The 111,493-nt window shown below is 39.4% G+C and overlaps 3 protein-coding genes across 4 annotated transcripts; 1 reads left to right on the forward strand and 2 right to left on the reverse strand.

Moving 5' to 3' along the window:
- Positions 1-12,086: 12,086 nt before the first annotated feature.
- LOC311254492 (uncharacterized protein) lies at positions 12,087-16,041 on the reverse strand. Its single transcript, XM_084348276.1, has 5 exons — positions 15,968-16,041; positions 14,866-14,897; positions 14,261-14,416; positions 14,075-14,167; positions 12,087-13,542 (listed from the first exon to the last, which is right to left on the reverse strand). Exons 2-5 carry the CDS (start codon positions 14,869-14,871, stop codon positions 13,216-13,218), a joined length of 582 nt encoding a protein of 193 aa, XP_084204402.1. The 5' UTR covers positions 14,872-14,897; positions 15,968-16,041; the 3' UTR covers positions 12,087-13,215.
- A 10,497-nt stretch (positions 16,042-26,538) lies between these two features.
- On the forward strand, positions 26,539-97,812 carry ano1a (anoctamin 1, calcium activated chloride channel a). 2 transcript variants are annotated; one of them, XM_084355117.1, is made up of 25 exons: positions 26,539-28,111; positions 41,304-41,455; positions 53,652-53,999; positions 57,784-57,882; positions 59,386-59,537; positions 62,823-62,877; positions 64,613-64,664; positions 65,536-65,591; positions 65,910-65,951; positions 68,904-68,968; positions 69,511-69,645; positions 73,148-73,308; positions 74,721-74,806; positions 78,573-78,644; positions 80,031-80,105; positions 81,759-81,960; positions 83,717-83,828; positions 84,045-84,102; positions 85,388-85,488; positions 86,988-87,130; positions 89,028-89,180; positions 91,082-91,134; positions 91,853-92,037; positions 92,305-92,410; positions 93,389-97,812. In XM_084355117.1, exons 1-25 carry the CDS (start codon positions 28,048-28,050, stop codon positions 93,629-93,631), a joined length of 2,970 nt encoding a protein of 989 aa, XP_084211243.1. In that variant the 5' UTR covers positions 26,539-28,047; the 3' UTR covers positions 93,632-97,812. The 2 variants fall into 2 exon arrangements, with proteins under 2 accessions (XP_084211243.1, XP_084211244.1); XM_084355118.1 differs by having other exon boundaries at positions 26,539-27,897.
- A 2,625-nt stretch (positions 97,813-100,437) lies between these two features.
- On the reverse strand, positions 100,438-109,981 carry pdcd7 (programmed cell death 7). Its single transcript, XM_084355139.1, has 5 exons — positions 108,882-109,981; positions 106,694-106,832; positions 101,098-101,328; positions 100,881-100,968; positions 100,438-100,680 (listed from the first exon to the last, which is right to left on the reverse strand). Exons 1-5 carry the CDS (start codon positions 109,878-109,880, stop codon positions 100,548-100,550), a joined length of 1,590 nt encoding a protein of 529 aa, XP_084211265.1. The 5' UTR covers positions 109,881-109,981; the 3' UTR covers positions 100,438-100,547.
- Positions 109,982-111,493: the final 1,512 nt, after the last annotated feature.

Raw genomic sequence — 111,493 nt, forward strand, 5'->3', positions numbered from 1 at the left:
TCGGGATTTTTTATTGTACGAAATTGTTGTTTCAATTCAGTTTTTATTCTTTGAAATGTCATTTAACTAGGCTACTAGCCTACGGAGCCCGGGAGGTGTTTTTACTTTTTTTTTTAAAACGCGCGCGCGAATTACTAAAACGTTATAAGCGTAATTCGCGCGAGCGTTATTAACGAAAAACACATCCATGCATCCTAGTTTGAAACACGTGAGGCTGATCATTCCTGAACGCCGGGTTCGATACACCATTTCAGTTTTCCTTTAAACATTTAGCCTTTAGTTTCCAGTGTTCATCGTAATAAATAAGACATCATAGTCACATTCTGAGTTATTAAATGCTGATTTCACAATCAGAATATCACTGAATACAGAAGCAAATGATGAATACATGTAGAAACGCATTCTGTGAGTTGAAATGGTTCCTGTGGCTCTGAGCAGACACAGTAGCCTACAGTAGTATAAATACACAGTTCACAGTATAAATACACAGTACACAGTATAAATATACAGTATAAATACACAGTACACAGTATAAGTACACAGTACACAGTATAAATACACAGTACACAGTATAAATACAGACTGCAACTTGTTCTTCATGCGCAGGGGTTTGTTAAACAGGTAACAGACAGAAAATCACAGAAGCAGTTTGAACTTTAAGGTTGTGGGTTCACAAAAAAAAATCCATTAGTTTAATGTGTTTAACAGAAGCTTCGTTTGTATATAAAAAAAATCAGGATATCAGCAGGCAGGCGCATCATCACCGACATGTCCAATGAGAGATACAACTGTGAGAATGAAACAGGAACTGAACTCAAACCACAACACCAGACAGCAAAGCAGATGCAGATCCAGCTGTTAGGTTCTCCAGAGATCAGCCTTTCAAAAAATAAAGTGATCATCCAGCAAAACTGTTTGTCGTCTCTTCAAAGATATTTAAACAGCTATAAAGGACAAGACTAGTTATAGTGTAGCGCACAGACAGCAGCTGAAATAATGCAGAGCAGGCTACTAACTTCTAAAGAAATCATATCTTTATTTTAATCCATGAATCAAGTTCATCACAGTATAATTTCCAAGTGTAGGTCTAAACTATATTCACTATAACTTTAATCATGTAAATGTCTGAACTGATTTCACTGTATACTGCAGACACATGTTTGCTTCTATCACGGTAGTGATGGATCACAGTTATATATGGACACCGCGGGATATCTGTGTTGGGCGGTCCAGCTCATAAAACCAAACATTGTGATTAATATCCGATGTGCTGCTGGTGGGAGAAATAATACATCTCATTAATGAGTAAAACATCCATTACCTGCACTATAAGAAACGATACAAGTGCGTCTCTCCGTTAACAGAGCTGTGCGCAATTACGCACGCGGCACATCAGTTGGATTTTATTGATTATTTAAATCTCTTGACAATTATTAGTTCTGTGTTATGATTTAAAAAATAAAGATAATGGCATCTTTGCTATAAAAAGCCGTTAAAGCCGACTGACAGCTGATCCAACTGTGATCAGCTGCAGCCGTCATCAGAAACGGACGTCTCATTTCTCTTAAACTGAAATGGTGTAACATATCAAACCCGACGCTCTGGAATGATCGAGGAGTGACGTGTTTTTAATGTGAGATTTAAGTGGATTACATTTAAGCTCAAGTGGATCATGAGCAGTATTATATTGACAATTGTCAGTCCATGCAGCCGTATTGAACACAATTATAGCTCCCCTCAAGGTGGAATCAGGAACATAAGGCGTTCTTTTGATTACAGGCATTTATTTGCACATCCGTGCTGTGGAGCATGCCATACACAAAATCATAAAGGGACATTGGTACAACATTAATACAACACTAGCATTATCGCAGAGAACAATCATTACAATAAATCTCAAAACACATAATACGGCTGCATAATCCTTTAAATTCAAGGGGTTTAAGATGTTAAATGTTCCTTCACAGAAACACGAGTCGGCTATGACAACGTTATTCCGCAGGCTCAGCTAGCACATTAGCCATGATGTAAACTCTCATCAGATAACACAAAGCAGAAACAGACGGATACGTTTACATACCTCATTGGCCGCTTTAACTCAAGAGGTGGAAGCTTCAAGCTTTACACGGCTTCATTTAATCCAAATCATCATGAGCATTACCAGTGTTGGGTAACGTTACTCAAAGTAAAGTAACTCATTACGTTACAAGATTACTGCCATTAAAAAGTAACGTGTTACATTAGTAGCTACGTTATCTACTGAGAATAGCATTAGAATTTTTTAGAATTACACAGTTTTGTCCTTTTTGTCCAACATTTCAAATATAATAGGAATATTTCCAGGAAATGAATACACAACAGTAGGTTTACCTTTCGCTGGCACGCAGCCACCTGCTAGCAGCATGAGAGAAACAGAAACAGTGCAGATGCTTCAGGGATTTGATTTGATTTTTGTGGCGACAAAAGGAAGAAACAGCAATTTTTTCCATGAACGGATTACTTTTAATAATCCTGGCTAAAACTAGCTAAGCTTGAATCACTTCACCACAAACGGACACTGCGCAGAGCTCGTAAAATTGTTTCCGATCCCACTCACCATGCTCACTATGCCTTCCAGCTGCTGCCCTCTGGGAGACGCTACAGGACACCTGTCTCCAAAACAACCCGCTTCAGAAACAGAACTCTGTACGCTGAGGAACAAGCATGGCGCTACATGAATTGTAATTGTTTGTCTATATATGTTATATGTCTGGAACCTGTACCAATGAGCTGTACTGGAAGCAAATTCCACCAGCCTGGCTGTGTGGTCATTAAAAGAATCAATCAATCAATCAATCAATCAATCAATCAAAACAACTGTTTACTTGAATTGTAGAACTAACTAGAAAGTTATCCTCTAACCCTCACTTACTTTATAAGTTACCCCCAACTCAACTTGAACATCCTCCTCCTTTGAACCTGGCAGGTGCTCTCCGCCGCATGGTATTGCATGGAGTGTAGTAACTAGTAACAATGAGCCAACCTCTCTTTATGACACCAGAACATTAGTTCCACCATGAATCATTTAACAATGTTCTTGATTTATATGCATGCCAACAAACAAAAACACATTTGATTCCCTATAAGTGCATGCCTGCCAACATGAGGCTGTGATTTTCCAGGGTATTGGAAAATGGCCTTCTCTCAATCCAATTACATGATCAATCATCTGATCCACTGATTAACGTGATATAACCAGATTTGAACTGTAGTTGGTAGACCTCTGTTTCAACGTTATTGTCATTTACTTCAGCCTGGCTCATAGCTGCAAACATTCACTTTCAGCTGTTTTCGGTAGTTTTGTTAAGTTACTACGGGTGAAAGCCCAACGTTTCCTGATTTGCTGCTTCAAAATAAAAGCTTTAAATAGTAACTTCATATAGGGGGACTTTTATTGTTAAGGATGTATAGGAAAATGTGTCCTTACCAACTCTGCTGTTAACCCATCAATGCGCAAGCTCTGCAAACCCTCTCCAATGCACAACACAGGTCAAAAATGACCCTTATACATTCTTATGTAATTTCAAGCATAGTTGAATGTTTCTTTGCTATATCTTTTGAAATTACATTATTTCATAATCTAATATCCCAAGTATTCATTAAGTGTTTTGTTTTTGATTACCACAAGTCATTAATTTCATTTTACTCTCCTACTCTAAGAAAAAAAATAGTTTGTGTACTAACATATAATGTTTGAGTCATTATACAAGTTTGATTAAAAAAAATACAAACAATAATTTTGTTGAAATGATTTGTCATTTTGTAACATATAGAGTTACAAAGTGATAAACGTGAGTTTTATTTTGTTGACCTATTTTATGTGAGCTAGCTAGGATAGAATGTTCTGAGATATAACAATTGTAAAACTAAAGACACTGTTGCGATGGGATTACACCAGCCGTGTCGATGATCCGACCCATGAGTCATTACTAGATCTATACCTGAGTACTCAGTACTCATTGGTTGGATGACACCTTCAGTCTTCATATTTTTATTTCAGCTACACACCTCTAAAGTTTCATGGCATCATCAAAACAAATGTACAACAGAGACCAAAAGTGCAGGGCCCATGGCCCCTTCCCTAATTCCTATCTGCCTTGTTCCACGCCCTTGCTCAGACCACACCCATCTACGTGTGGTAGTTTCCTGACTTCATCTGACAGGTTTGTGAAGCTGTCATGCTGACAGAATCTGTCTACATAAAGTCAGACTTGTAAACACCTGGAAACCACTTATGTGGAAGTTCTTGCTTCAATGTCTACAGGACCACATTTTGCTATGATGACACACACACAGCCACACACGCACACATACACACACACAGACAGACACACACACACACTCAAAAGGTGAAAATAGCCATGCTGTCACAGCTTGTAATAAGTCTTATATGCATCAGATGTGCAAAAGCAGCCACACTGAGTTGTGAAATTTGTGGCAGGTGAATAGTTTGCCACAGAAAATACGTTCAAAGTGCAAACATTTCCAAATATCAAAAGTTCCTATAAGATTCCACAGTAAATACATTCATTCATCATCATCATTTTGACTCGCAAAATTGACTCCGAAATACAAAACCTATGCTTAAACATAAAGAAAGAAAGGTTAAATAAAGATAATGATTTGTGGAAATCAAAAGCAAGTTTTTGAAAAGTGAAAGTCATTGTCAATTACAATTTAGGGTTAGGGTCACTGTTAGGCTTAGAGTAAAACTACACATCAGTCTCATGAAATGCCTGTATGTTGATTGCCAATCCTTTCCTCTTCCTTCTTTCTTGAAGTTTGTTGAGTTAAATGAAGACCTAGCAAATTAAATAATTAAATATGTTTACATTAAGATATAGCAAAAAAAAACAGTCAGTCATGCATGACATTACAGATACACAAATACGGGTCATTTTTTTAACCGTATCCTCTATTAGAGGGGTAGTTAAACAAAAACATTTTTTATTCAATAAGTACAGAACCGGCCCTTGGCATAGGCTGTATAGGTGAATGCTAAGGGCGCCGTCATCCATGGGGGGTGCCGCAAAAGGGGGGAGAAAAATAACAAAACAAAAAAAAATTACTATTTTTTACCAGTGCTATTACTACTATTATTTCGAAATATTATATGAGCCCACAGCAAAATAACTTCGTAAAGCCTATTAAATAATGGAGAGGCCTTTTTTCTGGGTTCCTGGTTGGCTTGTTGCACTGTACCTGCCCTCTGTGAGGGTGGGGGGCGGGGATGGATGACGCCCTTAGCATTCACCTATTCAGCCTGTGCCAAGGGCCAGCTCTGAGCAGAATCACAATGTCCAAAAGACTGAAACCATCCGGCGCCCAGGGAAGGAAAAGAAGGAAAGAAGAGGAAGAAAAACGTGAAAAAGAAAGAGCTGCTTAACCTGCTGGCTGTGTTTTCCTGCTTGTATGTCAGTTAAAATGCTATTAGTTTTCCATCCCCTTTATAAGTAATAGGGTACAGTAGTTGTAAGCCTTTGGTTAATTGTGTCACAGTTTATGTTTGTTAAACATTACATCAGTGTTAAAGTGCAGTAATTATTACTGTTTATACTCCATACCTTAGCTTTCCCTTAACATTCATAGGCTATACTACGGTGGCCCTGAAGTGCAAATCACAACGGCAAATCAGAAAACAGAACAGCAAAACAGAAAACACAACAACAAATCAGAAAACACAACAACAAAACAGAAATCACAACAACAAATCAGAAAACACAACAACAAAACAGAAATCACAACGGCAAATCAGAAATCACAACAACAAAACAGAAAACACAACAAAACAGAAAACACAACGGCAAATCAGAAATCACAACAACAAAACAGAAAACACAACAACAAATCAGAAAACACAACAACAAAATAGAAAACACAACGGCAAATCAGAAAACACAACAAAACAGAAAACACAACAACAAAACAGAAAACACAACGGCAAATCAGAAATCACAACAACAAATCAAAAAACACAACAACAAATCAGAAAACACAACAGCAAATCAGAAATCACAACAACAAATCAAAAAACACAACAACAAATCAGAAAACACAACAACAAATCAGAAAGCACAACAGCAAATCAGAAAACACAACAACAAAACAGAAAACACAACAACAAATCAGAAAACACAACAACAAATCAGAAAACACAACAACAAAACAGAAAACACAACAGCAAATCAGAAAACACAACAACAAAACAGAAAACACAACAACAAATCAGAAAACACAACAACAAAACAGAAAACACAACAACAAATCAGAAAACACAACAGCAAAACAGAAAACACAACAGCAAATCAGAAAACACAACAACAAATCAGAAAACACAACAGCAAAACAGAAAACACAACAACAAATCAGAAAACACAACAGCAAAACAGAAAACACAACAACAAATCAGAAAACACAACAGCAAAACAGAAAACACAACAGCAAATCAGAAAACACAACAACAAATCAGAAAACACAACAACAAATCAGAAATCACAACAACAAATCAAAAAACACAACAACAAATCAGAAATCACAACAACAAATCAGAAAGCACAACAGCAAATCAGAAAACACAACAACAAAACAGAAAACACAACAACAAATCAGAAAACACAACAACAAATCAGAAAACACAACAACAAAACAGAAAACACAACAACAAATCAGAAAACACAACAGCAAATCAGAAAACACAACAACAAAACAGAAAACACAACAACAAATCAGAAAACACAACAACAAATCAGAAAACACAACAGCAAATCAGAAAACACAACAACAAATCAGAAAACACAACAACAAATCAGAAAACACAACAACAAAACAGAAAACACAACAGCAAATCAGAAAACACAACAGCAAAACAGAAAACACAACTTTTCTGTTTTTCTGTTTTTCTGTATGCACCAAACATTGAAAATTGGTGTTTGTTTTCCTATTTTCAGCCCAAAACGGAAAATATAATAAACAAGGAAACCAAAACGAAATAATAAATCTAATTTACATTTTCCGTTATTGTTATACCATTTCCCACAGTACATTTCTGCTGTGTGGCCACGCTTTGCACATGCGCAATGTGTAGGCAACTTGCTCAGTATCCATGGTGAGCAACAACACACCGGTGTTTTTTTCAAGGTGTCCTCCTGTTAATCTGAACATGTACCCGCTGACTGTTTATAATCATATGGATGCCGTTATAATGTGTTGTGATTGAGATCCCGACCCACCAAACATCCTGGAAAGTGACAAAGTTACGTTTTTCAGTCTAAATTACATATTACATAATCAGCATCAGTCAACAGGACACTGTCTGACTATTTCACTAGTGGGGAGAGAGGCTGTTTTCTGGGGGGAAAGTTCACTGAGTCTCGGTCAGGAGGGCTGACCGTTGCGGTGATTTGGTCTCGTCATCAAAGTATTCTTTAATAGCAGCGTGTATGTCGTCACTGGCAGCGCTCTTGTTTTGAAAACATGTAAACCCTGTCCTTCCGGTTCAAAGGACGGACCAATCAGCGACGATTCATGTTGCCCAAGGGTACCTACCTTTTCCGGTTTGGTTACAGTTTTTCTCAATTGTTTAAACACAATTACTGGTACTTGAGACACAATGACCTCAACATGAAACTTGTGCACCAACCCCCTGAACCAATTCTGCTAAACTACAAGCACAATTCCTGCTTTACGCTCAAATTGCAGTTCTAAAACACACTTTTTTAGAACACTACGCACAATTCTCTGCATTTGGCACAATTTCCATGAAGAAAATCTCTTGTTTTCACAAGGAACACACTGTTATTCAAAATTCTAAAGTTAATTGCCCTACTATGCACACTGACTCATCACATGGGCAAACACCTGTCACACAGTTTTACAATTAGCAATCAGAGCTTTAGCATAAAAGGGCAACATGATGATGCAATGTGGATGAGGTGCTGTGGCCCGACCGAAACAGAAGAGAGGATGCAGCATAGTTTTTTTGTTTTTTTTTCTGTAACTGCAAATTCTTCTGTTGTTTTGTATGTCGACCACTGTATGTGCAACATTGTGTTGGTTGGGATGTACACCGTGTACATTGTTTTTGTGGGAAAAATAAAATATATTTGTTACAGTGTATTTGTGTGTTCTGAGTATAAAAACAATATTCTAAAATATTTTACAACACACTTATGTATGCACTGTCTGTAGTAAGTGTAACACTGAACAAAAAAGGTGAATGATGAATGGAGAAGAAGTGTTTTCCATTCATCATAGTGTTTTACATTGAGCACATCAGAGTTCAACTGGTTCTTATAAATGTCTATTCATATGATGGTTTGTGTGTCATTTGAAAACAAAATATCATTTTGAGAAGAAATAACATTGTTTTGAATGTAAAGTTTCATTTTGCAGGAGAAGTGAGGGGTTTTGCCCATTGTGTGTGTGTTTTTTGATTTGTGTGTAGAGTTCTGAGAGTATGAGGCATGCTTTCAGAAAATGTGTGTAAACAATCGAGAAAAACTGTAAAGCATAGTGTTTTGCAGGTGTGAACTATTGAATGAGAAAATACTTCATCCATTTCGGTGACTGTGGTCACTGAATGCACTTTATCTGAAAGCAATGAAAAGTGAGACACAGTTTAGCCCACATGCATTTCTGTTTTGCAGACTGTATTAAGAGTTTTGAACATGTCGCTTCAGTTTCGACCAATGCGTCTTAGCAATCGAAAAAAACTGTAATTATCAATTGGGTTGTTGGTTTTGGTAACTTTTTGTTCTTTGTTTCAGGAAGTTTCTTGTTTCTTTCTTTGCTTTCCAGTGCGGTCTGGGTGTCATCAGGTTGGGAGGCTAGGCACCGTGGTGAGAACCTCACTCCTGTTGCATGCATGTAGGCACTGGGGCACTTTTAGTGCATGTTTTGTTTGTGGTTTCTGTAGTGTTGCACCCCAGACTAGTGAGAAGGGGCACTTTCCCAGTAGTCTGCCTCCCACTGAGGCCCCACCCCACTGATTTTAGTTTTCCATTATAGTCATTAGTTTTAGTATTGTTATAGCCGGCTTTTTAGATTGTTTCTGTTAAATAATTTTTCTTATACTCACCTCATTTTAAATCTTTTTTTTCCCAGCAGTTCCAGATTTTCTCTTTAGACTGAACTAAACATCAACGGCGTAATGCTACTCACCATGTGATTTTTAGATGGCATGCTGGCAAATGGCACAAGTAATCCCAACCTTCCTTTTCATCCGAAATGATTTTTTTTTTTTAGCTGCCAATTGCCATTTATATGTATTTGAAAGGCCAAAAGAAAATACAAAAAACTTGCTGCTACTGCCTCCTGCTCTTGTTTGCTTTCCAGGCATGGAACTGAAAATCAAGCTGTTCAACTGTGCTTCTCCTTGTCCTCACTGCTGCCCAACTCCATGGAGGTCCCGCTGCCCAGCACCTCATCAGGGGTCCGGGCAGACGCCTCTGCTGTTCCTGCGTTGGAGGTCCTGTACCTAGGTCAGCCTCTTCCTCGATCGACTGATGCCCCATCTGGTCCTAATCCTCTTCCTGGGTTGGCCATCATCTCCAGGGGGAATCTACCTTTTCCACCGGCCTCCAGAGGGCTACCACCTTGGCCACACTGCTTAGCCTCTTGGTCATCCCCTAGAGCTGCTCCACTCTTTGCCCCTGCCCTCTGGTCACACCCCAGACCTTCTCTGCCCCTTACCCCTGCCCCTGGTCACCTTCCAGACCTGCTCCGCTCTTTGCCTCGTGGTCTCCCTGAGATTCTGTGGCAGTGAGTAACTAAATGAATGTGAGTAACAAAAAAGGCAACCAACAAAAAGGCAACGCGTAGAATCCAGGAAACAAAACAGTAATTACAAAACAGGACAGAACAAACCATAAAGCCATAGGACAGAAATCCAGAACCAAAGGAACGGGAAGCCAGAAGGCAGGAGAAGCATGACTAAAGAATAAATTAATGAACTGACAGAGTATGAGAATCGCTCAAAATACGAAATTTTACATATTGTTGCTTTAACTGTAATGTTTTCCTGTCGGACAGACTAAGGTATTTGGAGTTAATCAGTGTTTTTCCTAAACAACCTCTTCCATCCTTCCCCAAAATAAAATTTAATATCATTAGAATTGACTAATGAAATGTTGGTTTAGTTCAAGTAAAAGATACAGTAGACTTGCCTCTGTTGAAATACCCATGTGACTGTATGTTCTGTCACACTTTCATTCGAGACAAAGACATTTTTGACAAAATCCTGGTTTCAACTACATTAACTATGAAGATTAAAGTCAAGTTACCTACCTTGGAAATACATAGACCAAAATAACACAAGTGCTCAAAAGTTGTTTTTCCCATACTGTGATTTTGTTGATTATTGAAATGACAGTAAAACATGTCTGATTCAGTGGGTTTGTATTCTATTTTTGTAGCCACCACATGGTGGTGATGGTGAACCACATATATAACACTGTCTTGCTGGCACCTCTACAGAATGCAGAGACTTTGTTGAGATAGAGTGAATAGTCAGTGAGTGAGTAATAGGTGAAGTGTAATGTGGTATTTAGATGATCTCTCCCCCCTCGTACGCCTACCTGCCATCACCACCTGCAACACACAGCTTAAACCTGCTTGTCAGGTTTTTGTTCAGCAGCGTCCCCATTGACTGACTAAAGACGTTGATGGTCCTGACATGCTGGTAGTTTTCCACATACACACTGAAACTAAAAAAAGCTGTGACTCTGGCATTTATCAAGGTGAAACAGGAACCTTCTGCTGTAATATCAGTCATGGTTCTCATGAAGTCTCACAAATGTGAGACTTGAGAATATGCTGCAAACAAACAAGTCCACATTTAAAAAGTTATGTTTAATGAAATTAATTTCACAGTGATTATCATGGATTTTTTTGCTTCATGTGGCAAAAACACTAACCGTTTTACCCAAACTGTACTCTCAGTATGACTATTTTTCGACAATAGTTCCTATGTACAACAGCCCTTTCACTGCATCTGAAAACATTAATCACTTGGATTTTGTCATTGTTCAGTGTTAGTCCTCATGGACGTATGACTCAAATTTATAGCAGGGTTGATTGTGTTCTGAGCTTAGTGGGTACAACTACAACTTTGTTCTCATCTTAAACTCAACATTTTCTTTCAAGCTTTATGCTTTCTTTCTGTATATGTATTAAGAACAAAGCTGGAGTCAGGACATGATGTGTTTTAAAAAAAAAACAGCTTCAGCACTGCGTCACTCCACCTAAAACCAAATTGTTATACAACAATTGTGAAATTGTTTGTACAGTACGTCTCGTCTCATGTATGGGTTGTGTAGACTAGATAGGCCTACTGTACATGTTTAGAGATGTTACTATGTATGCCATGTTTAAACATATCAACACTGCAACACTGTGGAATAACTCACAGACACTGAGACGGACAGACAACAGGGATTGACATCAATGTCCTTATCTCTGGCAATAAACATTGACTGTAAAAATAGTGGACAGAGCCAATGTGGTGTCACCAATTTGTTTCTAAGAATGAAAAATGAAGCTCAAAGTGGGTGGTGCAGGCCATCACCATCCTGGCAGTACCCGACTCCGAGTAACTCCCAACTAATCAAAAATGGACAAAGACGTGGGTGGAGCTGAAGCAAGCCTCGTTAATAAACATGCCCAGCAATAACAACTGCACTGATAAAAATACGTTGACTTGACTTGCAAAATTAATGTTGTACATACAAAGACAACTCTTGTTTGATCTATGTGATAAAATGATGCAAAAAGTTGCCTTACTTTTTCTCAGTAGATAAAACACGATATAGTTTTGTCATGGTGAGCTACTTAAATCAAGTATGTGATCTATGTGTTGGTCAACCTGTCCAATATAAAAATGCTAGAAAAAAAATACATAACTAAATTAAGAGGGTGAATGCCCTGGAAATCATAAGTACACTCAGCAAATTGTATGAGAGTTGCACTAGAGGAAAGGTCATAGGGTCAACACAATCAAGAGGTCAGAAGTCACCAAAATTTACATATTTCATTGCAAATTCTCACAAAATTTCAAACTCATGTCATACATGTACTGCTATTGAACTGGGCAAAAACTGAGTGTACTGTATAGAGCTGCAACTATTAGTTGTTTAATTGCTAAGTTGCCAATTACTAATTTCATCACAGATTTTTTTAAAGGATTTGTAATTATCAATTAATCTTTAAAACAAGACATTTTAAGTTGCATCTCGGGCTTCGGGAAACAGTGATAAAACATTTTTCCCCATTTTCTCACAACAAAACCAATCAATTGAAAGAAAGAGATTGTACAATAATGAAAATTATTGTTAGTTGCAGCCCTAATACTGTATACTCTGCAACAACGACCACATTATTCAAACAACATCTGGTATTAATTATTCAACTTAACAAAACAAAAGGGCTTGTTTACCTTGTTTAACAATAGTTCCAGATGTATTGTAATATTTTAGTGTATTTACGGCATGGAACATACGATATACCAAAGACACTTTGATAAGAAAATAAGACCATAAACTCCATTGTATTGACAACATCAGAAATACCTGAGATGCCAGTGCCAGACGCGCCATAAGACAATGCCAATGACCCAACACATAACTCATGGGATTCGCATCCTATTACTTAATGGTTCTTCTAATGAAAAGTGAACTTCTGCAAACATGTTCTACAAAACAAACATCCATTCTGTCTACCCTGAGGAAGCACTTGCAGGGATGAGACCCCATCCAAAGTCTGACCTTAAAGGTTTGAACGTCCAATCAAATGATGGCTACATTCAAAATCTGACCGATACATTGATTGCGCAAAAAACACAAAATCCAGCACCTCACAAAATATAACTGTACAGAGCTTTCCTGTTCTGTATAGATCTGCCTCCTGTAGCAGTACCTCAAAAGCTGCTTGAACAATACACCTCAGGTCACTTACAATGATTTACTCTTGTGCTGAGCCGAATTATATTAGCCATTTAAAGTGCAGACAACTGATGGAATTTACACCACATAACAAATTTAAGCATATACAAGCTTCAAAGCATAAAAATTTAAACTGAGGAAGCGTGGTGGAAAACCTGAGAAGATGCGATGTAAAACCGACAACTGTAAACCTTGACAAGAGGGAGCTCACTCAAAACCTCTAGCAATGTCTGTATGGCTTTTATGCATGTAAACTGACCTTGAGATCATGGACTTTGGAGGACACCTTTTGGTTGACATCCTCCAGCTCTAGGAAGATCTTTTGGAAAACTTCAAAGGTGTATTTCAGTTTGTTTGGGTACCTTAGTTCCAAGGCATAGATAAGGCCCATCAGGTATGTACAAGCATGTGCCACATCAGGGATACCAAAAAGGATCTCTGCTCCCTCAATGGCTATTCCAGCTTGCTTGGGGAGATCTTCATCTCTGGCTTTGCTGACCACGAAGATGTTGAGGACATGTGTAGTAAGGGCCTCTTGGACAGTCGCAGCATCATCATCATCTAAAACCTGTAAAATATACCAGAAAGAATAAAACCCTCTTGTATACCAATGTGAATGATGCATACAGTATAGTTCTCTTGGCACTCTTTCTCCCCGCATGGGTGATCAGATTGATATGCTTTGGTTGCTTTGTAGCTTCATAAGACTGTCTACGGGTATCACAGATTTAAATTTAATGCAATTGAAGGCCATTTTAAGTAAATCTAAGAGTGGCTAAATAGTCTCATTCAATTTGATAGATTAATTTCCAATAAATGGCAATCTTCAAAATTCCATAAAATAATCTAATTAAAATGTTAGCAGCAGTTTTCAGCAAACTGCAGCACATACATGTACAAGTCTCTAGGTATCTCTGATGATTTTCCAACTTTGACTATAGCGTTGTTAATAATTAGATGCTTAAATCATAACATTCCATCCATTTCTACATAGACAAAAAAAAAAAAAATCAATTTTTAAAATACCACTAAGCCATCAGCTATCCTGGATTGCACAACCTCATCTCAAACAGGCAGGGCTTTGAAACAGTTTTCTTTACCTTGTAGTCCTTGATGAGCTCCTCTGTCTTCTCACCAAGGTAGAGAATGAGGCCTCTGATCACAGCGTCTCTTCTGGAGTCAATGCTGTTGTCCTATAAAAAAAGAAATGAGATCATGCTAAGTACAGACATCAGAAAGCTAATACATATAACTAACTATTTAACTGTTGTGCAATAAGTACATGCCTCATTTAACATGTCAAGGGTCTCATCGAGCTTCTTCCCAACAGCGCCTCCCTTCCTCCTGTAGAGGCTCAACAGTCTGGGTGTGTACTGGTCCAACTTTCCCAGGAATGTGGACTGTAGTGGCTTAAGTGTTATCCTCCGGAATTCTTCCTCGATCTACAAAAGAAGAGAGATGGAGAAACATCATGAGATACAGAAAAAAAGAATTACAGAGACACAGAGCAACAAAAACAGAACAGGAGCCTAAGGCTACACTGAAAGCAACACTTAAGTGGTCATGCGTTTTGCAAGGAATGTTCCACAGGTAATCAGGTTAAAATCTTATCCTTCAGTTTCATCAGGTAGGAATACTGTTCATCCCTGCCCCACCACAGGTAATCAGGTAAGTTTAGCTTTTATTCTGACAGTCTCATCAGGTTTTTTCCACAGGTAATCACAGAGGTTCAGGCTTACTTTTGCTACATTTTAGACTGGGCTGTCACGACAATTTTTTCAGTGAAAGACCAGAATCTCTGCCCCCAAAATGATTGTCTGGTCCATAAACTAACTGAAATAATCTAACATTGCCCACTTTCCCCACAACAATTGCAATTGTTTTTACATACCTTCATCCAATGTGCTTGACACGATAAATCACCTGGTAAGGATACAATGACATAGTTAGTAACTGACCACTGAAGAAAACAAAATCATAGTAAATAATCTATCTTTTAAATTATGTTAAGAATAAAACAACCAAACATAACATAAACCGAAATTTGCAATATGTAGGAGCATATGTAGTTATGTGTGTGGTGTCAAACTAAAGGAAAACAAACAAAAACGACAACAAACAAACTTCCTGGGCCTGTTTCAGGGTGTGCATTCATGCATACAGTGAGAAACACAGCTGATGCTGGGAAGTAACCCCACAGATAGAATATGGTAAAAAGAGTGCACACTTCACTCAAGAAGCCCCTTTGTCTTTATGTAAACAACAAGGACCTTCACAATGAATTTTAAACTAACTACCTAGCTAACTAGCAGCGTTTTATTGAGCTTGAATATATTCTTTGTGTTTCGTTTGGGTGGCAATGCTTAGTATGGGCATTTAGCTGAGTTTCTCCCCGTCATTTTGGTATGCTACATGTTATGATTGGTGCTACCTAGCGAGCACAGAGATCGTCTTTCAGCATGCATCTCACGCTGCCCCCTGTACAGTGGGCTCTCGTATTTGGGGACTCTGAAGTCGGCGCTGTCTATCACCTGCGGCTGGACTCGCTCTGCCCGCTGCTGCGGTTCAGCGGCGAACAAGCAGAGCTAACTTAACAGACTACAGCCACCGCTGCGACCAAAAAACACGACCGACTTACAGCTAAAACCCCTCGCTAACGGCTAGCAGGTGTGTTCTGCATGCAGCCGAAAACGCGGCACCTGGCGCCGTCTAATTAACGTTACGTGGAAGAAAAACAATCACATCCCTGCTTACTTTAAATTACAGTCACTTGCAAACGTCAGGTTCAAATTACATTTGAAGCAAGTATTTTAAAACTTGCTAACGTTAGTTTCAAGTTACACAGTAAGTCTTTTGAAGCCACTTGCTATTGTTGATTACAAATTACATCAAGAGCCTCCAGTTATTTTACTTATTCATTTCTACAACAATATAAAACCTAAAAGACTGTAGTAATTAACCAACTATATCACTAACATTAACTTAATTCTTACCTTAAAGTTCAGTCTTTCTGGAACATCTCCTTGCGGTGCTCAGATGGTTGGCGCGAATACCCAGAATACCCAGAAGTACCCAGAATGCACCACACGGGGTGCAGTTGGAGCAGAGTAAATACAACGAGCAAATTGTGTGTTGTGTGGATCTGCATAAGAAGATTTGTTGAGCCATTTACATAAAGCTTGTTAGGGGAAAAAAACAAAATGACTTGTGTTTTGAACAAATGTAGACTAATTCACAACTTGATACATTCATGTCAAGAGACAAACTTTGTTTTTTATTGTTATTATCACAGACTTAATTATGTTACAATTACATATTCTTAGATTTACTTTTTTCAGTGTGGCACCGAGGGTGTGTGTGTGTCTGTGTTTGTGTTCAATCGGACCATAGTCAGCACTCACTAGAGACTGTGTTTCTTTCTGTCATCCCCCACAACCAGGTTAGGGTTAGGGTGAGACATACACTTTTGGCAAGTTAGGTGGATGGCGTTTCTTTAAACTAGAAACATCAACATAAAGTAGAGGGGTGCCTCCAGAAATTACGCCTAGAAGCACACGACCACTGACCAGTTTACTGTTTTGACGTGTTGGAAATGGGAACGGGCTGACAGTGTAGTGAACAATACAAGATTATAAAACACAGAAAATACAACACTTTACATAAGTGGCTCCTACACCAATCACCCTTCTTGGTTTGGTCCAAATCTTGAGGGAAATACCTGGCTCTTAGCTGCTAATATTTCCCAAGCAAATTTCAACATAATGTAAGCTAATGAAACCTGTTGTCGACAAATAAGCCACCACATTGAAACCATGTGTATCACTGTCACGTCCTGACATGCTACCACTGCTGACAAGAACTCAACTTAATTTATTACTCTCCCTCTCTCTGTCTCTCTCTCTCTCTCTCTCTCTCTCTCTCTCACACACACTCATACATACACACACACATACATGATATGAGTAAGCATGAGGGTGCCCGTATGATTAACAAGAAACAAAAAACAATCAGGTCATTAAATATTCTGGCAGCCTGGATTTGTATTTTAGCATTACATTTATGGAAGCAGAAGCTGCTACAGGAGCTGAATATGAAATCAATATGTTTTGAATATTTTTTGTCTTAAAACAAACAAATACACACACACACACACACACACACACACACAGAGAGAGAGAGAGAGAGAGAGAGAGAGAGTTGCCAAGTTGTATCCCCTCACTTCAATGTCTATCCTCATAAGACTGTGAGAAAATGCCCCTAATCTCACTCTCGGATGCAGAGGGGGCCAAACTAACAGCCTGTTTTAATTTCAGCCTTGTCATGGCAGGAAGTGTGTGTGTATGTGTGTAAGAGACAGATAGAGTGTGTGTGTGTTCGTAGGAGTGGGGGGACAACAGGAAGTGGAGAGGATGGTGCATGGGAAACAGTTATGGAGTTATTTTTGCTGGAGATGCTGGTGTGAAGAGGGCTGCTTGACCTAGGTCCTGTTCACACTGATGCTGTCACTGATGCTAGTGTTGCCAGTCATCTGTTACTGGATGTTTATAGTTCAGTTTGGGGAAGAAATGAATAGGAATGAAGAAAAAGGCAAGATAACAACACAAATAAGATGAAAATAAGAAGTAAATCAGAAGGAGTGATAAAAAAGTGATGTAACATCCATGATTTTATTAACAGATATCACACTATTACATACATGTTTCTATTACTGACTTGCAAGTAATACAATAAATAAACCAGGTTACAGGAACTGGGATTCATCAGAACAATGCAGAGGAACTATCCTCAGTGCAATTTTTCTTTCCTCTTTCAGTATTTGTGCTTAATTCTACATGATGCACACAAAGCCAAAGGGGAAACTGTACTGTTCTAATAACATGCATGTGTCTCACATACAGACTCACCATAGTTTCAGTGTCAGTATCAGTGCCAAAGATAAGGAGGACTGGAGTGATATGTTCATGTGTGCTTTGCATAGCTTGAACAGAAGGACAGGGCAGACATGGGAAGAGCTTTTCTTTCTACTTGTTTGTGAGAATATGTGAGGTTTTTAGCCTCTGTGTAAAGAAAACAGAATAGTGAGATGAACATGTTTCTTGGGCATACAAAGTACATTTCGTCAAGTAGTAGTGTACACAAGTACAATTTTAAGGTACTGTTCAGTTGAGTGATTCCATTCCATGCCACTTTATATTCCTACATAACTCCAATTCATAAATTAGGAGGAAAATATTGTACTTTTTCTTCCACCATATTTATCTGACAGCTGTAAATACATCAGAGCTCAGGTAAGACAACTGTGGTTCCTCTGTGTCAAGTGAGTGACAATAGTCTTGGACCAATCAGTGGTCCACAGTGTTTTCCACTCTACCTTCTGGTTTTGGCTCAGCTCCCTTGGAACTTTGATCAAGGGAATCTCAAGAAAGTGCCAGGCTCCAGGTACAAACCACAACTTTGCCCATTAAAAAAAATAACATAAAAAAATAAATAAATAACCCAGCGAGTCCAGTCAAGCCGAGCCGAGCTGTACCACGCAGTGAAAATGAGGCACAAGTCCAATGCAAAAGGGGTCATTAGTTTTGATGAACCCACTGAGAATTATCACCAACTTGGTGATATTTATAAAAATGCTATAAATATAAATATAAATGAGAGCTGCAAGACTGAACAAAAACAGCACAGTTGCAGGCCCAAAAGTTAAAACAATGTGCTAAAAGATGCTTGAAGGCTTTGCAGAGCTGAGGTTCGGTGATGAGATGAGAGCAACCTTTTTCACATAACACAATAATAATTTTTAATGCAGCTTTAAGGGATACCCTGACATTGGAATACAAACAAATACATATTTTGTGTGAGCCTAGAAACTTACAATATAAACACAGGCTCTATTAAGTAGTCATTCAAAGAAATGCCACATGTAGGTTATCTGGAAGGTGGGCTCCAGCAGGACCTTTTGGAGTTTTAAGGAGCAAAGTAACAAAAAGTATAATGTTGTTGAGTCCCATCGATGTTCCTGCCACATCTCTTCAGGCAAGCTCAGCCAATCTGCAATAAAGAAAAAACAACAAAGAAAATAAGCAAGGTCTTCTAGAATGACATTTTTTTACCTGACACGACACCTGTAGAAGTGGCATACAGTATGTCCTACAACATTGCAAAATCACTGGAAAAGCCACTTTTATGTAAACAGTAGAATTAGGAATGGACATCCAGGACCCCAGACTCCTAGTTATTGACTGTTTCATGTAAGAGTATATTAAAGTGTTGCAGCTTTGAGAAAGTTTGCTTTTTGGAGTCACAACAGGAAATGGTAGCTATAGATCATCAGAGGCAGGGTTAGGAGTCCGTACTCTCTCCCAGCCCCCCACTCTGCCTCACTCAGTGTGTCATCTGGTAGCTGCTGCTTCCACTGCAGCATTTTGTATGACTGAGTTTCACTTTTATTGATTAGGAGTGATAGTTATCAATCAGAAGCCAGCCATCACTGCTCATGATTTTGTCGGTTTAGTATGTTCACTTTAAACTTTTGGCTAATTATATATTTAAAGGTTTGGTAAGTTAGTCTAGAGGCATTTTCTTGTTATGTTTGTCGAAAATCTCTTAACATCCTGACAGCAATCAATAAATCAAATGCTCAGATGAATAAAAGAAAAACAATCCATTAACTCTGGCTGTTGAAGGCCTCTTATAAGTCCATCCAGTCTTTCAGTCAGCTCTAAAACATTGGACAGGCTTCCTGTAAGTCTTCCTACATACCTACTTGCCTGCACTTATCTGCCTGCACTTATTGCATATGACCGGAGTCTTCCACTGGGCTAGGGGGATGTATTGCTAAAGCAACTAGAGAGCTAGTGGCACAAGAATGGCAGAGAAAGTGCAACCAAAATTTCCCAATACTAACATTCTAGCTTGACAGTGGTGAGTACCAACAAGAGCCACCAACAATAGTACGTTGTTTACATTCATTATGATAATGTTTTTTTCTTACATGTGAGTAACACATGTTGGGTATGGTGAGTGATGACAACGATTTGCTGCGCTCTCAGTACACAGCCACTTAACTGTCTCTTTAGCAGCTTGATAACTGAGTACCACTAAACACACAGCCCCTGAGCCAGCAGAGCTGGGGTGGCAGCAACACACTACCATAGTGGCTAACATTAGCACAAAGCACACACCTACAGCCGTTAGGAGGGACTGTTGCATTCACTAGTGTTTTTACACTGAGGTATGTTAGTGACAGCTATTTTGCTTGTATTTACATGATTGTGGCATTCCACGGTTGTTTGTTTATGTGTTTCTTAGTCTAAAAAGCTAAGAGAGCATGTTGAATGTAGCAAACTAGCCGCTAATACATCTCCCAGCTGGCCAGAGAGAGCTAAAGGGCAGTTGGTGTCGATGTAGTCCGGCAGTGTGCATTCATAGGTTTTGAAGAAGCATCTCTGAAGGAGGTGAGGTTTTCAGTTATCTTCCATGGATTGGACTTGTTCTAGCTTTTCCCACAGATGCTTGATCAGATTTGGGGAATTTTGCAGCCTGGTTCACGCCTTGGCGAAGCTGCAGCGGTGCCTGATCTAGAGATTTAGAGCGAATGACCCGTAGGCAGTCATATGAACATCATACCAGCATTTCACTACAGTTTTAATGTCTGTATACAGAATATGTCACAGACATGAAGAGAATACACACAGCAGGTGAAGAACAGTTTTTTTTCCAGTGCACTGCCCTTTTCTCCCTCCCTCCCTCTCATTACCCCTCCCACTTTCTCGCTCTTTCAGCTGGGTAAAGGAAAATCATGTCATCATATTTACTGATAATTATGAAAGGCTAACTCCATGTGAACAGATGGGGCAGACAGTAAGGCTGTGTGTGGACACACGCAAGTAAGCAGGAGCAGCATAGTAGTGTGAAACCGCATTTACACTGAGATGCTGGAACTCCTCATTCACGCTACCTGGGGTGGGAACGTGTATGTTTCTTTAATTCTAGATCAAATGTCTTACTTGAACGTTCAAAGTTCAGGTTATCTTTGTTGTAGCACAGGGGGACATTTGTTATGCAGCAAGGTATCACATATATATATATATATATATATATATATATATATATATATATATACATATATATATATATATAGTAAACACTTGAAATTATGATTTTTTTTTAATGATGACATAATAAACATAAACATTTTTAAAATGTCATTCATGTTGATTCCACTTGACACACACCACCGATCCAAACACCGCTGTGGACCAAGTACACCCTCTCATGGCAGCTGCACTCCCTGATGGCGGTGGCCCTCCCAGTAGGACACGCCACAAAAATTGCTTCAGAATGGCTCGAGGACCACAACAAAGGGCCCAAGGAGTTGACCTCCAAATTCCCCAGATTTCCAGTCCGATTGAGCATCTGTAGGACTGGGACATGCTAGAATAAGTCCGATCCATGGAGGTCCCACCCCACAACATATGGGACCGAAACTATCCATTGCAAACATCCTCCTGCCAGACACCACAGGACACCCCCAGAGGTCTGATGACCATGCCTCGACAAGTCAGAGCTGTTCTGGCTGCTCAAGGGGAACATGCGTTATATTAAATTGGTAGTTTTTATGTTGTGGCTGTTCGGTGTACATTCACCATTGATTTATCCGTCAATCAATTTCTTTACCATTGAAAACTCATATCATTGGATCTGTAAAATATCAGAAAAGAATGACAATAAACATTTTCTCACAGTGCCAATTTACTAAAACTTGGCTTAAATGAGTAACTGAATAATCAGCCTAATTAACCTAAAGAGTAAATAAAAAATAAGTATGACGGTCTTGTACTCACTTTTTTGTTCAGGGTGCTAATTCTGGCGTCTACTCCTATAGCTGTGGAAGAGACACAAAAAAGACATTGAAAAGTGTTCTTTACAGAAGTTCTAGACTTTTTTGGGCTCTTTAGCTCCAGCAAATTGAAGTTGTCAATTTGGAGAGAGCAGAAAAGAGCAGGTATAAAGAAACCATGTTGGTCTAAGCTTCAGAGAACACCGCAGTGATCTGCATTACATGGAGAAAAATCTCCTCTCAAAGCGACCTTTGCTCAGCAAAATTGTAACACACCAGTAGATAAATGATTTTATATAACGTAATCAGACACTGCTAAGACTCAAGCAACCAGTGAAGCACCTGACCCTAAACTGAGAAATCAGCAGGCAAATCCACACCCTGAAACGGGGTAGATTGTAATCTTTACAATTACAAAGCCCATTTTTACAGTAACTGAATGTGAGACTTATGCTAAGTCCACATTACAAGATGTTAGCCCCACTTGCTGAAGGTTTTTGGAGATCAGCGACAAAAAGCCACAGATCAGAGGCAGATCAGAGGCAGTTTGTCATGTGCCCCTGAGGCAAGTTGAGGCAGAGTTCCAGTTACAGGCAGGGGGACCTTTCTACGGGTGTGGGTCCAACATCATGACAACTTCTGTCTTAGCAGCAGGTTTTGAGGCTAAGTCTTTCAATAAATGACTGTGACCATCAAATCTGTGTCTGTATAGCAGCTGGGAGAGGGACGCATCATACATCAATAGCAGGTGCTGTTTTGGGGGTCACAAGCAATGCTACGTTCCTGCAGTAGCAGAGGCTGCAGTTTCAAGACCGCAGTTTTTGGGACTCCAAAAAACAATGAGCAAAAATAAACGATAGAATCAATTAACAATAATAATTAACAAACAGATTAAAGAAAACAATATGAACGGAAGTTATAAGTCTATTGAATCCAGTCCTCTATTTTCAAGTCCATCTAATTTGACACTTTCTCAAGCCAACGTTAACTTTCCTGTCCAGTTCAAGACAACGGACGTCGTTATAATGTCAAAATAAATAAATAAATAAAACTCTTTTCACTTTCAGGACTCACACTTATTTGTTGTCCGTCTTACTCCTTCTATCTCGAAACGGGCTTTCCAATCCGGTGTGTGGTGCTGTGGCGAAAGACTATGGTCCTAGAAATGTGGTCCTACAACTGCGGCCCTGAAAGTGCAGCCTCCTCTACTGCAGCTATACCCTACCTACCTAGATATAGGACAACAAAGTTCAGCCTCCAATTGTGATATTACTATAATGTTCCTATACCTAAATGACAAACTAGGTTGTGGCATTGCCTTCAACTAAAACTGCTTGGTTAGGTAGGTGTAATGGTAAAAAGAAACACAGGTGAGTGTTGAGAAGAAAGAGGAAGCAGACTACAGTCTAACATTAATGTTTTTAATATTATAAAAAATGATTTGTAACATTATCAAGACAAAGTCACTTTGCATCTGGGAGATGACTCATGAAACACATGAACACCAGGGGTTGCTTAACCATAAACACGGGTCAATTCAACAAATGACCAGAAATAAAGCTGTATTTACAGTTTCTAGTTTTGAGAACAGTCTCAGAGAGAAGTAGGATGACTTGTGTAGGAAACTTCCTACTGCACTGTTTGAACAGTTTGAAAAGCTTATGTTTCAGCCAGGTGGAAGAGGGGCATGACTGATTCATTGGGTGACTAGAGGTTTGAGGATTTCTGGATTCAGTTTCATAAACTCCTAATGCTGTTTATATGTATTCATCCATGGCCACTGAAAATTATGATTGACTAATAACAACCAACAAAATAAACACAATTTTCAGTTGAAAATTTTAATTTCAAACATGTCTCATATTTGCGCGAATCTGGAAGCACAAATCAACCAACTGTGGAGGAGTTATCGCTTGCTTCAGCCTGCAGTTTTAACAGAATCCTGGTTTTAAAATGGCTTAACACATGTATTAGCTACATCACGAATTAGCTGCTGTTCATCACAAAGGCAAACAAATTATTTAAAGTACTGTTCCCACAGCTTTCAACCAGAACTGGTTTGAATACTACAACTCTTGGCTCAGTTTCAGCTGTGACTCATAGTTTGCATCTGTATTGTATTAGTTAACATGTTAACAGCTGTGACTCATTGGGTGGAAGTGACTCTACATACCTGTTGTGACAATAGGACCATATAGATGATATGCATGTGTGGGACGATGAATGCATTCACAGGTAGACCTGACAGTCCTTATGTGGGTGAAGAGCAGCTATGACCCCTTCTAAGTGTGCTATTGGGTAGAAATACACAGATGTAGATTTCTGATCTTTTCAGAGTTAACTTCAGCTTTTCTTGCATCTTTAAAAATAAACTACATTAATGGCACACGTCAGTCAGTTGCTGTCAGTTGCTGTTTGTAAACACACCTGGTTGATTGTTGAGTTGATCGTGAAACACTGATGCTATGGTCTGGCGAGCCACCCACCCAGTGCGTCAGTATTTGACAACCTGGGAATGAGAATCAACAATCAACTGTTTGTCTCCAGAATCTGTGATGTTTAGAAACGTCCCGAACTCAGCAAATAATGAGAAAGTACAGGCAGAGGGCAGGCTCTCTGCAGATACAGCCTGCCCCACGTACTCCTCCCGGGCCATAAGTAAATATTGAGAGGGATCATTTTTGTATGAGTCTACACATTGTTTTTAGGCGTAGATATCTTTAACCAAACATATTTTGGCTTCTAATTGTTGGTGCTGTACAGAGAAAAGAAACATGACATGCTGCAGCCATTTTGCCCCCCAAAAAAGGGGGGGGGTGTCACCTTTCAGTATTTGGAGGCCTTTCTCCTCGTTTGCAATGTGACTCTTTTGCAAAGTTGGGTGTGGTGTGTAAAACAACACCCAGGGCTATACTCTTGGTAGAAACACAATAGGTGGATTAAACCGATGTTAATACACATTTTCCTTCACTCAGATACGAGCTGCTTTGGCCCATACCTGCTGCATTGGAAAGGCATGACTTTCCGTCACGGTCTCCCACCAGTGTCCACACTGACACCCATATGGGAAATATTTGACAAAAAGCACTCCCTTGTTTTGCTTTACCACTGTGTGTGAAGAAGCAAGCAGAGCAAACAGGTTACAAAACATTGTGCTGCTGTGGTCTGACAGCAGACTGTTGACTTGACCTCAGTCAAGTTTGGTTACTTTCTGACTCACAGTCTTCTAATAGTACTATTACCACTACTGCTAGACCTACCAGCAATACTAATAACACTACTCAAACTACTACTGCTGCTACTACAGTTAATACTTATATCACTACTACCAGTGTATTCACATTACTTTACTAGTAATTACTTATTAGAATTAATAATTTATATGATATTCATCAAACTAATCATACATTTGAGTCCAAATTCCCCAACAAAATGCTGATCAGGTATTACTGTTGTAAGAGAATCCCGCTGAATTTGTTGCCTGAGGGATCCAGATGACTGGTTCCAGACCAGCTTGGCTCAGAGATCAAATGAGTACTTAATGCACAGTGGTAGTCAAAGCATGATCATAATTATTCCAATATTTATAGTGGATTAGTATGTCATCTCCTCAGTACCATGTTTTCATAAATGATTAGGGAGCAGGTATGTGTCTAAAAGGCCCTCATGTTGTCCCCAGGTGACAGCATGCAGATAGAGCCACTTTGAATATGTGAATATGAATGTTGTTTGATGGGAAAACGCACACAGAGGGAGCATAAGATTAAGTTCTGCCCAGGCATGTACTGCATTCCAGGTGCTGGTAGTGAACAGATCATTTCCCCACATATGCATTCTGTCTGAAAGACTTGCTTTACTGTGAGTCTGTCACTGTGCTGTCAGTTCTTTTCCTCAGAGTAAGAAGAGATATGGGACTGTGAAAACGTCTGGGCAGTTCGCTGCAAGTCCACACATGCTTGTACTGGAATGTCTGTCTCACCTGGGGAGACTGCCTGTGGCTTTGCCGGGTCCATTAACACAACATGAAGACATGAATTAAATGCTGATATTAGATCACTTACTAAAATAAAAGGCCGGCTCTTACAGGATGTAAGTATATTGTAGGTTTATTTTAGAATGTTCTCTTTGAGCTAGTGGCCAATCGGCAGTCCAATGTATTTACATTATCTCGTTGCATAACCAGCCAATGGCTTCATGTTCTCCCAGAGCTGCTGTGTGGGAGGAGAGACTATACCTGAGGAGGCCAGAAGCACTTCCTCCTCCGCCCGTCTGCACTCAGGTGAGTGGGAAGTGTTACCTGGCCAATACCTTTCATTTTTACCTTCTACCCAAACGGCCTGTTTAACTCCGGAGGAAAGGTAAATATTCATTTCATATGCTACACATTGCTCTCCTTATGAGTCCGGAACCTGCCCTTGTTTACTCTGCTTTCATTCATTTGTTCTGAGCGTAAATGGCAGCTCTGGGCACAGCTCTTTCTTCTCTAAGATCATTATGATGTCTCAAGTTTCATGAGTGGTTTTTTTAATTTTATTATAACGGTAATGCACAGCGTGTGTTTATGTACAGTGAATTAAACTAGAGGTGGTTTCCTTTCCGAGCTCGCGTGGATCCTGATTGACGTTTCGTGTCCTGGGGCGCATTTCTGAGCGAGGATCCCAGTGTGTGTGTGTGTGTGTGTGTGAGTGTGTGTGAGTGTGTGATTGCTCCAAACGACGTCCACTCCCTGTTTGCTCTGCGGATAACGTGCTGAATAGCCTACTGCTTATATTATTTTGCATCTCCAATCGACAGGATTTCAATCATCCATCGTTGAAGCGGTGCCGGGGCTGTGCGGAGGATTTCTAGTATGAATGTAATGCGCTCTCCATGTCTCTCTCCCACCCAGCGAGGAGCGCGTCCTCGCAGCTGACAGCCGGCTGGCAGTGTAACAGATAGTTGTGCCGATAAAAGGCAAAGGAACCAATTACTGAAGAAAAACATTTCCTTCTGGTCGCTGTTGTTCTGGGACAAGATATATTTAGGATCTCCACAGGATGTGCTCAGTGGAGCAGCTTATTTCAACTATGTGAATTAAGGAATTGCGTCATTCTGAGGATTCAGTGCTGTTAATGTGTACAGTCGTTACAAACAGGTATTTATTTTCTCGTTGCTTTTTGCTGTGATGGTCTGCTGCGTTTACGCGAAACCACTACAACAGTCGCTCGTGCGCTCAGCTCACCTCGCGCCTACTGGAAGACCCCAGCGCGGGTGGGCGGCACCAGCTGGCTCAGTGATGCTCGAGCTGGAGAGCACTGAGGCATTCACGTCCCATGGGAAATAACATCGCTTACAAACTTCATGCTTTCCCCCCATTTTTATCATTTAACAAACACCCGCTGCTTAACAGCTGTATATGAATACATAAGTGTGTCGCCCCATCCGAAGAAACCTGACGGGTGGTGAGGATTCAGTCAGGCCAGCTGTTAATATGCTGTTAGCAAAACACCCTCTGTTTGTTTAAGCTCCAGCCTGTTCCTCTGTGTATGAGCATCTAATTCAAGTCACGCTAACCTGGTGGGGAGCACCCTGAGCTTTATAAGAATGGTAATCTAAATGGGATCTTTTTGAAAATTGCATACTTGATTGTCAAAAAACAATTTTAAGGATTCACTCCACAATTCCTTCGTGCCTAACTGAGAGTGGAGGTGAATTGCCTCAGTGTATCAACGGGAGACTTAGATGAGCTGTGGCCGGGGAAGACAGGAAACTCATACTTCCATGTTTTCCGTGGGGCGTGAATGCATCATAATTCTAGACCATTTGGCACGATTTTCGCTGGGCTCCGTTGCGCGTTATCACCGCACTTTGTATGAGTGGACAACCTCATTTAGACAGGGCACGTCCTCACACAGAGAGGAGATGTGTTAGCCTTATTCTGACAGATAATGCCATGCAGGCAGCATTTATTAAGATCTGAAACCTCTTCTGTAATCATCTCATTGAGATCAATACTCTGTAGATACAGTCGGCTCAACAACAGTTTCTGTGAACAAATTGGACCGGGAACAGTTTGGCAGTAGCGGTATCAGTCTTCCATGAGAATGAGTAAGTGATCGCTCTCCGTCCAGCGTTTCCATGCAACAGCGCAGGAGGCTGTGAAGCCGCGGAGCACACATAGATGCTGTTGCAAAGAGCGACAGCACTGTAGATCTGGCTGGGGTCTCTAGAGGAACCCTGACCGCCTGTTTAACCCCAATGGAGCGACACGATGATGGAGATGTTGGGAGCTTAAAACAGCACGACAGTGCAGAGGAACCCGGTAAGAGCGCAGAAAACATTTGAATATGGTGATGAGGATTTGTGCGCGCTCGCAAAGACGTGGCGAGGAAATTAAGCGTTGCATGCGTTTTGCTCTCAATTTTGTGTTTGAGTGACATGTCTCTAAAGTCCTGGTTGATTGAGGTGGATTGATGCTGCTGATATAACGCACACAGGCGCGCAGACGTTTGATTGGCTTCTTACACCGAGATGCTGACGGGTTTGACTGGTAACACATGATGTTAGGTTTTTTATTTTTTATTTCCTGTTTTTTAACAGAACCTTAACATTAAAGGGACAGTTCAGATTGTATAATTGCCTTCATAAACAATTTTTGTTTCAGTTCACACTGTGTTGAAGCACCTATACAAATTGAATATAAAGTCATTCCATGTGTGACAAATAAACCCAACCCTGAATACAAGCATTAAACTAACCTTAAGGTTGATGAACTATTTCACAGAAGCCGTTATTGTAGCATTTTTGTAACTATAAACAAATGTGTGTGGAGAGTTGTGCAACTGTATAAGTTTACTTACTTTTTGTGTTCAGGAATCTGCAAATGTGTATTCAGAATCTGTGCAGGTTTGTAAATATGGGGGGAAACAACATCTCCAAGTGCAAGTGTGATTTATAAATGGCTGCACAATATGTTGTTTCAGCATCAACATCTCAAAGTGTCTCTTGCAGGATGTGCAATGTAAAGTAAGGTTAATTGACTCATAAACGTCCTGCTAGAACTTTTTTGCTGCTTGATACAAAAGGAAAACTTTTTTCTGATTTTAAACAATTTACTGCCATTTAAGGATTCTTGGATACATGAAGGTTTGCTGCTTGTGACTGCATGCACAGTGAACCACAATCTTTTTTGAGCATTTTATCAAACAAATCAGGACCTACTCAAAATGCACTCCCTTACAAAATCACCCCATTCATTCAAGAATGATACATTTTTTCCAAATATAGAGCTGTTCATGTTCAACTCCTGTATTTTTCATATCGCAATCTAATTTTTTTTTTCAAATGTCATGCAGTCTTAATGTGCATGGGTGAAAGGTTCAAGTATTTTGCTCCGAGAGCTGGGAATACAGACAAGTCATCAGTTACAGCTCAGATGGGCCTCTCAGTCAGCTGTCTTTTCAGTAGCTCAGTAGCTCTACAGCTTAAACCAGACAGTGGTGGCACATATTGGACAGGGCAATTTTTTTTAAACTGTTTTTCTGGATTAAAAGCAATATAATGTTTACAATTCTCACTAATTTAGTTTTAAATTGAAAGTGAGGGTGCTCCGACTGATCAGCCACCAGCTGTTATCAGCCAATATTCAATAATTAACAATCAATAAACACGCAAGACAGTTTCTTGATGCAGCACTGAAATGCCTCACGACTGATGGCGTCCCGTTGTCCCCTGGCTGAGGATGAAAGAAAATGTGCCTGGGACTGACAGACTGTTGCTTAGCAAATGACAAACAGAACTGACTATTTTACTGTCTACGCTGACTACAGCGGCGCGTATCTTCTGTTACTACAGTCATGTCCTACTCCACAGAGCTGTGTCACCATTAGTTACTGTCAGAGGCTGCTACTCACTGCGGGACTTAAAATATGAAGATTTTCACTACTGGTCCATTGATCCCCTCAGTCTAAAGTGGCTTGCTGGAGGGACCTCGAAAATATGTAGTGCTGAATAAACTAAGATGGCACTGCAAATCTGTAATGAAATCAGCAGGAGGAGAGCTAGTTAGCTGTTAGTAGCTGGTGAGCAGCAGAGCCCTGCAGAGTGTTTGCTGGCAGCTAATGACACATGTTTCCTGTGTTTCCCTGGAAGTTGTAGTGACGTGGGACCAAGTGAAACACATCGTCACCTTCTTGTGTTTAAACATACTTGGAAACATTTGGGATAATGAATTGTAAGTGCACAACTCTGCAAGATATATAACAAAGGTCTAGTCATTTTTAGACATTTTAATGCAGAAAAGTTACATATTATATCTTTAAAGCAGAAGATCAGGTAGTGTACAATGAGGTTTAGCTGCCTCCTGATGTTAGAAACAAGTTGTGTGAAAGCAGTAAACCAAAAGAGTAAAGTCAGTGATTCTTCTTTAGATATGTCACTACACAAGGCACCTATTACATGAAACATCAAACATATTTCCCACTTCTTTACTGCCCCATGAGCTCATTGATTTTACTTTCCTTTTCCATAAATTATATACTGTAAAGTATGTCAATCAGATGATTTGTAGCTGTCCTCTTGAACAAGGTAGCATGTTCATAGGTGACTCATAGAACTGGGAAAAGAGAAAACACTTTTTTATCATATATGTTATGAATATTATTTTGTGGTTTTGTTGTGCAAATTGGAGTTGATGTGTGTGTGAACACACTGTCAGCTCACATTGCCAGTCAAGTCAACACTGAAAACAGATGCCATTACATCCTGTTAGATCTTTATTTATGTATGATGCATTCAGTGTAAACTAACCCTCTATAACAATGGGCATGTCCAAAGTGTTAGCACTGACTTCAGCTGGTCAGTTGAATACTGCAGCAGGTATTGAGATTCATGGCTGCTGAAACATTGTTGTTCTCAGTCCCAGTTCTCAAGGCAACAAGCAAATGACTGCTCCAGTTTTTTGCATGAAGATGTTATCTCTTCTTTGGAAGTCTCTGTTTAATCTACCCCCTAATGAGCATGCACATAAGAAATGGCTGATTATTCCTTGATCTGTGTAAAAAAGTTATAATTCCTCACCTGTTGACAGTGCTAACACACTCATTGTGCATGTTTAAATGGAAATGACAACCTGATACATGCCAGATTCAAATTTCAGACAGGTGAGCCAGTGGCAAAGATTTACAGTGACAACATCTCTTGTTGCCAAAGCAAACCCAAGACCTATGCTGGGTGCCAGCTCTTCCCAGACGTTTGACAGATTATATCTGTAACTACATGATTACAGATAATTGGGAAATCAAGCCTTCTCAATATATATACAGTATATATGTGCAGTAGGGTAAAAAAGTCTGCGACCACCAGTCAGCATACGTCTATTTTGCACAATAATATCATAACAATTTGAGTCAAATCTATGAAAAATGTCCATGATTTCCAGAATATCTTAGTATTTGGTATGTCTCCCTTCTGCTTTAATGAAAGCATGCATTCGCGCTGTCAGACTCCACAAGTTTGTGTAAAACCTGCTGACTGATGATGTTCTCCCAGCATGATGTGACAGTGTTCCACTGTGATGTCATAGAATGTTTGGCCTTCTCAGTCTTCAAGTGCCCCCATAAATGTTCAATGCAGTTGAGTTCAGGTTACCTCAGGTGACAGTCAACAGCATGTCAAGTTAGTTTATAAAGCACCATTTAAACACAAGGCAATTCAAAGTGCGTAACAGAGACATGGCAATGCATTGGAACAAGACATTAACATTTTCATAATTTTTTATAAAATTTCAAACTGCATTGAAAACACAATAAAAACAAAAAGCAAGCAAACAAAAGTTACAGATTAAAAAGACATTATGAATCTAACTTATTGGAAAGCCACAGTAAAGAGTAAGGTTTAACTGTTAAATGGATGCTTCATAATGTACAAGCAGATCAGAGATGTACTGAGGCCCGAGACCATTTAGTGCTTTATAAGTCAGTAACAAGATTCTCAATCTATGCTTTGACACAGCATAGCATTCTGGACAAGCTACAGCTATATGATGGAGTTTCTATTAAAGACCTGTGAGCACACCATTGCAGTGGTCTAGCCTGCTGAAAATAAATGCATAAACAAGTTTTTCTGTGTATCGTCTGGACAGAAATCCTTTAATTCTTACTGTGTTTTTTAAGGTGGTAGGGGGCTGACTTCGTTATTTACTATATGTGGTCATCAAAATTCAGGTCTGAGTCAAAACCTACAACAAGATTTCTGTCTTGATTTCCAGATTTTAGTGGCATGGATTCAAGGTGAGCTCTGTCTTTTAATCTTTCCTATTTGGGGCCAAAAACAGTAGTTTTGGTTTTCTCGATGTTCAGCTGTAGAACAATTCTGGCTCATCCACTCACTGAATTTTTCCATGCACTCATTCAGCAAATGGGGATTAATTAATTTAATCCTGTGGCTCATCACGTGATGCACTGCGGCCCCAAAAGATGTTACCATAAACTAACATTGTGAAAGATGGGTCTGTAAGTCTAGGCCTGTAAGAGTGTCACAGCCCCGAGAAATGAATTGTTTCATTGTCATAACTGGAGCCTTTTGGTCCAATAACATTTGGAAAGTCCTGAAAAGCCGCACGATTAGATTATTTAATCCAAATTCAAGGTAGCCAAACGCTAAACTGGAAGTTAGCCAGCTTGGTCGGTGGAAGTCTCACACTTCAATTCACATCCAGGCATGTCATACATCTGCAGATGACAATAAACAATCAGAGAGCTAGTTACATCGGCTGATTTGCATTGTTTTACCTCGTTTTACCAGCTCAGGGACCAAAGTGTCACAGAAAGGCTATGTGGAGAGGTTAAATGACTAAGCAAATGGAATAGCTAATAGGAAAAGGAAAAGCAGTGGGTAAATGGGAATGCAGATAGAAAAGAAAATCTGTATTCTTAATTAAATTTGTGAATCCAGCTATTTATTTACTTTTTAAACTGCATTTTCAAATAGATTTTTAAATTCCATTATTTATTTATGAATTCATATTAATATTTAATTTGCAAATTCTATTAATAATTCCTCTTTTTATTGCTCATTAAAATATCAAATTACTTTGTAATTTAGTCTATTTATTAATAGATTCATACTTTAATTTGTAAACTAATTTATTAATGCCTATTTATTGTACAATTAGTTAAATGCGTTATTACTATTTCTGTAACACTTGTGGTCCTCCATACTTTGTATCCATATTTGTCAGGCACTTCATCCCTGCACGCTGAGGAGTGCAGGGATGAAGCATTTGTCTGGTGAGAGGAAAAACCGCTGTAACCTGAGAGTGAATCTCTCAGTGTATGAACAACGGTGACTAAACCAAAGTGTTGCATAAACCTACAAGTTTATATTTAAGCGGTCTTGGCAAAATAGCCTACAGCTCATGAAGATCTCAAGGAGATTTATTTGGCTTTATTAAAAAGTGTAGCCTTAAACTTTGTAATGTTTGAGTGAAATTATCGTTTCACATTGACGACCGCGGATGTCAGAGGGTAAAGTAAAGGCAGATTTATTCAAACAGAATAAATATTTGGTCCACAAAAATCACACAGCAATCATGTAGGCTCATAATATATATATATATATATATATATACATATATATATATATATATATATATATATATATATATATATATATACATATATATATATATATATATATATATATATATATATATATATATATATATATATATATATAGATAATAATATAAGCAGCAACAACAACCAAGCGTCTCGGTGTGAGCATAGCGTACTCAGCAGGATTGTGTTTTCGCATATGCTTGTGAAAAACTGGCAGTGTTAGAGTCCTTTGCTGGTACCATATGTTTGCAGAGATGGCAAATTGCTTCAGGTCGGTCCTTTGGCTTGCCAGTTGCATCCGGTTTAAAACCAAAAACAATCCCAAATCTGGTAATTTTGTCTTTTTTTTTGCAACTAGCTCTTCCATAACTGCATTTGCTGAAAATGCGTGCAGTGCAGTGGGCCGGGAGGAGAATTCCCCATTCACTGTACATGCTGCCGCACGGTTTCAGTAAAGCATTTTAGAGTAACATGCAGTGCCCCTTTTAACAAGCCACAATTTGATGCTGAGAGAGCCCCTCTTTGCTTAGAATAACAATTTGACTTCTGAGACTTTCATTTACTCTCTGAAGCCTCAAACTTTCAGATTATTTTCAGGTTTACAGGACAGTATTAGAGATTTTCAATGTGGCCTATATCACTGAAGAAGAGACACCGGCCATTGATCCATGCCTGTGTTTATATGAGGTTTGCAGAGCAAGAGGGCTGATATACTGGGTTAGGGTTAGGAGTCAAACTTGTAATGCCAGTCATGTTACGTTACATCAGGTATTTCAATCCCCAGAGCTAAAACAACCCTGTTCTGTTCTCTTATGTTTACTGTACGCTTCACCTGAGACACCGTCCTGTCTGAGCCTGTATTTACCTCTTAGCTTGGAGGTCAAGAACCAAAAAAGGTGCCAATGATTCTTTGTCAAATTCATTGTGATGCCTTGATATACAGTAGTTGCTATAAAGTAATAAGACTAACATTTTCTTCCTGCTTCATAAAAAGTGGCCACATATCCCATAAAACTACATTGCTTTTTATCCTATTTCTATTTCTAAATCTATGCTTTTCCTCACTGGCACCTATCATCCTCAACATATTACAAAATTGATTGTTTGTAACGCTCATGTAGTTTGACTTCAAAAATAACCCACATGTCCATTGCAAAAAGGAATTCAGTGTTTCCGACCTCACTGTATTTAGGCAACCTCAACAACTCTGGTAAAGTTAGAGAAAGATTGTGGTCATGGTTGAAAGAAGCTAATGTTAACTGTTGGTCGGGATTACAGGATTACACTTTGTATGCCCAACCATCTACCCCGACATTCTTCCTAAGAGGTTTTGCGGCAGTATACCAGCATTTACTTCTGATCCCCAAATTCCACTAGATCCGTGTTTGGTCCGGGTCCGATCCACCGCGGCAGAGGATCCGATAGGTTTCACTCTAGTCTATGTGTGTACTTCCACTGGCTCTGCTGCGTTACATATCTGCTCCACTGCAGCTCCGGCAGTCCAGACCCTTCCGCTGCAGACAGGCAATGCTTCTATTTCTGCGGGATGCCGGAGCACGGCGCATCAATTCAGCTATGTGGAATATCTGAATATCTTGCATCGTATCGCAATGTATCGTGATATAATCATATCATGACCCATGTATTGTGATGTGTTTGGTATTGTGAAGTCCTTGCCAATACCCAGCCCTAGTGTGATGATTCAAGTATTCCCTTCTATTGATTTTTTTTACATTTGCATGTAAAAAGGGGAAAATCACCATCAAGTTAAAATTAGCAAACTTTTTATTTTGAACCAGACAGCTGCACTCATAAGCTTTTACCAAATGAAAATTAATGAAGGCATGGTAGGCCTTCCTACTGTGGCCTAGATCTCAAATCATGACATACTCTCTTATATACTCTTAATTGCATGAATTAAAAATACTCTCACACAGTTTTTAATTACATGTGACAAATGAAATGAAATGTCTCAGTTATGTTTAACATTGTTGATAATAAAAATGATTATCTCTCTCCCCGCTTTCTCTGCAAAAAATGTGCGACCAGGCAAATCATACTTTGGGTCAAGTGTCTTAATGAGACCGTTGAGTCCTGACTGTTGCACAACACTAACTGGGGCTATGTCTTTGGTGATGCGTTTTACTGCGGCCATAATCTCTTTTCATGTTGGGCTTTTTTTGCTGCATGGGATCGAATTGGCAGACAAAGAAGCCAGAGTCATTTGCTTCCGGGCTGGTTCCTTTGACATTTTCATTTGTGTGGGTGGAGGTGTGGACATGCAGAGTTTGAGACATTCTTCGTTTTGTAGTGGATGGCATTTCAGGTGGTGAAACAAATTTATGGTACTGCTACCTTTTGTGCCAATGGTTTTGTGGCATATTTTGGTCAACATCTTCCTTGTGAAATCCAAACCACTGCCAGATGATCGATCCTGTGCTGTTTTTCTTCGGAACCCAGTTGTCCGTCTCCATCTTCAATTACCGTCTCTGAACACTCCCTAACTCGCTTGGACTCTTCACCTTTTCTTGCTCTCTCCATCTCATCCCTTGGTTCCTGATACAAAAACACAAATGCGCAATGGAGAGTTTTCTGGATGGGCAGGGGGAGTGTGCTGTCTGCTGTGAGAGGGCATTAGGAGAGAAACTCCAAATGAATTACATGCTGATGACTTGGAACATTCACGTGACAATTTGAACTCGATGTATGCAATATAGTCATTTAATATATCTCATATGGAACAAGCCTCGATATATAGCATACACCGATCAGCCACAACGTTGAAACCACTGACAGGTGACATGAATAACATTGATCATCTCATCACAATGTGATGTTCTGCTGGGAAACCTTGGGTGCTGGCATTCATGTAAATGCCACTTGACACGCACCACCCATCCAAACACTGTTGTGGACCAAGTACACCCCCTCGTCACAACAACACTACCTGACCCGCAGTGGCCCCCCAGCAGGACAATGAGCCCTGACACACCGCAAACACTGCTCAGGAACCGCTCGAGGAACACAATAAAGGGCCCAAGGTGTTGACCGGGCCTCCAAATTCCCCAGATCCCAATCTGATCGAGCATCTGTAAGACGTGCTGGATCAGGTCTGATATTAGTCACATCTCTGTTACATACGTTCCACTACTATTATCGTACTGCATTGCTACATACCATCCTTACCATTGATCACTACCACTGTTATCACTAGTAATCACATTTCCATGTGCATTTAATCATTATTGCTGTAATACATCTTTGTGTACTTTCACTCCTGTCAACCATCGCTTATAATTGAATACATTGTGATCTCGTTGATCTGCTCTGTACATGCGACATCTATTGCACGTCTGTCCGTCCTGGGAGAGGGATCCCTCCTCTGTGGCTCTCCCTGAGGTTTCTTCCGCATTTTTTTTTTTTTTCCCTGTTAAAAGGGCCTTTTTTTTTGGGGCAAGTTTTTCCTCACTCGAATCGAGGGTCGAAGGACAGAGGGTGTCGTCTCTGTACAGATTGTAAAGCCCTCTGAGGCAAACTGTGATTTGTGAATTTGGGCTATACAAATAAAATTTGATTTGATTTGATTTGATTTGATCCATGGAGGCCCCACCCCCCAACATATCCACTATAAAACGTCCTGGTGTAAGACACCACAGGACACCCTCAGAGGTCTTAAGTCCATGTCCTGACAGGTCAGAGCTGTTTGGCTGCACAAGGGGAACCTTCACAATATTAGGCAGGTGGTCATAATGTTATGCCCCATCGGTGTATGTTCGATATATTGCCCACCCCTAGCTTTTGCTTCATCCACCTCTCTGAAATTCTTTCTGTGCTGTAAAGCAACCCAGCCACTGGCCCCCACTGTGATGTAGTATACAGGCCAGTGAGGGCTGTAAATACTGCATATTCAGCTACAGTCTCAAGTACAGAAACCAGCTTTATCAAAGCTACTAGGTTCTTTTCAAAATCCACTCGTGTCACTGTGAAAGGTATGTTAAATTTTTGTAATAGTAGCGATACTAATGCTTGGTCATGTGTTAGTAAGCCTGAGAGGGAGCTTGTCTCCATACACTATACAACAGCACAGCAGCAGTGACAAGGACTGCAGTTCAGAGGAAATCGAGCATTCAGTCTGTCAACAGATTTTAAAGTTACACCTAACAGCGAGTCAAGACATGTATGAAAGTGGTATTTTTATTCGATCAACATTCTATCCTTTAGATTTTCATGTAGCCTATTACCATTACCCTGTTTTTGAGAGAGAGACAACAAAGAGAAAGAGACAGGAAGCATAATTTCAGAATTCATATGCTAATTATGACAAAAATTGACATATGATGACAGTATTTTATCACATTATTAACTAAACTTAAAGGGACACTTCACTCAAACATTATTCTATTTCTTTTCACTTTATTGGCAGAATAAGGGAACATATCTTAAGAACGAAAAAAATATTTTAAAACAAAATGTATTTGTATCATGGTTTTAAACAGGAATAAAAATTAGGTATAGGCCTGCATGTCATCTGGGAGGAGTCAGCTGCCAGATAATGTAGGTTAATAAGAAATGGAATGGAAAAAGGATAACCTCCTTTATTAACATAACACTTTATATTTAATTCCTTCAAAGTTTTCAGTAAATATATGATATGAGTCTGGACAGATATGACTGTAAACTGCAACTTGACTGGTTATTCTAGTTAAACATGAAAACATTAGGTAATGCAATAAGAGTTATGTCTTGCAGTTACCACAAACACAAAGAGGTGAGGCACATTAAACCTTTATAAGCTGAGGTGAATTAACGATCTCCATCAGAGTTGTTGGACATGGACTCTCTTTGGGATTCAGATAATTAACTGTGTGTTTTCAGCGTACTGCTGGATGTGAATTCTTCTTTGGTTGGAGCTCATTTGTGCTCCCAGGAGGATATTAACTATTGCATCATAAATCTTTTCTTCAATAATACTCTCCAGCCTTAGCTTCAATTGTACAGTAATGACATTACACATATCAACTGACATCTCAATCACAGCACTAAATTAACATGCTCATATACTTTTATAGAGGGACAGCTTATAATACAACTCAAGAGCTGAGCTAGCAAGGAATTCATCAGTTACCATGGTGACAGCTGTGTCCTGTGGTGGGTACAGTGGTACACAGCTTACTGTACTGTAGGTATCTTACTTCAACATGCAAACACTTCATACATACCATGAAGTGTTTACTGTAATAACGTTAAGTCTGTGAGGTGGCTCGAGATAAAAGGTGCTGCGAGATTGGAATTACAGTAAGAGCCCAGTTGTTTCCATGGAGTTTAACTAAGTGACCTGACCTTACAACTCATCGCAATCATTTTTCTGAAAGGTTCTTATCTGTATTGATATTAGGAGTTTATGCAGTACATGAGGAGGGTTGCTGCTTTACATGGTATAACAGACATGCTTTGAAGTAAGATGTTCTTATGACCTGGTAAATACTGCTAGTATTCATACCAAATCGTCAGCTGAAGATCCTCAAAGTAAATGCTAAGAAAAACAACTGACTTCGCCTGTCTAACCCTGTAGATTATAACAAACCAATGAAAGTGATATTAAAATGTGTGTGCAGTCCCCTCAAACAGGCAAGAGTGGAAATGATATGTAAAAAATAATTTGTTGTTACAAGTAAACATTTCCACACAATTATCTTTTAAATATTTTGGATATTTTGAATTCAGTGAGTTGTATCAGGATACCCTTCCCTATTAAGGTTTGTAGACATCAGTAATGGTCCAAATGGTACACATTTGAATGTTTTATTTAAGAGAAGTGATACATTGTTGTTCTCCCTGGTCATTTATATCACACATTCTAGTTTTAAAATAAATCAAATGTATCGTGTATAGTTGTAACAAGTAAATAGTAACAATAGTAATATTCAGAAATATTGATCTGACTTGTATCTGAGTCAGGGTGTGACAATTCTCCAAATCCCAGATTTACTTTGATTTTCAAATGTAATGTTAATGAAACCCACACCACCGAGCAGTGTGTGTATGTGATGTTCCACTCTTATGAATCTTATGAAGTCGTTTTCTCATGATATATGATCTTGTTATCTCAGGAAAACAACGTTATATCTTGTGACATAAATAACTCGGGATCTCAAGAAAACAAAGTTTGTTATCTGGAGATCTCTACAAAATTATCTCATTATATTGGGAAAATAACAGTTGTTATCTCGTGATAATGACATAAATAATTTGTGACCTCAAGAAAACTCTATCACAGGAAAATGGAGGAAATAATATGTTTGTCCTATGGTTTTTTTCAGCACTGAAAGATCAACAGATAATTGTTTTTATGCCCTGACAACTGGTATTTACATTTTCAAATTCTGTTTCACAACAGATTGATTTTATCCTGGTGGCTTTTCAGGTCCAGTTTAGTTGTACGGTGGTGAATAGTGGGAGACAAGTAATTTTTTGATTCACTTGAATTGTGCCATGAATTACACATATGATGATTGTCAATTTAAAAGATAATTTTCCAAGTCATGAAAGTCGCAGTTTGTCATAAACCTAATGAAATATAGGAATGTGAAAACACGTCATTATAATGACTACACAGCCAATAGCTGTGTTAGTGACGTCGTCTCCTTGGACGTTCACCAAAACCCGTTAGCTAGCTGTGTTGTCTTTGAAGCGAAAAAAATTACAGGGAGAATCACTTATCCTGCTTTAATTCAGATTCTTATCAATTGAAAGCACATTTTGATCAGTTTTTGCTTTGGAATCAAAATTGTGACACCCCTGACCTCAGGGGATACGTACATTTCAAAAGTTGCTGAATAACACCACAAACACTGTAATACCATTTTTTCTTCATCAGCATATTAAGAAAATATTCCTAATTGGTTTTATTGTTAACATTATTAATTTGTTGATAATAATTAATGAATGTATAATTACTTACCTCCTGGTCAGTATGTTTTTCACCACTGGCAGCCACGGTAAAACTAATATAACAAAAGCAAATGTCTTTGAAGATAATTACTGTAATTATTTTTAGTAGTAGTAGTGGTAGTAGAAGTAGTATTACTATGTTACTAGTATTACTTTGTTTTACATTGTCATAGCCATATAGCTTCACCCATGAATTGATTGCTGACAAGGCCTGCAGGGCTGTTGGAAAATCACAAAGCACATAAAAGTGTCATGATTATTTTTTACTTCATATCACGCTAGCATATCATGCTGAGGATGCAGGGAAATTGAATTCATACACAGGCACATCAGTAAAGCCATTAAATCAGAAAAGCTCTGCTTTAAGAATATCAAAACTACATCTCAGGCTTTCTTTATAGGTTTCCTATAATATTTTACTATAGTGTGCTGTAGTATTTAGTATAATATCATCTCAGAGCACTGTGAGTGATGTGCATCTGGTGTGGCAGGAAGCTTTGGACAGGCATCACAAAGCCTCTTTTCATCTCCAGTGTCAAACAATTTAGATGCAATTTGAACATGCAGCTTCACCTCCACAATGTCACTGAAAGAGACAAAAAACATCTCCAGATGACTTGTTTGTAGTTGTTTTGTGTCTTTATGTTTATGTTGTCCACTTTCAGTCTTGGGGTCTTGCAATGTAGTATGGAGTTTGGGATTTATCTCATAATTGTGCATACTGTAGCTGTGCCCCTGAAATATGTAGCCTTTCCTCTTCTTCTTCTTCTTCTTCTTCTTCTTCCCTATAACATCCATTCAAAATATCAATAAAAAAATGTCTTAGTAAGAGGATTTTTGTACAGCAGTCAGTAAAATGGGCTTTAAATGAGGCATGGCCATGCTATCTTTAAGATAATAAACCAGATTGCTAATGCCAACTCTATATCTCTGATCGCCTACCAGGTACTCCTCCCCTGGCTTGTGAGCACTCAGGCAGCCTGCAGCAGGAGGGGCCTGACATGATGAGGAGTTACGACAACTACCTGCCAGTTCCTGGTGAAGACAAGAACCTGGATGTGGACTTCAACAGCACAGCTAGGAGCAAAGAGTCCATAGTAAGACACTACATCCCTGCTATTATTCCATTACTGCTGGGTTATGGCGGGTGGTGTAACACAATGACTGAGGGGAAAGTTTTAGCCAAAGCATATATGATGCATATTTTATAGATAGATTGATAATAGTCAAAAGCAAGCTCCGTGTAGAAAGAAAGGGACGGCAGTAGGGCGCTGCAACAGCATCAATGTTCCGCGGACAAACACGCCTGTGAGCCACCGCTGCAAAGCAGCCGTAGTGCGCTACTCATGCAGTATTGTGTCTCAGCTGTAACAAATAAGTAGAGTTGAGTATGATCAGCATAGCGATGATAAAACCCACAACCAAACTGATGGGTTAGGTACCCTAAGGGAAGCAGTAACAAAACAGGTCAGAGAATTGACACATTAAAGGTGTTAATTATTTAATGACAAATTAAAGGAGCTGCAGCTACACTTACAGTACCACAGCACAATCAGTAACACATGAAACAGGGCACATGGGCAGACACAGTGTTTTCAAATTAAATCCAATCTGCTGGATGTCCACAGCAAGGAGTTAGTGAGTTGTGCTATAGGGGTTGACACTAGAAATAAATGCTGATAATGAACTCCAAAACAAAGTAAACATGAGTTGTGTGTCTAGATGGTGTAGATAAATAGAAAACCTCCTGTCAGTGAAAATGTAACATGGGAGCTGGGGGGAAATATCTCTGTGTTGCGGTGTCTTGTGGCTATGAAAGGTGACAATCCAGGAGCAGGGGGGTACTGACTCACTGTTAACACTCAGTGTAGGCATGAACAGGTGCCCAGTGATAGTCGCTTTGACAGTTACTTCAGACACATTCATGCCCATTTAAGAGAGTTCCTGTGTGGGTGCCTGTGTTGTAGCTGAGCTAGCGTATCTTCTACAAGAGGCCTTCCTGCTGTGTGTTTGGGCATGTCAGAACATAGTCTTAACCCTCCTTTGATCATGTGTTGTGTTTACTGCCACTGAAGAGGAAAGTATCTTTTGTTCATGTAAAAGGGCAACCCACTGCCAGTGTCTGAAGGCTTGTTAATGCGAGTGCATACATCACTGTTATGAGGCTAAATTAACTTGGGTCTAGAGGTCTCTCCATCGTGGTTCAGAGTCACAGTTTTGCAAGATAAATAAAGTCTAATCTATCAATGCATACTGTAAATTACATGTACATATGTATTTACCTTTTCATGTTTGCATTTCATTAGTTCAGCCTCTCAGTTCAGTGGGTGGTAAAGTTTCTATCATGAGAAATAAATTCACCTCCCTGCTTGGACTTGTAGTCTTGTAAGAAATACTTAGGATCCATGGGAGACTGCTTAGAAGAATTTTAATTTAAATCTATTGTCTGTAAGGGAAAAGTATTCATTAATATGTTGTTGACACACACTGTACACACAGTCGATGTGCTAATATAACATTTACACACAACAGTTTATGTACCTGCTTACACAGCAACGTGTCGAGCAATAAAAATCTAATGATTTCCTGAAGAGGTCTCCCATTGACAGCATTTGTATCTTCGAGTATTGCATCAATTTTGTTCCCTGCTGACAAGGGATTTGTTGTGTTATGAGGACTAACATATGGTCAGGAGGACATACATGTAGGCCAACATGCAGGCTCTACTCACGCCACCCCTGGGTTGTGATTCTGTTTTGTGTTATGTTATGCTATGCTATGCTATGCTGCTGGAATTAAGTGATTCTAAACATGCTCTGGTGATTGTATTGTGAGTAGTAATGTACTGCATGCGAGATGTCTGTTTAATGGAAATGTTGTCCATACACATTGCCAACAGCGGGGACTACTCAAATTAATTTAGTGCACAAATCATTTCAAATAGCCAACCAACAACTGTTGTTAATTCAATGTTAACTTAAACAACTTAAACTTAAGGCCTTTACGCAGCAGGGATAAGCAGGTAAATATTAAACAGGATGAAAATGTGTAATACTAGTCTGCAAATATTCACATCAAAACTATGCACACCAGCTGCAATGTCAATATGTGAATTTGTGGCAAAGGTATATTATTATTAAATGGTACTTACTGTAGACCAAGCAGGACAGGGACTGTGAAAAAAATGGTGCCAGCTCGCAGAGCTCCAAGAGGGCCATAGGCATACTGCAGCACTGCCTGGCTCGCTGACAGATAAAGTGAGGCTGCTGTGTCGCGTGATGTAAAGAGTCTCGCCTCTTTCTACTGCAACATGTGTGCGGTACTCGGCAAAAATAGACCTGTAGACAGTCATGTGGGCAAAATACCAGCATGTCACTACAGTTTTAATGTATGTATGTGTAGAATATGTCACAGACATGAAGAGAATACGCACAACAGGTGATGGGCAGTTTCTTTCCTGTGCGCTATCTTTCTTTCACATTCACTTTTCTTTCACTTTCTCTCCCTCCTTCCCTCCCTGTCTTTTCCCCTCCCACATTCTCGCCCTCAAAGGGGATAAAGGGAAATCACGGCAGCATATTTATTGATAATTATCAAAGGCCAACTCCATGTAAACGGGTAGTGTAGGCAGGAGCCTATGTGAACACAAACACGCGCAAGAGCAGCAGCAGCTCAGCAACGCAGCCCCCACTCAGTACACAGACATCCATTGTGCCCAGCCTGAAAATGAAGCAACGCAGCAGCCAAGCTTGACATGCCTGTGACTGGTCTTACCTGTTAACATGGACGCCAAAATGAAAAGCAAGACGTAACGCCACGCAGCAGCGCTGCACAAACATCCAGTGTATCCAGCCTGTTATTAACCAGGTTCATCTCAGCTGCCTGTCCTAAGGCTCCAGTCCATTGAGATGTATTAATACATTAAAACACTAAAGATACAAACAAACTGTGAGGTAAACTTTACCTTTATCAAAGTAGTCTGGTGGATTTTAAAAGAGAACAGATGGGTTGAACAGCTTCAGTTCTCGGTAAATCCCACATATACTGTATAGCAGTCTGTCTGTGCAGGGAGCAATTGAGGTCACTCATCATCAAGTAACATTTGTTTGTATAATTATGTATAATTGGTCATATAATACAGGGTCGTGACAAACATGACACAACATAATTGGTCGATGCCTTCAATACTCGATAATCGACCTTCCTCCAAAAAAAAATAAATATATAGCTTTTTTGCCATGTACTCCTCTCTTTCTGTGAAGTGGTCATGACTAAAACAACAGATCAAAAACAACATTGACGTGGGAACGATTCGCACAGAAAAAATGCCCTCAGTGTGTAAAGGCCTTCATGCTACATTTGCTATGCTTTGTTAGTTTCTATTTTTATTGTATTCACAAAATGACCTTGACTTGTCATTGTCATTTTCATATGAATGAATATGAATTTTCCTGATGTTATGGGCTCTATCCAGCTCTCCCAGTATCAGGGGAACAGGAAGTAATTGGTTCACATGTTAAATGAGGAAAACATCTGAGTGAAAAGAAACAGAACTCTTGAACAATGAGCTTCAGCAGCAGTGAACAGACTGTGAAAAGAGCAGCACTTACAGTGAAGGATATTCCTTCAGCTCAGCACATCTCCTTAATCACAACAGCATTCTTATTTTCATACCCTCACAATTGAAACTTAACAGCTCCAACGTACAACATACCTCACAATAAGTGAGGTATGTTGACCAAAACATTGCTTGACCAGCAATTTTACACTCTTTCCAATAGTGGGTCTTAAAGTGCATGTTTGTGCTTAAGGTGGTGATAGAGGAAAGCTGATGGGATTATTAAAAATCCAAAGTGTTTGTTTCTCCTGGAGCATGAATGTGCTCAGTCATTGTCATAGTAATTTGCCTGAAAAGTTAGATATGTGAGATGTGTTGTGTAGCTGACAATTTGTCCTAAACATCAAAGTGAAATGTGTGATCTAAAGATAAGATAATTAAGATCAATTAGTTGTGATAAAAAGAACATTTATTTCATTCTAAATTGACAAGATAATTGATTTGCATTATTGTATTATTAAATGTGGTCACCCGTGCAAGGCACTAATTATGTTGTAGGAATTATGCTCAGAGGAAGTTTGGTTCTCAAATATACTTCTGCTTTGCAGCAAAATGTAATGTGTCTTTTTTCCTAGATATTATTTTAAAGTTCCTCAATTACATGTTGTGATATCTAGCCATGCCAGTATTCCAGAATATTTTAGTGTGATATCCCAGTGAGATATCCCTTCTGCTTTCTGTTGAAGTAATAGTCGTCCTTTGAGGTCTATGAATTATCTAGAGTTACAAGGTCGCTGTTTGTGGGCAAACATGTACTGTAGCTATTACATTATTATGTTACAGCATACAGATATGTCAAAGCTTGTGACAGAGGCAGATAACCCCCAGGCAGTAATTCTAGATTTTAATAACACAAACAGGCCGGAATTCAACATTGAACATAAGCAAATGTACATGGTCTGATAACTGACAACTTTCATAAAAGTTTTAAGTTTATTTCATTTATATAGCACAGTATATAGCATGTATATACATACAGGCATAAAGGCACATACTGCATGTGTATGGGAAGACACAAATTAGAATAGAAGCAGGCAATCATAAAACCATGTAGATGCACAGTATATGTCAAGGAAATACAGCAAGATAAAAACAAAACAATTTAACCATAAAAAAAACCCAATGTGTCTGAAAAAATAAAAACTAATTCAATACATTTAAAAGCCAGAGACTAAACGTGGGTCTTGAGATGCATCTTAAGCGCATCAACAGTCTCAGCCTATCTACTGGCCATGGAGCTGCTACAGAAAAAGCCCTGTGCCCAGCCTTCTTTTTCTTTGTGTGGGGCACAATCAGCATAATCCTGAATTGAATGGGGAGCCAGTGGAGGGATGCAAGAAAAGGGGTGACATGATCGTGTTTCTTGGACCTTGTTAACTGGGCAGCAGCGTTGTGGACAAGTTGTAAACAGGAAATGCTAGCCTGGGAGATCTCTAGTAGAGGGAGTTACAATAGTCCAGCCTGGTTGATATTAGTGCATGGATGACTCTTTCTAGATCAGAGGATGTAAGGAATTGTCTGATTTTGGAAATGGTTTTGAGTTGGAAATAGCTGGACCTGACCACAGAATTGACCTGCCTGTTAAAACTTAGCTTGTTCATCAGAAATAATGCCCAGGCTCTTGGTCTGATGTAGGTAGAAAGGTGATTGAGTTATCCCGCAGTATACCTTGAAAATCGTTTATTGCTGCAACCCTAGTATAAAGTGAAAAAAACATTATTATTATTGCCACTGACCTTTGTCGTCATCGGCTCTGGAGAAGTGTGTAAATTTTTTATTGACACTGTGGCCTTATAGGTTACTAAATTCAAATTTGATAACGTGCATGGATTTGTGGAAATCATTATTGACTTGGAAACTGCTGGGTTGCCTCAGTCTCGAGCTTGTTATGGCTCAGAAGTGTGTGTGTGTGTGTGTGTGTGTGTGTGTGTGTGTGTGTGTGTGTGTGTGTGTGTGTGTGGCTGGGCGGGTGGGTGGGTGTGCTGGGTGGCTGTGTGTACGTGGAGGCCCAGTGGGGAAAAGAACCCCATTTCCCACTGGCTCGGTGAGAAAAGAGTTCCTACTGGTGAATGATGCTTATATCACCACATCCTCATGCGCCCTCTGAGAAGCGACCTCTGACCTTTGGAGCTATGACTACTTCCTGTTGAGAGAGAAGATGAGGAAGATGAGTGTGAATGTGAAAGATGAGGCTGAGGGCTATATACGGTATACACACACATACATAAGCCCTTATGATGCTTGCTCTTACAGACAAACACAAAGCAACCACAGACTGTAATAGGTACTTCTGGTGGCTGAAAGAGGAAAAACGCTTTTCATTTGAGCACTGTGCCTATTGTGTCAATAATAGATGATTGTATTCATTGTTGATCTAGGATAATAAAGGCAATTCACCACCATTAAGTCTGGGTTTATGATGCCTTTATTGACAGGTGACTTTCTGAACTTCATCATAAACTGCCATGTAATTGTCTCTCTATCATTATGTAAACATCACTGTTGGATAAGAGCTGCTCTTAATGCGGTCACAAATTCCCATACAGTATCTGGCCACTTTATTAGGGACACCTATGTCAGACTGACTCAGAACCTATCCATATTCTAAGTGCTGTATTGTAGGCAACTGTACTTTCAGTTTCCTATCCATACCTTTGTTTACATAGTTTATTTGCTTATATAGTATACCTATGTTTACCAGCTAGTTGCCAAATGTGTCTGTCTGATGTTTGGTGCTGTCAGGAAGTGTACAGTGGCTTTTTTCCAAAGCTTTTGAATACAGCTGTCTGAGAGTGGTGAAACAGAACCCCAGCACTGACCTGAAAGATGCAAAATAGCCCGTCGAGCTGAGGGAACTGCAGAGTCAGAGACATTAATGTTGTTTGGTTTGTTGTTACTGTGATAGAGGAATATTGATTAAAACAAGTACTCATTGTATACAACACATGGCAGACTTCCCATGGCAGCTTTATCATATGTTGCCTGGATAAAGCTTTAAAGAAGTCCCCAGAATTTTGTATTGGGGAGAGGCAAAAAAAGAGAAAAAGGGCTGTGGTATTCCCTGAAGCTAAAATTTAGAAAACCCACAGCATCATTAAGCACTAGGGGCTCTGGATGCAGGCAAAATGGAGAAGTTTAACATTGTTCATTTGCATATACAGGTCTGTTGAAAACCTCTCAACCCACCCGAGGGCGATATTGTCTTTGACCAGTTACATATCCAGCTGTGTCTTTGATTTGGAGGGCACAGCAGCCTCAACAGCAGTACACACAGTACACTGGTTAGTCAACCACTTTGGTCCAGACTGAAATATCTAACAAAATATTTGATCCCATGGGACCAAAATGACACTTTTGGTCCTGACTGAAATGCATCAACAACTATTGAATAGATTTTCACTTAAATTAGAACAATCATGTTCCCACTCAGAGGAATTATTTAAACTGTGGTGAAGTTTTTAATTCATCCATCACCACATACCTGCAGCCTTACTTCTGTTGTAGTTTGCTTTACTTTGGTTGAACATTCTAGCAAATGCTAGCATGCTAACATGCTTAACTAATTTAGTGATGGTAAACATTATCTCTAAAACATAAATAGGTTAACATCATTATATAAGCCCACATTTGTTTGTTTTTGTATGTACTATTTTTCCCTGTTATGTTCTTCTGCTATTTTTAGCCACAATGACATCATTTCCCCCAAGCATAATATATTTTCATGTAATGTAAACAAAACAAGGACTTAATCTGTTAGAGTTAATACATTGTGATAAACAGCTGGCCTTTAAACCAGCCGAAGATCTCTGTGTGTTTAATCACTGTGTGTATCACAGTTTTGTCAGATGGCAGCATACACATACATACTGGGTTAGTAAGCCTACAATTACCCTGGTTACCTAAGCAAATGGCAGCCTAATACACTAAGTTCTAATCAGTTAGATTAGACTGGACAAGGTCAGACTTAGGGTTTTTTTAGAATGGCACAAGATCACATCAGAAAAAAAAATCTAGAAAAGAAAAAATCAACATTGTTGGTTTTGCTCCAGTGTGTTGCAGTGTTGTAACAGAAATGACAATCATGAATGTGGATTCAGTGTAGTAGGAGAATAGGACAGTGCATTCTGTGCTGTAAATCTGTTCATCATATAAAACCTCTAATCCCACATGCATTATGCCAGTCATATAAGCAATCATACAGAATGAAGATAATGGACAAGGGCCAAAAATGTCACTTTGTAAAGCTGAAGCCAAACTAGTACCACTGCCTTACTGTTCCAAATACTTTTCTTCCCCATAAAGTTTATATAAGCCAGCCAGGCAGTGCCTAATGTGATTGCTTGTACTGGGACGGCTGTAGCTCAGGAGGCAGAGCAGGGTCCCTGTCCCTACCCGATGTGAGTGTTGAGCAGCACATGTGAGTGTGTCCGTTATCTCGTTAGGTACGGCAACACCACCTGCACAAACCACACACATAACTCCAATAATACATAATACATTTGTTATGTTTTTGTTTTCATTTGTTAAGTTGTTTTATGATTATGATTACATTTGTGCACGATTATTTCAGTGTGTGGTTGCCTGTTACAGCATATCTTTTTTTTGCTATTAATTTCAGTTCTATGGAGTTTTATTAACACGGAAATTATAAGAACTATATTGCCAAAGCATACAAATACAATTTCGGCAAAGCAAAGAAAGTTTGACTGTTAATAAAATTGATTCAAATAATGACAAAAACATATACACTGGCTGGCCAAACCATTCAGAGACATGAGGGGTGGGCAAAACACGATAGGATACCAGATAGGCACTTTGCTTCTAACTCAATCTAACCATAATGCAAGGCTTCTCTGCTGTCTGTTTGTCTGCCTGCCTGCCGTCACACTTGGCAGCTTTGCTGTTGAGGCCAAAGAAGTGTAGTCCAATTCGGATACCGGACATGTTCAATATTGATACATGTCTTAAAAAAAGCTGAGACTGCTCTGTGCAACAGTGTGCGGGGGGCGGGGCTTGGGGTTCAATGCAAGTCACTGAGTGAGAAACACACACACACATAGGAAGCAGCAGGCAATAGTCGGAGTAATAAGTGAGTCACGGAAAAATAGTTTCACACATTGTGCTCTAAAAACAGAAAAGTAGACAGCCAAAACAGAGCTTACAGTAGGCCTAGACTGCTGTTGGCATGCCCCCAGTTTGGACAAACAACGGGAGGGCCAGTGTAGGAAGCTAAGCGATACAACATTATCTGAAAACTGCCACAGTCATAGAAAAGTGCATGCTGTTATTACTGTAATCAGCCATAAAGTTTGTATATAGGCTCAGTTTGCAGTAGTCACAGTGACTGAAACGACGCATGTTGTGTTTGCTGCCTCAGAAGATGAATTAAAAGTCCCTGTTCATGCAACGTTACGGCACAGCAGAGGTGGTCCAGAGTGAATAATAACCTTTTCCCGACACGTGCTGGCTCAGCCTGACTCGGTTTGACTCGGCACTTGAGCCCAGGATTAGCATTTCCCTTACAAAAGGCTAACCACTTGAAGGTGTGTCTTCAACGTTTGGGAAGTGACGATGTGAGCACCTCTTTTCACGCGTGCACATTGTTGCAACAAAAGTAAGGGCAGAATACCAGGTTGCTCACATTTGGTTGGCACTGCTAAGCCGTGTGCCAGAAAGGTGTTAAATAAATAAAAGTAAAGATATAGGTGTCATAATAATGTCAAATACCAAATAAATAAATAACTACTATTGATCGCATTTTTAAGCAACTGTCGCTAAAGGAAAATTAGTTCACAGAATGTTCTTCTCTGTTATTTGAAATTGTTTATTTAGACTTTATGGCCACTTACTGCAGTTGGACTCATTTTGGATTCTCGTCTGTTTGTAAAATCAAGGTTGTGTGCACAGAATTTTTTTTAATCCTAGGGGAAATTGTTATGTTTTGAATAATATCTATACATATGGTCAAGGTCCAAATGTCTGCCTTTCATCTAGAAATGATGCATTTCAAAAATGCTAATTAATGTAAATCAAATATCAAACCATGTTGGTTTTTAAATTACGGTATGTGAAAGTTGTCTGTTATTGAGCATCTAACTAAAATGGAAGACTTGAAAGGGCTTGTGGGTATAATAATTAAAGCAATATTATGTAGAAATTGACATTTTGTGTGATTTGGCACCCCCAAAGGTGTGTAACGTCACGTAGGTACTAACTACAAACAAGACTCATTACATCATAACAATGTTATGTCTTGAAAACTTGTATCGTGAAGTAAACACATGCGTAATGCTGTCATCCTACCCTCTCACTGAAGTTACATAGTGCAGAAACAAGTGATGGGGGGGCTGAGACAGAGACACCATTCACCCTGTTACAAGATACTGTACCATTAAAATGATTTTGAAGCTGTTTTGTTTTAAGGTAAAAAGTTACATATTGTTGGTTTAAGTATTCAACTACCTGGTTTAGGGCTTCTTGTTCTCTTGATGCAACAAGATGAGCACATTTGTGCAGGGATGCTGTATTTTATTATATTATGTAAGGGATAATGCCTAACAGGGTGTCCATTATCAGGAATTAATGGGCAACGTGGAGGCTTGTAATTCCTGATTATGGACACCTTGAAGGGCAATATCCCACTCATATTGGTCACTTGCCAAAGAAAAAAACATTAAGACCATTTGTGTAAATATTTGTGATCAAAATATAAAGTTTTTCACAAGCAGTAACTCTGTTTCCCTAACAGCACCTCAGAGTTGGACTAATAGCTGAAACAACCATTGCATTCCCATAAGGTTCTTATGTAATGGGAATGTCTACTACAAATAAATAGCTCTTTGGACCCTTCATCTCAGCTATTAGCAAGATAGCTAACGTTATGCTCGCAAGATTCAAATTAATTACCATTGTGTACGGTCGACACACAGTAAATATAATTTCACAGCATCTTTAACAACAAGACAGCATGTTTAGCAACAAGACAAGCTAGTTAACCAACCATGTCAGCATCCCCAAAACAATAAAAAAGAAAATTCATGAAAAAATGAGTGGCCGGCTGCAGCCTGAAGTAGTGAGTTAAATGACTATTGGGATGTAAGAAGAGCACTTGATACAGTCAGCTCAGAGGGACAGTGTAGCAGGCTGTAGTGGGGAGTAAACACACATGAAGTCAGTTTACCCAGCTTTTTAAAATCAAACAGGGTTTACTCACCTTTTTATGAGTTATCCACTACTTGTTATGGACAGTTCAGCCAGCAGTTCCAGAGGTGTCCATATATCAAAAGTTAGCCAATCAGAATCGAGTATTCACCCAGACCATGGAATAAAGGCCTTTATAATGTCACAGTGGTAGAAGGACAAGACTAATTCAGTACAATTGGGAATTGTAAAACAAAAAATAGATGGTGAAAGATGTACAGTATATCACTCTGTAGACACTACTTGCTATGAAAATTAAATATTTCATTACACAGCAAACAATATGATTGAGCTGTACAAGCATGTTTGTTGTATGTTGCACTCTCTTGAACAAGATATTGCATATGTTAGACACTATGTTGTCTCTTCTGGTCTCCAGCGAATATCTCCGGGACAGTAAATTGTGTTACATTGTAAGTATAAAAGGCTACGGTGCCAAGAAGTGTATTAGTTCAGTGAACCATTGGGTAAATATACTGCAGAGAATGAATAGTAACCGTCTACTTCCCCCTCCCTACACAGTGCTCTCACTCTGCCACTCAGACTCCATCCTTGTTTGTGTTTTCATTTTGTCCAGAGCAAGATATTACCTCAGCTACTGGCCAGGTTATCGTCATGTTTGGTGTAGACATTCTTGATAATCTGACACCAATGCACAAATTAAATGTAAATTCAAATCTACTGGCCATTGGATTGGGATTTCATTGGTATTTATAAAGCATAACTAAGCTTCACAGAGGATAAATCCATATCATTGTGAGTACACAACTAGCCTTTCTCTAACAAGGTGCCCATGGTTAACGTGTTTACAAAATCTGTCCACAGACCGACAAACCGACCGTCCTGTAACCAGGGGAGTAAAGTGGATGGGCCAATTGCCCCTGCCCTACTTCTTAATCCCCTAATAAAATAATTTATATTAAAATACATTCCTAGCTAAAAGAAAGACATGACAGTATTTCGACATAACTTGCTAACACACAATGTATTTACCTTTTGTTTACAGTGCATTGACAAATGAAAACCTTAGAAAACTCATTTGCTATTAGTCCTCTTTAGAAAATGGGATAGCCATTAGCCTCTTGTGGCTGAAATGAGTATTACAAAAACAAACACTTGTCTGACAAAAGAAAAACCTACTGCCAAAACATTTTTTTTAACCTTTATTCACAGATGAAAGCCAGATATGAATCTTGCAACTTTTTTTCCATCTGTGAAAGAGGGTTAAATATTAATATTAAAAAGTATTTAAGGAACTTCATAAGATTGTCCTTCACAACCATTTTTCACCTGTTCTTAAACCAAACACGCAGGAAGGATATCACTTCATCAGATCAGATTTAGAAAATGGATCACCACAGTTGTTTCTCATACTTGCCTATCAAGGCTTATGTAGATTTCAGTTGAGTTGGGCGACTGGGCTTAATTGTACTAATGTTACCATGTTATTTTCTCTTTGTTTGTCTCCCTTCTAGCCAATGAAAAATCTTTATGCAGATGATGGCTCACCTCTGTATCCACGACTAGGCCCGTACTTCTCTGATGGGCAGCGGCGGGTGGACTATGTGCTGGCATACCACATCCAGAAGCCCGGCAGCATACGGCGGCAGTCGTCCAGGTTCGGGGACAACAACTTCATCCGGCGGCTAAGGCGCAGTATGAGCATGAGAAGCAGCCGAGCACCGCTGCAGCCAAAAGAAGACCCAGAGATTGCTGCCCAAAAGCAACGGGCTGACTACCATGAAGATGACAAGCGCTTCAGGCGGGAGGAGTTTGAGGAAAATCTCTTGGAGACAGGGCTGGAGCTGGAAAAGGATGAAGGGGTGAGGGGGTTGCTTCAATGTTTTCAACTCTATCATGCACCTATGAAGCTTACAACGATAACAGTGGTAAATTTACCACTTAAAGTTCTTAGTCATTTTAAGAACAATGTCTCCATGCTGAAAGACTGAGGATAAAGCTGCGGGTCCCAGTCAGGTCAGCCCTCACCTCTTGATTTTTACATGTAAATGGCATGGAAATGAAAAAACAGCAATGTTCTTGTATTACAGCGTAGAACAAGTTATTCCTACTATTTTAAGTGTCATTGGAGTCAGAAAAATCAGAAATGATACGTTATTTTGATCGAGCATTAATGTCTTTGGATGCTTCGCTTAAATACTTGCTCATATTTTCAAACAGATAGTGTTCACCTAACATAAGACAGAAGGCTTTAAGGATGAGGAACATATTTGTTTAGGCAAATATTAATCTCGGCTCGTTTGGCTGGAGTTGCTGGAGTCTAAACCTCCCCAAAATTAATGAACAGCAGGGCAGAGCTGCTAATGTTAGCCTAAACTCTGAGGGCATCCAGGTATGTGTGTCACAGCTATTATATGAGGGTGGGACAGTAAAATTAAAGTTTAGACCACCCTATACTTTTACCATGTTAAAAATGCATCAGTCTGACCATTCTTTTCAGTACGATGTCAGAGCTCCACTAACTAATCCAAAATGCCCTAATCAATTCAATTCCATACCAAATGCTAATCTTGATTGTCACATAGAATGCACACACACACACACACACACGTGCATACACACACACAACCTCACCGCTGAAGTTAGCTAGTCATTGATGCCCAGGTGCTAGGCAGCTGAGTTTAAGTCGGTCACACCTCGAGTTTGAATGAACAGTGAGTGGTTATAATTAATCATTGAACCAGTTTCTGTATTTTGAGCTTTTTAACATTTTAAATATGTGACCTGGGGCTAAACACCTCCTCTGGATGAAATTACAAAATGCACCCATAAGTTTTCTCATGCTAGTATAGCCAGATATCAAACCAGTTGTTTAATGACACCAGAATACAGGAACATCTACTCTGTTCAAAATTTTCTGGGGGAGGACATCAGACCCCCCTTAGATTGTCCCACACATATTTTCCGTGCTTCCCATGTACCCAGGATTGGCCTCCACACATTTTAATAATAGCGCTTGCTATTAATGAGGCCCTTTTTTAAACTGCAACCTGACAAACTAATGCAGTTAGTTAATAATGTGCCCCTTATCCTTGGAAGTAACACACTCAGTTACTGTAGGCAGTAAGCTAGTTTGCCAGACATGCTTATGTTTACAGCTTATATAAGAGTTTTCTGTGTGTTTTTTCTTGAAGCCATTTAGCTAAAAAGACTGAACTCTTTAAATGCGAGTATCACTCTAAAAACAGGCCCATGCACACAGCTTCTACAGGATGTATAGAAATCCAAAACTTGACAGACCTCCTGTGCCAGAAGAAGAAAGATTGGGCAAGATAACACGCAGCCGATCACAAGACAGGTTCAGGTCATGTGAGTGATAGTGGAGACGCGACAGGACTGGCTCTCACTGGAAGATGGATGTGTGTGAGAAAACTTCTTAACAGATCAATATGACATCACTCTGCTATTATAGTAATGAACTCATGCTTCAAGTACATTTAGGATCAAAGTCAGACAAGAATGCCAACCATTCAACATGCATTGAATTTTACTGTTCTATTCCTATTCAGGAAGACCTGTGTGGTCGGGATCATTGTCAACCCGGAGGTTAAGCTGTATTAAAGTAGATAAGAATAGTTCATTATGTGGTACATATGGACTCAGCATGAAGATGGGCCTTGGTGTGTGTGTGTGTGTGTGTGTGTGTGTGTGTGTGTGTGTGTGTGTGTGTGTGTGTGTGTGTGTGTGTGTGTGTGTGTGAGTATAGGACAGCAGATAATGACATATCAGAAAAATAGAAAAACCAAGGATCACTTAAATGAGTAAGATGACAGACATTAATGGGAACTGAATGGATTATGGGTAACAAGACGAAGAGTCATTAGACTGGAAACCCCTGAGTGGATGTTGGTTTATATTTTAATGATATGATAACATAAACATAAAATACTGTATCTTTAGATGTTATTTAAAGAAGAAGGGAAGAACTGACTGAGCTAAGTTGAACTAAGTCGACAGTCGTTGACAGTCAACTAATTGTTTCTTTAGTTAATCCACGTCTTTGAACTGACTCCAGAGCATTACTTTGACATCAATGTATTTATTTTTATATCTAATCTCATCCAAACAAAGATGTGCTAGACTATATTCCTAGAATAGCTCTTGTGTCATTGCTGTGTATTTGCTACGTGAGTGGAGCCATGAACACAATTTGTTTTCATGAATGGATAAATTAACTCTTCCCACAGTGAGTTATTCCTTAAAACTTTTTGAGCAAACTTTTGACATGAAGTAGTTTGATTCTTCATATGTTCTCATGAAGTATTTTAGCAACTGACAGTGTAATAACTAATATTCAACATGTGATTAGATGATGATAATTCCAGACAGTGGGTAGGTACGTAAGGCATGATACATGATATGCATGGCCACCCGGGCTGATCGTGGCCATCCTAGACAATGCTCTGGACGTGGCTTTCTGCTCCATGCCACGGAGAACAAGGGGAAAGTCTATTTTGGACGGAAGCAGACAGATTTATGATCTATGGCACCACAAATTTGAAAATATCAACAATAAACACACTTAAAGGTTGAAAAATGACAAAATCAGCACAGTCTGAGTCAACAATATCAAGCAAGCATGACGCTCCGCTTCTGAAAGGCTCCCAGTGGGATATGAAGTCGCGTGGAATAAAGTAGTCAGTCAGTCTTATGGTTAGGCCTACGCTTAGACACAAGACTAATTAGTGAGGGAATCAATAAGATAATTACTAATTGTAGTAATAATCATAAAATTGTCAGGTAATTACAGCCCACAACAACAGTTATTAATCATAGAAGCAAAAGTGATCCATTTTGTTCCAAACACATTCTCCTTCTGCACAAAATGTTCAGTTAAAGTCGGACATTGTGGGTTAAGTTCAATTAATCTTTCTTGGAAAGGCTAAAATAAACACAAACACATTCAGAGTCCCACTGTTACCCCAATTTAAATAAGAGCAGAACAGATAAACCATGACTGCATTTATCCTTTAAAGACATGCCCATAATGGCTTTTTTTCAGATGCAAAATTAAACTGAAGTTGAACTAATCAGTTCATCAACCAGAATCTGAAATCCTAATAATTATGCCATATTACCTGTTTATATAAACCCCATTTGCCATATTCCTATTATCTTTGTTGTATTGTGCTCCTGCTGCAGCAACCCTTTTTCACAATTGTTCAACTTCACCAGACATTGCTTATCAGCGGACAGAACACACCATTTGAACATTTTACATTGAAATGCAAGATAAATCTGTATAAGGTAGGCCAGCTTGTTTGAATTGGTTATGATGTATTTCTGTATCCAGACGGGTCAGTGTGCTTAGCTGAAGGGTGTGAAGTGAGTCTGGCAGCATATGAGTGGTTTTACGTAACAGTAGAGGCTGCAGAAACAACCTCTAAGAGACAGCAGAGTTTTAAACAGAAAAGCAACATGCTTGTCTGGCAACTGGAATGTTTACTCCCATATGTCAACCAAACATGTTTTGTTTATTGGTGGTTTATGCATTTTGGAAAGTCAATACAAAACAGTGTTTCTGCAGTGTAGACATGTAGACATAGATAATAGTATTCAAATATCTAAACCTTGGTTGTATTTCAGAGTAAGATCCCTGGAATCGGCTTCTTGAAGATCCATGCTCCTTGGAATGTTCTGTGTCGCGAGGCTGAGTTCATGAAGCTTAAGATGCCAACAAAGAAGGTACTACATCGTTCATTAAATTGCCAGTATGTCAAATGCATATTCACTGACTTTTGTAGACTTTTGTTGCCCTTTTGGCTCTGATACACCAACATCAAAGCGGTTCTAGAGGACCATTGCATTGCCTCATGTTTTCCGTGTGTTGGCCAAAAGCTGCACTTGAACACACCACCCGTGGCTTTTAGGAATCTTTGCAGTCTTTCTTCTCAGTTCAAAGATAATTCTGAACCTTTGCTTAGCTCTCAGTTAAAAAGTGAAAAACAAAAGCCAAATCCAGTACATGCTTGTTGGCAGCATGGCCAAGCAGGGGTGTTTCACCACGGAGAGCCCAAAAAGGGTGATAGATAGTTTTTACCTAACATAAGACAGAAGGCTTTTAGGATGAGGAACATATTTGTTTAGGCAAATATTAATCTCGGCTCATTTGGCTGGAGTCAAGCCAGGAGGATGAGCCAAGAAGAGACAAGAGGCGAGCCCGAAGAAGCCGTAAAAGCAAGAGCCAGCACGTGTGGTAAAGTTTTATAGTCTAGTGGTGTGTTTTGGAAGAAAGGGGATCCTTGGTGCTCTTTTACTGATTACTAACTAATTGCTTTGTGTGGAGAGAGGACTGGCCTCTACTTGAAGGGAAGTCATTTGATTTCTAAATAATATTTGAAGTATACGCGCTTGCAAACTGAAAACTCACTCAGTCCGTCATTATTATACGCGTCATATCAAAGAACCAATGAAAGCACTAAGAGCTTGTAAGATCTCAAAATGATTACATGCTCTGAAACACAAGATATATACTTACACATTTAAAGAGATTCTGACCATTTCAGACATTTAGGGTGAATAGAAGGCAAAGAAAGAGACAGGAAGCAACTCTGTGAGGAATGTGACATATTTATGACTCTTGATAGGTTTAAGACACAAGGATGAGAATGCAAAGTCCATGGTTGGAGGGACAAGGCAAGTCATCTTAGTTCTGTTCCTAGTCTTTCTGGACATCCTTCCTCCTTGATGTCAGAGGTCATTGGGTCTGTGTTTGTTTCTGTGCACTCCAACACAGGCACAAAGAGCAATTAGATTACACCATCAAAATGTTTAAGAAAGAATTTAGTTTCTTAGTATGGCTGCAGTGCTAACTGGTGAAAAGTGTGAAAATGAATCTTCCCTCCTCCTCTGTTTATTGCATTAATGTAGTGTTATAACACCCAAATTAAGCCATTTTGTGGTGACAGCTCTGACAAGCCTTTGAGTTAAAGTTTGATACAAATCCAATGGGAATGCAAAATGGAATTTTAAATTAAAAAACCCATCAACTTCAATAATTACCAGCCACGACAGCTTTGGCTGGCCATTCAAGGGCTGCACTGGAAAACCTGATAGATTACCTCTGCTCTCTGATCACATCTAAGTACAGCAGTTATAATATTAGATCACAGGACATTTGAATTTGTCAAAAAGAAACTATAATCCTCACATTTCCAGCTGAATGTAGTTCTTTTGCCTCCTCTGCAGGTTTATGAAGTGAAACAAGGCAGCAACCTGGTGGAGAAGATCCGACTGTTCATTCACAAAGTCACAGCTCCTCTCCACCCAAAAGTCGACGCCAACCGGCCACAAAGCATCAAATCTCTCTCCCACCCCTTTTCCAGAGAGAAGCAGCATCTGTGAGTAAAATCTCTGCTTTAAGACTTGGTGCCTTAATTTGGTTATGATCCTTGAAAGTTGTCACATGGCTTGTTGTCTAAATTGGACTACTGTCATCAGAGTAAACAAAGAAGTCAATAGAACAATATTTCTGTGAGATTGGAAAACTGTTTTGCAAAGGGCAAGTTAGTAAACCAGTGAATATGACATCTAAGAGAAGAAACTCAAACTTCAGCATTTTGTCTTCAGAGCATTGATCTCCATGTTCCATGTTGTTTCACATCTGAGCAGGAGGAGGATTTGTAATAGGCAGCTTTACCCACACTTTTAGTATGGAGACAGTACAGAGAAGTAGCAACCACAGAGGTGTAAATTGGAACAAAAAACAAGCCTATCAAGCTGTGTGACTCGAACATGGCAGGAAAGCTGAAGCGTGACACTCTCTACTGCATTCTGCTGAGGCTCCCTTCCCTCAGCTTTCTCTCCTGCGAGGAAACAAACACATCTAGCCTGAATCACAAGTCATTTGCATTTTCTCAACACTGTGTTGGATGATTTTGAAAATAGCTAAAGCAGTGACTAACTGGATTAACTACAGACAGGAGTCATGACTTCACTGATGCCTCCTGTTCAGTCCCAACATGTGAAACCACTTTAAATGGCAGTGATTAGAGAGGAGAAATGTCTTTGCATAAATCCCTGCCTGCTGGGATGTATGGAGGAGAGAGTGGGCAGTGGGCAGCTATATTTACAGCTCTGAGTAACAGCTAGCAGGTCTCCCTCCACATCTCCTCCATTATTTCATCTTCATCAGTTGTGAAAACACTCCAGCCCAGTTCCCTGAGATTTAGCCTAGTTACAGATTACAGTGTAAATGTCTAGGTGACTAGGTGTCCATTGCTTCAACATTTAGGAAATTCTTGCATTGAACGATGTAGTTCTTTTAGGGAATATTGAATTTTTCTCCAGGATTTAATGCCAGTAAATTATTAAATTAAAACCCCAGAATTGGAGTATTAATATCAAATGAATGCTGTCTGGGACTTCAGATTATGGCAGCATAGGAGAGAGATGTGAAATAGAAGGGCTCCCCTATTTCACATGGATAACTATTTGTTCACGTCAATAACCACTTTACCACTTAAGCCAGAAAACAGAAAAACAGAAACAGAAAAACACTATTCCTGGACAGGTCATGGAGTTGGCTTAACAGCCACACTCTATCAGTTCTCTGCTGGTGTTGGTGGATGTCAACTCCTTCCAGGCACGGCTCACCACAGTTGAAAGTACGACTGGAGAAAACGTAGAAAAACTCGCCAAAGCAGAGGTAGTTGTTCGAAAGCTGCAAGCTGACAACTCTAACCCCCTGGACCGAGTTGATGACTTAGAAAACTGGTCAAGAAGAACCAACTTACAAATTGTAAATGTGCCGGAAGGTATTGAACTGGACAACACTGATCAATTTTTTTTTTAAAATGCTAATGGGAATCATGGGCCCACAAGTGTTTGACAAGCACCCTGACCTCCAGAGGGCCCACCACTCTCTCCTCACCAAGCCTTGAAGAGGAGCTGCCCCCAAAACCATCTAAGCTTCTTTTCATCGGTACCAAGACAAAGAAGGCTCAAACAAGGCTCTGTGCTGGGCAAGACAACATCAACTTTGCTAACGAGACAGCATCTTGAGACTTAACCCAGACTTCAGTGCTGCCCTACAGTATCTAAAACATGTTTAATGAGGTCAAGGCCCTGCTGTACTGCAAAGGAATACACTTCAGACTACTGCAGCCTGCAGTTCACACTCGAACAGAGAGAAATGTTACTTTCAACACACCTGTTGAAGCTAGGCTCTTCAATGAATTTTATTGTTAACATCATGAGATTTTCCACACACACTGTGCGCGATTGGGTCGTTGCTACACCAACACAAGGAATTTGTCTAGGTGAATAAGGTGCATACATTGAAGACATTAAACAATAAACAAACAGTAACTATAATAAAAATAGAAAATATGAAAAATAAAAGATGTACAAATTCTGCATTAATGTAATGCAAAGATTTCAAGGGCGGTGGTGGGTTTGAGTGCCACTCCAATAGGATACTGTATAGTTTAGTGAAAGCCATGTAGGTATGAAATCCTTGTTTAGTTGCTCGTTCCCCTCTGCTACAGTTTCCTGTCTGCTACAGACAGAGAGAGGGAGAGAGAGAGAGAGAGGGAGAACGTGTCAGAGGACACGAGGAAGAGCTTGATTGTTGAAATGTTAAATATATTGTTAGGTAATTACCACCTACTTACCATGACATTTCACGACCTGTCAAATGAAGTACTACAGAATTACCTTTATATGTACAGTCTTACTGTTGTCGCACACTTTTTTTAACTCATGCTCACAATAAGTATAACGTATGGTATCAAATGTATTCTCGCACACGTTTTTTTCCTCTCATGACACCTGCATGGCTCTGCAGATGCAAAATGGTTTTAAGGAAAATGTAAAGTCACCTGGTTTACAGTTTATGTCCACACATCAACATTCTTTAAATCTGTTCTCCCACAATATCTGTCCATGACAGCTAGTTAAGTTCATATGGCAGAAAATCACAAATTACAAATTAGCCTTGAAGAGCTTTACCATTGACTTTATTTGGTCATTTTATTGCCTTATGCCTGTAAGTTTATTTCTGCAGTATAGAAATAAACTTAGCTATGGCTATTATAATCTGTACAGCATAGAACACATTCCATAGACTCTGAGACTGCTGACAGGGTTGCTAACAAGCCTTATGCTAAAGATTTCTGAAGATCTCCAAACATCTATGTTTAGTAGCAGAGATAAGCTTGTCTGCTTCACAGACATATCAAGAGGCAGCACAGTTATTAAACTTTAGCTTTGTAAGACATGCTACATTAACTGTGGGTGACAAGATGCAAAGCTGCAAAGCTAGGCTAGAAGCTAAACTAGGACCCAAGTTTAAGGCAGCAACAACAGGTCACCCCCTTTCCCTAACAATATTTCAAAAACAGTGAGGTAGAAAACCAAATATGATGTAGGCTAAGCAGAGAAAATAGAGTCAGGGTTAAATCAATAATAAGCAGCGAGTCAGGGCCTAGACAGAGGTTACTGTGGGATAGGTGGAGTGCAAATTAACAAGAGCTTGACACTGCAGATGTTGACTGACATTCATCTCACTTCTCCTCTCTTCTTGTTTCCAATATGTACTGTGAAGTAAAAAAAAAAAAAAAAGATCAGTCTACTCAATCAGGATCTACAACTAAGACTAGATCTGTTTTGTTCTGTGTTGCCAGATTCGATCTGTCTGACAGGGACAAGTTCTTTGACACCAAGACCAGAAGCTCAATAGTAAGTATTGGTTTTAGTATGAGCGGTTGGAAGGTGAATCCTTTTGGAGGCCAGAATGATAAAATAATAAATGATGTTTAATATATAATATATAATATTTCTTCCAGATAGAAGAACAGTGTTGCTTTAGCATGGTGATAGCATGTGTGTGATATGTTGCATTTATGATTATAAAGTCCAGCCTTTCAGTGATCACATTTTTATTTCATGTTTTATTTTTCAACACTTGGGGTTAGACTGAGATTAACAGAACAACATCAGCCTCTGTGTGCACCTGTAATACTGGACATGACTCATTTTGTATACAAGCATGTGCATGTACAGTACAAGCATACACTGTATTATGACATTCATTTATGTGGTTTAAATAATTTAACTTTTTCCAGTAGGTGTCACTTGTATTTCCCTTTGCATCATTTGTTCGAGCTACAGAGACATTCAGAGAGAGTGTGTGAGAGAAAATGTTGAAATCTGAAGTTACTGGGGAGGCTTTCCTCTTAATACTACCAACTTTTTCCTTTTCAAGTCTTCTCTAACATTTGGTAACATTATTTACTGAATCATCATTTTGAAATAAAACATGAGATAGAACTAGGAGTACTAGTTCCACTTACATCAGATCGCTTACCATACGCAACTCTAAATCATAAATATATCGTATCAGGGCAGGCCCAAATTACATGTAAATAGGCTCCCACATCATTATTATTACACAGTGTGCAGATGGATATGAGACAAAGTTGGAATTGGAAGTGCTTTTCTGGAGGTCACATAAACTATGTTTAGAAATAATCATCTGGTAGTTATAATTTGGGGATGAGAGCGCCACATTTTCCGAAACACTTCAAATTAATCGACTCCTGCCAGTTCTTTAAGTTAAAGTCAACATTGGTCTTCATAACACCCGTACAGGTAACTCCTTGGAACTTTCTGCACATCAAAAATACAAGTACAGTTTTTTGAGAGATTTTCAAATGATCTTAGATTTTTAGTGTCAAAAAAGAGTTTGGATGATGCATTTAGACCAGGAGGTTAATGCTCCAGACAGAGCAACAGAACCCCACTGCCCATGGTCGGAGAGAGTTGGATAGAGTGAGATATAATGGAGCCAAATTTCACCTGGCACTTCTTATGAGACACACAGATCACTAGAACTTCATCCAATTCATGAGGAGCAGCTATGCTACGTTCAGTTATGAGCCTTGCTGTATTTTTTCCCCTGGTATTTTGTCCATTCTAAAAGCCCCATCCTTTAGGATAGACAATTGTTTATAGAAAAATGCGTTTTGATAAATGTAACAGCATAGCCGTGACACCCTGTACTCCCTATTGTTTACTTGCCATCAATTTGACTCCTGCTTCTATGTGATTCTCATGAAAAACTGATAAATCCTGTGAATCTGCATCATACACGTGCTGCTGCACTGACATACATGCTTACGCAGCATTTCGCATTGCTTGGCTAATGACTGGGGAATGTGATTGGCTTCTCATTATTGGATGGAGCCGCTCAATCACAGGAGACACTGGGTTCCAGCTGAGCTCCAGCTCTCATCAGCAGCCTCTCTGAGGACAGATAGACACAGCTCATCGGTTTGCCTGATTCCTTCTCCCTGTAGCAATTTCTCCTGTTATCATACAAATAAATGTTAAGCTTATTCTCCTCCTCTACATTCTCATGTCTTAACACTGAATCTGCTTGGTTCAATAGTTTAATGTTTTGTTGTATCGTCAGGTCTATGAGGTACTGAAGAGGACAAGATGCACTAGAGCCAAATACTCCATGGGTAAGGCCTACATCTATATCTACTATAAGGGATACATCAATATGCAATTAACCTGGGTCCTATACAGCATAATGACCACCACAGAGGAGTGTGGGGAGTGGGATTAGCTCCGCCATCGCCAGCATTTCAAAAGCTTCTGTAGTGTGTAAACACCAACACTCCCTGCTACACCAAGCAGAACCAGCTACCTCATGGTTAACTGAGCTACAGTAGATACTTTAGCAACAAGTACAGCTATCTGTCAGTCAGGAAAGTCTGTCAATTGAGGCAGAGCAGTCAGAGGACACCAGAGGGAACACCAGAAGACATTTTGTCTATTAAATATGATCCAGTTTCATCAAAATCACAGATAGTTGATGTTGTTTGACATATAGTGCCAAACATTGGCACTATATATGGCAAAGATCTGGTACATGGCAACATAACTAACAAGAAGGGCGATGAGCATGAGATAATCACACAGATTTTAAACAATCCCAGATTTGTTTGGACAAAAAAACAAAGTAAATGGTATCACCCACACTGTCTGTTATAAACATCCATCACAGTGTACAAACAGATGTTCTTGTTTAGCTTTTATCTACTGTTTTTGTGTACAAATAGTTTTACTGTATTATGAGTAATTTATTTCAGGTCCACTCATTTTCTGTTTTACCGCCAAATAAAGTAGTTTATATCTAGATAAACTGGTGGCTTGTTTGCAACTTGCCATTTCCTGGTGGACTTTTTGTAATAATGTTGCCATGTTCCCAGATCTCAGCCACTACTGCATGCATGCGTGCTGAGTGGCTGAGATCGTGTGTGTGTGTGTGTGTGTGTGTGTTTCTTCCTGGTTTATAATCCTGTTGAATATGCCCACTCATACTTACAGGGATCACCAGTCTGCTGGCTAATGGTGTCTATACATCTGCGTATCCTCTGCATGATGTGAGTATCACCATCCCCTCATGGCTTGAGAACGCTTCATCACTTGTTCTTTATGTAAAGCATAGAAATTATTGCAATTCAGTGAGGTTCTGATATTAAATTCAACAAACTTTCTGCTGCTTGCACGCAGTAATCTATGTAAAATAATCTTATTTGTGAGTAAATTTACTCTCAGGTATGTGACAAATGACAATTAATAATTTTATGTTAAATTAAAGGCACAATTTATTATATGCATGATGAACGAAGTGAATTCATTGAAAATTTAACAAGCTGTGTGTGTGTCTGTGTATGTACATGTACATGTTTGTGTTAAAGGGAGAGATCGAGGGTGTGAATGCAGAACCTAATGACAGGAAGGTAAGTAGCACCAGTCAATAAATTGAATCAGATGTCAATACACCACAAGTCAATTAACAAATGCTCATTCATCTATCAGCCCAAAGAAAATGGAAATAATTGATTTTAGAGTTTTAATTTGATCAATCAAAGGGAGACTCTTTATAGCATGAGATACACACAAACATTGTCACATCATGTATTTTAAAACAACCCATAACAATAAAATGACTGAATGATGCGTCTTTATCAGATCAAATTAAGGAAGCAAGCAGTTCTCAAGCTGTTTCTTATCAGACATTTTCCTCAAAGATTCATGTTCATGTATATTTGTGGCCAAACTCAGAGCCAAGAATATGATTTATGTAAAATGAACGTTTATTTAGAAAACTAGGTGGCTCAAACTGCTTACCCCTTAAAATAAAAATATCTCATCAAAAAGACTGTGGATACACAGTACTGTAAGTGACTACCATTAGTAATTGCACCATTAGGGATTGTTGTAAATAATGATTGATGAGGCATAACAGACTATCATGCTAACATTACAGCATTTTTGTATGTCTGTGCCTTTTCCTCCTACTGTACATGAATAAAATTAACTTGGCAATTGGCAGGAAAATAAGAACACATGCTGTGTCTGAAGTCATATCCTCCCATGCTAACACTCTCAGTAATTATACTGTAGGCTGTGTGTCACTAAGGCAACAGCCTAATGTCTTCCCCTCTGTTATTCTCAAGCAACAGAAAAGCTTTAGCTTGGTGCTTTCAAGTGCCTCCACGGCAATATACTATAAATCACAATCCCATATCAGTATACATGTTCAAGATATAGGTTTTCCACAGCTGTAGGAATGAGAGTGCTGAGATTCCAGGCTGAACATAATCGTGGGCTTAATCTGATCAGCCCTCTGGGCCTGTCTCTCCTAGTTAAAAGCCTACACTTCTCATCTCGCACTTCACTGCTCAGCCTGTGAATTCAATGCATTATTGTGTTATCAGTGTTCCACAGTGACTTATGTGCTTTTAGCCTTGTGGTAGTCGGAATAGAGCGTGTACACAAACGCAGTGGATTGGAATGTGGCCTGTTTATAAAATAAATGGTGATCTGGTGTCAAGCCTGCAGGTTTGTTTTTGACTGCATTGATTTCTTTTCACTCAGCACCTCCTTTTGAATGTGTGATATAACTGTTGTGGTCTCACTCCGAAAGCTAAGCCATTGTTGCATGTGAAAAATACGTAACTGTGAATGTGCTGCATCAGTGGATTTTATAAGACATATGCAAATATGATAGCAAGTATAATTTAAGTATATATCTTTAGTGTATTAGAGAACTGGCTGTGATGTACAGTGGTCCGCAAAACTATAAATCCTTTAAAACCCACAGTCTAATATCTGACCAGCATAAATAAGTAAGAGCTTGTCATTAAAGCTGGGGTTGGTAAGATTGCAGAAACCAGCAAGAGCAAGCTTAATTTTGAAACTATCCAACTGAAAAACAATAAATGCTAAATAAGGTCATTTGCTGCCATGGCTGTTCTTTGGCTCAGGACTGTGCTTTGAGTTAGCTGCTGAACAGCAGGCTCAGTGGCTGTGTAGCGAGCACATTATTGTCATCACTCACTATATTGTATTGAAAGCGTATCTGAATACAAATATTTGGGTATCTGGTTGGATCAGAAACTCATAATTAAGTTTCATATTAACACACTTGTTAGCAAGCTAAGACAAAAAATGGGTTATTTATACAGAAACAGAACTACTTTCCCCACTCAGTGTATTCTATATGAAAAAGTTTGATGGGCACCTTTAACAGTCAGACATGACAGCCATTGGTTTCTGTTTCTTTTTAAGTCCTTGATATATGCCACCATATATCAGCTCTTTATTAAACTGGTCACCGAGTCACTATTCAACACGCTCTAGTGATTGTATAATGCTCCAAGTTCCCCAGGTAAACACTACATTTGGGAAAACTGTATTCAGTTTCAGTGCTCCATACACTTGAAACAATTTACAACGTACATTCAAACTTGATACAGTTAAAGACTTTGAATTTCAAACTACTCAGCATTTGAATGTAACTACTTGCTGTCCTGTATGGTTGTCTGCCATTTAGCTTCTATGTGCCTCTGTTTTATTTGTGTTGTGTCATGTTCGTTTGCAGTTTCTTATCATTTTCAAGCACTTTTTCCGTTTTATTTCTATTCTGTCATATTGCTTCTTATCTGTTATCATTACTGTGTACCCATTCTGTTTATTCGCTCTGTGATTATGTTCGTTGTTTCTGTTTGTTATCACATTTTTGCGCCTATTCTTCTGTTATTTGTGCTCTCACCATCATTGAAAATGAGGGCCTGCCCTCAATGATTTTTCGAGATTTAAATAGAGGATGGATGAATGAATGAATATGCAACTACATCATGTCTTAATCAAAAGTAAGAAATCACCTAACATTATCATAACTATTGTAAACAATGAACATGCCTAATGTAAGTACTCACAACTGTTAAGCTAGCATGTTAGCGTTGGGAAATTTTCTTATGTACAGGTCAGCATGTTTCTTTTGGTAGCAAAGTGACTTAACACTAGAGCTAAATCGAGTCAATTCATTAGCTTTATTACCAAAACTTAGCCTCACTGGTTCCAAAATCAATAGCTTAATCAATAATAATAATAATTGCTTGTAACATCCCTACGTAATACTGATCAAATGTAAAACAAAGCAGAAGGAACTGAAAGTATTTAGAGGATAGACAGAGAAACACAATACTTCTGTTATAGAATATACATTATATTTATTATATCAAGGTAGACATAGATGGTTTCTTTTATTTGCTTTAAATACAAACAGCATTTAAAGCAGATTCACTAAAATATGCAGAAAAACTGTAAGATAATGGCGTTTCTCTCATATATTATATAATGTATGAGTATTTATGGTAATTATGGCCTCCTGTATCTCTTCACAGCTGCTATACGAGGAGTGGGCCAGCTACAGTGTCTTCTACAAGTACCAGCCTATTGGACTCATCAGGTCAGATCCATAGCAGTGCTCTTCGGGTGAATTACAAACACATTTCCAGAATTCTTGCAATATGTCTGCCACGGCTGGTGCTCTCACATTAGTATGAACTGCCTCCACAAGCCTGCAGGCAGGAAAGATAGATGAGGACTCTCACAAGCTAATTGATGCTCCGCTGACGCTCTACAAAAGCAATAGTCATGAGCTGAGCTGACTGCGGTCCAGGAAAGAGAATGGGAATAAGAGCTGAATCTGATGTAGTTCCTTATCAAACCCACCAACCTAAGGGACTGTGCTACTTATGTTTCAGGTTTTATAAAATGATGCCATTTAAAATACTGCAGAAAGTGTGTTTATGCAGTTGTTGGAGGAAGTGAGAGGTTTATTTTTCTGGCATTCCAAAGACAGTAGGAAGGAACAAATCTTTTTCTGTTGACATATGTTACCTAATCATGTTGACAATGAAGTCATTTGGTAAAGGTAAGGTATTACTTGATTTGATTAGACAGTGATGTATTGATCTTTAAATATTGCACCTTTGTCTCCTCCAACAGGAAGTATTTTGGTGAGAAGGTTGGACTGTATTTTGCCTGGTTAGGCGTCTACACACAGATGCTGATCCCTGCAGCCATCGTTGGAGTCATTGTATTCCTCTACGGCTGTGCCACTGTTGACGATAACGTACCGAGGTACACAACAGACACACACACACACATACATACATACACGCACACACACATACAAATCTTTGTCGATGCTTTTGTTTTGTTTTTGTTTATCTATTGCTTTACTTTATGTATTCGAAAATAATTTTCTTTTTTTTCTTTTATGTCTGAAATAATGCTGTTTCCTTTCTCTTTTTACTGAGATTGGCCATTTTTTTGGTTTATATTTTTACAGTTCAAGTCAATTTGAAAGCTTGTCAAATCAAATCAAATCAAATCAAATCTATTTATTTAGCCCAAAATCACAATCACATTACCTCAATGGGCTTTACAGTCTGTACAGTGAACGACATCCTCTGTCCTAAGACCCTCGATTCGAGTGAGGAAAAACTTTTAACAGGGAGAAAAGATGGAAGAAGCCTCAGGAAGAGCCACAGAGGAGGATCCCTCTCCCATGACGGACTAGACATGCAATAGATGTCGCATGTACAGAAAAGAACAAAATCACAGTTTACAAGTGAGAATATCTGATACAAGTGATATAATATATGTAATGTGTGTGGATCCAGGAGGTCGACTGAGCAGGACGAGGCATCGCCAAGTGGTGCCCGAGCCACACGACCTCCTGTCCACCGTGGTGACCTGGAAGAGGGCAGGTCACACAAGATAATTAGCATAAAAAAGAAAACTTTTTGCTATTTTACAGAAATACAGATATAAGGAGATAGTAAAACAAAGGAGAGCAATGATCCAGCGGAGCTCCGGTTGTGACAATCCAGAGCCGTTAATATGTGAGGCTGCAGGAGCCAGGAGAGACAACAAAGTCAGAGAAATGCAATGTTAATCAGAATAAACAGATTGTTTCTCGTCGGCAAGACAATGTGAATTCTATTCTATAGGTAAGAGACTCATTGAGACTAAGATTGACCCATTAGGACGAGTTAAATGTTAAGTCAAAGTGAGTTTTGAGTTTAGATTTAAAGGCGTCAGTAGAACCAGATGGTTATTCCAGATAAAGGGGGAACGATAGGAAAAAGCCTTGCAGCCAGCTGACTTCTTTTTCACCCTGGGAACCATCAGGAGCCCTGAATTCTGAGAGTGTAATGCACAATGTGGAATATGTAATTTAATGAAATCCGACATGTACAACGGGGCAAGGCCGTGTACAGTTTTGTATGTCATCAGCAGCACCTTAAAGTCTGATCTGACATGAATTGGGAGTCAGTGCAGTGAGGCTAGGATTGATGTAATATGATCAAATTTTCTTGTACGTGTTAAGACTCTAGCTGCAGCATTTAAATCATTTGAAGACTTTTAGTGCTCTCATGCGGTAGACCTAATAATAAAGCATTACAATAATCCAGCCTAGACGAAACAAAGGCATGAATCAGGATCTCTGCGTCAGCCATTGACAAGAAGGACCTAATTTTAGGTCTTTGTGATGCTGTTAAGCAGGGTTGCCCGTTAAGCAGGGTTGTATACGTAGATAAAATAACATAAAATGTGATAAAATATTATTTAAATCAGGAGCTGTCTGATCCTTGAGTCTGTAAACAGGGCTAGGAAACACATTTAATGACACTTTGGATGGTGCTGTGGACTGACCTTGGTAGGTATCTGAAATGTCTTGTCTTTGGCAGAGGTTGTGTTTACTGTAAACATTTTCATTTATTTGTTAGCTGTCTGTTCATCCGCACTTGATCTGTACCAGCATGAAAAGCTGATGGCACTTTCAACTTCTACAACTTTTATTTTTTAAATGACATTCCACTCAGTGGACGAACATCATTTATTTGCAATAAGTTTCCCCAGTGCTGTAAAAAGAAAAAAGTGAAGTTTAGCATTTTGACTTGTCTCACTGATCGCACATTTCCGTGAGTCAAAGATAGTATTTTCAGAAAAATACCTTAGAAAGCTTGCTTCCAATGCAAATTAAGTTGCCACAAGAATTTTCAAGAATCAAGTGCCTATGAGCACTGAGTAGTCACGGGTCATAACTTCAACATGTTTCGTGACTGCGTCTTGCAAAATTGTAACACTATAGCACTTTCAAAATCTGTCCACAGACAGAAAAACAGATTAACATCAGCCAAAGTACTCAAAATCCCTTCTCTGATAGTTTCCTAAGGTGTCTCCAGTACCACATTATGACATGTTGACAGACTCACAATGTGAAAACATTACCAGCCAACACTGTTGTAGCTTGTTATACATTATAACCCACTGGCAGTTTAGGAAATCAATGGCACACAAAATAACTTGTTGAGATGGAGATCTCTCGGGTGAATCTTTATAAACACCAGGCTTAGACCGCACCCTCAAAATAACTCCACCTACTAACATAAACATACTCTAAAGCTTTAGACGTCTTGCTACACTAAGTCATTACAGGCTTTACATACACAGAGCATGGCAATTAGTGTTTGGCAATATGATGATACAGCGTATATCATGAGGCAATAGAATTTTCAGGTTCATTTGTGAATAAACCCAAAAAACAACCAGCTGGTGCATTATCCTAGACACATGTATTCATATACTCAGGGATATGTCTTTTGATTAGTCATCTGTCTGGCAGTACATAAAACTTTTACGGCCATCCAGCCTTCATCTGTGTTTTGACCGTCAGAGATTTTGCCATGCCATTTAAACTGAGGTTCCTCTCCATTGAATATTGTAGGGAGCCATAATGAGCAGTGGTTAAAATCAATGAGTATGACTGTTTAACAGCAAAACTAGATTTGTTTGTAATTTTTGCTCCACATTGATACAATAAAAGTATCCAATGCAACTCCTCATAACTGATGACCCAGTGTAAAACAGACACAGACACAAAAACAGTAAATAATATATAAATATATGTGTTGTTACGTTACGTTACGTTACGTTACGTTACGTTACGTTACGTAACGTTACGTTATGTTACGTTATGTTTTGTTGTGTTGTTATATTATGTTATGTCATGTTATGTTATGTCATATTATGTTGTATCATGTTGTGTTATGTTATGTTATGTTATGTTTTGTTGTTATGTTATCAGAATCAGAATCAATTATAATTATAATAAACAATAATAAAAAGTGAAAAAATAAACAATATAATAAGAAGATAAGAAATAGAATTGACTGGTATATACATAATATTTACAATATGAACACTGTAGTTATATTTACAATGTAAACAGTGTAATTATAAACAATGTGGTATTTTTATTTACAAATAATAAATATGAGTTATTAAAAATTGTCCAGTTAGTGCACACCAAAATGTATATGGGATATGTGTAGAGTTTTTTATGGTATAGTGCACATGTGAGGTCTACTGGGAGCAGTGCTGGTTGTACAGTGGTGACACTGGTATGTTATGTTATGTTATGTTATGTTATGTTATGTTATGTTATGTTATGTTATGTTATGTTATGTTGTGTTGTGTTGTGTTGTGTTGTGTTGTGTTGTGATGTGATGTGATGTGATGTGATGTGATGTGATGTTGGAATAATTCATCTCTTCCATCCCTCTTTTGCCAGTATGGAGATTTGTGATCACAGGAACAACATCACCATGTGTCCACTGTGTGACCGCGCCTGCAGCTACTGGAAGCTGGTGACAGCGTGCGGCACAGCTCGAGCCAGCCACCTCTTTGACAACCCAGCCACCGTCTTCTTCTCCATCTTCATGGCCCTTTGGGGTAAGGACACATTCACATCCAATCAAATAAACAGCAACCAAAGAGTCAACAGATTAGCATTGCTGGAAATGTTCCATTTAATACATAGTAATATTTAATCCATCCAGGACAGCTTTGGTAGAGACGTAATACACCTGAAACGCCAAGAAATTTACAATTGGAATCCACAAAGGTAGCCCCTGAGTACACACAGAGCTGTTCCGCCTCTCATGTCCTGCCAAACTGCGCTGCCATCTGTTAGCAGCAGCAAGACTTCAGACCAGTGAGGTGTTATGTGAGGTGATGAAGCTAGGCACAGGCAGTCACAGCTCAGCAGCCATCAGGATTCACTGTAGACCTGATAAAGGAGAAAACCATCAGATAAATTATTGCATTAGTGAAATAGCAACATGAGTGTGCTTGTATACAAATAGAAAGTACTTCATCATGATGAAATTTGTAGCCTTATCGTTAATAACAAAGTATTGTATGTGTATCATAGCCTGATCTTCATTCTCTGTGCAATAGAGCTCTGTTGTTGTCCAAAGACTATTAACAACACATCACTGAGCCACTCTATTGCACTGGGTGACATGTTCCTTCATTACCTTCAACACACACACTGTAACTTATTTTGACTCAATCCCACATACAATCTCCTGCTGTTCCAAGCACTCACTATTGCACCAAATGTCAATTAATCCGCCACTGAAAATAGTCACCCAGTGGCAATGCCAGCTGTTTCAGGAATGTATTAATGAATGACATTTTCCTTTAATGACACAAATATATAGCATGTGGTCAGTTTCTTAAGATCTATATTAACCAATGGGTTTTTAATCCGAGAGCCACAGAGAGGGAAGGAAAGTCAGAAAGTGGCGAGAGATGGAACATAGCATTATTGGTGGGGGATTTATTGTTAATTGTATTTTCAATTTAATTGTAAACACCAGAATTATCAGTGAGAGTAGTAGAGATTAGTGAGATAAGATTACAATTAGTCACAACAGCTGTTAATCATGTTTAACATTTATAAATAACTAGAGAGGCGCAATATATATTGAACAGATAAGTTATCAGCCCAATAATGGCCATGAGAGTCAGGTAATTATCAGTTATTGTATCGGCTGAAAAATCCATATTGTGCTTCTCTATGAATAACCCTTTATATTCCTAGAGAACCCTACATAGTTGAACAGTCTACAAGTGACCATACAGTACAGAAGATACAGTATTCATACATAACTTTATAGTCATCTTGTGAAATATTTTAGATACATGTCCATACAGACAGATTGACAATAAGAAAACGTGTATGTCACATTCTATATTCCATATTATTTTTAGACGGCGGATGTGTCTATAGAGAAAAGTGTGCAGAGACAGCTTATGTTTGAGCCTTCTTTTAGCTTGCTGTGTGCTTGGTTATATAGCGGTTCTCTTCATGGAGCACTGGAAGAGACGGCAGATGCGACTGAACTATGTCTGGGACCTAACAGGCTTCGGAGAGGAGGAGGAGGTGAGATAACACCACAAATGCCTTTTCTATGCTTTTTTGAAAGATTTACAGTCATGAGTGTACGGTTGAAAACACTGGTTCAATAAGTGTGATTATTCGCTTAAAACACTGAGACTTGTCATCCATCATGTCATCATGCTTTAATTGTTTTAAAAGCAACATTATTGTTGTGTGCTAATACAGTGTGGCCCTTTCCAATTCACCTGCACTTTTAAATGCATTATCATGTAATAACGTGGCTGCTGTGGCTTCGACAACAATCGGAGCAGACATGATGTTTTCTGATAGATTAAAAGTTCCAAGTCATCTCAACTCCAAGCAAGTAGATTTCCAGCACAGTGTAATGAATGGAGACAATTGGTGCTTGGAAAAATAGAAAAACTGGCATGGTCAAACAGCCTTTGTATCAACATAGGTGATAAATAACTGTTTTTTGAAATGATGTGCTGTTTAGATAAAATGTAAAAGACTTAAGCTACTGTACATGGGAATGAGATTCAACAACTTGTTTCCAAAGTTTCTCACATGCACCAACACTCGTACAACTGGCACCACTATGCTCCTTTATTGATGTTTAAAATACCATGGATTTAACCTTCAAAGAAGTATTATGCTGCTGTAGGGATACTGCTTCGGCTGTCTATGAGGTAGAAAGACACAAATACATTCAAATAGGTGCTACATGACGGCACAAAATGGCTGTGGCATTCACTTTTCTTGTATAGCAGCTCAACAGTATACAAAAATATGTTTCTGAAAACATCACTGTCAGAGCCAGTGGCCACTCCCACTTCCTAACTCTATAAAAGTCTCTATATCTCCAGCACCTCCAAATTTCATTTCAGATTTTGCAAACTGAACCCTTTATTTTTATAGAATATTTTCAACTCCATATAACAACTCAAAATGATACTTCTCTTATCATGTGAAGAATACAGATGTTTTTCACTGCACTTCGCTTAAAAGCACAGTTCCAAAGTAATGAGGGCGACATAGAGGCACGTGTCAGAATGTGCATATGAATGTTCCTCCTCTGTCTTTTGTGTGCACTCTGCTGTGACTCAGCCCTCAGCAAAAATGTTCCCACACAAAGCCTCAGACATCAGTATTAAAACCATTTTTCTTTTAAACTCATAATAAAATGGAACAGTGCACTACTACCTTTTTTATGACAGATGTTTAATTCTCATCATTTTTCTATAAAGACAATGACTGCTGACTGACATCTTCTCCTAATGTGTTTATGTTTGTGTTGTATTCTACAGGAGGAACATAAGGTTTGGATCCAACTCATCTCATATTTAAACCTACCTTCTTTCCTTTTTGACTCACTGCTGTAGATCTGTTCTACAGTCGCTAACAGTAACATCTTCTCCCTCAAGGTGTCTAACAATCTGCCTGAGAGCTTTACACTTGACATCTTCTTTATCTCTTTGCTCCTGTGTAGGGTTTGTCTGTGGCTTTCCTCTTTCTCTCTAAGATTCATCCTGATGCTGGCCATCCAATACTGTTGCTGTTGTTTATGTCTCCGAACAGCAGCAGAGTTGACAGGCCAGTTAGCTGACTTATAGCTCTTGTCTCTCTCCTCTTTTTACCTTTACTTTTCTATTTTTTGACTTTTTCCTGTCAAACAGAGACGACTATTCCCTCCACACTCATAAAACAAGCAGCACACACGCATGTGTGGACAGTGTGAAGTAATAACAACAAATAGAAGAAGCAGTGCAAAATATGGGCTAAGTTCCTTTTAAAACACCTTGTTTTCTCCTTCTGTAATTTCCAGACTTGAAAAATGGCATATGCTGGTATTGAGGAGGAGGAGGAGCCCCACATAGTTTCCACAGTTCCAGCTCATGTGCTCTCAGCTCACTTTGAGCCCTTATGGGGCCCACATGAACATGTTGGCTGGGAAGACCGTGGTAGTCAAACACATCAATTTCTCAAAGACCTGAAAATATGTTTCTCCAAAATCCACAAAACCTTGAACAGGAGCAAGAGAGATCAGACACAGGGTAGCTGGTTCTAATTTGCCCCTTTACTTACGTTTGAATCATAGTCATGAGTACACTCTTTTGAATTGTAAAAAAAAGTCTTCACTGATCAGTAAAAAATACTTTGTAGCTGGAAAGTAGTCACCTGCAGTGTTTAAAACACAGAAAGGTCTTACCTGGCTCTGCAGTTCCTTTCAGCTGTACGGAGCTTTATTTAAACTCCGCTCAGCTTATTGATTTGCAACAATGTATAAATGTGTTTATTGAGCTGTTACATTATCTCAAATGTTTCAAATAATGTTCAAACCTGAAGAAGAAGAAGTTTAATTAAGGTAACAGTGTGTTTCAATTGGTTGCCTGTTGCTAGAACTTCCAGGAGTGAGTCAGAGAATGATGAAGGAAGTTGGCAACTGTATAAAACTTTAAATTATTACTTTGTCCATGAACATTTGTTTTGTGCCTAGGTCACATCAGATAGATTTTAACCCGCAATAGTGGTTGTTAAATGATGTGTTCTCTGATGGCTGATGTCAGGATCATTTGTGTTTATTCGTGTTACTTGCACAAGTGTTGATTCGCCCTGAACAGCCAGATTACTTTACTTTACAGATTACTCTCTCACTTCTTTTTCCCCTCTCTTCTGTACAGTTATGTTCATGAAGTAAACTTAATTTCCCCTCCCCTGTTGGTAAGCGACTCATGACCTGATGTGACTCAGGGTGTTTCTTCCTCCAGAACGGCTGGCTCTGAGCAGCTGAGCGACGGCACTGCCCTCCCGCTCCGCCTGGCTCTCCCCACACAGCACCCGGCCTTTATCTTTTGTTTTGTTTTGATTTGATTGAGACACCCCTAGCAACAGACTTGCTTCAAATATTCAACTTACAGTAATGATCAAATAAGTCAGCAGGTTAACGGTGAAGTGGAGATCCAAATAAATACACCATTCCAAAAAATGTACACCAGTTAAAAGTCCTGATAATAAATATCAACCAGTGGTCAGTGGTCTAAATCTAAACTAAATCTTGTGTCAAGAAATAAACAGTTATGGTTGAGAAAATGGCATTTAACTATGTATATCTCTGTATATATCTGATGTACAAATCGGAGGGTTTTAATCATTGTCGTCCGGAGGAAGATTTAACTGAACAGAGCTGAAATGAACACCCCATGTCTGTGCTGTCCATCTCTCTGCCTGAGGTAGATCAGTTTGATAGCCACATGAAGAAAACATTTCCTGTGGTGTTCTGTTGTGCGTTGTGGTGGTTACAGTCTGCTGCTGTAGTTGTCCATGATGCCCCTCAATTTGCAGTCTTCTGTCACTGACACCACTGCCAAATATCAAGCTCCATCCCCAGGACAGAGCCAAGCTTCCTGATGAGCTTGTTGATTCTGTTCCCCACACCCTGTTGCCCCACATGACAGCAAATACGTTAACACTGACTGCCACAGACTCGTAGAACAAACATTCTACCATCTGCTAACATTCACCATCATTTAGCATTTACATTGTTTTTAATGGAACTACTGTTTATTTGAGCATTCTGCTAACTGTTTCTAGTCTTTGTGCTCATTGGGTCGGTGCATTTCTCTCTTTTCCTGCACAGGGTGCTGTACTTGAATTTAAACACCATTTTGCAAACCTTATTAACAGGCTGCTGTTCTTTTCTATTCTGAAATTCCATAAGGATCTTCTCTACTGTTTACTGTCTTGTACCCTGCTTACTAACATACAGTAATATCAGGAAATGTAACATCTACACTGATTTCTCTTCAAGGACCACAACCGAGCCGAGTACGAGTTCCGGGTCATGCAAAAGACATTGAAACAGGAACATTCAACTCCGAAGGTAAGACTGATTTATAAAAATGTTGATGAAGGTTCTCAGTCATCCAGGTTTGGTAACATGTTACCTGTGTCATATGTGCACTATAAGATGAGTACTCTTAAAAAGCACTAACTGACATCTTTCAGAGATCAGACGATACAAAAACTTAGTTGTTTTATTTTTTGTATTAATAATAATTTTGACTACCTCAAACTCCCAGTATTTAAAAAAACAGTTCACTCACAAGTCAAAAATTCAGTGATCATCTACTCTCTCATGCTGATGGAAAGTTGGGTGAAGTTTTGTAGTCCCCAAAACATGTATGGAGCTTTACAAGCAAAACAGCATTGCAGCATTCTCCTAAACTACAAGTAATAGATGGGGACTTAGATGGGGAAAAAAAACAACAGAGAAAAGAACATGAAATGGCTCCATTCAGCTCATCCGGCATAATCCAAGTCTCTGCAAAGCCCCAAGATCCAAAACTGATTTAAAAATATGTAGCTCTTCCATATGTAAATCTTCAATGCAGATGCAAAGCTAAAAGTGCTAGTGTGCACCCTGTGGGTTCACGAGCTGGACCGTACGTCAAGGGATTTGTAATCGACTGCAAAAAACTGGAGCTTCTGTGCTTTGATTACCCACTATGAAACAATATTAACCTCTTTCATTATATAATGCCTAGTTATACCTAGGTGCAGTTATTTTTGTGAAAGTAATGCAAAACATAGTGTAATCCATTATGCATTCCCCTACACACACAGCAACATTGAAAGTAACTTGCTCAATACTGCTAATGAGATGTACAAAGCTCTGAGAGTGAAGACGACATGTTCATTATGACATGTTGGTGAGTCCTCAAGACAAGGTTCAGGATCAAGCATGATTACATGTCTATTGCCTTTTGTCTGCACAAGGTCACATCCTTCTTTGAGTGAAATACACAACACACAGACAGTCGCCTGAGCCTTCTGACCCAGTTCTCAGTAGCCTTGAATGTGACATGATAACTCGGGGCGGAATTAGCTGTGCTCCACTGCAGCCATAGTGTGCGTGTGTGTGTCTGTGTGTGTTTGTGTGTGTGTGTGTGTGTGTGTGTGTGTGTGTGTGTGTGTGTGTGTGTGTGTGCTTGTTTATACATTGTGTGTGCTGTGTTTATCTGTAAGCACAGGGCATATGAGCTGTTACTAACTGACAGACATGAAGCAGTGGTAGCAGAAACACACATATTAACACACACATCTCAGATATGCTGTGTACTTTATGTCCTTCACATAATTCTCTGTGTGTGTGTGTGTGTGTGTGTGTGTGTGTGTGTGTGTGTGTGTGTGTGTGTGTGTGTGTGTGTGTGCGTGTGTGCGCGTGTGTGCGTGTGTGTGTGTGTGTGTGTGTGTGTGTGTGTTTCAGGGGGAGAAGGTGAAGCTGACATGTACAGACAGACTGCCGGCCTACCTGACTACTGTGGTCATGATGGGCTTCATGGTGAGTCTCTCTTTGCAGTGTTACATCACCAGGCAGCCCCTGTATGTCTAACATGTGTATGATATTTTGAAGCAGTAATATATCATTTTTAGTCACCCTGAATTACTTCCAGATTCACACATCTCTAGAGTGAGGGACAGCAGGGTTCTAGTTCAAATGTTTTCTTTGAGCAGGGGAAAACTAGACAACAAAACTTCCACTTAGATTTAAGGATTCTGACGATCAAATGAGGTAAAAATCTTGTGCTTTAACATATTATGAATGATGATAAGCTTGAAAAGTGAATCCTGCTATAGTATTTGTATTTGTTGTTTTCCTCAGGTTATTATGATTTTGTTTGTATGGGTTTGTTAGCTGGTTCTATTTGGGCTTCTGTTTCTTATTGGCAAAATACCAAATATACTCCAGTGCTAACGAGGTTCTCTTGAACCTTAAATTCATCAACAACTTAACAAAATCAGTATAGAAAACAGTGTAGCAGCTTACCTCTTAACCAGCAATGACTGCCAATTTCACTGGCTCTCAAACAGTCTCAAAGATAACCAGCAGCAGACTATATCAGCTGTAATGTTTTGTTACAGCTAGCATTAGTTAATGTTGATTTTCCATAAACTAGAATGCTGCTGTCTGGCCAATGTGCTCCATGCAAGCCAGTGTCTGTACTGTCAGTAAAATCCTTTTCTGTGACGGACTGTGTGTTTTAGACTAGCAGCTTGGTGACTGTCAGAGAAATTATCTTGCTCTTTGTGTCACATTAATATCAAGAGAATCCTCCAGTTCAACTTTTATCATATCATCATTTAAATCTCATCTCTAAATCAGTAGGCAACAGCTGTTATTTAAGTGTTGCAAATAATCAGCGTAACATTTCTAGTAGCACTCTTCTTCTCCAACAACAACAATGTTACTGTATTTGAGTGTAGCCGTACGGAAGGAGAAAATAGCTGCGACAGAGTAACAATTTTTCCTACAAGAACACAGAAATAATGTTTCTGTAAAGAAAAGATGCTCCTTAAATTATACAAGCCCATGTCTGCAACACGATGATTGTTGTGAGTGTCCATGAATGTTAACCAGACCTTTACCCATGTCTTTAAAACCCAATCCATGTGAGCCTGACTTGTATCACAAAATGTATTTTTAATTTTAAATCCTGACCCAAACCAGTGCTATATTTAATCATTTCTTATTTATATGTGAAATATATGTTGATACGCTTTAAAGGCTTTCTCACAAATGACAAATGGCAAACTCCTGTTTGTTAGGACTTGTCAGGTTAGGGTTGGATGTCAGAAAGCTTTTGTGGAGCAGCAGTTGTTGCTATGCACACATGATGCATGTTGGAACAGCCGTCCTTATTATTTCCATTGAATACCACACCTTCAAATTCGTGTGGCACGTTTCAACAGGTGACAACTTGGCATCCTGGACTACAGATCACTCTACTTGGCTTCAACCTTGTTTAGTACAATTTGTTTAGACTTTTTGTGCTTAATCCTGCCTACTGTTCAGAATAAAATGGAAGAAATGAGTCATAGAAAAAATACAACCGGCAAAATAAAGATAGGGAATGTGGTACTACAATATGTTCCCCACTTTGATTGTTTTGTCAGAATATCAGCCGATTGTTCTTCTCCTTCTCTTTACTTTTAGATTGCTGTGACATTTGCCATTGTCTTTGGGGTCATCCTGTACCGGATTAGCATTAAGGCAGCACTGCACATGAGCACCTACCCTGCAGCACGGTCCAACATCAGAGCCACTGTCAAAACTACTGCTGCCATCATCAACCTCATTGTCATCATCATCTTAGATGAAATCTACGCTGCCATCGCTCGCTGGCTCACTGCACTGGGTGAGGCACATTTCACTGCTAACCACTTAAAGACATGATTGATTCTCAAACCAAATATTTGTTTCTACAGATTGAGTGGATCAAAAATATTCTTATTATGTAGAGGAGCAATTTGTAAGATATGGCCAGAACTTTAGCTTAAAACATTTAAAACATGAACTAACATTATCAACAGGGTGTGAAGAAAAGTTAGATGTGAAAATATTGTGGATCTACGCGCTGTTTTCACCTGCTGCTGATGTCCAAGTCTCTGTCGCTTCTCTCCTGCTGCATACCTCTCCTGTCCCCGCCTGCCATGTCTTCTAGTCCTCAGAGTCATAGCCTTGGTCAGAGCCACTGTAAAACACCTCCGTACTGCATCTCCTGTTGTCAAACTGAAGGATAGCTAGCAAAGAGCAGCACTTGTCGGTTACTCTGGTGATATGCTGACCCCCATGTTCTTGGAACTACTTTCAAAATCTGGTCAAATTTTACAATTTGCGCCTTTAAGGGTTTGTAGGAAAAGGAAATATATTTAAACATGAAGCTTAGGCCCTCAGTTTGGTGATGGAGTAGTTAGATGCATAGTAAAACCGTGCTCCCAGATCAAGAGATGTCACCAGGGGTTAAGGTTAAGTTAAGGGGGTCTATTCTGGGCTGAGACCCATCCTCCAGCCAATTTTCATAAAAAAAAACATTGAGTAGTTTTTTGTGCAATCCTGCTGACAAACCAACCAATCAACCCACCAATAAACAGGCCTCCTGACAACTTAACCTCCTTGGTGGAGGGAATAATAAGCTACAGAATTATAACAAAATGATAGTTCAAGAATTGTGGTGGCAAAAATGAATATGCTGCCAAGGTTATTATACCTTTCTACCTTACTACTTGTCAGAATTTTAGTTTACAGGATGGGATAAACAGATATGCTGGTACATCTGGCAGGAGCAAGGCCAAGAAATTTGAGATACTCCAACCTGACAAGGAAAATGGAGGTCTAACACTGCCATATCTCTACACTACCCAAATTACATGAATTGTCTATTGGTGCTCTTCAAAGAATCAAACTGGATGGAAACACATTGAGCTAAATCTGGGTCAGTCTCAACCTCAGGTCAGGCTAGTTGGAAAATAATATACAGACCAAAAGGGAGAAAACTCTGCTTTAGAGGAGTGACTGGTGATGTAGAATAAGATTGTCAAAAAACAGAAATCGGAAGGATACTATAAACTTCTGATTCAGCTTTCTCAGTCTGCCAGGTTTACACCTGGAGAGATACTGTAGATAATACATTTGTAAGGTGGAGAGAAAAAAGAAGAACAGCTTTATGTACACTCACAGAGGGAAAAAAAACTACTTTTAAAACCTTTGAAAAACTCATAGGAGAATTTAACTAGAAAGAGTTTCAGCCTAAGATAACGAAGTGATTAAGGTGTCGACATGGGCATATACGTTAACAAACCACTTTAAAGATTCTTTCTAAAATGTGCAGTAATTTATAAAAATGTAAAGGACGAAGTACATGAAAATGAAATGGGAGTTAGAGTTCAACATTAAACTGTCAAAGAGTGGTTGGCATTCCATGTGTAGAATCCAACGAAATTCAAATAGCTCTTAGAGGAATAGGGCATTTGGACAGAATCAGCTTAAATCTCAGTTTAACAGGTTCCTTTACTGAGGTGTGATGTGGAAACCTGAAACACAGGGTTAGGGTTAGCAGTGCTCCTGTTTGAATTGATGTGAGATAATTAAGTCGCGTATTGTCTCTTTTTCAGAGGTTCCAAAGACAGACAAGAGCTTTGAAGAGCGCCTCATCTTTAAAACCTTTATCCTGAAGTTTGTCAATGCCTTCACACCTATTGTGTATTTGGCCTTTTTCAGGGGCAGGTAAAACAATGACTTCTCAATTCTTCTTGTTTTATGTGTGTATTTTTATGTTTTTATCAAACTTCGACAAGTTAGTAGTAGTTCATATACTTGCATTTGCTCTTACACTTTTCTCCAGAACACTGCCATGTTTGTACTGTGTACTGAACATTGTCATCCTGTACACGACCTGCTTTCCTCATGCCACAACATGTGATGGTTGTGTTTGGTTCACAGGCTTGTTGGGCGGCCTGGAAACTACTTGTATGTCGTTGGATCGTACAGAATGGAAGAGGTAATATACACTTAAACACAGAGTGAATTAAAGGTTTAGGCTATTGTTACGGCACATTTTATTAATGTCAGCAAATCCCATGACAATACTAAAACCAACTGCATGTCTTAATAGTTTCCCACCTTCCTACCCTGTCTGTTGAACCCAAGCCCAAGTCCTAATGAAGATATGGATAAAAAAAATTTAAAAAAGCATATAATACTGTAGTTTTTAACAAATGTTATATAAATGTTATATCCTTTTCACACTGGACAAAAACCCCACTGACGTCCCGTCCCCAACATCTGGCTCTTTACTGCCATCAAACGACTCTGCAGTAGTCACAGGTGTTTATCTGCTCTAGCTCCAATCAGCTGTGATGGAAACACAACACCGAGGTGGACATGCTAATACTCTCCCCTTGTCAGGTGCACTGATATGACGTGTTAAAGTATACGGATGCTGGCTTGTTAATACTTTTCCATCCATCTCTGTTCAAGCACCAGTCAAACATCATTCAGTTGGCACTGAGTTTGAAAGAGAGACTGAAGTAAAAGACATTTAAAAAGTAACCACCCTTTGTGGCCTCTTTGTCACTACCAGAGCTTTGTCAGCAGCCTGATCGGTACTGTGCGTGTGCAGCTCTCACATCCAAAAATACAACGTGACGTTCTTGTCTTTAATTTTTATTTGTTGCGGCAGGTTGGATGGATGTTGTTTCAAGCTGCAGTTTACTCTTTAGCCATGTCACTAGTCAGCATGGGCACCTATGTGAAAGAGCTGGAACATAGAAACAACCCTGATGACTTGCTGTTCAGATCTGAGATTTACACTCAGTCACCTGTTACAAATCTGATTACAATAAGGGTTGGCCCTCCTACAGCTCAGAAGCAGATTGTATAGCACCTGGAGCTGTTTGGTAACTGACAAACACACCAGAAGAAGAACTGCTGCACTTAAGCATTGTAGTTACAGCAATAACAGTTTAGCTCATGGCTCTAACTAACACGGCTCCTTCACCCATACAGATCAACACTCTCTCACTCACACAGATCATTCAGGGGTGGAACTGATCTAGGATCGGACAGTATTTTATCGCTTGTATAGAAATGGCTGGAGCTGTTGTCCCTTGTTGCTTCAGTGAGACAGAGAACAGTCTCATTTTGGTGTAACTTTATAGAGGAGGTGGATGTATTGCACTTGTTTTTACTCAGCTTTCCACTCCCGACTGTCAACTTCAGGCTCTTCTGCCTCAGTTTAATGTGCTGCCATTTTATGACACACTGTTCACTTTCTCTTCCTCCAGTGTGCGCATGCAGGCTGCCTCATGGAGCTGTGTATCCAGCTGTGCATCACCATGCTTGGCAAGCAGCTCATCCAGAACAACCTGTTTGAGATTGGCATACCGTGAGTGCAGAGCATACACTGTGCAACATGCAAAAACAGCACACTTTCCCATGATACTAACACACCGAACAGCCACATAAACAAGCTAAAGTAATGTTCAGCATAGATTAAAATAAATAGGCCCAGCAAGCCCCAGAACAAGTTGTGCAGACCCACTCAGTTGTTCTTGCATCTGAGAAGAATCATTTTAATGCCTGTCTGTCACAGTTGGGAACCAGACAGTGCCTTGCTGAAATGTGGCAGCCTACAATTATCTCTGACTTTAATCAAAGTAAAACCAATGGGTAACACTTTATATTAAGTGGTGCATGCTTCAGTGAACTGAAGCCTTACAATAGAGTATCTTGCTTGTTTAATATCTGTAATATTTAGATGATGATAAATCAATTTTATTACACCAGACCATTGTTTCCACGCATAACCTCACAATGCTGTACGACAATTATAGAAACTGTCAACATACCAAGAGAAGTATGGGATTATTAGCCTGGCCGATTGCAGGGGCTGACCTTTTCGAGTATCTGTGTTTTTTGTGTCCCATTGCCAATAAAAGAATTTTAAAATACGCTGCATTGGCTCTGATGCAACATATTTTTTCTGTCTGTAGTGACCCACATATAATATCTGATTGATTACACATCACAAGCAATAGCCCGTTAATACTTAATAATCTAAATCTGCTAAGTAATTTATAACTAAAGTTATCAAATAAATGTAGAGAAGTGGAAGTGAAAAGTACATCAAAATTGTACTTTACTACAGTAATTGAGTAAATTTTTGGCTCCAAGATTTTTATTTTTTTTACTGCAAATGTATATTGGCTCCAAATACCATCACCTGTCTGTACCGCAGCCTCTCTGCTCTCTGTGTCTGTGTGTATGTGGAGCAGAGAAGAGGCTTCAACACTGTGACAACAAATCACGCGAAAATGTTAAAAAACAAGTCCTAAAAAATAAAACATTAATGTCGGAGCTTATCAATACTAGGGTATTTCATAAGTTAGTCCTGGGGCCCGTTAAATTCCAGGATTCCATACCCATCCTTACTCAGACTGTCATCTGTTGACACGTTTGTTAAGTGCATACTGTATGAATGTCTTCTAATCTAACGACAAACATGTTAATGACACTACTATGGGTTATATATGCTTAAAGACTGATGAGAGCCTTATTACCTAGTAACTAAGGCTTGTTAAAAGGACTTTAAATAAAGTGTTTCCCATATGTTTATTATTTCATCCTCTTTCACCCTCTGCACAATGTGGAATGTGACGTCACCCTCATGTTTTTAACCAACCAGGACCCACTCCTCCAAACATTGCTTTATAGCACCACTTGTGTATCCTGAAGGAGCATAGTTCACTCAAATTTTGCTTATGTAAAAGTACACTTACTAGAATCACATTATCCATGTAGTCTAAAAAGAGACAGTAAACAAGAATGGCTTTAGAAACAAGGCTTAAATGTGCTTTTTACATCACTGGCTGTTGGTGTATGCAGGAAACTGAAGAAACTGCTCCGGAGGAGGAAGTCGGAGTTGGACTCAAAGCAAGAGGAGGAGCTAAACAAAACCCTGCAGCGCCATGAGAGAGACCACATCCTGGGTCCTTTTGTTGGCCTCAGCCCTGAGTACATGGAGATGAGTGAGTCTGAACACAAGGCATTTGTAAACAAATGCATTAACATACACAACATACACACGGCTGTTGTGCCCTGTCAGGTTATTAAGAGTCATTTAGACTTGAAATTTATTTTAAAATGACTGAAATGACTGGCATCTGGAGCAGTTTGAAGTTTTATCATGGCTGATGCTGCTCTTTCCTCAGTAATGCATTTTCCATCTTGCCTGATGTTTGCTAACAGCAAAGGTCCTCATCTTCATCTCGTCTGTGAGAGCGGTGTCTTCTGCCCTGATCCAAAGATAATCCTTGAGAAATGTTTGCGCTCTATGTTAATCACAGCCTTTCAACAGCCCAACCTTTGTAGAACAAGTCATGTTAAGGTCAAAACTAACAAGCGTAATGGCTGTGACCACTTTGAAGCAATCACTTTAATGTGCAGCTTTTATGTACCTACAGACACATTCAGTCACTCCTGCTTTATGTCAGACACTAGCTTGACATTGCAAATGTCAGCTCGTTTCAGCACATGTTGTTAGCTGCCTGGAGTGGACTAGCAAACGTATTTCTCTGATACAGCGTAAAAACAAACTAACCTCCATGTTGAGGTACAGTATGTTGACATTTAATTTAATAAAATCCATTTTCACACCACACAGAATGTCAACTCAATCATGCTTCATGTGCTCCAGTGACTTATGTCCATGCCTGTATGTGTGTGTGTTTAATACAGATTAAGTATTAGATTAAGTGTTCTGTACGAAAGCCCTAAAGGGCCATGCATTCATACATTTTATATCTCGAAATAACAACTTCCGTTTTCCCGAGATAACGGGATAATTTTCTTGAGATGTTGAGAAAACAAAACGATAGTGTAGTATATTAAATCATTGCAGGGAACATCATTCAGTGTAACAATGTCAGAGGAGCAGGAGCATATCGATCACCATGTCCAATATCTTTTCAATCAAGGCCTGACACAGGCTGAAATAGCATTAAGCCTTGTTATTAACTTCAGATAATATACATATTAGTGTGCATAATCTAAAAAGATGGTTAGCAAGGCTTCAGCCATGTCAGCGGCTCAATCTAAGTGAGCCTGATGTCGTTGTTAACTACACAGCTGACCAGCTACGAAGTCCCTCGCGTCTCCATAATCTCAGGCCTACATCAGAGTCATTATCTCGAGATCTCGAATTAATTAAATCGTTATCTCGGGAAAACAAAGTTTTGTTATCTCGAGATCTCGAGAAAATTATCCTATTATCTCGGGAAAACGGCAGTTGTTATTTCGAGTTATTACACGGCTCTATTGAATGCTGCTCTCTGATTGGTCCATCGCTGCGTTCTACGGTCTGTTATTTCTGTATAATGACCGTCGTCAAGTATAACAGACCGTTGCTAGGGACGGCGCTCTGATCCGCCCTGGCAACATATAGCAACATAAGCAAGACAGCTGGACTTTCAACGCGTTACACCAACCACAGCACGCTGTCCAGCTCCTCTCAGGCCCCGAAAGTGAAAGTGAAAGTTAAAACTTTACCGAGCAATCCGTGTCGCTGCTGAATCATTGTGGGTGATTATTTATTATTTGTTTCACTCGTAAGCCGTGTAATAAGCGGGATAATGTATAGTTAGTCGGTTGTTATGTAGAAATAAACCCCTTCAGGTTGTATGAAACCATACAACCTGTCGGGGTTTATTTCTCCATAACAACCTCCGAACTATACATTATCCCTTACATAATAACTCGAGATCTCAAGAAAACAAATGAAATTAACTTGTTTTCACAGGAAAACGGAGGAAATAAAATGTATGAATGCATGGCCCTTTAGGGCTTCCGTAGTTCTGTTTTTGAAGCAAAAGACAATATATTCATCCTGTAACTTCTACTAAATTCTCCGCTCATTTGTGTCTTCAGTCATCCAGTTTGGGATGGTGACTCTTTTTGTTGCCTCCTTCCCTCTGGCTCCACTCTTCGCTCTGCTGAATAACATCATTGAGATTCGCCTGGATGCCAAGAAGTTTGTTATGGAGCTGCGCCGGCCAATTGCAGCCAAAGCCAAAGACATTGGTAGGTGTTCACTACATCACATATAATAGGGTGAAAAATCCCGCAGAGAAAGAAAAAGAAAAAGAAAAAAAAAAAAAAAGTTAAAAAAAAAGAAAAAAAGTAAACTTAAAGTTCAAAGTGATCTTCCCAGTCACAAGTTCAGCAGATCACACCGGGCATTATAATGTGTCTCGACATGTGTCTTCCCACTTCAGATCTCCCTTCACCACTCTAGATACAAATAAACACATCACGTGAACAAACGGAACAATGTCTTTATACAAAGACAGAAATACGTTCACTACAATGCCAAAATAACAAGCAGGCCCAATTAATTAAGAATTTGTCCCAGATTGTGTTTCACAAGTTTTATCAAGTTTCACTGAACTCAACAACTTAAAATATAGCAATTTATATATTGGTTACTCTTTATTGTAAAATTTGACATGTTTACTGTCAATAAAATGTTTTTTATCTTCTTTCATAAGTGTAGTGTAAATAATGAAATCACATGAAACTGTGTGTTCAAATAGCTGTTAAATGTTGGCAGGTAAGACACACTCACACAGGGTAGCACAGGCTGGTACAGCGATGCCACGACAAACTGACTTTTTACAAATAGAAAACAACTTCATGTATTGCATTTAATGCTGAATTTACAAAAGGCACGAATGATTTAGAATTTGTCATTGCCATTTTGCAAAGTTTATCCTCACTCAAAAAACTCAAATCAAAACCAGCCACCAGCCACCTTCCAATTACTTGACAACCCACTTTACCTCCTGAGCCACAGCAGTCATTAGTTCAATGGTTAGTTGAAACAGAGTGCATTCACAAACATCTGCTGCTACACTGGCATTCTGCCTGACATTTTGGCTTCTTGGTGTTTCACAGGCTCAGTATGGGCTTCATATGCATACACACTGCTAAAAGAATGCTACCCAGACAGTGTATCTGATCGCCCATTAAATACATTTGTTTTAAAATGTGCTACTTAGGCTCTGATGCAGCATGCAATCTGCAAAGTAACTAGAAATTAAAGTTATCAAATAAATGAAGTGTAAATAAAAGTAAAGTAAAAAATACCTCACAATTCTACTAAGGTACAGTACTTGAGTAAATGTACTTATTTACTTTCCATCAATGGGCCACCTCTGAATGTGGTAGTGATTCTTTATATCGTAATAGTATTTAACCTCTATCTGTATACCTTTTTTCTTGCAAAGAAGAAGTTAAGAGTGACAGGCACTTGAAGGCCAATTAAGCAGAAAAGCAAGTTTATTAGAGATTTAAAGGTCCAGTTTGTAGGATCTAGGGCTCTTTCAGATGATCTATAAGCAGCAGCTGAGTGAATTATATTCATAATTATGTTTAAATGAGTGTATAATTGTCTGAAACTGAGAATCGTTGGGTTTTAATCACCTTAGAATGAGCCTTTTATATCTACAGGTCAACAGATCCTCCTCTTTGAAGTTCACTTTACCGCACCAATATGTTTCTACAGTGGGCCAGAATAAACAAATCAAACACTCGGGGGGACCTTTTAAATTACCCAAATGTATGATTAAATTCTGATGTGTTTAATGAAAAAGTACAAAAAAGGGTCCCTGCCTCCAGATGCTTTACCACACAACAAAAATGAAAAGTGAAGAGAAGACTGTGATGGATCAGTATAAGTCGGTTTTCTCTCATGTACATAAATTAACTGACACAAATGGCTGCCTGTAACCAGAAGCTTTGGCACTGGTCAGCAGTAATACCAAAGAAAAGTTCCTAAATAACTCAACATTCAGTGTTATTTCTACCTCATATGCACAGAGTGCTTGTGCCATCTAGTGGTGGCTGCTACTTTGTGACACTGTGGAGAACTTGAATGTAGAAGCTACTGCTCCCCCTTAATGACAGCTCCTGTCTTTCTGCAGGTATCTGGTACAACCTCTTGAGAGGCCTCAGCAAGGTAGCAGTCATCGTTAATGTAAGTCGTATATCTTTTTTGTTTGTTTGTTTGTTTGTTTTATTTAAAGAAGGGACAATGCACATTCATTAACAAGAGCACCAGAGGCTGCCATTCAGGCTAATTTTCAACTGCAGTCCCTAGCAGGTTGATGGCATTAAACAAACAAAAACACATAAGCATAAACTAGTAAAATTACACAACCTTCAATCTTGTTCAGCTGTCCTTCCAAAACATGCCAGGGCCATTCAGAAGAATGCAAAACAAACACATAGCTGGGAAATGAATGACAGAGGAAGGTTTAAAGGGGCAGTATATAAGATGTGGCCAAAATCTTACTTTACAACATTCAAAATATGAACATTATCAACATAATGTGAAGAAACAGCAGCGTTGATGTATTGTATTGCAGTCTACTGCGGTTAGCATTCTTATCAGCTAGCCACAGGCTGTCCTGTTTTCATAATACCACTTTGTATCTTAGGAAGCAATCATCTGATAGCCCCCGTAGTCTAATAAACTAAATCGATATTCAAGTTTCTTTCTTTTACTGAACTAAGACCAGCTTAACTGCCTTGTTAACTCATCATAAAACACGCTTCATTCAGACTTGACTTAAACGAAGTAAGAAGTCTTCATTACATTTCTTCATTCTTCAGTCTTCATTGAAGTACACCTTTAACCTAGTCGTTTGATTTCATGAAGACAGTAAGCAGATGAGCAGTTGTCTGTCCCCCAGGCCTTTGTCATCTCCTTCACCTCTGACTTCATCCCACGGCTGGTCTACCAGTACATGTACAGCCCTGACGGCACCATGCACGGTTTCGTCAATCACACTCTGTCTTACTTCAACGTCAGTGACTTCCAGCAGGGCACAGCTCCTCTACAGCCAATGCACCTGGGCTACAAGGTAGATGTATGCAGGTAAGGTTTCATTGCTGGTTCAGCCAGGTGCACTTGATTTTGGAATTTAAGTCTGCTGATGTGTTGGGACAATAATTAATATATTCAAAATTGATCATTTTCATGCCAAAACCTCCCTAAAACTAATAATGCCATAATCTCTGATAGAACTGCTATGCTTTTACATAAGAGCATGTACTATTATACAATGTCATCGTGTATTTTACTACAAGGGAGATCTGTCGAACAGTAAATATGTTTCAAAATAAATTATATCTCTCTCTGCAGATACAAGGACTACAGAGAGCCTCCATGGTCCACTACCCCATATGAACTCTCTAAGGAGTTCTGGGCCATTCTGGCCGCCCGCCTTGCCTTTGTCATTGTCTTTCAGGTTTGGAACAATACTCAGATATTCATACCAAGCACACACACTATATGCCTTTACAAACTTCTGAATAGGTATGTCCCTCTCTTTTGTGACATATATTTTGCTGGGCAACCATCAAAAACATACATTAACTGTACTTTAGCTTAATTTTCCAGACAGTGCCCTTAACCAAGGCACTAGCTTCAATTTGGAGTCGGTCCCTGGGCGTTGTTCAGCTGCCCACTTCCCCCTTGGTGATGGGTTAAATGCAGAGTACCAGTGTCCTCCTATTGCACACTGTTTTATATGTGATAAAAATAAAGATTCTTCTTCTTCTAAGTCTGTAGCCCGCAGAAGTACACGCACATAATTTTTTACAATAGTTACAATCCAAACAAGACAAGTACTACTATTCCCTTTAAATACAGCTTCCATCTGCTTACTTTGATCAGTCCCATTCGCTACTTATCACAGCTCCATATAACCTTTTGGAATCAATGTCCAGTATATGTCGGACAATAGGTAACAAGAAAGGTCAGATGCACAGTACCCATCAGGCAGCTAGTAAGGCACAGTTAGTGACATGGAAGACATTGACAATTTCATGGTGTTTACTTCTTAATATGTCTTACTTCGGTCTCTCTTTCAATCTTAGTGCCAGCTGAACAATGTTCAACAGAGACATGTACAGGGATGGATGGAAAAGTATTAAGAAGCCAGTGACCTTAACTTCAACACTAGTCATAGCAGAGCACTTGAAAAATTTGCATGCCCACCCAGGTGTTGTGTTTCCATCACAGCCGATCAGAGCTGGAGCCAATAAACACATTGGCTACATCTCATTTGAAGCAGGAATGAGTGCTGATTATACCCTTTGACACTAAAAACAAAAGGCAGATGTCTTTTTATATATAGTTTACTAGGCAATAAAATCTAGAGGACAATGACATGTCTGTGTCTGAGGTGTACTAATCTGCCTTTTGTTGTCTCTGTCATGTACAGAACGCAGTGATGCTTATGAGTGACTTTGTGGACTGGCTGATCCCTGACATCCCCAAGGACATCAGCCTCCAGATGCACAAGGAGAAGATCCTCATGGTGGAGCTTTTTATGAAGGAGGAGCAAGGCAAAAGGCTTGCAGCATGGGACAACCACAACCGGGACAACTGCACCTCCCCCTCGTCAGCCAACCAGAGTCCACCACAGCCCCGCTCACGGCCTGTCTCTAACGCTAACTGCTGTTAAACTGCTAGGGGTCTAGGAAAACAAGCACACACAGCAACAAGCAAACACAACACGTGTATACAAACTCTAAATAAGTTAATCAGCTGCCAAAAGCAAGCTGGTAAAGGTAACGGCAGTTATCCATTAACACATAATCAGATTTTAATAATCAGCCAAGCTTCTGCTGCTTTCATGTTATTTGGGAATATTTGCAGGAATAATGTGACTGATAAAGCATAAACTTTAAACATAAACAACTCTGGTTGATTGCCATTCCCATTTTAAAACGTCACATTTTACAGGAAGCCAGACCTTGTTGGTTAAGCTATTAACAGAAATCCAGTAAGTAGTTAGACAATACAGTACTCACAGGATTTATGATTCCAAAACATTATTTATTGGATGTATTTTAAAGGAACAAGCCATTAGCTTCATTTGACTCGGGGAATTTCCTTATTTATGAGATCATCATTCTGAGAGAGCAGTGCCCAACCTAATGTGTGTCTTATTTTCAAGCAGTAAGTTCTTGTGTGCCCCCTCACCTCTGGACTTGAATTCAGCTTTTGTATCAAAGACAGCCTCCATTAATCCGTCCAAATGGTCCTGAGAAGAACTTCCTCCAGGTATCTTACTGCTGAGATACAAAACACAAGGAGATCCTCCCTCCTACAATTAATGTGTATAGCTCAGATAGGCCTTTTTTGCACAATTACATATAAATGCAGGAAATTATTGATGTACTTTTTAAATATGCAGCATGGTGAGGAACATGCTTTGGTTGCTGGGATAAACAGCAAGGTTTTGGAAGAACTTTTGTCAAGCTGCCTGTTGATTTGTACTGTTGTCTTGTATGAGCGCCATATTGATCATTGTTACATTTGTTATATTTTGAATAGGAACAAACTGCCTAACAGTGCTCAGTGCCACTATTCCTGGAAGCACAAGTAACTGGGGTTGCAACGTTTTGATATTGTCATGGCACAATAATCATCTCAGAAAATATCACTATTTCACAATGTCATGGTGTATGGTATTAAACAATTATTATTATTATTTGTTACAACGACCCTTAAAGGAATCAAAACAGAGGGTTTAACAATGGCTTTACTAAAACCACTGAAAATTGTTATGGCAAACATGTTAGCAGGTAATTATTAACACATCCAAAACTGTTATTTACTATTTTATCCAGCCAGTCCAGTACTTACTGTCCTTTTAACCCAAGCAAACCAAAGACTGGTTGATTAACTTATAATAAATGTAATAAATTAAATGCCAACACTATCTGTCTGCTGCTTGAGGCTGAGCAGGTACTCTACAGTTGGTTATATCTGAGAAAATATCTGCCTGCTGCCGAAAACGTGGTTGAGGCAAAGAAATGCAAATGATTAGCAGCTATAGTCAACAAATGACAGTCAGCAAGACTCCAAATTAATGAAAATGTTGCTCTGTGTTTGCTGAACGTGCAAATATGCAACATGTTCACCATATCAACTTAAAAGGTGTTGATATGTCAGTTTTTCAGCTTGGATCTGTGGCCACAAAATATGTCAATCTATAGCCCCTTTCACCCATCAACTCGGACAATACTGAGAGAATCAGATCTGGATATTGTCCACATTTCCTGGTTCACACATGCATGACACAACAGGTGTCAGACTTGTTCACACATATTAAAAAATCTCTACAAGAGACCTAGAAGGGAAATATTCTGGGCAGATGTTTTGCAAAACTTTGATGATGAGCAGTTTAAACGCCATTTTCGTAATTTCCGGTGTACATTGTTTGAGTATGTGTCATAGCCAATTAAACCATGTGATTGACACGCCTGCTCACTCGCTTTGAATTCACTCCAGAAAATTGTCTGCTCTACACGTGGCTCTACCAAACTTGAGCTAGGGTGCTTGCAGGGTAAAGTCCGGGGCAAAAAACATTTGTGTTCACACATACAGCTCCTCCAGGTAAACTCTGGACAAATCCAGAGGTACAGTGCATGTGTGAAAGGGGCTTATGTTTACAGATTCAGTGTGTAGGTTCTACTGTATCTAGCAGACACTATTGGCAGGAATGGAATATAATATGCATGTTTTCATTAGTGTTCATTAGGGACTCCACAGAGTTGCACCACCATGTTTCTACCATGTTTTTGCCTGCATAAGGCAAGGTCAAGGTCAAATTTATTTATATAGCACATTTAAAAACAACCAAAGTTGACCAAAGTGCTTCACGGGTTCAGGAATTGACAGTACAAATAGATACATCAAACAAGCAAGGGATACAAAAATGAAAAAAGAAAAACACTATGTGGAGGCAAGGGTGAGATAAGAGCAATTTGGCTGGTTATCTGCAACCACACCACTAGATGCCTCTAAATCCTACACACTGGATCTTTAAAAAACTTCTCAAAAAGTGTTTCCTGGATGATCAACATACTAGGTTAGGATGCCTGAGTTCATTCAGACCAAATTCCTTTCATTCATGACAGAATTCTTCATCTGTCACAGGTGAAACACAGTTTGGGAGTTGTTGGCTTATGTACCTTCAAAGAAACTGGAAGTAAATGTTTTTTGTTTCACTGATTAAAACCATAAAAGCCATTTATTCTTAGCATGTTGTTAGTCAGCGTTATTCATTAAAAGGTTTCGCTTAGCAAAATAATTTTCCCCATTCAGCAGCTCATAATGTGGTTGGTATTTCAGGCTAGCTGGTCAGTGGCGAAAGTTAACTGTAAATGACGTGAAAAAGTCCATTTCAAATGTATGTTTACAGAAAGGGTGCGCTAGCAGACTTGAAGTTGTGTGAAAACTGAACTCAAATGTACTCATGTTTAAAGTGTGTAGTGGTACGAGTATGTACAGTATAAAAAGTATGTAACATCATGATCATATACCATTAGAAAACTGCATCTTGGAACAAATGGAACTGAGGTACATTGTTACATTGATAGCAATGGGAGATTCAAATTCAAAGTGCATTTTGTTTTTGCTTAAGTATGAATTTTCAACATCTTTATGTCTCTGTAAAGCACAACAGTGTCTTGCTCTTAACCTGCCTTATATTCTCCCAGCAGCTCTGCTGGCTCATTTAGGATTTCCATTTAGCAGCCATAGGAAGGGATATAGTGTCAAACTCAGAAAGGGTGCACTGTTTCAATATTATTATCTAGCCTTACATTAACCACATAAATCATTTGGCATTTTCCTAAAGCTGCAAATTTTTAACTATTCAATCACAAATACTGAATAATAATAATTTGTTTTGTATTTATCAAACTGCAAAAACATACATGGAAGTGACTGGATCACTTTGAAAAAGGTACTGTAGACTCAAATATCAGGTCACATGTCTGGTCTGCACTCAATGATGTGTCAAATCCTGCACCCTGCTGTCAATATATATCAACCTACCCCAAATGTAAGCCCTCAACCCAGACTGAAAGAATGTATTGTTACATTTTAAATCTTCAGTGATGTATAATCACTTTTAGGTCAAAATGTTGTATATCTGTGTTTTTTCTATCACAACCATGCATTTCTAAGCATATCTAATGTGTTGAAAGGGTTTTATCAGCCCACAGGGGACCAGTGAACTATCAACAAGAGACTCAATGATAGTGATATTCTTTATCCTATATATTGTCTTCATTTAAATTTGTTATTTAATGTACTAGAAACCATAAATATGGACCTATTTGGCTGTATCTTGAAAGATGTCTGGGGAAAAAATCCTCTAATACAGCCTACAAAGACATGTTATCACAAAAGATGTCTCTGTGATACGACTTTCTCTTTCAAGCAAAAACTGCACAGTTTACTTTTACCACATCTTAATACTGTTAATACTGTGTGTGTAAGTAGGGTTAGTGTTGTTCTTCAGTGATAGATACGTGCTGCAACAGGGCTGCAGAGTCTTTTTAGGCTAAAATACTTTTTTCCTCAGAAGCTCTTATAAGCTGATGTCACATGTGAAAACTCTCCCTCGATGTCCCTCGTGAGATTTCATTCTCCTGCCATCTGTTACCATATTGTATGTGCAGCATTAATAAAACACTACAATTTGTGACCTGCTAATCTATTCTATTATAATGTATGTCAAAGCACATTACTCAACATGTTTGAGTGTATATGCATGTATAACCAATTTGTCTGTCTCTGATGTCTTTTTGTTTAAACTAATTGCAAATAAATAAGACATGAATTGCCTGGATTGTATACATTTATTTAAAAAATCAAATACTTTCGGGAGTGGCTAAATGTCAAATTTTGTAAATTTCGGTGTGACACTGGTGAGACACACACACAATAAAAACATTTATTTTGTCCAACCACCAAACAAAGTGATGCCTCTGATAAAGTAGGTAATAGCAATATGTGAAAAATCTGCCTTCTACTCCAACATCATCCACTGTGACGGAAACAATACCAGGATTCTCTTCTCCACAGTAAATAAACTACTCAAGCCCAAAGAAACTGCCACCCGCTTCACATCAGCCCTTCAGTGTCAGCAATTCTTGGACTTCATCAATCACAAAGTTTACTCCATACATCACCATCTCACCCCCTGCCTGTCTTCTCAGTCAAACAATCCTTCACTCAATGTTACTGTACGGCCCACCAGTACCCTGTCTGCCTTCCATCTTCCCTCAAATCAACAGATATCTCAACTGATCATGTCTTTCAGGTCACTACCTGTCTGCTCAATCCACTTCCTACCACATTGGTCAAGGCCTGTCTCCCCACACTCTCCTCACTCATCACACAAATTGTACACTCCTCCCTATCAAATGGTATTGTTCCCTCCCTACTCAAAACTGCTTCAGTCACACCCATATTAAAGACACCTGGTCTAGACCCGAATGAATTTAATAACTATCGCCCTATCTCAAACCTCCCATTCATCTCAAAAGTTATTGAACGTACAGTAGCCTGCCAACTTCAAGACCATCTACCCAACAATAACCTCTATGAGCCTTTCCAGTCCGGTTTCCGTCCCAATCACAGTACAGAAACAGCTCTCACTAAAATTACAAATGACCTTCTTTTAGCAGCGGATTCTGGCCTACTCACCATCCTCATACTCCTAGACCTCAGTGCCGCCTTCGACACAATATCTCACACCATCCTCTTAGATCGTTTGGCCGGCACTGGGGTCTCTGGCATTTCTCTTCAGTGGTTCCATTCTTACCTCTCTGACCGTTCACAGTTTATCCAAGGAGAAAATACCAGATCATCACCCTCACCACTCCCTCACGGTGTTCCACAAGGTTCTGTCCTCGGTCCCCTACTCTTTATCATCTATATCCTCCCTCTTGGCAATATCTTCCGTCATTTTGGTATCCACTTTCACTGTTATGCTGACGACACCCAAATCTACATCACCACCAAACCAGACACTACATCACCACCTACTGCCCTTATGGACTGCCTGCAAACCATTACAAACTGGATGTCAAACAACAAGCTCAAACTCAATGGCAATAAAAGTGAAATTCTCCTCATCGGATCCAAATCATCACTCTCCAAATCCCACCCCCTCAGTATTCTCATCGACGGCTGTTTGGTCCCCACTTCAACCGAAGTTAAAAGTCTCGGCGTTATTTTGGACAGTACCCTCTCATTCACATCCCACATCAATAACATCTCACGCACAGCCTTTTTCCATCTCCGCAATATCTCCAGACTCCACCCCTCCCTTCCCCAGCACTCCACCGAAATCCTCATAAATGCCCTGGTCACTTCCCGCTTAGATTATTGCAACTCCCTCCTCACCGGTCTACCACAGAAAGTCATCCACCGTCTACAAACCATCCAGAACACCACCGCCAGAATCATCACCCGTACCAAGTCCTTGGATCATATTACACCAGTCCTCATGCAACTCCACTGGCTCCCTGTCCATCAACGTATACATTACAAACTCCTTCTGCTAACATTCAAAGCTCTCCACAACCAGGCCCCCCCATATCTCTCTAATATGCTACACCCTTATATCCCACCCCGTTCACTCCGTTCCTCATCTGCCTCCCTGCTTTCCACCCTTTCATTTTCACTCACCTCACTGGGCGCTCGGGCTTTTAGCTGTTCTGCACCCAGACTCTGGAACTCACTCCCACTACACATACGCACTCTGGACTCCATTGACACCTTCAAATCCCACCTCAAAACACACCTTTTTAAGTTGTCCTATTCCCTTTAATACCCTGTCCCCCAACCGTTTTATCCACTTTATCTATTTTTTTTTAACCACATTGTATTTTCTTTGTATATATTCATTTTATGTGCTTTTGTATTTCATATCTGTTCTTTGTTGTTTTCTGTTTCTTTAATGTAAGGTGACCTTGGGTGTTTGTTACACTGACATTATCATTTTTACAAAAAAAAAAATAGTTTTACATTCAAAACAAATCCAAAAAAAGTATTTTGACTTGGGGTGGCACCTCTCTGTCTTACAGAACTTACAATAAATAAAAATGAAAAATCTACATGATCTAATTGGTGGGTAATATGCATTATTTTATCTTGTATTTCTGCTCTTTGTTCTGTTGATTCAGATATTGCGATCACCAGAAACATGAAGTACACTTTTCAAAAATAAATAGCAGAACCAAAGGTATCTTGTTCATTCTCATCATGACCATCATTTATTAGATCTGTTATAAAGTGTTATACAGTCAGACAGTTCCAAGAAACTACAGTTCACATGAAAAGAACATCCAAATTAAAAGAAGAAATCTTATCAGACCACACAACACGTTTTTCATTCTTTTGTTCAAGTTAACGTTGTTGCTCTGTCAAGAAAAAAGCGTTACGAAATTTTGACATCTTTAACTTGTGTTTACTTTTACAGCCTGCAGAGCTGCAGTGTGAGATTGGATTTATAATTGAGTCTTGGACAACAGGCCCTAGCTGACATGACAAACAGTGAGTCAGGGGGTGTCTCACTCAGTGTCAGCAGTGTGCAGAGAAGAGGCCCAGGCCTGGTCTGATGGGGCTTCAGGCAAAACCCAGCTCTGAGGAACAGGAGAACAGTCAGGATGACCCGCTGAAGCCACAAACGCATCCCACTCTCTCCTGAAAGACAAACATATTACAGTCCCATCAAGTTATTATCTTTTCCTAGAGTCCACTTTAGTAGAAGCTTCACCGCAAGGGGCATGCATGAGCCTTAAGATTTGTAACATGAGACAGCAGACAAACTCTTATTATGGTTATTATTGTTGTTAAACAGGCTGTAGTGGAGATGCACTGAAAAAGTGAAGATGAAGATTGACCTGATTTGTAGTAAAGCGTGCAGTGAGCGCTCAGCTTGGGTGTAATATTCTCTGAAGGGCTGCAGATAAGAATCAGTAGGAAGCTCATCTGTGAAACAAATGGAAAACTCATTACCAACAGTATTCTATAAAACGAGCACATGTATTTGATTCAATCATACTGTTGAACTAAAGACAAATGTTGTCCTTTCAGTGTAGTCAAGTTGTGAGGGCTCACCACCAAACAATATGGCATCCACTTTGTGTTTCCTCTGCAGCTGTCTGTCCCTCTCCTTCTTCACTCGTTTCTCTTGCTCTCGCCTTCTGTCCTCCTCCTGCTCTCCTTCCAGCATCACCATTAGAGCCTTCTCCTCTGTTGAGTAGACTGCTGTCCTCTTCTTTAACACACACCTCAGCTGCTCCAGTCGACTGCTAAATGCCTGTTCACATTCTTGCTCAGTGATGATACCTGTGACACACAAACACATACACACACAGTTACAGACTGCTGCACTACAAGCTACACTTTGTACAGTGCTGACATCACATGTGCTGTCTGTAATGTTCCACAAAAAACACAAAAACAAAATAAGAAGGAGGGCAAGAATGACTACTGCTTGTTTATATTCCTTAGAATTATTTTTCCCCCTTATTCCCAGTCATGTTGGTCAGTGTCCAATAGTACCAAAAAACCTGAACCATTCTACACGTGTGAGTGGTTGGAAATTGGTTAGGCTTAGAATTAACCATTGGTCACGTGCTAACAATGAGGCATTAACAACTTATGTTGGGGTCTGTCTATCTCCCAAGATTCAAAATCTATTCACAAATGTCGAAAATCGATTCTTCAAATGTTAATTAATGATGTTAATGGAACGAAAAAGGCAGAACTAAACTGTGAGGGTATTGCAGCACAATTTTCAGGTTATTTTGAAGTTCATCTTCAAACAAGGCAGCAGTTTCAAGTGTTTCTTTTTTTCAATGACTGGATAATTACCTTTGCAAACATTAAGCAGGCCGCCATCCTCACTTTGATGAGCCAAGTGGGAATGTGGGAGGGCTTTGTAGCTGCCAGGAATATTTGTACAGGCATTTTATATTCATGATATTTCTTCCTCTGGTGGGGGTCTGGACATGCTGGTGTAACTTTGGTAAAATAGTTCTGAAGTCTGTTTGATTAAAATTACCTGCATTTTTTTTTTGTTTGCATCTGGAAGAATGAACACAGCAACAGTAAAAACTCAGGTGGATTCTGAGCAGATAATAAGGTTGAAATCTGAACATAAAAAAATTCAACATCTGGTAAACACTTTCTATAGACTTTGGATATATATATATATATATATTTTGACAGGAAGTCTGAAATGACCAAAACAGGTATTTTGTTGTTATTTTTCATTCATTTAAGGCTATGTTCATACAGCGGGATGAGGAGGAGAGGGATGAACAAGAGGGCTTGTCTATAATCGGTAAGGTGTCACGTTTCTCCAAATCCATATTTCAGATTCGATTTTTTTTTTAAATATCAGCACTGAAGGCATGCTATTGTAGCCTTTTATGCTCTGACGAGTGGCATTTACATTTTCAAATTCCTCTTTAATAAGATAGGGGTATTTTACAACAATTGTTTCACTTGGCCTGTTCAAGTGACAAGTTCAAAACCAGTTCAAGTTCAACAAAAAAAAAAATGAATAACACCCGTCAGTAATTCAACAATAAAAAACATACTGTTACAAAGTTTGGTTTCACAAAACCAGTAAGTAGACAATGATTTACCAATAAATACTAATCACCAGTGATGTCAGTGTTACACCTACTGTAAGGCTGAAGTTAGTGATGTCAGTGTTAAACCTACTGTAACATTGGAAGTAGTGATGTCAGTGTTACACCTACTGTAAGGCTGAAGTTAGTGATGTCAGTGTTACACCTACTGTAAGGTTGAAAGTAGTGATGTCAGTGTTACACCTTAGGTTGAAGTTAGTGATGTCAGTGTTACACCTAAGGTTGAAGTTAGTGCTGCTTAATTTTCTTCAAAGCACAGTGTTTTTCAGTATTTACCTACTGATAAGGTAATCAGAAGAAAAAATAATTTTGTATAATTGAATCATTTTGAATTGCACTTTTTGCTTTTCAATTTGAGTTTGTAGATAAAAACTGCCACTGAAGAAACTTAATTTTTTCCATAGTGCAATGTTGGTTGTCATAGTTGCACTTTTTTATTTATTTTTATTAATTTTTTATTGCTTGAATAAGTGACTGAATAGTTTTAATAGTACAGTTACTGAATTGTTAAATAAATTTGAGAGGGTGAAAATTTTCCTTGATTTGGGTCGCAGCTTGTCATTAAGGGGTGATGGTGGGTCCCGAAGCCAGACCAGTTGAGAACCACTGTCCTAAACAATACTCATCTTGCCCTATTGTAACTGCCACTTAGGGGTGGGCGATATAGCAAAATATCATATCACGATTTTTTAAAAATAAAATCACGGTTTCGATTTTTATCACGATCTTAAATCGAAAAAAAGAAAAACAGACAATTTAGGCCAAAGAACCTTTCTGAACAGATTTTAATTTAAATAGTTGCAGTTTTGCCAACATGTGCAAACAACGTAAACACACTAAAAGGTAAACAACAACACTCTGATAAAGTGCACTCTTGCAACATAAAAGGTAGCTTTCAATAAACATGAAAGTAAAATATCAATGAAGACATTACTGTTTGTTTTATTCAACACAGTCATTTTAACAGGATTTAAGTATATCAAAACACTAAATAGCTTATTGAAAAGGGTCAAATAAATCTGTCAGCAGACTATCCGATGGGGGGGTGGGGGGGGGTCGCAGTAATTTGAACACTACAATTTGATCACTGTACTTCACACATAAACAAGGAGGCGGGTAAGAAAGTGCATCACTGCCCGTAATTCGCTTTGATTGGTTGGTCAGGTTGACAACGTAATACGTTTGGTGTGTCGGTGCATTAGCATAGAACTGCAATTTATAGAATGTGCCCTAGACGATCCCTACGATCTCTGCACTTTGGCAGATCGTCTACACATTCTAATCCTTCACCATCTAATATCGTCATATCGCCCACCCCTACTGCCGCTCTTCGGATTTGGTCTCAATTTAGACAAAATTTCAATTTGACAGATTTCTCTATTTATGGCCCCATTTGTAGTAACTACATCTTCCCCCAGTCAAATTAGATCCTGTCTTTGCCCAATGGCGAAGGGCAGGCCTCAACCACTTCAGTGATCTCTACATAGACAGCACTACTGTCACTTTGAATGCCCTTTCCACCAACTTTAAATTGCAACACTCTAGCCTTTTACACTATCTCCAGGTCCGTCACTTTGTCTGGTCCATTAGTCTTTTCCCAGTCTACTGCCAAGAACAGGACTAGATGTTATTTTGCAAATTCCTGCACACCTTAAAGGTCGTGTAAAGCAAATTCAGCCATTTTCTTCTAAACACATTAAATAGGTTATAAATGTATTTCCTTAAAACATGTAAAAAGCCATTCAGCCATTTATAATTTAGTTATGGAGCTAGGCTGCCAAACTGTGTTTCAACATTTCTGTGTTCAGGATTTAATGGGCATAAACCCCGCCCTGCTGCGGAAGCAGTATAAATACGTTCAGTGCATTAACTTGGGTGGTTTTCCGCTAGCTCTCGAGTCTCGGATAGCATCGCTTATGATAGTTTGCAGCTAGCTAACCAGTCATGTCTCCTCCACGTAGCTCATGCATCTTTCCTGGATGCCACAGTGTGCGGGCCAGGGTAACGGCTCAGTTACCCTATTTAAGTCTCCTACCGAGACAATGTAAGGAAATGGTGGATCGATGTTGTCAAGAGGAGCTACTGTGGAGAGTTCAAAATCACCACCAACACCAGTCTCTGCAGTGTCCACTTTACCCCCGATAGTTACAGCACGGCCACCGGCATTACGTGCCCGCCACCGACAGCAGGTGCTCTCATCTCCGTTGGCGGGCACGTAATGCCGTGATGGTAGCAGCCGCTGTTGGCAGGACGGGAGGCTGCAAGCCGGGGACGGAGAAGATCGGTGGCGGGCACACAACGGTGCCCGCCACCGATCCTCTCTGTCCCACCGACAGTAGGTGCTCTCATCTCCGCCACCGGCATTACGTGCCCGCCAGTGTAAGTGTGTGCTTATGTTATAAATATTGCATTCGTTTAATTAAATGCATTTTGCTGAAGGTGCAAATCCTGAAAGTGATTTTACATTGTGCATCCTGTCATGCCCATGTAATATTAGCAAATGTTATTGCATTTAATCATGACATGATTTGGCCTGATTCCCTGAGCGAGTCCATCTGACAGCACAATGATAATCCACAGGTAATATTTTATGTGCACCAATATAGCTATGACAAGGAATTATATGTAGACTGGGGTTTAAATTACTGGGAAATAAATTACCATTCTGATGGAGACTGTGAGGAACGAGGCTGAGCACAGTCAGTGTCGGAGTCAGAGTCAGTTTCTGGCTCTGATGGCTCAAACAGGTAGTGCTGGGTCCTTCAGATGATGCTGCTAGCACTAGCTTCCATTGTTGCTAGGCTACGTCCTTGTGCAGTACACAGAGGGCTCCCGTCCCGCGGTGGGCGTGGTTCCAGCGCCTCTAACTGACACGCCCCCAGCGTTTCACAGCAGAGAGAAGTGCTTGTTTTTCCATGATTTTGAGACCTAATTTTATATACTTAGCAATTTTTTTAATCCGTCAAATTTGGCTCAGTGGTCAATGATACATGATACTGTGGTGTGACAAACTCATAACACAATTTTTTTGCTGCTTTACACGCACTTTAAGGGTCTTATCTCAAACATTTAAATTGACTATTCTGTCACTCAATAATGTAACACTTAATAAGATCTGCCCAGACTGGGGAGAAGAGCTTGGAATAGATATATCTGATGTAATATGGGATGGTGCTTTGGTTAGGGTAAATGGGTCTACCTCATGTACTCGCCTTGGCTTAATTCAGTTTAAGGTTCTTCATCGAACGAATAAAAGACATGATTGCTTTTGCAACAGAAGCATTTTGTTAGAGTGGAAATCAGAACGTCAAAGCTTCGGCTTGGATGAAGGACTTTGTGCTATTCCTTAAGTTGGAAAGGATAAAGTATTCCATTAGAGGGTCTACCAGAAAATTCCATACAAGATGGGACCCTTTAGTATTTTATTTGAAAGGCTTAGGACCCTTCCAGGGTCTGCAGGGACTGTAATTTCATACTTCATGACTAGCCCTCCTCGGGGGCGGCTCTCATAACACTAGAGTGTAGTGATAAGAACTGAAGGTTAGTTAGCCTATATACTTGAACACCCACTGTTTTTTTTTATTTATTATTGTTTATATTTCTAGATATGTATGTATATTTTTTTCTGCATGAAATGTTAATTTGTCTGGAGAGCCTATGTATGTTTCTTTTTTTAAATATATAAATACGTTTTTTTTATTTTGTTTTGGATTTTGTGTGTTTATTATTATCAATTTTTATTTATCTTTATTTTACTATTCACTTGGTATGATCATTGACTATATAGATATTTTCTCATATATTATTTTGTATAGGCAGTAGGGGGAGGAGGGGGACATAGAGGAAAATGCTTGTGGTCAAATGTTTGTGACAGATGCTCTTTTTCTCAAAATAAAAATATGCATCCAAAAAAAAAGGAGTGACTTTTCTAGGTTATTTCTCCAAAATCTCTAAGAGAAGCAAACCTGTAGCATACCGCTAACTCTCACAGCACACAGTATCATGGGACTGAGAAAAAGGTTGGTGGCTGAAATCAACATTAACTGTCTTACCTTTCCTCAATGCTGCCTCTTTCCTCAATCTGCGCAGTTTCTCGAGAGATCTCAGGACATCTTGCATCCTCTTCACATCTGCTTGCTTCTTCCTCACCTCACAGAGAACAGTGTCTGCAGCCAGCTTCAGCTCCTGCTCCTGATACACAAACAGATAAATATCTGATGTAGTTCACAGTTATCATGTCCCAAGAAAGATATGTCACAGCATGAGATGAGAGGAAACTAGAATAGCCAATAGTTTTTTAAATTATAAGACTTTGGTCAAATAAAACAAAAAACAAATCAGTTTTGAGAAAATGGGCTCAGTTTAAAGCCTTTACCATATATTTAAATAAAAATCCACAAACATCATCTTTCATCAGATATAAGAGAGATAGGTTTTTGCACACCAAAAAATTACTTCCATCCACCTCCATTGTTGTGGAGTGGAGGCAGAAAAATCTGAAACATTTCTTAAAACCTGGGGAAATTAATACATATACACCATTAGCGAGGTTATCGCTTAAGTTGAATCAGAAACCTCCCACTCAGTTAAGGGAGGGTCATTCAATGCCAATTCAACCAGAATACAGAACTTTCCTGGTTCGCGCCATGGATTTTCTTGGGTATAAACAAACAAACAAAAAAAAAAAACATGTAAAAACATATATCAAATGTATGAAATTCTGATAAATCCTACAGCTGTACTCCAAATACATTTAAGTCTGGTCCTTGGAGCTCAATTTTATCATTTTTGGAATTCTTCATATGTGTATACTAAGCCTCACCAATTGCTTATTTTTCACTGGATTGTAGGGGTGTAACGCTACACAGATGTCACAGTTTGATACAAGTTTGATGCAATAGGAAAAAAGCAATAAATCCCAAATGCCAGGTTTCTTTTCATTTGTTTTGAACAGACAGTAGTGCAAATTACAGTTTGTTCCAACTAGCTGCATTTAGCCCCCCCTTGAGGTAGTTGGTACAGTACAGCTCTCAGCTCAGCACTCTGGCATAGGTCATATTTTCATGTAGATCTAATAAAAAACAAAAAGTATTTGGTCACAATCAGCTATAAAACTGAAAAGCATCTTGTTTAAGTAGTGCTCGAGCACTCCTAATAAATACCTGAAGCTGGGCTCCTCTACTACTGCATATGGGCGCATAGCCGTTGAAATGTATATTCCAGTTGGATCTGAGTGTGGATCACCTGTGGCTGACTCAGATGTATTCTTCGTCTGACTGCATGCGCCGAACTGTGACGTCAGTACAGTGACGGTTCGGGACGAAGACACATGCCTACTGGATTGGTTAAAATTTGTACTGAACATCCAAGAAGCCGTAAGGATGATATGCAACATGTATTCATTTAGATAGTTGTTGCAGTGTCTGTCAAAGTAATCAAATGAATAAAAAATAAATCATTGTTTTACTTAAACAAAGAATCTTTCATGTGGTTTCATTTCAATAGGCAAATTCTCCTTGAAGCTGACAGCTGCACTGTTCAAACAAGGTCTCAGTGCAAGCCAGAAACTCAGGTGTCTTTTGGGGGTATTTATACAATAATTCCATAATGACAGATCCCATAAACAGTGTCGTATGTCCACTTATCGACTTTTTCGATGATCAAAACACTGCTAGCAAGGACGCTAGTGCCTCTACGTTTCCATGTACAGAAAGTACTTTTGGGAAGTCAGCCTTTTCCTATCGAGCAGCACACACCTGGAATACCATACCCACAGAACATCTCATCACATCGCTCAACTATTTCTCCAAACCTGTAAAACAGTGGTTATTGGAAAATCAAATATGCTGTCATAATCTGGGATAATGTGATTGTGTCTCTGTCTTTACTAATGTTCTGTGTCCAAATGCTTTAGTCTGTGCTTATGTGCTATCATGACACTGGGGTTTTGCGTTTTCTACCCCTCCACTGTTTATAGTGAATGAGAATGTTCCATATTGAGCTGATGAGTTTGGTGTATATTAACCAAACAATTTGTTTTAATTATACAATCATGCCAACTGAACACTCATGGCTCTGTGTCAGCTGGACGTGCCAACAGGTTTTTGTTGCCAACACATAAGAACATCGTTGTCAAGGTTACCACATGTGAGTTTGTCTTCTTTGGCCCCAACTTGAAAAAAAAAACTGAGTACATTGAATACAGCAGGTAAAGGATTCAGCTCTGACACATGTTCTTACCTTCTTCTTCTCCTCTACTTGATGTATTTGCTGCATCCTCCATTTATCTATGGCAGCCTCTTTCTCAGAGATGGAATCCTCTCTCTGCTTTTCCTCCAACATCTGCAGCTGCCTGGCTCTCAGTCGCCTTGCTCTCCTCTTAGCAACACGGGACACTATAGTTTCTACACACCCGCTGTCACTGAGGACAACGAGACTGTCCTGCAGCTCTCTCTTTACGTTTATAGTCATTAAATAAGACTCTGTCCAAACAGACTCATTCTCAACAGTGTTCCTCAGAGTTGTACAGGACTCTGCCAGCTGTGAGATGAGCTGAGCTGCCCTGTCGAGCGCTTCTCTCATGCCAGTGATACCGCTCCTCTGCTGCTGGGTCTGTGGCATCTTGGGGGTTTGGTCTATTCTTTGTAAGAAACGTCGGATCCACTGTTGATCCTGCTTCCTCTGAAGGGCTGCTCCATCCTTAGCTTGTGTTGCTGTTCCCACATGTCGGTCGTACTCCGTACCCCGCGGAGTGCACCCGAACGGAGCTGCACTCTCAGAGAAATCCTGATAATCCTGATGTTTCTGACAGGAGGGGTCTGGGTCATACGTTGTAGTCTGAGGACCTGATCTAACATGCTGGGGAATTATTTGAAACGGTGACGGTCCCATGCTGTTTAACGGAGCGCCGGGCACGTCGTGAAGGAAACGTTCAGGTGGTGGACAGCCGAAAGGAGGCAGAGGGACGGATGGGTCAAATCCATACGGAGGGGCAAAGCGAGGCGCTCCGAACCACCCTCCACTGGGACAAGGTGCCGGGAAATCGCGCCTAAATTCGCACGGGCGATTGTCGTAGCCCAGTGAAGGTGTCCACTGTGGCGCAGAGTGGTCCGGCTGAGTGTGTTCATGTGCCATGCTCGGCGGCGGTCTGTTAGCGGAGTACGGTGTCTCCAGGAAGCCGCCATTATAGACCTGGGGCTGCTGTGTATCCGACGGAAAGTGGCGATATGGGTTGTCCATGTCATGTCCAGTATTAAACTAATCTATGACAAACTTGTTCACTAATAAATAGTTACATCCACATCCTCTTCGTCTTCGTCTTCTTCTTCTTCTTGTTCTAATGAATTTCCGGTAGGCTGTGCACTGTAGGACTAGATGCGTAACACTGCCACTCACAGGCGGGCCGTCATGACGGCCAAACACAAAACAACATTACTTCAATCAAAAAAGTTGCTTCAAGCTAAAAAACCTTCACTTCTATCAAAGAAAACATTTTCAATCAAAGAAAACAGTGTTCAAATGCATTTTTTTTGCATTCAAACACATTTTTTCTTTGATTGAAAAGGGTTTTTTTGGTTGAAAATATATATTTTGATTGAAGCAACCTTTTTTTTTGATTGAATAATAAAGACACAAATCTGCCTTCATAGTTACTTACTCCCTCTATCTCCAAAGAGTGAACGACATCCTCTGTCCTTAGGCCCGCGATCCAAGTGAGGAAAAACTTACCATGTTGAGAAAAAACCCCAAAACTTTTTAGTGGGGAGAAAAGATGGAAGAAACCTCAGGAAGAGCCACAGAGGAGGGATTCCTCTCCCAGGACGTACAGACATGCAGTAGATGTCGCATGTACAGAACAGAAAACCAAAATCTCAAATTAATATAGGCTATCTAAAGTGTGCGGATCCAGGAGGCGACTGAGCAGGCTGAGGCATCGCCAAGTGGTGTCCAAGCCACACGACCTCTACTGTGGCGACCTGGAAGATGGCAGGACACACAAGATAATAGTGAAAAAGAAAACATGTGAGTGAAGAGGCATTGGATTTTACAAAAGTACAGATATAAGGAGATAGTAAAACAGAGGAGAGCAATGATCCATCGGAGCCCAGGGTATGACGATCCAGATCCGTCGATAAATGAGGGAGCAGGAGCCAGGAGAGAGAGATGTTCTGTACTATCCAATAATAATTGAAATAGGAGTGAATTTCGAAGAGTATGAAAATATCAGATTAGGCAGAAAGGTTTTCAGTGGTGCAGATTGTGAAAAATGTAAGCAGAAAGGTCTTTTTTTTAATTCAATAGGAAGGGAAACAGAAATGGAATGAATGGGATTAAAATAGAGTATGGGTATTGTTGTGTCTCGACTTCTTAATCTTTCTTTGTCCAAAAAGGTTTTTCAGAGTTTCAAAAAGTCACCAATTAAAAGGAAATAATCTCCAGGAGTCCTCCAAAGCTGAGTGCAGTAATAGCTCGTCCTTTTGTGTATGTATCAAATTTTGCTGACTCAGGTATTTTCCTGCACAAGGCTATCGGTCGACACAGGCTCTGCATGTGCCCCCCCCGTTGGCAGTTGAAGTTGGCAATGAATCTACAGTTGTGACAGATGAGGAAAAAGCAGACCTGTTTGCACATACCTATGTCAAAGTGCACAGCTCTAATAATATCAGTGAAGAAGTGAAAAGAGGAAGGGAAGTTACATGAACTGAGAACGAGGAACTAATAGAGCAAAATGAAGATACCAATGATCTAATAAATGTACCGTTCACAAAGGCAGAACTGAGTCATGCTCTCAGGAAAACTAAGATGTCAACGCCAGGAAAAGCTCAGATATGTTATATTATTATAAATCAGCT

Source organism: Pagrus pagrus (genome assembly GCF_965226575.1).
Source record: "Pagrus pagrus genome assembly, chromosome: 1".
Classification (NCBI taxonomy): Eukaryota; Metazoa; Chordata; class Actinopteri; order Spariformes; family Sparidae; genus Pagrus; species Pagrus pagrus.

Coding starts and splice junctions, on each gene's coding strand:
- pdcd7 (XM_084355139.1), bottom strand. CDS start 109,880: ATGGACAACCCATATCGCCACTTTCCGTCGGATACACAGCAGCCCCAG. Junction 100,969..101,097: donor GGATGCCATATTGTTTGGTG/GTGAGCCCTCAC, acceptor TTTGTTTCACAG/ATGAGCTTCCTACTGATTCT. Junction 100,681..100,880: donor CACGCTTTACTACAAATCAG/GTCAATCTTCAT, acceptor TTTGTCTTTCAG/GAGAGAGTGGGATGCGTTTG.
- LOC311254492 (XM_084348276.1), bottom strand. Junction 14,168..14,260: donor CCCTTGACATGTTAAATGAG/GCATGTACTTAT, acceptor CTTTTTTTATAG/GACAACAGCATTGACTCCAG. Junction 13,543..14,074: donor AGCTCATCAAGGACTACAAG/GTAAAGAAAACT, acceptor TATATTTTACAG/GTTTTAGATGATGATGATGC.
- ano1a (XM_084355117.1), top strand. CDS start 28,048: ATGGAGCGACACGATGATGGAGATGTTGGGAGCTTAAAACAGCACGAC. Junction 28,112..41,303: donor CGACAGTGCAGAGGAACCCG/GTAAGAGCGCAG, acceptor ATCGCCTACCAG/GTACTCCTCCCCTGGCTTGT. Junction 64,665..65,535: donor TAGAGCCAAATACTCCATGG/GTAAGGCCTACA, acceptor TCATACTTACAG/GGATCACCAGTCTGCTGGCT.